At 36.9% G+C, this 144,179-nt stretch overlaps 1 long non-coding RNA gene across 1 annotated transcript; it reads left to right on the top strand.

Annotated features, from left to right (window-relative positions):
• The first annotated feature begins 23,737 nt into the window (after positions 1-23,737).
• On the top strand, positions 23,738-72,681 carry LOC122826155. Its single transcript, XR_006369743.1, has 3 exons — positions 23,738-23,817; positions 62,487-62,506; positions 72,638-72,681. It is a non-coding gene; the product is annotated as an uncharacterized LOC122826155 (long non-coding RNA).
• The last annotated feature ends 71,498 nt before the right edge of the window (positions 72,682-144,179 follow it).

The raw sequence follows: 144,179 nt of genomic DNA, 5'->3' as shown, positions 1-144,179 counted from the left end.
GTGAACATAATTTAATCCATCTGGTTTCCTTAGCTTGTCCCAAATTGATTATCTGGAGCCATAATGTTTTTGATTGCAAAGCAGTTTCCCAGTTTACCCTGGCATATGTGGAAACCATGCCTGGCCAAGCACATCATCCAACCTGACTCTGGACTGGTATCCTCCGGGATCGCAGGTTGCTAAACCACATATCACTAAGCTGCCAAATTTGGCCGACTACGACTGTCTGAAACTAGTCCGTGAACAACCTTTTAGCAAATCCTGTAATCATTTCATCATATCATCTTAAGCACAAATGTTATTTACTCTTGGTACAGTTCCTGTTACTGGGTCATTAACAGGAATTAATAGTTTTTACATATTGTTCCTATGCTCTTATTGACAAGTATTCAGTATACACATTTTATTTTAACCCAGGAAATTTGATTTACGTTTCAGTTTGCATGCTATTCCTTAACTCTGTTTTTGTTAGTATGGATCCTTTGCAGTAGTTTTCCATGCTGCAGTCACAAGGACAAAATTAAAAATTTCATTTTCCTTACGAAGACAGATGGGTGGAGGAAACATGATTGCTCTCTGTCAGCAGGACTAATCTTTTTCATACAAGAGAAGGAAAAAAAAATAAGTTAATCATATTATAATACTGCATTTGCATTGGCAAATGTAATGCCTGATTTATTTTAACTGAGGTGGAAAGGGCTTGTAAAACCCATGGAGTTCTGATTTAAGGTGCACAGTGAAGGTGCTGTCTGACTGTAGGGAGTCGTCAGGCCCTATTGAATCTCCCCTGCTGTCTCTGTGCTGAAAGACAGAATATTTCAAAACCAGATCGTTACTAGATAGATTTATTACAGATGAATGGAATGGAGATTGTGCTAGAGATGAGGTGTGACATTTGCTCTCAGGGCAGAATGTTACATTTGTAGGTTTGCATTATCAATAGCTATGACAAAAATGTACTTTCATAAGGTTTTTTATTGGTATTTTTGCTGGCTTATACATATACATTATATGTGCACCTAATCGTGTAAATAAAACAAGATACAAGTTATTTTAGAAAATGAGCATAGTGTGAGCAGAAAGTGAAATTTACAGCACCGGCATATCTTAATGCAAAAATATCACGTTATAGCTAATTGTTCATGTGTATATAGAAATATACAAGCAATTGAACTGGTATCTATTTTGAGTCAAGTACAGAAGAAGTGATGTATTTCTTTTAACTGCAGATTAAATGGTAGTTGTCACATCTGACATTTACAAAGTTGTCTACAAAATATTTATATGCATATTTCTGACTACTAGGTTATCTGGATTTTAGCTAAGGTGTTCACTGCAGCACTGAGACTCAGCTCATACAATGCTTTATTTTTGTGGCCATGCTGCCTTTAACTGCTTATGTTTAGGGTGCATAAGCTTACCTGTCAATTTACTGTTGACGGGTAAGAAAATGTTACCACTACGGGACAAATGGGAAAACTCAATACTGAAATAAATTTCTCCCAAAACAAACACAGACCTGGAAAATAGAAAACATATTTTTTACATTGCAAACAAGGATCTAGCCCATGCCATTGTAATCGGCAGCAGCACGGAATAGTTCCAGACTTTTTTTGTGCAGCTAGCATTCGACATTGTTGGCATTTTGTTTCTCTCCAGTCCATCTGCCTTGTAGGGAGAGTCTCAACAACATTTTTGTGTTTGCCTTGCTGATTAGAGCATTGCATATATTTTTTTTTTCTGGATATTCTCCCCATGATACAACAGCTTAAAACTTCTGGTAGCAGCTTATTATTTTGATCAGATGAGAGGCTTCAGGGAGGGGAGGGGATTCCCGAAGAATTGTGGGTTAGTTTGTATCGATTTTGACGAAAAAAATGTCTTTGAGTAATTAATTTTTAGTATAGGTTACATTAAAAATAATTATTCAGACAACCCTTTACTCTCATAATTATTTTAAAATTAAATAAACTTGAATGCTGAATGTAGTTTGTCATAAAAAAATAAGCTATGTTCTCTCTATTTAGAGCTTAAAAAAGTTTAGCATGTTGTAGGGAAATGTGCAGACAAAAAAAAAATCATGTTGGCTTGTTGAAAAGGGCAATGTCTCAATATTAAATCTTGATGTCAGTCCTGCCAGGTCTTCCAGTACAGTAACATAATATTACCTTAATTAAATTGCCATGAGAAGCAATAAAAACATGCAGGTGAGGTTACATATTATGACACCGAGAGTTTTATGTAGGATGTCAGTCTCATGAGGCTCCATTTTGCACCAAGTTACACACTGTCACAGTTGAAGAGCCATGAGTCAGGGTTCTCTATTTTGTGTCTTTTCAGAGTGGAACTGAAAGTTCTGATAGAGGTAGTAGAAGAGCATGGAACTGTTAGATGGTCAAAGCATATAAATTTCCCATTCTTGACGTTACGTTTGTGCTATAGACTCCAAATGCCAAATTGATTTAGAATTGCCTTCTCCACCCTGACAATAGGAGTCTGTCCTACTGCCATTTTAGGTTTGCCTTTCCTTATCACACAGACTTTCTGTGGTTTTATGATTAAAAGATAGTTTTACTTTTCCAGGGGCTTCTTTTTATCTGCTCTTTATACTTGTACTCTATGAATTTCTTACGACCCTTTCTGCTCTCATTGTCCTTTATTCCACTCGGATGTTCAGTTCAATTTCCTCATCGAGATGTCCCTTTCAGTGCCTTATATTCAGAAGCAGCAAGTTGCTTCTTTTGGTGCATTTCATTCAGACTTTAGCATCAAAGATTATATTTGGCATTTTCAGAAAACAATCACTGTTCTTGCCTTTGGACTGAATTCTTTAACCTTGATAAACCCCTTTGGACTTGTACAACCCTGTGATAACAGAAGGCCATCTTCCTCAATCTGTACACAAATTCATTGTCTTTCACTTGCTTGTGGAGGTAAACAGATATTTGTCCCCCTGATGAAACTCTTCAGCTCATTCTGGGGGATTTCATGGCATTGAGACCCAAACGTTTCTGGCATAACTTTAGTTGTAAGAGCTAGATACCAATTGGATGCTTGGATCTATAACATTAGAGAATTGACGTTAACAGCACTGATTATTTCTTGATCTTGTCACCTGTTAGTGTCATAAATGATTCAGTGGCTTTACATAATTTATTTAGAATTAAGGGTCCTATGTTTTGGCATACATTAATTTTAACACATATTGCATCAGTATTATGTTTGCTTGTTTTTTGTTTTACGTATTAAAGCCAGCTAATTAAGAAGCTAGAAAAAAGCTATTTGACAACACAAGTTTAAATTCTTGTTAAACTAAACTCTATTTAAAATGCCGAAACAAATCAGTGCTTCTTTTTTTTTTTAGAGACATATACTTATTACTTATTTGACAAGTCTAGTTGTCATACTTTAAAACAGAGCTATGACATAGCCTATATGCGACCAAACCAGTTGGCCTATGCTACACTGTGAAAATCAGAAAGTAATGGCAGCAGTTATTTCATCATTTGCAACATTAATCAAATTGGTATAAAGGGAATACTTTTCACTCTGATATCCAGATTTGAAAAAAAATGCTAGATATTTTTTTTTCTCTTTGAAAAGTGTATTGAAATCCTTCAGTCCAACCTTACACATGAACCTCTTTGAGTCAATTTCCTTTTCAACTCGATGTGTGTCTCACATATCCATTTGGTGAAAAGCTAAAGCCAAAGTGCAACTGGAGGCTTTGCACGTTAATGGCTGTCATTTGTCCCTGCCATATTGGGTGGTGATTGAATAACTTCATTGGGCGCATGAAGAAGGGCCATTTTTGGTGCATTTAAGGCTATATCATTTATTCCTCTGCCAGTCATAAATCATGGGGGAAAGAAGCAGAAAATGAGAACAGCAATAGAATCTACAAATAAGACTGGACTGATCTAAAATGGGGCAGTACCACTCCGTTGAGATTGAATTAAGATAGAGCTCCTCAATATTTTTCTGAAACTGAGTGTGAAGTCATTTGATTATAAGCAGTTTTATTGTATTTTTCTCTACATTTTACAATTGGTTTTAAATGGTTTGTAGCCAGTGTCATGGTTCTGTTGAGTGTTAGTATCGATTTGTCCTTAAAGGGAAAAAACTTTGATACTATTAGACATGACATATCCTTAATTTTTATTTTTTTTTCTCAGTGGAGCAAATTGTTGCTGTTTTAAAAAGGATGTCTCTGCAAATACTTTATGAATTATTGCCACAAAGCTACATATTAGTGTCATTGGTAATTAATATTTATTTAGTACTGCAAAGGAGTATTTGTTATGTAGTGCATAGGACACTCAGATGATTTGTCTGAGTGAATGTGAATCTGTGAATGTGAATGTGAATCTTCACATTCAGTTTGAATTTATTTTAACATTTTGTTTTGGGGTGTTTTACTGCATCTAACTTGGGTGTCCTTGAAACTGCAAGGAAGGTACAAGACTAAAGTTAATTTTTTACCAAACCAGTTCTTGTATTTTAAAGAGGTTAATCAAAATATGGTGAGACTGCTTGTTGTAGTCTCATTCTTTTTAATATGTTTGATCTGTAAAATTTAAAGCAAAGAAATATGGTAATAAGACATTTATTTGCAGTGATACTAGAATGAATATTTAGTGTCTGGCTTGGATTGTTTGCTTTTACAGAATTTGTTCTTTTTTGTTTATTCTGGAAGAGTAGCATCAATAAAGGTGGTGTTGTAAGCTTATTATTTCAAACATGCATATTAATTGCAATAATTTATTTATTTGAAAAGCGCCATTGTCTGTAATTCCATAGTGTTGCTTTTCTCACTTTCATGACCTCTGCAGATAATAGCGTCCATGTTTAATACATTTTCTGCGAATTGAAGGTCATGCTCTCAGACACACTTACTCTCCCAGATCGATATTCTTATCCACTGTCTGGTCAGTTCTTGCTCTCAAAACCAGTACACGTTCATAGTGTGATAGATGAAGTCAGATAATCATCAGCTTTGACAGAGTTGAAACTTATATTTTGTGTCACTGACGAGCCAAACTGCTCTGTGTGCTGTAAATTCAGTCAAATAGCCGACCCCACTTACAGATCTGACCCTCATAGCTTTTGGCACATATATCTGACACGAGTGCATGTCCTCCTGTGTACGATTGCAGTTACAAATTTTTCTAAACTCATTTGTTTTTCTTGTTAAGTTAAAAATAAAAGGCATGAAATATGACCTGCTTTGATGTTTGGCCGCTACATGTTTACAGCTTTTCCTACTTCATGTTTCCTTTTTAAGCAGCTCATCAAAGGCCGGCAAACTATAATAGCTCAAAGTACAGATGAGTCTTTGTAGTCTCACTATCCTTGAAAATCTATTGATAACATTTGTTTTCTACTAGCTTTAGTGTGTTTACAGCAGCTGCAACCAAACGTCAGTCAATTGTGTTATTCTTTACAAACCAAAAATATCTTTTAAACAAAAACCAGCTGTTAAGTTGTGTAAGGAAAGTACATACTTGAAGGCAGAAATTTGCCTTTACATCTCTATGACTGCATGAAATACATTTTTTGGTGTGTGTGTTTCGGAACATCGTGCAAGCAATGAGTGTGTGATGGCAGCACTCTCAATTTGGCTAGACGATTGTTTAGGGAGTAGGAAAATCATACTGGTGTGAGCCTTTGGAGATATGTGCCAGCTTTACAAACAAAAATCCGCATTTAGTTTATGAAAGTAACAGAAAATGCTAAGCATACTCTTGAGTTTTAAAACCTTCGCACTGTCAGGAGTTCTGTAAGCCAACTTATTATCACCTAATTAAAATCTGTCACCAAGAAAATTCCATGTTTCTCTACAAGCAGAGCATGAAAAGCCTCACTCAAATATTGAGCAAAATAATACCATCCTGTTCTTTGTAAATGGTCCATAATCACTCTGTTTTTTCAGAGTGATTTGGAGGATATAATAACATCAGCATGAGCAGATGAAACAAATCATGTTCGTATTTCTAATATGTGTAGAATCAACACAAGTAATTAATTGAAGGGCAATTATGCAAGTTTTTCTTTTTTTAATTTTTTTTATTACCCATACACAGCTCATCTTGAAAAGCCATTACACACTCTAATATTGGATCATCTTTAGCTTTGATTATGGCATCCATTTAGTTTGGTATCATGCGTATATAAGAACACATGATACAATATCTTTTTGGAGTATTATTCACAAAGACCGCATAGAAGGGAGAGTTTTTCTTTTTCTCTGGAACATCTTAAAGGTTCTGATTATAGCACTGCCCCCACAGACCAGTACGGTAGGCACTACCAGGGGCCTCTCTAAAAAATAATTTGATATAGTAGAAAATTGTGAGGAAATTTAATTTAGTAAATTACAATTTGCTACAATGCGATTTACCATGTTGATAAAAAAAGAAAAAAAGAAATTTCCATTGTTTAAACTGAATTCAAATGCAATTAATTACAAGCCTAGACAAAACAACTGAGGATAAATTCTGCAGACTAAAAAAATGCAGTAGTTTAGTGCTGATTGTTAAAAATGGCTACTTGAATGTATATACTGTTAAGCTGCCCGTTACAAGATCCTGCTTCTCACTGACTGCCAGTGTTCTTTAAGTGTGTTGTGTTTGGAAGATGTGTTAAAAATTCTCAGCTTCCTTAAGCTTCTCCTTGTTTTCCGCAGTCTTGCTAATTTTTCTCAGCGACAATGTTTGAAGTTGGCAAATTCAAATTATTTCAGCGGGGTGATACAACACCAACACTTGAGCCAAGGTAGCGTGCCAACCCTTTGGTGGCGATCCTGAGTGGAGAATTTCATGCTTGGTCACACTGAATTTACTGCAAACCAACAATCCTACTAAGACGTCTGCTAGCATGTTTGGATATTCAAACTGCTCTGGGGACCCCCGTGTTGCTGTCTGCTACACCTTGTAAGATGGCAACTTAGAGTAGAAGTTAATTCAATCGAAGGGCCATGGATTTGAAAAGCCTCCCAGGTTGTTTCACATAAACAGCCACTGTAATCCAATTGAATAAATTATAAAAGAGGGTTTAGCATTTACAACTTTATCCATCCAGACACAAGCACTGCATACATGAATATATACGGATTTGTGCAAATATTACACATCGCTCTATCCTCCACACGGCGACAAATTTTCTGTCCGAAACCATTTATTTTCTTTGTCTGTTGTGGAAGAGAAGAGGAGATAATTGTACAGAATGACAAAAAGGGAGGCCAGAAACGAGAAAGGGAGTGACAGCAGCTGGGAAGAAAAGAATAGCTCTGTTGGAGTAAGATAGTGCCATCAAGTCCTATTTGTGACTGTTTTTGGTTTTGATTTCAAAGGTCTAAAACTTTAAATATGGACTAACAGTGTAAATGTAATTATTGGGTGTGTGGATTCAAATCATTTTATACAGTGATAAAGAAATACATGTTGCAAGTTTTGGCATTTTTGTTAATATGGTATTTGATCTGTTCCTAAACAGTCTGGAATTTGATTTCAGTATTTTGAATTCTGGTTACGTATACAAAAAGAAAATAACAGAATGAGAAAGTATTTTTGTTGTAATTCCTTCTGCTATCATCTAAATGTTGTCCTTTATTCTGATCTTTCCTTTTGCACTTTCCCTCACTTGAATTCCTCCTGTTGGTATGATCTTGCTCCCTTTTATCCCTTCTTTGATTTTCCTTGTTTCCTTCCTTCGTTATTTTTTTCCTTATGTGTTTCCTTCCTGCTTTCTTTCCTTTCTTCTGGTTTTTCATCCTCAGTCCTCCTTCTCATTGATTCATTCTTAATTGCTCTTTCCTTGCTTCCTTTCCGCGCCTCCTTGTTTTTTATTATTTAATTTTTTTTCTTTTGTTCCCTGTCCTTTCATTTTTTCTTCATTCTTTTCCACTTATTTCTTAAGTCAGATGTTTCTCTCTCTTTGTTGTTAACTTCTTTTTCTCTTTGTCTTCCCTACCTTTTTTCCACACTTCTGTCCTTAAGTCTTCACCATACTTTTTATTTATTCCTTTCTTCCTGTCTCTAATTCCTTGTGCTTTCTACTTTCCTTTATTAATTTCTTTGGACCTTCCTTCTGTTTCAGTACTTTGGATTTTGTTGTGACATCCTGATCAGACCGAACCACATGGAATTATTGACAGTACAGTCCAAAAGTATTTAGACACATTTACTTTTACTTCACTGCTGCCATCGGTGTGCTTTCTTGTGCTGAAGACTACATAGTGAGCACAGCATGCAATGTGACCATGTGTCCCTGCTTCTGTGAATTATAAAATGATTGTGAAAATAAAGCTTAAAAAACTTCAGCAGCTGTGAGAAATCCTTGAACTCCTCTTTATCTGTTGCTTTGCTGATTCATATTCCGTAACAGAAATTAAAACAGTAATAACTTTCCCCTGAAGTCAACACATAAACTTGCTGCATCCCACTATGGGTCAAAATAATTTTTGATTTCTCATGTGGTTTTACCAGGAGTTCATAAGGTCTTGTTGCACGGTCACACCACATTTGATGAACTTGAGTGTCTCAAAAGGCAAATTGAAAGTAAATTTATAGCAAAATGCAGAATTTAAGTTGAATACACAGGAATTGGCCCCTGTGGAAATGTTCCATTTCAAGGGTTAATAGTACATAGATCCAGAAGTATTCATGCTCTTGAATTTTGAGGCTTTTAAACAATAGGCTACCAAATATTTTACTATGTGCTCTCAAAGTTTTAGTAGAACAGAAAAGGCTTAGAGCGGTTTGTGTCAGTGTGCGCATTTAACTAGAAGTGTCCAAAGTCAGTCCTCAATGGCAAGCATCCTCCACATTTTAATTCTTTCCCTGCACACACCTGAATCAAGTGCTGATTCATTAGTAGAAACTTGACACACTGAGGAGGAGATTTTTGGACCGTTTGAATCAGCTGTGATGAAACAATGACTCGTTAAAAACTAGCAGGTCATGGAGCCGGACACCCATGGCTTAATGCAGATGTCCGTGACCTACATATGTTGTGGGTTTGATTTGTTGGATTCCTGGAAAGGAGAGCAGCTTCGTTCAAAGTGAAATGAATGTCATCTAAATGAATCAGACCAGCTTCTCCCCGGGTTTGCCAATTATCAATGGAGCTCACGCTGTTTTAAAATGTAGGCTGCAAAATCAGAAAAGTGTGCCACCATGAATATGTAAGAAGTTCTATTGATAGTGAAATGGTTCGCTTCTTTGTGCAGCAGTTTTTAAGTCTGGCTGCAGATATGCACTTGGATTTAGGTTCAGACTTTGAGTGGATCATTATAACAAATGAAAATGCTTTTATTGGAACCATTTCCTTTGTTTCTGGTGGAAAAAAAAATAAAGGGAAGTGGAACTGAGGTTTTTTTTTTACCTGAATTTTAATTACCTCCATCAAGCTTGCAAAAGAAAAGCAAACCCACAGTGTGATGCTGCCGCTAACATCCTCTGTGTTTAGAGTGATGTTTAGTGTCAGCTTTCCACCAGACAAATGTGCACCTTCATTCAGATGCTCGTGTCTCTTACATAAACTGTGGAAAACTGCAAACAGGATTTCTGATGGCCTATTTTCAACAGTGGTTTTCTTTTTGCCAATCTTCCATAAAGACCAGATTTACTGAGCACACGGCTAATATTGGTCCTCTCAGATTCCTGCACCTCTCTGTATATATATAGGCATAGATATAGCTTCTCTAGAATTATCATAGGCATCTTGGCTGCTTCTGTGTAATTATCTCCTTGCCTGGCCTGTCAGATTAGGTTTACAGCCATCTCTTAGTGGGTCTGTAGTAATGCCATAATCTTTTTCGTTTTCGAATAATAATTGAATAGTGCTCCAGGACATAGTTTAGAACCCAAGCCTACGTTAAACCGCTGCATAACCAGTCTAATACACATTTTTTAAGTGAGTATTTACCACTCCTGCCAAGGTGCATCGGGTTAGTTTGGTCTCTTTGGAGAGAGAAGCGGTGGCCAGGCAATTATTCCTGCCAAAGGCTGAGCTACAGTCAGGTGTGGACTGCAGTGAGGTGTCACATTTGCAGTGAATGGTATATAGGAGAGAGACACAAACACCTGCTCATACCAGTTTCTCAATTTCATGAGAGTGGCAGATGAGGTTACTTGCATTGGGAAAGAGGAGTGTACCCACTCTGACAGAAGTTTGCAAATCTTGCATATTTGAGTGTCTTGCACTCAGTAAGTCATTAATAATAAAGTGCAATGCTGGGAGTTCAACTTGGGTGCTGGGACAGCCCACTGAATCATTTAATGGCAGGTCTAAAGCAGTGGCATTATTAATTGAATGACACAGAGTCTATTGGATAGCAAGGCAGTGGACCATGTGGTGTGTGTGTTTTTTGTAATGACAACCACCTCAATTATTGCAATGTTAAAGATTGCCAATAAAACTAATCTCTTTTTAAATCTGGGCATTTTTTCTATTTTATGGCATAGGAGCAACTGGTGAAACTTTTGTTTATAAAAAATTTTGTCATTACTCCAATATTCTGCTTTGGAGCCCCTTAAGTTTGACTTTTTCCTTCAAATGTTTCCATTGAGATGGCTTCAACAAACTTATTCCCTCACCTGCCTCTCTGTGGATCAGGTTTTTGATGAGTTTGCTCCCATAGCGGGCTGTGCAATCAAATGCAACACTGCATTAAGCCAGCGTAAAATGTCCCTATAAAAGAGAGGAGGGAAGCAGGCAAAGGAAAAAAGAGAGGTGGGGGACATGCGTGTGGATTGATCACACTGCTGCACTTAGACAATAGTCACCGGCTATATAATTGTTGCTGTCCCCCATTGATCTTACAATTTCCTTTGCCTTGACACAGCTTAAGTCTCTGCAGACATACAGGACAAACAATGCATTACCCATTAAATGTGTTTAAAACTGTTATGTGTGAGACTCATCATGTGATTGTGCATTTCTTTTAGTAATAAGCTGGTTTCATTACCCTGGACGGCTATAATTTGAACTTGGTGTCAACACATTTTTTTGTTCGAACCCAGACTTAGAGCTCTGCTGGCTTTAATTGTAAGAGAGCAAACTTTAATCTCAGCAAGATTTGTTTTACTCCTGGGGTTCAAGGTGAACATAATTGGGCGCAATTAACTCTATTGCTCAATGGCTGTCTGTTGGATGTTTCTGTTTAGTACTCTTCTTAGCTTTGGCTTCACATCCAGTCAACCCCAGAAGGAAAAAAAAAAGTATTTTCTGCTCAGTGAGGGTTATTTATTTATTTATTTATTACCTTTATTTCAAAGTTGCAGTTGAAATATACACTAGTAATACAAGTGTCCTCTTTCTTTAGACTCTTCCCTTTGTCCAAAACATTTGACCAGTAGAGGAATTCTGTGTATTTTCCAAAGTTGCTGTCCTGTGGGAGAAATGGTGTCATACGATGTCTGAGCAGCCAGGGTGCCACTGATTATGGCACTGATGAGTTTGTCACTTTGTCAAAAATAATTTAACTTTACTGTATAAATCCTTTTAAATATAAGAATTTTCTGAAATATTCATTGCAAGATCATGAGTTATTCTACTTTCCTTTTCAAGACAAAAACACCAGTATATGTTGGTAATTATGAAATGTTAATAGGTCAAGATTTCTTCTCCAACTTGTTTTGACCTTATTTCAGTTGCCCTTGTTCCTGTTTAGTACTGTAATATTTGTACAGTATAAAAATATGTACAAATATTGGTACCATTTTTCACCTGAGAGCATAAAAAGTATAATTAATATTACTTAAGATATTGGGACTCACCTAAAGTCTTATATTTTTGACCTTCTTTAATAATGAGATTCTCGGACTGTCACTGATTCCTTTGAGAACTGGTTTTTGTAGACCTTTTCTTTGTTTTAGAGTGGAGGGAAAAACTGTTTCCTTCTAAATCACTGCACCCCTTCACAATAATATAAAAATCTAAAGAGAACTATCATACAGAATTATATTTTAACAAAGCAATAGTTTAACTAAATTGCATTTACTTTATTGCTCAACTAGTTTGATGGATACCCTCTTTGAAGGAACAACAGCTTTAGGTAGCACATAAAGTACTACACTACAGGGTAACATTCCTGTATATTGCCCTTCCTAAAAAGGTGGTTCTCTTTGGGTAGCTAATTATCCCCTGCTGTGCACACTACACATAGAATAAGTCATCTCTCATCAAGACACAACCCTAAGGTTCAAATTACTTAGATTTTACTTGCCTGCTGAGCCACATGATTGACCACCTAATAATAATTCTGATGCATATTAAAACAGAGAGGTTTAATGGATTGAAGGAGAGGTTATGTAGCATGAACAGAACTGTTTGGGGTATTTTAATGCCACCCTGCAGACCCACAACCATGGACTTGCTATCAATAATCCTTCACCAGCAGAGCAATAGTAGTAGATGTTCATCCTGATGGGAACATTTGCGTTCTCCTTTTCTCTTCTGTTGTAAAAAAGCTGACCTCCTTAGCTCCTTCTTTCCTCTCGCTGTATAAGGTCAATATAATGAAAATTTCATATTTATGTTTATTTTAATTTATTTATTGTTTGAGAATTGCAGTTATACATCAGAATAAAAGAGATCCCATCTTTGATTCTTTCACGTTTGGCTAGTATTTTTCTATTCTGGAAGCTGTCGGTGTCTCTAGGCTCATCAACTCATACTTATTCATGTCACCATATTGAGAAATTACAAGCCCACCAAATGCCCAAGTGATTCAGCATCACACTTTTCATTAAAAGAGGCTCACAGGAATGAATAAGGACCACACAAGAAAAGGGAGATAGTAAGGCAGTGGAATAGTCTTGCCATCAGCAGGGGCTCTCATAAATATTGTAATTGTGTGGTTATAGAAAAGGCAGCGGTTGTGAGCACTGTGATTGACTTTGAGTGAATGCCGTGTCACCTTTTGAATGAATTGAACATGAATGCTGTTGTCGGAAAGAGGAAGAAAATAATGGCCTTTGTGACTGCTGCATGGAAGACATCAGATTTCTCGTAGCAGTTTGGGAATAGGCACAACTGCCTTTTCTTTCCTTTTCAGGGTAAAACTCACTGGACCATTGTTTGCTTATATCTGCTGACTGGTTCCATTTATTCCCTAGACTAAACAGTATGAACTGTGTGAAACCCATCAGATAGCAGTTTATGTAATGGAAAGTGGTAATGTGGCAAACCTTAAGCAAAATTAATCTGACCGTTCCTGCTGTGTGTACAGGGAGTCCAGTTGCTTCTCCCTGGTGGTTGTGTCTCCTTCATGGTGTTTAATTTTCAAAGAGAGCTATTCACCTAATTTCTCTTCTTTCCTGCAGGGAATAAGTCAAATCAGGTTGCAATGTCATTTACCAGACCCAGGCTTTGGTAAATTATCAACACAAACGAGCAAATTTAAGCACATTCACAACAATGGAGAACATTCAATTCCATTGTTTTTCCTTTAAGTGAGTCTTTGGTAGTGTTGATTGGCTCCAAAGGTTAAGAAGTTAATCGTTTCCAGTACAGAATAAAAGAAATGTAAAAACTGCATCAGTATTGTGTGTGGTTTTATTTTGATGTGAGTATTACATAACAGTGTATGACTTAGCTGAGTGCAGTTTACATTGTCTTTAAGAAAACAGAGTACTGTAAGATGTTTTTAGGGCTCTTTTGTACAACTTAGAGGCCAGAAAAAGAAGGGAAAATACCCACAAACACAGACAGGCTCACATTACTGGACTATTGGTGGTTAAAACACTCACTTCGATAAAGTTTGAGTCCTTATTACCTTTGACTATGCCAAGGTCCCAGGCATTTTAATTCACAAACTCAATGAAAATACAAAACAAAAAAACTTAAATTGATCATCTATGTCCTTTATCTTCCTTATGTCACCCTCCTGGATGGCAGGTCAAAATAGAGTGAGCGTTATCTTAGTCCTTTGCTAGAAGATCCCCAAAACATCAAGATTTTCCATTAAGAAAAATGCAAGTATAGCAAGCTGATATCATCACTGTGTTACTCTGGGCCTTATACAACCGGTCAAACTATAATCTATCCAGCATCATATCAAAATGTCTATAAGCTGTAGAAAGGATATTGATTTAAATTTGAATGTTTTTAACATATTAACTTGGTATACTTTGATACTGGTAACCAGCCTATGCGTAGTTTTTCTGAACCCAGACATTCAAACCAAATAGTACATATAAAAAGATAGTTTTTTTGTTGCTATTTAAATAATCTGAAAAATTCTGTTTTATTATCGACTAAAAATATAACAATATTAACAAATTGAGCAAATTTATTAAAAGTGGAGTGAAACAGTTTAAGCAAAGGGCAAAAGGTGCGTCATACAGAATAAATACACTAATAAAATTATGTCTGCAAAACACAGAAACAAGTGAGGAAAACCTAATTTGCAACCTTGACTGAGGTCATTGCTCATTGAATGGTAAATCAATATTCTTTACTAGAAGGAATGCAAGAATAGAACCACAAGTAATAATGAATGTAAACTAATATAGGAGGTCGTAGGAGGTTATTGACTGCAGTCGAAGGAATACAGAAAAAGACCAATGGATTGTCTGCTCTGACCTTTTTGTGAACACAGAGTTCCACACAAGCCAGCAATTACATTATACTGCTGAATGTTTCACTTTTTTATGTTTCCCCATTTTTGTTGTAGATTAGTTGACATTCCATAACTTGACCACAAGACAAGATGATGCCAGTTTGCCAAAATTTCAAAATTAAAAGTTTTATTGAGTGTAAAAAGTGACAGGGAGGTGATATACTGCTAATGTTCATTGTGGTGGGTCTCAAAGTATTTCTATCATTTGACTGCAAGTTGCTTAAGAATCTTCTCATACAAAATTGATCGTCTTGGTGGTTGAATCTCATAACTTATGCTATTTGATGTATTTTCATTCATCTTTAAATATCTCTATTCTTAAAATATTCTTTGATATTATGATGGAAACAGATTTAGTCCTTCAAGATTTCAACCAAGTTACTTCATCTCCTACATCAGCCATTTATGCTGTCCTTTCTTGTATTAAAAGACCATTATAGAGCACTTTGTGAGATTTTAAACAGTTTTCTGCAAATGACTTACGAGAGCCAGAAAATATTACATTAATATGTTACGCTAATATGTTAGGGTTGGTCTTAACAAAGTCCTGTTTTATTGTTATCCAACTTATTTCAAACGTCAACTAATGTCCCTGAGCTCTGTTGGTGTGATTTTCAAACACTCAGTTTTCTTTCTTAATTTCTCTGATATGAATTCGTTTCATGAACAGGCACACTTACATCTTCCCTCACACACGCTTTAAGCCCCATCACATTTATCCAAGGCATCACTGTCGCAAGGTAAATGAAAGAGTATGACTTTGGTTTAAAAATGAAGTCAGACTGAAGTGAGTGAAATGAATATTTTTATGTTTACATGCACTCTCTGGGATTTGCAGTTGCATTATTCAGAAGCATTTTAATATTCATTACTGTGGGCTCGAAGCAGGCTTCATGTCTGTGGTTAGTGTCTGCACCTTGCACACTGCATGACAATTAGTGCCTTACATAACCGCTTGCTAGCCACACACCCACATAAGTGCACACACACACACACACACACAAGCAATTGCAGGACGCGCATTTGCACACATTAGCATCAAGAAAGAAAACCCTAAATGTATACACAGAAAGCCGATAGAAAACATAAACAGCCAAATTGCAAACCCACTTGATGTCTTTGTCTACCTGGTGGGTGTGTGTTAGTAAAAAATTACTTCGCACTCTAAGTCATTTGGGCTGTAATTACTGCCATGATGCTACCGTTGTGAATTATCACCAGAAATTCTCTAATACAAAATGAGATGTATACATTTATTTAAATCACCTTCATGTTGGCTGCCTAGAGCTATGTATCTTTTCTAACAGCAGTAATGCCTTAGATGTGGAGCTTGTTTTTTTGAGCTGAAATAATGTAGGCCATTATAAGCGGCAATAAAAACTGAGAGCTGTAAATGCAAGGATGGTAGGCTGCACCCCAGGCCTACCATCAATATATAACAATTGCAAGTGTGCAAGCTCTAAGTGTGCGTGTACATACTGTAGAAATTTACTTTCCCTCCCACTGAGCACTGCCTTGAATCCTGTCTCAATCAGCGTACCTTGATGAAGATAAAGAATCTCAGCTTGATGATCTGAGACAGAAGAGGAGTGGGTTACTGATGGGGAAAAACAGGAAAGGTAGAGATAATGAATAGCGGGAAAATAAAAGCAAGGGCTAGTGAAATTAGAGACGAGTAGAATGTTGAAAAAACAGAATCAAGTGAAGCTGTTCTGTTTACTTGATTATAAACTTATTCGTTGAACTTGTAACTAGGTTGGTAAAGAAAGTCCACGGCATGAGTTGAATATCTGACAGAGCTTGAATCAAATGTTCTATTTGTCAAAACTTTAATTAAAGGGATAATAAAAATCCTCCTAGAGATGTACATATTCTAAGTGCAAGCCTTACTGATTTGAATACTCTGCAAAGAGACTACTATGTCTTCCTACCAAGGAGATGCAGTAAAAAGCCTCATTGCTATTTTGGTTAACCAATAAGTTCTCTGAAAATTGGATCCAGGCCAAAGAATTGAATGCGATGAGCGTCACAGCTGAAGCAATCCACAGGCCTTGAATGAATGCATTTATGGGATAGTGAAAGATCAAATCCAATTGCCACTTTTCTTACTTTAGACAGTCACTTCTTTATGCCAAAGAAGTGGGAGTTTAATGAGGTTTTGGTTGCAGGGTGATTCTGTGTTGCTCAAAAGGTTACAGATTGGTAGAGGCACTGCTGTGTGTAGTGAGAGTTTGGAGATGCCACATTTATCTGTGTAGATCCTAAACACACACACACACAAATTGAGATTTGTTTGTCATTCAGACATCTTATTTGAGGTAAAGTCTTTCAAGAAATTAAACTGGTTGTATTTTGTCTGTTTTTGGTAGAATGTGAGGACTTGTAGGCATTTAATCTATGGTTTTCTACTGCAGGTCTCTCCATAATAAATAGATAGTTAATCTCTAACTCATTGTCCCCCTAAAACCAACCAAAATGGATTGTTCTATTCTAAAAGCTCATTGGGACCTCACCCCCCTCATCTGCATCAAGCTAACCATAAAGACTCTGACAATCGACCCATTTCCTTCCACCTTCGTTTAATTTCCATGGAGAAAATTCTCTCCCTGCCTTTTGCACCACTATTCCACCCAGGGCATCGAGTAATAAAACAATTACTTTACACAATCCAATTCAGTTTATGATAGAATCTGTCCTGAAAACGGATATTACTATTGGTTTTATAAAATGCAGTACCTTGCAAAAGTATTCGTTATTATTTTCACAACCACAATCTTCAGTGTGTGGGAGTTTTTTGACATTTATATGCTACAATCTGAATAGTGTGGAATGCATTTGTATTCATTCCTAAGTCAATACTTTGGCTGAGACATACAAAAAAAAGAAGAAAAAAAAAAACACCTTGTAGTTGAATTTGGAGCAGCTGGTGGTTCTGCAGCCTATTTGCGAAGTAGCTTATAATTTCTCTAAAGGTTTGCAGGACACCAGCCTTTCATGACAAGGATCGCTCACCCCTTCTCTAATGCCTTAGAGAAAATCCTGAAATATAATTATTACTTAGGGGCAACAGAGTAAAGAGAGCTGACTAAGGAATACCGCAACTTTCGGATTTTTATATAAAACTGTCAAAACAATGTTTCCTTCCACAGCTGAAACACTTTGAGATCTGAATCCTTTTACAAGGCATAGTACAGTTTGCCTAATTTACTTACCTTGCAGAGCTATCTGTTGTTTCTGGCCTGGCAAAAACAATTTGAGTCCAAATCAGTTTTCCAAATGAAGCAGATCCCGCTCATATTTAGCACACGCATTATCTGATGGCAATTTAATTTCACATGCAGAGACATATAAAGTTTAAAGTTTGAAGTTTTTATTCGAACATGATACAAATATAAAAAATATCTAAGTGAAATCAGATAGTCTTTTTAAACTCTCTCTCTACCTCAAACATTAGGCATTGGATTCTGAGGCAGGGGGCCGAGTAGACTACTAATGTGCTTGCAATTGAGATCTTAAGTGTCCTTTCACACTCTAATCAAATTGATAAGGTGCTGCTACTGCAAGGGCAATCTCACTGTCCTCTGCTTTGAGAAAACTTCTCGTTGATTCTCACCATTTCTTTAAGTCTCCACTTTCATGTGGATTCAATTCAGACTTGTTTTGAATGCATTCATAGGCAATAGCCTTTGATGCACTCATCAAAGGCTTCAAGTCACTGATGAGTAATAACTTTGAAATATTAAGGCAAGCATAAGAAGAAAAAAACGTATGGAATGAAGTTATTAAAGAGAGAGTGCTCACTCATGCATTCAATGGGGCTCAAAAATATTTACTCACCCAAACTGTTACTTTACTGAAATTCAGTTTTGCCAACATCCTATGGAATATTACCATTGATTAAGGGCATACACATTGTTGATGGGTTCAGGACTAATTTGAAGCTAAGCCACGGCTAAATGTAAATTTCCATTATTTTTTAACAACCCTGACTTTAGTTTTGATACGATTTTCATTATATGTATTATTATTATTATTTTTTTATTGACCTCAATCCCTTTCCAATTTGCAGGCTCTTCCATTCCTGCTCTAGTTTCTATGAAAATATACCTTTTAGCATGAAACATCAAAAGGTCCCAGGATCATCAGTGCCACACTAACAGTTTTAGTCATTTGCACAGATAATGAACAGCATTGGATTCTGTATGAGCTTTCCATACAAAAATAACATTTGCTAATAAGCTGAAATTGCTTCGGTGTTAGGATGCTGCTCCAAATTTCCTTTGACCTTGTGAAACCATGCAATGATCCCTGCATTTTCTTCTATGGGTTTTAGCACCTGTTTTTTTTTTATATATATATTATTATTCATAATTGTGTGTGTCCAAACGTGCAATGTTCTGCCATCCGATTACTAGTTAATTTCACTCTTAACAAGGACTTGTTTGTTTTATTTAATTAATTCATCTCTTTGATTCTGCTATCAGACGGTTTGCTGTAGGACGACTGTGTCAGACTAATTGCAGTCTGGAGGAAGCAGAATGGGTTCACAGTAGCAAACGTCTCTCACTCAGTCAGGACAGGTACTGCAGAGCGATTGGTGCTTCACGTGTTCTTGTTAAACATTCAATAACATATAAAACAATGAAGAGACTCAAAATGGTTTATAATAAGAATTTGGACATGTGAAGTTTTTGAGAAGAAAAAATAATGTTTAATTCACATACCTAAATATTAAGATCACTTCTGTACGTGATTGTTTTTCTCCCCTTCTGGGGGTCTTTTTGTGGGTCTCTAGTGTCCCTTATTTAAAAGTAGGCCGATAGGAAAGGGGGAAGGAGAAGGGGGGAGACATGCGGTAAATGTTGACGGGTCCGGGAATCGAACCCGCGACAGCCGCGTCGAGGACTCAAGGCCTCCAAACGTGGATCGCACTACCCCCTTCGGCACCACAGCACGTCCCTGTACGTGATTATGTTTGTATGCAGTCACATAACAATCATGTGTAATATTATGCAAAATTCTAAATATAAAATTAGATTATTCTTATCACCTGTCTGGAGTGTTAGTCTGTTACTTGGTATCAGACTGGACTGTTGCATGTTATTCTTCATTTACAATTGGAAGATTTTTTTGTCAAGCTCTCCCTCTACATTGTCTTGTGTTATAAGTTGTCCTTGTGAATGTTGTGGAAGTCAATTTGGAAAATGTTGGATTTAAGTTTCTATTCCACCCCCACTCTCCTTCTCTTTACCTCTCCTCCTCCCACCTTACTGCTTTTTTTGTGTTTCTTTGTTGGCACTCACATCCATATCTCTCTCTTTCCTTTTATTCTCTTTTCTTTTTTGAATGAATCAGTTTTTGAGTGCCAGTAGCTCCGTTTTAAGATAAAGCCACCTTTCATTGTTTGAGATCAAAGAGTAAGAGCCTGTTTGGGTGAAAAAAGTTGATGCTGAGAGTGATATAAAGCGTAGAAGGAGAGGTCTGTGGATTCTGATCAATAATCTAAAATGCACTGCATTTGAGTGAACCCTCGCTTTTGAAGACTCTTATTATCCACAATCACCTTAATAAAGTACATCTTGTAGGCAGTTAGGACTTTTTTATTCACACATTGCTTCTGAAAAACACAAATTTTATTTATCATGGCATAAATGTAAGGACAATTTGCTGTGGCAATCCCTGAAGGGAAAAGCCGAAAGAGATGATAGAGGTAGTCTGTGCTTTACTTTGTTTCTAATTAATATTTTTCTTCTGTATTTTTGTCATATATTCAAAATTCTTCATAGAAAATTCACCCATTTGCACTCGCACTTATTCATGTAACTGTTCATGCATCAGCTGCCATTAAGTGTTTGTGATAACTCAGCCACTTTTTGGGTTTTTCAGCATGTATGGCTTTTTAAGGTCCCATCCCATACTGTAGGTATGAGCTTATAATATAATTATGATATTTTCCATCATGTACTGCAATGTCAAAAGCAATGATAGAAGCAAGTAAAGGTTTATCTTATTGGAAAAGCATCTGCCTCAGCATACATTGTGACTCTAAGTAATTTTGAAGTAGAAGTCTCCGAGCTGTCCAATGCTTTTTCACAGCATTGCAAATAGATACTCATTTATTATTTTATATATAAAAAAAGCTGTCCCTTTTTATCAACATGGTATGCTGCTTTTTATACCAGGGTATAGGGCTTTTTAGTAGCTATCTGGATCCATATCAACATGTTTAAATGTGTATGAAGAGATTAACACAAACATGGGAGCGCAAGCCATCACGTGTCAGCCTCATTGGAGTTGACAGAAGTGGTTAGAGCAGTTTATGACACCACAGGGTCATAAGGTGTTGGAGACTGAGACTGGTGTGCGAAGAGTGGAGGAAGGTAGGAACCCCTGCCAGTGAAGATAATCCACAGTTTTCTCCCAGTGAGGAAAAGTTATGAGTGTGTGAAGAAGATGGAGCCCTGGGGTAGCACATCACTGCTGTGGGTGTCTCTGGATGTCGTCATCCTCTGCAACTGCAAAAAAAAAAAAAAAAAGCTTATTTTTATCAGAGTGCACTTGACATCATTTAATAACGTTTCTTCATCAGCCTCAGACACAATGTTATTGCATAGTGTCTACAGATCTGTTCATGGGAATGACCATTTATTATAAAGTCCCTGCAGCATATGATCTTTATTTCAAGTTTGAGTATAACAGACAAGCACTGCTGTGGGGTAACAAATTTCAAATTAAACTGCCGGCTTCCATTAAATGCACCATCTTTACTCTCGCCAGAGCCACAGCTAATCATCTTACTGTTGTGTCAACTGCATTCTTTTTACCTAAGTTTTTTTCTAAATTATAGTGAATAATGGACCCTCTAAATGGACCTACAAACTAATGACAGCTGCAACAGAGTAATGGTTATGAAGACTATATTTTATATATTATGTGTTCAATGTTTTAAAGGGTAGCTCTTGCATGTGAAACTCTAATTTATTACAAGTAAAAATGCCCACAAGTTTTAGGCTCTCTGTTTCAACAAACTATTACTTTTTTCACAAATCATGTTTAGGTGTTTACAATCATATACTTTTCTCTTAATTTGAATAACTAGGGATTTCCTTTTTCCTCCAAACCTTTTTTTTTTTTTTTGACTGGTTTCAATAAAAGTACCAGCTTGGTTTTCCACAGCCAGCTCAGTATCATGTAATTGCATTGCTTCCAAAGTGTTTACAGTAAATGTTTCCAATCCCTCTGCTGTATTCCGAATTTATGCAAAGAACCGCACTGAACTGAAGCCATTTAGACAAATTACATAATCATTTCAGTGTCCCTTCAAATAAATATTTTGTTATCCTAAGCCTAATTTAATTCTCTATCACATAAGTTGCGGCTTTTAAATTCTCCACCAGTCCTGACCAACTGCTCTCTGAAGGGCATTTACTAGAATACAGACCAAATGTTTTTATTGTTGATATCCTTAATTTAATTATCCTCTATTACCAACAGCACTAAACACAATAATCATTGTTTTAAGCAGACTTTACAAAACAAGATGGCGATTATTAGTAAAATCAGATTGTAAATATCAATAACAAAAGATGTTTTAATTAACAAACTTGGAATAGACAGTTGGAACTACAAAGAAACATTGTCAGTATATTCAGCCATGATGAGCAAACAAATAAACCAACAAAAAATAAGACTGGTTTAATTGGTTGTTGGTATTAATAAGAACAGACTCCTTCAAAGCCCTCAAAAATAATCATTAATCAACTGCTGACATCTTTTGTAACCCAGAAATCAGATGGTTTGGAGAAAACCAATCATTGTAGCCATACTTACAATAAAGATGCAAATGTAACCTTTTATTAGCAATAAATACCTAAATCAGATTACAGTTTAAGCTGTAAGGAGTTACTGTACAGCTTTACTCAAAAAAGACAGTGAAATCAGACAAACAATCACCCTCCAATTTCCTACAGATGGTCAGTAGAATATCAAATTTAGTTAGCTGAATTTGATTTTGATAACTAGACAAAAAGAGATATGCGTTTTTGTCAGAGTATTTGACATAAAATCAGAATAATCATTTCTCATTTGAGATTGACAATTTTTTTTTGTATTTTCTAAATGCCAGAATGAGAGAATTTCTTATTTAAATCTTTTCTGTACAACTAGGCTTTGTCCCATGTGTTCCAAAAATGTCCTGCCTGAGACTCTCATCTCTGCCACTTTGGGAGGCGTAGCTCAAAGGTTTTTGTGAACACTGAAACTGTATAATCAAAACAAATTGACAGTACTTTTTTATGGCATTGTACTTACATGTATCTGCCTATTTTCCTTTATTTTATTGCTACGAATTCATTTTTTATCTAAAGATAAAATGAAACACTATTCATAGGATCCAAATTGTACAATTGGCTTCAGAGAATGACTTAAGTGAAGAGTATTGTTTTCTTCCGTTTCATTATCTGCACGGTCACTCAGAGGCTCTAGCCATATTTGGTGCCCTAGGCAATAATATGGTTTGACAGACCATAATAGTTCAGCAGATTATTATTAAAACATAACCTTAATATAAAAGAAGAGCACAGCTACACCATTTACCACATCTAAAAAGCACAAATAATCTAAAACAAAGGACAATGTTTACTAGAAATAAAGATGTAGTCTAAGTTTGTTTTGTCTACCATCTTTTTTCTGAAGAATATTTAAACACAGGGAAAGAAAATACCATTTATCTACCCTCACAACTGGATTACTTCATTTTTAAAGCTTTGTCCTTGTCTGTTTTAGTCTGAGAAACATTGTTCTAATTTTTCCTCGTTGAAGACTTAGTTAAATGTAAAAGGGACAAATAATAATTAACTGACACAATAACTAAGTTTAAGATTACAAAAAGCTTTGATTTTTAGGCAATAAGTAGATGAAAAAGATTATGGGCCTGACATAGAGAATATATTTACATGCCAATAGTAAAAATACAAAGTAACCACCACGTGGAGACGATCAGTGTTATATTAGGACCATATGCTTAATTAAGATGCTTGACAGCAAATAAAATAAATAAATAAAAAAAATAAAAAAACTGCACTTCTTCTGACTTCACTGTGCTTGTCTGTCTGATTCAGGATTCTTGTGGGAGAAGCTTACTGCTAAGTGTCAGAGGAAAAAGTTGCTGTCTTTCAACCCACAAAGGGGTGGTGAGTACAAGTGTGGCCCCTGTGTATGAGATGCTATGTGTGACTCTTTTGTAGTGGCTGTACATCATGATGTTTGACAGTAATGATGTGGGGCCATCACAAATTGACAGACGGAAAAGGGGAGCATGAGAACAAAAAAAATGAAAAGGGGAAGGAAGGAAAAAGTCATAAATAAAAATTTGTCACAGTGAATCAATATGGGACAACAAACATGTTCTGAGAATCTGAAAGCTTTGTTGGTTTGTCTTTTGTTGTACATTTTTGCCTGCTGTTTTTAAATCATTTAAAAGAGGTCCAGTTCTGTTAACTCCATACTCCAATTTCACCACCACATTGTCATTTTTTCCCTTCCCAAATTTCAATGTATCTATAATTAAACTGGTTCAAATACATGAACTACAAGTGTGACTGTATAAACAATGCAAATCTTTGGACACATCTAGTTATTTATGAATGAGTGGGTTGCTTGTGTCTCTCCTTTTGGATTAGAGACGCCAAATATAATTTCATAATTTATTTACATAAAACTATGCTTGAAGCACCAGAATCAAAGTGGGGTGTTTAGCAAAAGTTGTGATACTCTTTGAAATGTTCCCAATTTTGTGACATTACAGCACTAAGCGTATTTGGTTCAATGAAAGAGATCAGGTTTTTTTGGGGTTTTTTTTTTGAAGTGGTGGTAAAAACACCATTTTGACAAACATTTTTGAAAATAACATAGATTTTAGCAAATTTAGCATTCAATCGACCTTAGTAATGTAAAACTTTGTAAAATCATTGTTTTCTATTAAAGGTGCATAAGTGGAAATCTTTTGTAACAGAATAGCAATTGCATTGCAGTTATGGACATTCTTTTATACAAAATAGCTCAAGCTCTGTCAGGTTGGACGGAAAGAATCGGCGATCAACATTTTTGGAATAAGTGCCCTATTTTCCACATATTTAGCCACAATTCCCCCAGATATTATTTCATGAAAACATCTCTGTTACATGTAAAAAAACAACACAAAAAAAACAGAGCTTTCTGCTCTTCTGTGCTATTCCATGAGCAGTGCCACTTCTATATGGGGTGATGACTTTGCAAAGGCAGCACCACTAATGAGCTGACATCAGCGATCCATCAGCATATAGCTACATAGGGGATCTTGTCCTAATACCCATAAGATAAAACACATAGCCATTTACCTGATGACCTACTTTGACCTAGGAAAATCCCTTTTTATTACCTACAAAACCAATGGCTTCTCCTATCCTCCAAAGCTGTATATCACGGCCTTCAGTAACTTTTGTAGGCTGTAAATGGTGGCAATGAGAAAGATCCTTAACTCTTTTTGCTCTGGGCTGACCTTTCTGTTCAGTAATATCAAGGATCTGTAGCCAAGTTTTTTGCAGTCTTTTTTATTGGAAAAACTATCATGAGATGGGTACAAAAATAAAGGGTCTACATACTTTGCTTAAAGATTGGAATCTGAGCATAGAGCTTTGCTTTCAGGGTTTTGTAGGAAGGAGTGCAACATCCTGTTTCAGATTGAAGATGCACACAAAGCATTAAACATTACCTGGTAGAAATTTGCTAATCTTTTTTACCTTTCCATCTCTATCTTTTTTTTCTGCTTCTTGCTCTCACAACTCATTATTGTTCATATAATAGTATGACGTCAGGAGTGTGTAACACACCATAAAGTTACACTGTAGTTAGGACTATGCAGAATGTTTGGTATCGTTATCAAAGATTGACTTTTAAATGAAACCATATAGCTTAGAGGTCAAATTGCATTTCCAATGAAACATTCAACATTTTATTGCTTTTTGTGTCAAACATAACGCATATTTAATAAATACATTCACATATTTAATGCTTTGACTCAAAGCAGTATTTAAAGGTTAAACAATAACATTCATGAAGCAAAAGAAAACATGAAGAGATATGTTTAAATCCCTCAAGATCTATAGCAAAATGTCTAATACTGTAGATAGTAGTTACGATAGAAATTGAAGCTCAGACATTTCAGAGGAAAAAGAAAAGAAAAGAAAATATATTTTTCCTCTTTGCTGCCAGTGGAGCTGCTAAACATGTGTTCGCCTTGAGGAATACGACGCTCCTGCTCTCCCCTTCAGGCAACAATGTAAATGAGAGTCCATTTAACCACATTGTTTTGCATTGATGTGTGTAGACTGTTTGATGTCAGCCAATTTTTCTGATGGGTCAAGGGTTGATGCTGTACAAAGACCTGGCTGTCTCATTTTGGTCAGTGTGCCCCTGTGCGCCTCTTGTTTTATTCATGCCAGCACTTTACCTCTTACTTTTCTCTGTTCAAATTGGAATGATTCCAGCCAGTGTGGCTGTATGGCTCATTTGAATCAGTATTATGTTTTGTTCAAACAGATAAGATGAGCATCTTGAGGCTCATTTTCTTGAAACTGCCTAGTTAAACTTTGCAACAATCCTCTGATCTTCAATGTAGATTCCTGATATTCAGGTTTTGAGAAGCTTTGAGCTGCAGATACCAATTACAACCAATTAGAAAACTGAGCAGCTAGAGTTAAAAGAATTAAAATGTGTTTGCAGTCCTTCGTTTCCTGAAACGATCATAAATTACTTGGATTAGGAGCAGAATCAACACCCAGTGTGTATTCGAGAACGCACACTCAAAGGTAGGTTTTTACTAAACTAAAACATTTTAATTTGTTTTTGCATATTTTATTACCAATCAGCATGGTTAGGTTTGTCAACGGTTTTAACTAGCAGATGATGTTAAAAGTTCAAAAGAGTAAAATTAATCCACTTTGCAATAATAATATGATAAGTCTTTTCTGACTTTTCTCTACTACCTATTCGACATGACGTCCATGTTTATTTTATTCTGTTTGAGACATGAAATGACGAAAAGTCCAAAGTGGAAAGAGCAGCATCTACCAAACTCCTAGATCATTCTAGCAGCAACCTGAATCAGAAGCTAATATTTCATCAGTGGAAATGCAGTTTTATTTAAAATTGCTTCTTACATCTCCAGCTTAAGGATTTTTGGACTTGAATGCAGCTATAGAGCTGGTGTTTAAGTATGTTGGGCTAAATGATGTTTTAGTTTCTGACCTGCTCACCACTGGTGAGTGTTGGTTGTGATGACAATCCCTTGATAACAATCATCATCCTTTTTCAAAATGTGTTTGCTGCCAAGAAAAGGAAAGAGGAGCAATTATGACAAAAGACACCATATCAGTACATTTAATGCTTTTTGTTCCTTTTGAAAATAATAATTTTTCTTGGTGAATAAAATAAAAATCCAACTTCTATGATTCTTCCTTAGGGATGGGACATTTTATGGCATGAAAGAGATTATTCCTTTCACAAAGATTCTGTTGCAAGCCAGGTGTCTGGAAAGGTCTGAGTTATTGAGTTTCTTGAGATATAAACCTCAGTCTCCCAATTTTCCTTTTTTCCTTCAGTAGGCGTTAACATATCATCTTGTGGGTGGAAAAGGTTTAGAGGTTTTACCAGCTTTATCTCTTGTGCGCTTCCCAAATCTGTCACAAATTTAATTTTCTGTTCATGCTTACTCATTCACACCCTTCTATTTTCTTATTCCACAACTGTGGTAAATGTGTAAAGAAGGGCATATATAGACTACAGTTTGTTCACTTCTTACATTGTCAATTTTAGTTTCTGCTTGAATACACGGAAAGAAATGCAAAAACAGGATTTTAGGTGGTCTGAAGAACTCGCATGTGGGAGTTTCTTTTCACCGGAGTGTGTTTGGTCTGCCTATTTCCAAATTCAAGTTGTAAAATTAGTATTTTGTTCCCATTTTTCTTCCTTTAGGGCTTTCCTTTTTTTGATGCTTCCTGCTGTGCTATGTAATAGTGAGTGGGGAATTATTGTATCTCAGCTACAGTGAATATAACTTTATTTCCCTTTTTTTTCCCTGGCGCAGATTATCTGGTAAAGTGCTTAGCAGAAAAACGCTAATCTGTTTTTTACTCCATTTTGCATCTTGCATAGGCAATACTTGATCTTAATTTCACATCCATCACTTTTTGTTCTGCTTTTTCTGAATGCTTGAGCTTTACTTGTGTTTTCTTTTCTTTTTTTGTTGTCAGCAAGTCCTTTGTGTTAAGCTCAGCCACTATGGTTTTGGGTCTATGCCTTCAATGACACATACATCGATTTAATTATAATAAACAGGTAGGGGAGCTTGCTCTGCCTAATCTTAGTCAGCTTGATTGATGATGTTTGCACAGCCTGTGCCTGAAATTAGCCAGAGATATAGAAGAGTGGTTCTTTCTGCAAGTGTGCATATATATACGTGTTTGGTTTACTATAATTGTTGCCCTTTAGTTGAGTGAACAGGTCAGATCAACTCTCTTATTACTAAGCAATTTGTGTGCATCACTGAGCTCTAAAAACAATTCATGAATTGCCATTAGTCATCATTATAAAAATCTAGTTTCATAAACAAAATAGGAAAAAATATTATTGTTGACGCTCCAGAGCTGCTTAAACCCTCACTACAGTGAGAAATGTATAGGTTTTTTAAATTTTCTTTTATTGTTGATACTGTACAGGATGCACTAAACTATTATACTAATTTAATGTGATTCAATTCATCTACTACACACCGTGCTAACAAAACAAAGTAAACAAGTTATTTTCAAGTTCAATTAAATGGAGTTCAATAAAATCACTTAAATTTCTTTCTAGACTGCTTTGTTACAATTACGATCTGGTTAAATCCAGTGTATATGTAGTTATACCATTCTGGTCCATATGGTTCAACCTATGAGTTATAGCAAACAATAGCATTTTGTAAAAACTATTAAACAAAACGAACGGTTTCTATCTGAGAACAAGTCCCCCATCGAAAGCTGGCAACAGTGGAGAGAATCCCTTTAACATGAAAAAGCCTCGAGCAAAACTATAGTCTATAGAAGTGTAGGTAATTGCCTTGGGCTTTGTTTACACAATAACGCTGCCTGGAAAACTGCTGGTATTTTTGTATGTTCAGTGGAGAAAAGTCCCAGATTTAGATGACACGGCCGAGACGCCTTGAGTCAGATGTAGATGTCATGCCAGTCCTTTATATGGCACTGTGATTTTAGCACGTCGTCAAACACACATCCACTTTTGACCCTTAGCATCCACCTCATTGTAAACAATAACGCAGCTCAACAAGTGTGCATCTAACACATATATTCCTTTTGAGGAATTGTGTTAAATGCTACTTGCAATTGTTTTTGCTAACTGTGCATGCGTGCAATTTTCACACCTGCAGAGAACTTCACACATCTGCATGGGGTGTTACAGAAAAAAAAAAAAGATAATGTAATCAGAATTACATTTTTCTGTTGTGATCAACTTGATTACTTTTTTTTTACATCGGGGGGAAAAAAACATCTGAAAACTTAACTATTATCCTTTTCTTTGTGATTACTTTTAAATCATACAACTTTGACATTCTAAAGAAATGTCAAAGTTGATTGAATTATGGATTTTTAATCCCGTGATTAAAAAAAATCTCCATGTTTTGGAATTTTGTCTGCTATTATTTCAGATTTCTTTAGATATCTGATCAACCGTCAGAGGAAAAAGTTGGAACTTTTCCCTCTCTCTGCACTGCCTGCCAGCTTGTATCTGGAAAGAAAACATATCACATCATCCCTTGTGAAGGCAGTTGATCCAAAGAGTACAATATTATCTCTGGTTCTAAGTCAAGTTTAAGAAAATTTTTATCTTACTTGTTTGGATGTATTTTTTTTTCTTTTTTTTTTTTTTTTTTTTTTAAACGTTAACGTGCAATTCTAATCTTTGTAGTTTGATTAACATCAGTGACCTTATGAGCCCATTGACTTACATGTAGGTCTTTTGAGGGTGACAATAATGGGATTAATTGTGTCCAACGGTCAAATCCGTCCTAAGAAACCAACTTAGGCAAATTGTATCAATTCTGTCCGGAAAGGTGGTCAACTATCCTGTTGACTGATGGCTACAAAAATCATGTGATTAATATGCACAGTTTTAACAATTATATGATCCATAATGGGATTTTGATATGAAAAAGAGAGAAAAAAAAGCCCCATAGCTTTGCATACCCAGTTCTTGTTTTGAAAATTCTTTAACATTGTTGTTCAAGTGTGTCGCTTATGTCCTCAAGCTCATTTCTCACTCATGCTTATTGCGAGTGCATTTTTCTTTTGAACTGTGTGTTATTAATAACACAACTCGGTGACTGAATTAGTATTCAAGTGGCATTAAAACAATTAAGTTAATATTAGTAGTAATAAATGTGATTTAAATGTCTCAAAATGGATTACAATTAAATTGTAAATATTGTTTCTTTAATATTCGCTCTATAAACTATTTTGAAGCTAAACTTTCCTGAAAGTAGACAGGACGTCCTACTAGAAGAATGGCTACTTTGAAAATTTCTGTTTGGGTTATTTTTTTTTTTACATAGTTTTTTGTGTTACACATTAAAAACTTAATAGCTGTTATTATTAATACCCTTTTTAATTGTAATATTTGTATTACAATTTTTTTATCCTTGCAGAATTTATCAGTATTTCATCATCTGAATAAGAAGTGATAGAATGACTTGCAGTTTGTCCTAGAGCTTTAGATTATATCAAGAATTTGAGTAGACCGCAGAATAGCAAAATACTAGTAAATGACGTTGCCAACCGGAGTTGCATGCAGTGCTACAACGTTTGATATACATTGTCATGTATATCAAATTTCTTTGGTATTTACTATCACATTTAAATGCCATTTATGTTCTTGCTTGTGGAGCAAGGAGGGACATAATGTATACTCGATAAGTACATTGTTGAATGGCAGCATGCGTGTTTATGCTCAGCAGTCTATATACATCTGTGCCATTTCTGGGCACTTTTAGTAACACTCAAATTATCCTCTCAGGGCAGTTAATGGAGGACAAAAGTCACAGAGAGGACAACACATCTCTATCTCTCTCTTGTTCTGCTCGCAGATAAGGAGATGCTGTATGCCAGGCTAAAGTAAGCCCCCAAGTCATACTCACCATCTTCTCCTAATGTTCCACCTATTAGTTATTAATGGAGGAGCTACACACACCGAAAGTGAGCTAGTGTGCCTTGGGATTGGTTTCTGTGTTCTAGCTCTGGTTGTGTTTTCCCTGTAAAGCAGAAAGAACACTGGATCCTAATCTCTAACATAGCCCCTAAATACGTTTGGATGCCAAGTTTATGTTCACCTCCTTCTCTGGTGCTACTTGATGCATGCCTTATTACCTACAAAACATCTAAAGCCTCTCTACGAAGTTAGACCTTGGCTTCTCCATCTGTCTCTCTCTCTCTAAATGCCTTACTGAATAGTAAAGTCTGTCCAGGCAGAACGTTTTTTTTTTTTGTTGTTTTTTGCCATCCCAGAAGCATTTCACCTCTGTACAGTGATGTGACTGCCGTTTTGTCTCTGGGAGCACTGGACTCCCCTTATCTCATCACCACCCTCTGTCCAACCTCTCACAATTTCCTCCTCCCCAAACCATCCTTTTCTTATCTGCAGAGCTCATACCTGTGGTGGGTTGGCCACTCTCTAACTCTTGCCAGTGGTCTCAGACAGGATGGCTGCAGATAACCTTTAAATCCAAGAAAAGAGGTTGGTAAGGATGGGAGAGGAGGGGAGAAAGCTCCCCATCCACATCCAGAGATTCTGGGGCCTGCTGAAAGCCAGCCAAGCTGAGGATATGGCTTGGCTTAACATTGTCTCTGAAAAGCAGGCCTCAGGCCAACCCAGCAGCTTGACCCACTAGTTTAAGTGGAGCTAAAAAATAAAGTCTCCAGACTCTTTTTGCCTGGCATTTTGGTGGTGATGGTAAGTTCAACCACTGTTTTCACTGAGGCTAAGTTGTGAGGATAGAACTGTGTATCTGTGGTCTTTAGGCAGAGGAGGTGTCGTAAACCAAATGTCTTTCAGTTTCTCCTGACTTGGCTATTTCTCAGTTTTGCAGGAGTAAAAGGCAAGAAAGTAACAGAGCAACAAGACAGAAGCCTGGAAGATAGTAAAAAACAAAATACAAAGAACATTTTCCATGTCTCTAAGTTTGAAAATGACTTTTCTTTGGAGGTAAAGGCAGACTGTAATACATTTAGGACTCTGACTAAAGCCCCTGGGTGAAATGTCCAATAGAAACAACAGCCCAATATGTTTACTTCCTCCACCTCTCAATTTGGTGTCATTATTCATCCTGCTCTGTGTGCGCCTGCCAGCCTGGGTGCTTTCACACTTGTACAAAACTGTAGATGGCTGTGAGAATTTTGACCAATCATTTATCAAGACCAGCATTGTGCGACTGCAACATATGATAGTACCCTATTCAATTTGTCATCTAATATTAATTATTGGAAACAAATCAAATAGGGCACTATAGCAAGTATGGCGGAAATAGTTTTCTGTTTTATATCTCCACCGTATAAATTAACAAGTAAGCATTAGGTAATGTCATATAATATGTTTGTTTTATATATTGTTTCAATACATTGATTAAAAATAGTTACTGGTATGAGTTGTATAAAATATTAAATATACTGGTTTTTCACTTTTTCCTTATGGACTTATAGGTATGAAATATTTTCTCATAGATTCATTTTAATACTAATATTGCTTTTCTTTAGATTTTAGTCACAACATATTTGCACAAATTAATTACTCAAAAAATGATTTGTTTGAAAATCATAGATTCTGACATTATCATGTGAAAATATCAGGGTTTCACAATATTTCATTTTATTAATACAAATTTCTTTAACAGAATATGTATTGCTACTTGATTTCACTTTAGAACACAAATTGTCAGTTATTTAAACAAATTGATAAATGCAGTTATGTTTTGACATTTGCTTTGAGTTTGATACATATCTATGCTTATACATAGATAGAATTTCAGAGGTTACCTCTACTGGTTACAGATCATTTATTAATGTTATTAACTCTTTTAGCCCCTGATACTGTGGTTGGTCCTGTCGTGTGTTTAGATCGCCTCATGTTCAGTGTTTTACATTTTGAGAAGTTTTGTTTTTGTTGCCACCTGTCTTGAACAATCTTCTCTTGTAAAAGTCGTCTTTGGTCTAAGTCTAATTCTGGCAAGATAAAAGTTTAAATGAACTAAAGTCTTAAGGAAAAATATAGACTAAACAGCTGCTAAAATAGTACTTTTCAGGTGCCTATTTGGGGAATTTAGATTTCTTCAGAATTTAACTTGCTTTGTAGAATGAGCCAAGGAAATGGTAAAATGCTTGTCAAAATTTCCTCAGTTTGTGTTTTTATTTCCCTACTATTTTCTAAAAGTTTTGCACACTGCATGCAGCTTAAGCTCCTCTGCACTCTGAGCCACATTTATTTGTACTGCAGTCTGTGGACAACAACGGCTTTGTGCTGCATTGAGTGAAGTGAAAGTGGGTCTCCTACATCAGCATGACTGTAAGTGCAGCTCCATGGAGCTTTTGCTGCTTTTGGGGTCAAAGTTGAAATTTGTTGAACTTTAACCGCAGTGCAATGCAGCAGATTCTTGCACACTAATTAGAGACAATTTAGCAAACTGCTCCAAACCAAGCAGAGAGCAGCTGGTCTGTGTATTTTTAGCTGAGCTCCATAGATTTTACCACAGGCTCCCTGGGCAAGTGCAGTGAATACTATTTTCGATGACTTGAGGGGGGGGAAAAAAACTTCAAGCACATAAGCAAGAATGAGCTCACATTCACAAAAATCATAATGTCAAATATGCATCTTAACTTGGATACTAATAAAGTTTATTGGAGTGAGAGTGAAGTTTTTAAGCAGCATATATGTCCAATTTGAACAGCAGGTACAACATAATCTCCGTTGTGTTCACAAAAGTCTCAACTTAATGGCCTTTATAGTCTCATTATAGAGTGAATATAACAATCCAAAGACAATGTTTTAAAAATCCTGGTCCAGAAGTGGGCTGATTCTCAGTAGATTTAGATCTTAGCCAGAGGAAGAAATTTTTGTAACATTGTGGTTGATGAAGGGCTTTGCTGTCTTGCAACATATTCTTTTTGGCCCTGAAATGAAGAATCCCTGAACCAAAGCCAATGACAGCAACAATGCTATCATCAAACAGCAGATGAGAGAAAATCCCCTCAACTGACTCGTAGTTTACAGAGTACTGAAACAGAAGTAGTTTTTTGTTGAGACACAGACTTGACAGCCAGTATAGCAACAGTGTTCTACGACTATCAAGAAGCAAATAATCTGCCTTGAGGAGAACAGAATATACCACAATTTGCCACACACAAAGCCACATTTCTGCACAGACATTTACAAGTGCCTAGATGCAACTTTTTATTCTCCTGAACCCAATACAATTACTGTCCTGACAGACTGTAATGCCACCATGATAAACATCTAAAAAAATATTGCAAAACAAGGGAAGGGTCTTAAGAAACTAATCAGCACCAAAGGAAGACTGTGTGACCAAAACATAAAACAAATTTTCAAATACAAAGACCAAACCTGTTTGATAAAACTTATCTAATGTCTGGCAATGCTTGTTGTTTAGAAAAGTCATCCGATGGGTTTCATTCTTGCCAATAAACAAACTGTGCAGAACATTTACTGTCTTGTTTTTTTGCCAGAGTTTTTATAATTCTCAATTTTCTGCCAATTTTAGCAGGAAATTTGGCTCAGTTAGAAAAAAAATAAAGAAACTTTGCAAAACCATATGAATCCTCAAGAATAATTATAAGCAAACCATCCATTTTGTGATCATCAAACTTTCCATTTAAGAGAAACACATTTTCCAACTTAGATGTAAAAGAATCCATCTGTTATACCCCTGAATACACTGGCTGCAACATTCAAAAGGGAACAGGAATAGTATTCAAAAGCCAACAATAATCTGAAAAAAAAAAGTACAGATGGGTGATGTCGACCATCAGTGACTGCTGTTAAGCTTGTACACTCCAGCACAATTGAGACTGTTGGTTAATATTAATGAACGGTGCATGCTATACAAAAGGCCATATTTATTTTCATATTTGCTCACTGAACCACAGAACTGGAGATGAACCTCCATCAATATCACTTTACCCCACCTGCAGAGCTGCACTCTTTTCTTATTGGGTGTTAACGATGTCTACAGCTGCGCCTGTGGCGGCAGACCCCTTCTTTGGACGGCAGCCATCGCTCATGATGGTGCGGGCCCACAGGCCAGGACACAACTGGCAAGCCAAACTACCCGGCATCTGTTGGGGGTCGGACGGGCCATGGCTCTGAAGTGCCCGGCTGCCTGCAGCGATTTATTACTGGACACAAGTCGTTTCTTTTCCTCCACAACTCCTTCCCCAACCCAGAACTCTATTCTACAGGCTGAGTGCAAGCTTAATCAGAGCTGACATGCTGAACGTCCTTGGGTGGGCTGACGTGGCTGTCACAGGTGTGTGTACGTATTTGTGTGTGCTTGCTGTGGGATTTTGAAAGCAGTGGGAAATGCTTTCTGTTTGATAATCAATGTTGTGAAAGGTTACAGGAAGCACTCCAGAATTACGACAAGTTTAGAACCAGCAAGGAGACATCGTGATGCAAATGAGTCTTGTGGTTGTAGTTTGAGCAGATAAGTATTAAAGGGGCAGTGTTATGTCCCATTATATCACACAATCAAATAACTGTTACTTTCAGTTGTTATAAAAATTCTATGTACGTATGACTTAAAAGAAAGTATACTTAATAATTTAACACCTTGAAAATGGGCTTCTATATTTTTAAAACCCCATTTTGCAAAACAGATTTTTTTTAGGTTTAAGTTTAAAAGAAAGCAATGTGTGACATAAGGTTGCGGACTTTATATATGTAAATTAAAAACAAAAAAACAGCACAGAGAACATATTTCACTCCAAAAGGCTATAAAACATCTTTTGGTTTTATAATGTTCTCACTTTGTTCTGGCACGATTTCAGTTAAACATTGAACATCAGACACCAGGTAAAGGAAAAATTGCAGTCTGTTGGCACAATATTAATACTACACAATTACTTTTGAGCCCTATAGATTGTATAGGCTTCATTCCCCCCAGCCCCCGCCCCCAAATTTAGATGTTGTGGGCCTAAAATTGGGAAATTAATTACATTTAAGCATTACACTCTATAAAAACAACAAAAATATGGCAACAAGGTAAATAGAAATACCAAAAGGACACATCACACAGTTTTGATTGCAGTACAAAAATATAAATGTTCCCCAATATCTATAGTAGCTTCACTGCACACATTCTCAACTTGATTGCTCATTTAAGAAATGTAGTATTGTATGCTCATCAGATTTGTGAATTTTATGAAGAGGATGAGACTGAACAGTGGAGAATTTCACAAGCAACTAGGTCATTCTGGAAGCTGTCCAGATTAAAATAACAATGCCACCCAATCACATGGAAGAAATAGTAAAAATTAGAGGAACTATAATTTGCAGCATATGTCAAAGCTTTTCAGATAATAAGCCCTTTTAATGCTTGTGCAATTCACCACTTGGGAATTAAAATTGCTTTCTTAGAGGTATTAGAAGTTATGAGTAAGTTACTTTGCTTCATTGCAAGGCCTTGATTTTTCTTTTTGTGAATCTGACCAGTTCATTTCATTGTCAGCGCTAAAGTGGAGATAATGTAGATGCAAAGTATTCATGTGTTGTTTAGTTAATCTAAACAACCCATGGCGTGTTGTTTGGCGAATTGGCGTTCATTTAGCGCCAATTCTATAATTTTTCAGATTTACTATCATGTATTTTTGATTGTTCTACATGCAGTCAGGCTCATATTAGTATTTTATGCATATCTTTGGACTGAATAATGACCATGGCCTTAGAAGAAGGAGGAAGATGGACATCACAGATGAGGGTCACTGAAATGTCAAAAGCAATGCTCATGATTAAGACATCATGCTGAACCACATCTGGTAGCAACCCTTGCCTCTTCTTTGATATGATAGATGAGACTGAATTAAACACATGGTTTGTGAGCCCCTCAGCAGTTGTTCATTTACTGAGTTGTATCGCGGAGCCAAATGGTTGAAGATCAAAATAGTCAAAGAACTAGAGGGCATATGGTCCATATGTTTCTTTTACTCCCACCAAAAGTAAGGACAGCTCTCTGTAGTGCATACTCTAACATCTAAGAGTTTAGGAGATCGCCTTTCCATCAGTAAGGAAGAAATTTGAACCAGACCTTCAGATTCATCTTGAAGTTAGTTTCCTGAGTTGAGTGTAAGACCGTAAAAGTATGCATCAAAATGGGTATTCCTTTACCAAAACGTGTTGAGAAGTTTGGGTTTTTAGAAAGTTAGCATTTGCTATTTATTGGGTATATAAATATTGATTCTGCTCAAGTGTTTTACCCTGTTTAATTTAAAGTGCTGTATTCAGTGGCAGGTCTAAAAGATTTTAATTGGAGTGGGAAGAGATCTAGGCAGGATGGGAATTCTGGCCTCCCAATGTGAAAATCTGTCATATGTAAAATGATTCAAGAAAATATCCACAAAATCTATTAGCGTCTGTTAACAAAACAGACATGTTTTTTATTTCACTATCCTTTGTAATCTCTGCCAAAATATTAAAAATCACCAGTAATGTGTGAACATGACATTACCGGACTGTTAGTGCAGAGACCACTCATTGAAATAAAGGTTGACACAACTTTGAAGCATAACCTAACAAGTTTGTAGCATCAGACCTCGCCCAAGCACTCAAACAGTTAATCACAAAGTAGGCAATGAAATAAACAATAATTATTTTTATCTTAAACTAATTCTCTCTTACTGACTATTCTGATGAACAGTGGAGCTTATTGCGTAGTGGAGCCTATTTTTCTTTCAAATTACTTATTGGGATTAGCATGCTTGATGACCAGAGGAACGTGAAGGGCAGCTATCAGTCTAGCGACTGGAGTGGGCGGTTACCCATTACTAGTAAGCTCATTCAGTGCACACAGCTGTAATCCTGGTACTGTCTTCTCTTCAATAACTTAGGGACAATACTCTTAAGTGTAATTAGAGTGACTCATCTCTTCTTTGAGAATCTGTGATTCTACTCTGCACCCCACACATCACGTCTCGATTTCAGCCTCTTTGAAAGTTTAGTCTTGTAAGATAAAGTTGTTCATGTACTTGTCTTCTTGATGTAGATGGAGAGTTGTGAAAAGAAAGAAAAGTATGCTTATACCTCCACAACATCAAATGTAAGTTTGGGTTTCTGAGTTGTTTTTTTTCTTTTTTACCAGTCTCTTTTTGTTCTGTGTGCAGTTCAGTCCTTGTTTGCCATGCAGCTTGGGTGGATGCCCGATAATGGGAAAGCTGCAGGAAATGGTAATATATTCAGTAGTGATATGACAGAGCCAAGTGCTATCCCAGATTTTCAGGAAGTTTGTTCCAGAGCTGCGAAGAGCAACAACTACCGTATTTGTTGCTGCCCTTTGCTCTGTTCTGGCTTGGGAACACTGAGTGAACAGTCTTTGATGACCTAGATGGTTTGTAAATCCAGTTCTTGAGGGCTGGTTTCTTGAAACCTTTAGATATGTCCCTGGTCCAACAAGCCCTCCATCCAGTTACATTTATTCTTCTTAGCTCCTTCCTATCAGGACTGAAGAAATTACTGTAAAGGAGCAAGGAGGACCATGTTGAATAAAAGTGGCCCAAGAATGGAGTTATAGCAGTCTCTTTTTCTTTCAAATGACTTGAGTTTTTTTTTTTTTTTATGCATGTGTACATGCATAAAAATGTCTTTACTTCATTTATCTTACATCAGTCTCTCCCAAAACAAATTTTCAGTTCTGTCAAGCCTTTTTCTGTATATGTAACTTGAAAGAAATTAAACTGATTTTGAAAGGCGAGGATAAGAACTAGTCGTCTCCATCTTCCACAGATTTTGAAAGAGTCCGCTTCAGTGGCATTTACCCCCTTATCTGAGGTCTGAATTCTGATTTTGAGCTGCATTTAATCTTTTCTCCTGACTTTATCTCTTCAGGTCATCTCCCTTTTATTGCCTTCAAGCTTTCACAAATTTTTCTTTTTTACAGCTTGTTTATTCCCCTTATTAAACTCTGCTTGTGCTGCTTCTGCTAGCCTAACATATTTTTCCCCAGTGCCCATCTCATCTCCCTACACCCTTCAGTGTTTTGCTGATGCTGCATGTGTTTTTCCTGCCAAATTAAGACAGAGCTATCAGCACAGCATGATTGTACTCATCAGTTGTATTACCAAAGTCTCTAAGAAGTGACAACATGGATCATGGAATAGATATGCTGCTGTGTTGTAGAATATGGATAAAAGCTCCATCACAACTGCTTTGAATTGTCAAGTTCCCTATTACATTGTTCCCAGATGACCAATAAAATGCATTTGTTTTCCATAGTGGCTTCCTCAATTCCCTCATTAAGACAGACCAGCTTTGACTTAAAGGTCATTGCCTGGTAAAGTTTTTCACTAACTCGTCTTGTAGGGAGGAAAGAAGGAACGACAACGGAGTGATGGAAGGATAGTGTTAAGGGAGTAGAATGGTGCCTCTGAGATTATGCCACCTGAAACCCAATGTTTGTGAGTTTGCATGTTCAGTGTAATAAATATGCAAGAAACTCTGCCATTATCAAAGACCATAGTTAACATATATGAGCATATGTATATATTGGTACTGACAAGATGGGTGTCAGACTTAGAGATGCTAGTTGGTTCTCTGGCATGACAGGAAAGGCTTCTGCAACCTGATGGGGAAAACACAAAGGGTGATATTAATCATAGTATGTATTCACATACGAATTTACCTGCTTGTGTTGGTTATCTCTTGGACAGTTGTTAAAGAATGAAGATAATTGTACTGAATCTTGATACACAGTGAAAGCTTTCTAAGTTTGGATACAGATGTTCCTTCTTGTAATCTGCTTACAGCTCAGAAAGCCTCCCTCATCCACCTTTGCTTATGTTTATGGCGCTTGGCAATTTCCTATTAATTAGTGCATCTCCCAGATTAATGCCGCTGATAAAGAAGGTAAGCTGATGACTCTGTGCACATGGTAGAACACAGAGGTTTACAGAAGACTTGAAGTGCACCACTGGGATGAATAGTTATTACTGAGGCTAACCTCTAAAAATGCTAGAAGTCACATTTTCACAAATCACAAATTATTCCTTATGGGAGCGTACCAAATTTAAGGCGAGGTGCAAGGTTCCAGGTAATGATGCAAAGCTTTGCCATTAAAGCAATTTTTTGCTTTGAGTTCTGCCTCAGAGCACTCTTAAAGGTCTGATGCATATGAATGTGTGTGGTATTCACAATGTTTCTTTTCTGAACTCGCCAAATAGGGATTTTAAAATCCAGGCTACAGGCACCGGTGTGCTGCATCTTTTATGCCCAGTCTACACTGAGGTGAAATTAAGTGTATCCACAAAGGTTTTTGAGGTTTATCTTGTGGTTTAAGCCGTGGATCCACACAAACACAATGATTTTTGAAAATGGGTCACAGAGAGAAAAAATTTCAAAATGCTGGTTTCATCTTAGAATTTGTGAAACATTGTGGAAACAATGCTTGGGTTGAACTACATGTTCGGGTACTTGGAAGGAACGGGCCAAAGTTCCAGAAAACTAGTGTGAGAAGCTTGTGGAGGGATACCCAGCATAAAAGGTTGGTATGTTAAATACCAACCTTTCTGTCTGAATTAAATCTAACTTTTTGAAATTAAAGAAAGTTAAAAATAAAAACCTCATTCTCACCTACAACAGGAATAGTTTTATCTGGCTAAAAGTCATATAGTGAGAAACATTGTTTCTTCATACAATGTATGCAAAAATCTGGTTTCACTTTGCCTGGCATTAATTTTTGTGTGTCCAGTTAGAGCACTTTATTTGTGCTACTGTGGGAGAACACAACAATGAGCTTGACACATTTTCTCATAAAGTAAGAACTACATTAAAAAAAAAAACAAAAAAACAAACTTGGCATTTCTCCTCATCGTAATAATAACATTTTGTACAGCATAACAGATGACACATTTATGGAGGTGTTGGTTCACAGCTTTTTAAAATTTTCTTTTACAAAGATTGTAGCTTGAAGTTTTTATTACAGAAGGGATCTTGCAATGTGGACCTTACACTCCTCATTTTGTTTTCATGTGGAATATAAATGATCACATTTTTTTAAATTGAGCTTTTGCTTCTAACAGCGCTGTGGGGTTAGCATTTCCTGCCACTTGTTTATACTGCAGAAATTTATGGACAGTAAAGTAATGTGGTAAATTCGGTATTTTTCACTCACCATTTATGTCCATTTGCCATCAAATTTGTGGTGTGGAGCAAAATCCAAGCTACAGCAAAGAGTGGATGTGTCCATGCTTGTGAGTGCTAGTGCAGCAATAAAATAGACAGATGGCATGGTAAAATAAGTTGAGTAAATGAAAAGTGGTCTATGAATTTTTTTTATTTTTTATTTTTTTGCAGTCATCCATTTCTAAAATGCTGCATGCTTTGATGCTCATCCAAAAATGGACAAGTAATTTTCAGAAAAGAAACATTTACTTCAGTGGATACCTTTACAGGTTGATGCATTTCTGTGTCCTTACAAAGATAACTTATCTTTCAAGTGTGGTTATATAATCTATTGTTTTAGTGTCTGTCATACGTCCGTCTGGCTTTCTTGTTCTCAGCTCTCCAGCAGGCCTGTACTGAACTTATCCTTCATCTGTTTGACATTTATCTTATCTTTGTCTCCCCCCTGAAGCACAGTGACCTCTTCTACTGCTGTGTCTCTGTGGAGTTTTGTAAAGATAGCTAAGGAAAAGTTTAACATGCCTTTAAGGGATAATTATCAAACAGTAAAACTCCCACACAGCTCTAGCTGGGTAATTACATTTCCCCTCATCTCATCTCTTCTTTTTTTTCCTTGAAATGAAACCATCAGTTTTTAAAGCCTTGACAATCCACAATTCCCTGGCGTTGTACCAGCTCAGAGTTTTGAATGAAAACTCTGAAGACTAAGTGTTGCCCATTATGTCGCAGCTTAAAGCTGTTCCTCCACTTGCTCATTGTTTTTCTTTCTTTCCCACATTCTCTCTACTCGCTTGGTCTCACATTCACACAAACAGCCGAGCCCATTTGCATTCTGGGCAATTACATTCAATTTGTAAACCAGCGCTGAACTTTAGTAGAATTAGATTTTCCTAACAGGCATAATGACATTTAATGGAGCATGATTTATTCATTTCTCTTTCATCAGGTCAAGATATGCCACAAATGGGAATTGAATAATGGCAGATGTTTTTGTTTGTTTGTGCTCTCGCTGCTGTCAAACGTTTTCTCCAATGTCTCTGGACTTGTAAACTTTTTACAATAATTTAGCAAAGCTTCTTCCTAGTGAGTTCTTATTGTTTATATATTTTGTATCCATTTGGTAGCCATTAATTTAGTGCTCATAAAAATTGTTAGGCTTAATTTTACCTTAGGGTCTTGATGGAAAAATGTGACAAAAAAGTTCTGAAATTCTGTAGCCAGTTTATCATGAAAGTCAGGGCTTTTGCTTGCATGAACAATCATGATGCAAAGTGTATTTTTGCACACTGAAATTATCCTAACTATGGATTAAAATGGGGAAACTTCATCCATTAAAATTTCAATAGAATAAATGTATTTATGGAACAACATTCTCAAGGTGACCTGGGAATGTACACTTAAAATATGCTAGCAGATTTAGCTACCTTAGAACAGTTAAAAATTGAAGGAAAATATGACATTGAGCTTACATTTTCTATGCTTTTAAATGGCTGATGACTCAAATTATGTGATTTAATATTTTATGTGGTCATTTTTTGTTTTTGTTTTACGGTGTCATGCTGATGAGGTATCTTACAAGGACATGTCGTTGATTCATCAGAGTTTTCATATTCTTTGAAAACAAAATGCTTCCTTCATGTAGTCTGAGGAAATGATCATCTCAAGATATAAGAGGATACAACTTCTTTCCACTGGTGTTATAAGATTGTTATATGCAACAATTACTTATAATTATTTATTGAAATGAAGCAAAATATAATAAACTGTTTGCATCACTAACAACAAAGTTAGTGATGTTGGTTAATCATGGGTAGAAGTTTTCCCTTTACAATTCTGATTATAGTATACTTGTTAGGACGTTCAAAAAAATGCTCTTCATACTGTCATTAAGCTCATGGGGCACCAGTTGTTATTGCATTTACCTCATGTTTTGCCTTTGGAAAAGCCAGAAGCTACTTCATTTTTTTGTTACATGATAAGTAGCTGATTCTGTGTATTTTATGATTTATAAGCATTGTGCCTTCCCTTTGTTTTCCCTTTCACAAAGTGTCGTATTGTCCTTGAGTTATTTTATTACTCTTGCACATAAACTTTGCTGTGAGTCATAGATGAATCTCTACTTCCCAGGACTGCTTCCCCAAGCATATTTTACCTTAGAAGTAAGAAAGCCAACAGTTGAGACAACCAAAAATAAATTGAAGGGGGCAAAAAGACAACACAGTATCGTAATAAAAAATTACTGGTTGAATGTGGAGCAGAGTTAACACATTATATTAAAACAACATAATGATCAGAACAGGGACTTTGGCCTTGGCCAGCAACAAGTGCCAGTCAGCTTGTCTCCTGAGCCAGTTTGCACCCAATTGTATTCAAATAATATTGTAGCATCTGTCTTTGAGATCTACTGGCACAAATCAAGTGCATTAAAATACAAACACACACAAAAACATTCTTCCCTTCCCTTTTTGTAGCCACATTTCAGTTTGCCAAAGTGGTGATCTTTATGAAATTGTTTAGTGTCTTTCAGATATTTTCTCTTTTCTCTTGAAACCTTAGCCTCGAGTTTGTTTTCTAAAATATACTTAAGGGAGAAAATGGGGATGTCCCTTGGGACATTTTCATAAAGCTAGGAGACTCAGTTCTCCATTTCTCTGTAAATCTTTCTCTCTGCTACCCCCTTTTTACCAGTAAGGAGTGAAGTTCCTATCTAGATATCATCACTGCAGCTGTTGTCATCCGGAGAGGATGAGGTGTCAGTTGTTGTCTGCAGTTTCCGCTTTCTTCCTTATTTTCTGGTTGTTTGTTTAGCTGGGCTTATCAGGTTCATCCGAGACATCTGGCGGACATCTTCTAGGCAGTCCAAACCACTAATTTATTGCTATCATGTAATTACAGAAACTGCAGTCTGTCACTGTGAGTAAATATGACATACTATACTTACTTAAGCAGTACATCACATTGGCAGGGTGGGCTTGATGGATGAGATTCACACTGAGAAGCTAAACGTTCTGAACATCGCTGTTGTGTCAGAGTCGACACGTCTCTTCAGTGTGGTAGGAAGGATGGAAACACCTGTGGACACCCGAGTTATCTTTTCAAGGACACAAATCAATCTCTGGGGCCTGGAGCTTGATTTTGGATAACTAGTAGACTACTGACGTATGTATGTAATTTTACCAGAAATACATTTACTATATATTTTCTTTCTCCTTATTTAAAACAGAAAATCAGAATTTTATCCATTTATAAGTACACTGCTGCACCCAGTGCTAAGCACGCTCTCCTCAGACTATTCCTGCAGCTACCCATGCAGTAGAGCAGAACATTCATCTACATTGATCTAGATTCAAGACACTTTATCTTCCTCACTGTTTGTCCTTTCCTCCTCATGCTGGTTAATGAACTTGCTGAGGCCTAATGCAGCTTAGCAGACCCCTGTTCTCATACCAATGAGCAATCACAAGAGTCTTTGCTATCAATGTTTGATACAGTTACCTTCTGACAGCCACAGGTAATGTTTTTTTTTCCTGAGTTTTATACTAGCAAGATTGGCGGGGCTTCACTTGTTTCTGCAGAGCTCAGCAGACTTTCTTGGAGGGAATATCTGGTTGTGACTTAATTATCTTACCTCCACCTTTCAGTCTGATTATGTTGTGAGAGAGGAGACCTCATCACTGACAAATTGTGCTTGAAAAATGCAGCTGTTTCCTGTATCTGTGTCTGTCTCAAACAAGATCATGAACTGATATGGCATCCAGGGTTGAAATTATGAAATTAAAGATATTTACTTACTATGTCTCACTCAAAAAGACCATCATCCCATATCAGCGCTTTTGTCATTCAATGAAAGTGCTTCATATTACATTTTACTTGAACACCAAACTTTATTGAGATGTGCTCAAAACTGAGTGAATCAAATCACGATTAGCTGATTTGCCTTCAATTTGGTATTCATGCAACTGTATTCATCCACTTCAACAACCTTTCTTTGTATGAGTCCAAAAGTTTGTAGCCAAAAAAGTCCCAAATTTAGAAAAGCAATGAGTAATTTCAGACTATTAGACTTCAGATATAATTATAATGCATCTTCATTAGTCCCAGAGTTGTGGTGATGTCCATTTACTCTACTTATGACATTGTCAGAACACTTTGCGTGGCCTTAACCTACATATTTGTTACCGCCGACATATTGCAATTAGCAGGGTCCACCTTCATGATGTTGATGACTCTGATACAGAAGGCTGGTATTTTTCATTTGTGTGCATACACAGTCTGTCTTCTCATGCATAAACTAAGCCACAGTGTTGTCATTTTATGGCCAGCAACTGTGCTAGATGATGATGGGTCTCCTTTTTTTCCCACTGCCACTTATTGTATTTCTATTTCTCACCCTGTCTATATCATCCATCCATTTTTCCACCTTCTTCCTCTTCCTCTCCATCACATTTAGCCAACTCACCTATAGTAAGCTTAGTGTCTCACAGCTGAAGTGTAAAAGCACTTCACAAAGATCCAGCAATCTATTTTTTTTGGTAAGTGAGATTGCACTCGCATCTGGTTTATGAGAGCTGGTGGGAAGGATGGGAGGTTAAGAGACTATTTATGTAGTTTGTTACATTTTTCAAATAAAAAACTGTTTAATTTGAAAGTCAAACCAATGCCTTAATTTAGAACTACTTTAGATGTCATTCAATGGATTTTTTGACTAAGCGGCCTATTGAAGGATGCCCATAAATTTATAATTTTGACATGTCTAGACATATATTTGCAGGATAAAGAACAACAATGTTCACAGTAAAGCTTACCCAGATCAGATGATTTCTCTAAGGTATTAACATTAGACAAAAGATTATAAGTAAGACACAATTGTGAAGTGAAAAAGAAAAAGCAACACTGAATTGTTTTCCCCCAATTTAGATTCTTCTCCTTTTTTGGACAATATTGCCCACCCAGATTGCCTTCTTTGTTCCTTTACACACACACTGATAAAAGCAGCTGAAAGATCAGACATGCAAGATTGAATAGGGAAACATGGAAAATAAACCGACCCGAAGACGTCAAGGCAGCACTGCTGCAGGAGAGAGCACAAGAAAGATGACTGAGATAAAGATACCTAAAAAGAGTGCTTGAGATAGGAAAAGACAGTGATGGAAAAGAGTATAGCTGAGCGAATAAAAGATAAGAAAAGAAATAGACAGTGAAGATGGGGGAGAGCAGAAGGTAAGGGAGAAAAATGTGGGAGCCAAAAAGGGAGGAGTAAGAGGGAATAACACAATATTCTAGCATGGTCAAAGACTCTTGAAACAGAACAGGCTGTTGTGGTTGTGGAGAGTTAGTGGATGATTTATGGGTGTGTGACCTGGCATTAAAAGTGAAGAGGCCTTTTTCATTCCTTTTTCCTCTGGCTTGCTTAAAAAAAAAGACATGTCTAAGGTATTAGGAACAAAGAGTCAATGGGAAAATAACTATATATATGGGGATAAAAGGAGGATATTTAAATAAATGCATTAAAATCATACCACTGTCCATTCTGTTTTTTTTCTCTTTTTTTCTGAATATGGCACTTATGTAAAGGAAATGTATAAATACTTAAGATCTCCTGACACAAATCTGTAAAGTTAATCAAATCTGTTTATATACACACACCAAGTAGTTAGTGCAGCAGGAAGGTAACGGCCGGAAAGAAGACTGTAGAGGTGATCAAGGAGAATGGCTCCAGGGAGAGGGAACCAATTTAAAGAAAGGGAGTTTAGAGGGTCCAATAGAAGGGATAGGGCATGATAGCCAGTAGGAGTACGACACAAATTGAAGGCAGATAGATAATCAGAGTTGGAGGAGGAGTAATGATGGGAGAAAAAGGTCGAGTGGAGATGAATGCCATGTGTGGGGAAGGAGGGGTTGGAGTTAGGGATGAATGCAAATTGCAGAAAGGATGTTATGTGTTTAACTCTGCACCTGATATCTCTCAAGCAATCTCTTTTTTTTTTCTTGACATGCATCTTCTCACCTAATTGAAGAGTTTGGTGGGAAAACGGTTTCCTCCCATGTTTTCCCCCTGCTCTCTATTTGTGCTTTTTGTATGTGTGCAAGTCCCTTCCTGCCAGAAGGAGAGACAATATTTTGGATGAGCCGAGTGTTGATAAATGGGTGCCAGCAGTCGCCCTGTCAGAGTGGCAGATCATTTTGTGCCACAGAGGGTGTGTGTGTCTGTAACAGAGACGGACATACAGACAGAAAGATGTTGGCTGCCTGTTTGTCCTTGCTAGTGGCATCTGTGATTTCAACAAGAAGTCTTTTGCATCGATCCACTTGTGGGATCGTCTGGCATCTGGATGATTTGACTAAACACTACAGGGAACGTCAAATAAAAACTCATGCATATATCAAAGACTGCAAACAAAACAAAAAAAACACAATCACTGTTACATCAGACTGCTTTTAAATTTTGTTGAGATATTTACTTAAACTCTTTTGTTTTAACAAGCTTTTTGAAACTATAATAAATGTGCAATTTAAGCTCTGCAGTCAGAGACGGAGCTTGGTGTTTCGATTTGTTTTGGACTTTGAAAGGCCAGAACAATACCACAGTCTGAATATTATTTATGGCACAGCAGTCCTCATTATACAATCTCACAAATGAAAAATAAGTCTTTTCACAACAATGAAGCCAACATGCCATTTGTTTTTGCTTGCGCCCCTTGTTATGATTTAATTAACAGCCAGAGATTATTTTAACACAATTGGCTCTGTAGTCGTACAAAAATCATTTGGATCCCAGACAAAAGATTCTAAACTGCATCAGTAGCATTATAGCAGGTTTTCCCCCTATTTTACAAACCAAATTACACTTTTAATGGAGCATATGTGACTGCATATTTCAGGACTTTTATTTGGACCATTTCTGATTTGTTGATATTAACTGAAGTATGCAAAAAGACAGGACTTTTGTTAATTTTATTTTGATTCTAGATGCAGTGCTTTGACTGTATTGATGACTCTTGATACTTAGAATAATTGTGAGGCAAGAGAAAACAATAGATAATTTTCAGAAAATAATGTGTGTTGTGAATGTATTGATTCTTCATAGAACCAACTGCTGCAATTATAGCTGCAGGTTCTTTAAAGAAAACATATAATGCAAAATCCCCTTTTTTCTGTTTACTTGGAGTCTCTGGGAGTTCAGAAAAGTTAAATTTAGTCCCTCTTTATGCTGTGTAGATATCTTTATATTTCGGCTAAACAATTTCTTGAGTCCACAATTTGTATCTCTCACAGCACTTTTGTAACTTTATAGAAGCCAAAGGTTCAAATAGATAAGTCAAAGTGTTTGGTTGTTGGGTGCATTAATACACTCAATTCTTTAAAGTTTCCCCAAGTATCAGACCTTATTTGAAGTGCCTGGCTGCATTTTATTTTTTTGGAAATGTACCCACATCGCTGGGCAATTCACCTTTGTTTGTGCAAAGCATTTCAAGGACGAGGACTTTAGCAGCCTCCACTGGTATTATGAAAGATTTGCCAAAAGACTTTGTGTGATTTAGGGGTCAGTTCTTTCTGCGTATGGAAATGATGGACACAGGAAAGTGGCAAGCTGAAAATAGATTAAAACAGACTTTATTTTAGACATTAATTTATTGTGTGTTTATATGAGATAGTGGCTGTTTTGAAAGCAGTTGCATCGCACCTTCTGGTTATGTAAGCGCTGTCACAGCTTCAACCTCCTTAAAGACATAACCATACTGCTCGATTTGAATAGTATTATTACATAAACAGTTTGTTTTTGTCTTTTGTTGTTGACATATTTTAATCAGTTTGGGAGTAAAAAGTTTCTGTGTCACTAGATAATCGCATTTCTTCAACTAAACTACAAAAATATATAAATGTGAAAAGGCAGGATTTAATGTGATATGACTCATCTGTTCTTACTATCTCTACTATCAGACTCAGTCCATGCTCTGAGAAATACAGACAGAATCACAAAATGCCATGTATTAAAACATGAAATATAGAATTGAGTAACTATACATTAATATATCATTTCCCAAGAGACAGAAAGGCCTCTTAAGTACACCCAGTGAATTAGCACATGTTCTGTCCTGCAATTTCTCGCCCTTCCTGTTTTGTGAACCACTCAGCCGAAACTCAGGCCTCTCTCAGCATGACAGCCATCTGATTGAGAACTTCCTGCTGCATAGCTCTGACTTGCAAAGCAAAGTATTAATCCTTCATTCTTAATCAGACAACCCTAATTTTAATTAAAACGAAAAAATAAACACAAATCTTGACAATAATCTGATGGGCGCCCCACCAGATTATAGTTAAGACATGGTCTGCACCCCTATTTATGTTAAATTGTGTTAAAAGCATATGTATAATGTCATACCAACAAATCTATTTTTTAATCTTGTGAATCTGACATGGGAACTGCACCAAAACCCTTTCTGTGCAACCTATGTTTAATACTTTTATTATACATGTTAATGCTCATCAAAACAAATCTTATTCATATTTCATTTGAAAAATTGTCATTGTAGTCATTAGTCTGAAGCTATGAATAAATCCTGCTAATTATCAACTACCTCCCACTCTAATTGACACCTATATGTCTTAAAATGATCATTATTCATGCCATGATTTCTGCAGGAATGGGTTTTTTTTTCACCTACAAACTTCAAACTGCAAATAAGCCCACTAATCAGGTGCTCAATTTTTACCATTTAGTTCTAAATTATCTATTTTAAAATCTCATTTCTACTCTTTATCAGCTTTATCATTTGAAAAAAAAAACATTTGGTTTAAGATTGTGTAATGAATCTTGGATATTTTTTAATCACAGGATTTTAGGATTAGTCAGAAAAACCCCAAGCAACTCTAAGAAAATAAACAGAAGCACAGATGCATTAGATTCAAATCCAGTTAAGATCTAAGTTAATATGTTTTTGTAATTGTTTCTTTTATGTTTTGTGTTTATAATTGTTTTGGTAGTGCTGTCAAAAGAAAGTTTCAAACAAATTAATATCTAAAGCTATGAAGCTTACAAATATCTCTTTTTTTTTAAAACATATTTTTATTGCCGCCCCAGTCAGTGTTTGGACAAGAACAAGGAAGGACCAAAGTAGAAGGACAACTAGTATCAGTAGTTGCATCATGAATATCATACCTTACTTTAGGACAGTGTTGTTAACTGTATGATGAAATGATGTTTAAAACAGCATACATATAATAAAATATGGCTTTTATCGGTTTTTTATTTTTACTTTCCACATTTGGTACACGTGGTGGAGCTTGATTAATGTTTTTAATTTTTCTACCATGAGTGTATGCTGGCTCAAAAGCTCAATCTGACATCAGACTTATTAGGAATGTTATTAAGGAAATCTTCCTGGATGAACATGATTAATTATGGAAATTATAAGACAAAGGGTACAGGTGACAATGTGCTCAGTAGAGATGGGAGGTGTAGTCAGTTTAGAAAGATAGATTTCAGAATTTTTTTTCTTTCCTCTTTAACAGCCTGAATTTTCATGAGCGGTCTTCCTTACACTGCCATACATCTCCATGCTTCATTTCTAAATGCGTGACGATTCTTATCGCTACCTAGATGCGACTGAAATCTTTACAACGCAAGAGGGGTTTCCATTTTGTAACAGGTACACAGCACCTTCCATTACCTTCCTCCATGGTGGCACTAAACACTCGGTCAGTGCTTCCCCTTAGCAAAAGCTCGCCATGTCTTAGCCTGCGAGTGTAACGTAGCCAGCTTGCTATCACTCGTCTCATCCGTTACACTCTGCTCCCATTCAATCAGAGCCCCACGCCTCGGAGGAGCTGCAGATAAAATTCTCATTATCTTAGCTCACAGAATTATAGAGAAGAGGACCAAGGAGCACACTCGCACATACAAACACACACAAACTGATTCACTCTGTCTGAAGAAGACACATTCCACACAGATAGGTGCAGGTACATCATAATGTTGTGCTCATACACATGTGAAAGCCATGAACAGGAGTATCTAATTTGTGCATCAGGAAGATGTTATTGGATGGAAGCATTACAATTTCAGTGTTCACATAAGAAGAGAATACTTTAAAAAGCTTATTTTGAGGCCTTTTGTGGTGCTCTCTCTAATATGCATGCATATTTGAATGTAGGACTATTATTTGAATTGTTTACCTATGTTTTCATAGTGGCACTGCTGTCTGTGGAAGGCAAGTGATTTTGTACTCTTATCCCCCAATGCTTTGTGGTTATTAGCATGAGGTTCTTTTTGGTGAAGTAATCAATATATTCTTCCTTTACAGTTCCTTTAAAAAGTATTTATCCATCCTTAATGTTTTCATATTGCGTATATTATAGCAACAAATTTTACTGAGTGATAAATTTGTAGAAATAAAAATATGAAGCGGAGGTGACTATGGATTGTCTCCCAGTCAGTATATTGTAGAATCACTTTTTGCTTCCATGGCAACAGGACTTTTAAAGTATGTTGATCCTATGTTGGTGAGGTCCAACCAAAGCATACACAGGAGAACATGATAAATCCAGAGGGACGATGGCCAACTCAAAAGGATTTACTTTCCTTAAAGCCCAAAGCTGAAATGGTTATTTTAAACCAATATGCAAAAAGCAGAACACAATTAAGACTAAGAACTAAGAATTAAAAAAAACAAAACATGCATGAAACACAATAAGAGAAAAGCCACCAAAGAATGAATATCAGAAAACACCCACAGACATGGTTACCTCCGTTCAGAAATTAAAATAAGCACAATTTCACAAATGCACTATTATGTGTTGGTAGCACATAAATGCAAGAAAATGCAATATATGAAATTAAATAGTTGGAAATGCCTTTTGTAAGGCACCTTATATGCATGATTTACTATGTGTCAATATAGAATTTTTTTTGTTGTTGTTGTTTTTCAATCCATTTTACTGAGCTTGAATGAATTTCACACATGCTCAACAGTATCAGTAACAGTGTTAGCGTTGTCAGGCAAAATTAGTTGTCTGGCAGACAAATGTTTGCAAATATCTGGCAAAAGTTCTGCTTCACATGAAACTCCAGTTTGTTATGCTGTATGAATTGAACTGTTTATCATATTCTCTGGGCCGAGGTCCCAGGTCTGTAAAAGACTGAAAGAGAAGAAACAAAAGACAGCGTGTGCTTCCCTCAGTCAGATATCCCTTTTTTCTAAGACAGTGAATCTCTGGGATTCAATTCAGAGAAGATAATGGAAGTCATTTGTCCATATTTAAAGGTGATTCAGTGAGATTCTCTTCCCTCCACATAAGAATCTGCTGCCTTTAGTTTGTTCTCAGCCCTCCGTGGCTGCAGGAGCTAGATTGACACATACCTCAGTAGCAGTCAGTTCGACTGTGCATCGGAGTGTTTTCTGCCATCCCTCCTCTCACAAGAATGTTATGTGATATTGATTGTTTCCATTTCCAGTTGTTGCAGTCCCTTGCTTTCCATTGTCCTTCTCTCACGTCATCCCTGCACAGTCAATATTCACGCTGCGGCGAGTCCTTGAATTCAAGCAGGGCTTTTTTCCACTTGAATGTTCAGTCAATTCATAATGGCTTCACTCATCAGTTGTTCGGCAGTAGAGGGTGTTAGGCGATGAGCATGTTCATTGGAATACCATAATATGATTAGAGTCCTAAATCGTTGAGGGAAGCAGAGCTGGGTCAAATGTTGAGCAGAATGCAAATCAAGTGGTTATGATGAATTCCCCTGTAATGGTAGCTGACATATGAATTAAAATAAATCACCATCAGTGTTTTTTAAGTGCATTATTTTCACCTACAGATGCCTTAGGCTCTAAAATGTTTGTACCACTTCTAGCACTAAAGGCACTGCAAGGACAAATGGCTTTCTTTGGCAAATCCTTCTTACATCCTCCCATTCCTCTATTCATTAAAACAGAAGTAGGTCACCTACAAAATGGCTGCCACTTGGCCACCTTCTTCATCCCCCCATCCTGTCAGCATATGTTTCTCCCAGGCCCCAGCCAAAAGAGGCTCCTGAATAAAACAGTCAAACAGAGCACCCTAAAGACAGGCAGGCGGGAGATTTATTGCCCATATTTGAGGCTCTTTTCGAAATGCATCCCTCAGCCAATTTTCCTTCGCACCGCCTTTAATTACCTGTCTTAATAGGATCCTTGTACGGTAAGAGTGGTGGGATATCTTCACTAATGTCTACTTTCAAATGGAGAGATAATTACCCAACCTTGAAATTCACTGAGATCCATTTCAAAGGAAGAGATGTGTGCAGTAAATGGGAAGGATGTCGGAGCATGGAGATTTCCTAATTTCTGACCATTTGTTTACCAATGTCCAACTCACCCTGCTTTTAGATGCAGTTCTTGGCTAAAATATCCAAGCTTTTTAAAACCTGTGGCGTAACATGAATGTCCCATAAAGGTTATCACACTGGGCAAGGACAGCAGGAATCAGACAGTCATGATAACTTTGGAGGAACATCAGAGATGCAATGCAGTAGAGGGTAGATCTGTAGGCAGGACTAATATAAGTTGTATACGCCGTCAATCAGGCCTTTATGGCAAGATGGTAAGAAATTCTGTTGAAAAGAAAGCCATAGTCGACAACATAGTAAATATTACATGGAAGAAGGCATTCTGCTCTGCTGAGGCCTTAGCTTTTTGGCTAACATATAAATTGTTGTGCAAAGAGGGAAACCAATTTTGCTTATCACCTTGGCTATAGTTATATATGATGGTGGCAGCATAACACTGTGGAAATTTTTTACCTCAGCTGGTTCAGAAAAACCAGTCAGAGTGAGATGGAGTTAAATAAAGAGCAATCCTGGGAGAAAAGACAAGTGGTAGGACAGTGATCCTTACCATTCAGTAAGAGCGACAGTGGCTTAGTTTAGATTAAAACATGATCATGTGCTATTGACCCATGCAATTTAGAATATGTGATAGGACCCTAAAACTGATTTACTCACCCATGCTAACGGACTAAGTTTGAAACACTTTTCAAACTGGTAAGGGAACTAATGAGTTCTATAGATGTTCAAAACTAGTTATGGCAAATTCAAAAATACTTGCAGCTGTTATTCTAGTTAAAATAGGTTGATTCAGGAGGCCTGACTACAAATGTGTCTTATTTGTAGCACTATTATTTTCTTATACTTCAGTTATTTACAACATCTTGTCTACCATTTAAAACTGAAATAAAAATACATGAAGGTTTGCAGTTGCAACTTAAGAAAATGAAAAAATAAATAAATTAGTGCTGTTGAGGAATTACTCGAGTGATCTTTTTTAGGTGTTTTTGTTTGGTAATTATAAGTATGTGCATTTTTTAAGTGTGAATTTGCCTTCTATGGCTTTGCCCTCCCAAAGATATCTCTTGGTTTGTTCTTACTTCCCCTTAAGCAATAACCTAAATTCAGACTCTGCCAGAGAAAAAGATGACATGTGAAGTGTCCTATCAGTATGAGTTTATACTTATCCCCATGTTGAGATGCAGTGTGGGAATAATACATTTCAAAACTGCGGCTTGGGAATGCGGGAGCACTGCTGAAACGTTAGAAAGCCAGACCTGTTTGAACACATTACCACAGATGAACCCAGCTGTTCCTGTTTCCCTGACATATTTCACTTCTGTTGTGGTTGTGACAATCCCCAAATCTGTTACAGATGTGATCAGATGACCCCTGTTTCTTCTCATTCCACTACTGGCAGACAGAGTGACTTACTTGATCCTAGTTTTTCACTTGGTCTTGTGTTACCTATTTATTTGCAGGAGCACTCCAGCGTTTTACAATTTGGGATCAACAAGCATTGTGCATCCACCTGTAAAAGTGTGCAGTGTAGCAAGACACACGGCTTACACTGTCTTCAGTTTTATACTAAACCAAATGGAGCATTCAAAAAGAATATGTAGAAAAATCTGTGTATCCTGAAATAACACAAATGTATTCATGCAGCAAGAAAAATAAGGGCGTCAAGCGCTGAGCAATTTTACTGCTTGTCATTCCTCTTCAAGCCTATCCTTAGAAAAAGCATGTCATTTGACCGTGCATAATCACCCTGCCCTTTCTGCATATGCTCCACATTAGCACAAAGATTTAACCTAACCAGCCAGCCTACAGACAGGTGCCATGTTCCTTCTGCTGCATGAATATGTATAAGATTCTCTTTGCAGCACTCAAACTATTCTAAAACATTATGGACTCATAGCACACGTTTGATTTGCAAAGCACTGCTCATGAAAGTTGTGCGCCTGATCTCCGACATGTACTCTCAATTTTTCGTTAGTCCCTTTCTGTCACCCATACATACCTTTTTATTTTCCTGCTGCCTCTTCCCCCCCTCCCCCCTTTCCCTTTCTAATCGCTTATCAGAACTGATGGACAAAGGATATAGTCTTAAAATGCCTTGTTGTTCCATTTCCAATATGTTGCGCTTCAGATTAGGTGACACAACTCTCTCTCTCTCCTTGGTATTTGTGGAAGTTGGAAGTGCGTTTTATTTCCAAAGAGTAAATCTGGAAGGAAATGGTTGGTAGATAAACAGAAATGGGGAGGTTCACTCAGTGTGTTTACTGGGGCCTCTGGCAGGACAGCTGGTAATTCACAGTAAATTGGAGGCTGTAGAAAGCCAGCTGCCCTGTAGGGGATGGGGATTGTATCTGAAAGGAAAGCAAATAGGGAAGCACATATACATCTGCGTGCATATATGGTATTTGTATGCATGCATTTACATATGTGTGTGTTAGAAAACTAGAAATTGTTTCCATTTCTAGAGCTGAATCTATTAAAATACCGTAGATCACACAGGTTGACTCATGCATACAATCATATTTTTGCTTTACCAAGGTAATGGCCGAAGGGCTATATGTTAAAAATGAACTATTTTAACATATAGTTCCATTTTCACAGTAGTGTCTTAAAAACACATAACTGGGACTCTTCAGCTCTCAGGAAACGGCTCGTTCTGAACACGTGTTGGATTAAAAATGCCTCATTTGTGATATCACAGTAGAACACTAATACCCAACTACTCCAGTGGAATCACTCCCTTCATTTCCGTCTAATTAATCTGATACCTTTGTCTATCTTGTATTTTCCCCAGTAGAAAACATCAAAGATAAGTTATCACTTCAGGTAAGCAAGGGCAAACGACTGTTTTTCTTTTTTCTTTTTTTTTACGTTGTTCTCTTTGCTTGATAATGACTACAACAAGTTAATTGACAATCTAACAGTACAATAATGGCAAAATCCCCCAGGAGACTGAGCCAAAGACAAAGGTAGAAGCTGAGCTTTATAAAAGCAAGATCTGAAGCTGGCTTGTTAGTGTTCATGCAGCTGTATCAGTGTTGGGCCTGAATGAACCTCAGGACATTCAGATAAATGTCAACAATAAGCCAGGTGCTGTAGGGACAGGAAGAGATGTTGCTAGGCATTAGCTAGCACTTCTCTCAACAGGAGAACAAAACAAACGAGTCTGTAGAAACCAGAATCAACAGCATTTAATCGAGAGAAAAGGAATACCACAGTGAGAGGTTATTTACATCATCATTTAATTAGCATATGATTAAAACTGAAACTGATAAAAAAAAAAAAATAATTCAATAGTCTTTATAGAAAAAAGGTAAATCAAGGTTGCACTTTAAGATCTACTCACAAGTGCTTAGAAATGACATTGGGCTCAAAATAACTCAGCCTTGGTATGTACCGAAACCAGAGAACAGAATATTACACCATATTTTCTGCCAAGTCTGGTGTGTACTGTTGGTGAGTGTGGTCTTTGTTCTGTGGAGCAATGAATTACAGAGAAATCCTCAGCCTTGTTCTTCCCATGGCTGAAACACAAAACATGCTCATAAAGCCCAAAAATCTAACTTCTTACAACAAACTTCAATCTTTCAGTCCAGAGAGCAGCACTTCTACTCTCTGCATCTCATCACACTCACCTCAGGTTTAACCCCTCAGCATTTTATGTAGTTCAGGTTGATCTTTATTGCTCTTAATTATCCCAGTGGATTATTTTATACATGAAAAATTATACAAGACATTTCTGCACACATATTTTTTTTTTGTATTTTGTTTATTTTTATTTATGTACATATTCATTTATTACCATTTCACTCAAATTACTTTTTTTAAAAGATGACCATCGGTGGAAAATGGGAATTGGTTGCCTCTTTGATTCATTTTCTCCTTACCAAGCATAATAGCTATGTAATGGGAGGTATGCCATGCACTTTCTATTTTTGGATGATAGATTGAACGGTCTGTGAGATCTCCAAAGCTTTGAGAAATGGTTATATAACTTGATCTCGCTTTACACTTCTGCACATCTCTTATCTTTCTGCTGTTTATCCATTAATAGTTTTCTAACTAGTCTGTGAAGCTTTCACAAAAGAGTCTCATTGAGGGTTATCAAAATGTAAGGCCTGAATGGAAATACACTTCACATTAGCATCTAAATAGGGGTTGACATCTACTCTGCTACCTTGTATTCATCTCTCTTATAATATCCCAATATAACAGATGGAATGTTTTAATTATGTGAGAATACTCTAAAGGATGTGAATAATTTAGAGCATAAAATACAAATTAATCACTCCTAACAAATACCAACTTCTCTATTAACCATTACTTCTTATAGCTGAGTGAAGAAGCTACTTAATGAACCAGTTATTTCTGCATTGTGACAAGATTGTGTGCACCTTGATGGAAGTGTAGCGCTCATTCCTCAATAAATGACTCGGATCAGTCAAGATGCTTTTTTCCCCCCTTTTTTTTACCACATGTTTCACTCCATTATTGTTCAGAAGTGTCTTGCATTCTCACCAAGGAAATCCTGCATCACTTGGAAAATGAATCACTTTCTTCATTTGAATTGTGACCGAGAGCTACTGTGCGGATGCAACAGATGAGTTCCCTGTGGGAAACTAATTTAATACTCGCACTGTTCATGTGGTTTCCTATGAAACTGGCTGGATTTAGATGCGGTTCCTCTGTTTTAATGCATCAATTATTTCTTTTCTATATTTTTCATTACTCCCTCACTCTTCTTTTGCAACCGTTCCAGTTTGCTGCATTCTGAGCCTCGTGCTTTAAGTTTTTTTGAAGTATCTTTCCTTTTTATCAAACCGCACCATTTTTCCCATCACCAATGTGCCCTCTGTATATATTTATCTATACATTTCTTTTCACACTCTGACAGCTCCACCCACCGTCTTTCCCCATTCATCTCAGTCATTCCTTAAGCAGCTTGGATTTTTAAACTCTAGGCTGTGGCAGTTGCACTCTGCCCATCTGTCACGGCAGAGAGTTGCCATAAAATGGCCAACTCCTCAGCATTGCTGTGTGATCCTCTTATATGCTATGAGCATTGCACTCACCCGTCTCCCTCTGGGAGGAGTGAAGGAAAAAAAAAAACTCCTCTCCCTGTAAGGCAAAGAAAGAGTGTCAGATTTAGACTGAGCATTGAGGGGTCGGCTTCTCACATCCTCTAAGGCTCATGCTGGAGGGCACAGCTTAAGGGGAACGGGCAGTTTAAAGGGAGCAGGAATTATAGGTGAAGCTTTGGCATTGAGGTAAACAGGAGGTGGCCCTTTGCGGCAGTAGCATATTTAATTTGAGCTAGCTGAGTGAACCCATCGTTTAATGCTGTTTCATATCATGGATGTATATGAACGCACTCAGAATCTTATTATAATATAAAAGATGAGCATTGCACTCACCCAGTTACATTTTAAGACTATTAATTAAAATGTGAAAGGAGGAATTCTCAACCAGTAAATACAGCAAGAGATAACAAAATTAATACAAAATACAAAAAGAGTGACGTTTGCACATTTAAAGTTGTACAATCAGCAGATTTCTCTCATTTTCAGCAAAAGCAGCCAAATATCTAATCTGAATTATTACTATCAAGGACATATTTACTCTAGGTCAATAGTACTGGATGCTTTTGACCTTTACATTACTTGAATTTTAGGCAGAATTTTATCATTCAGTTTACCCTGGTGATGCACTCTTCATATGTTGGCTGCTGCATTATTTATAATGCTGGTCTTGTTGGGAGATGTCTGCAGCTGATGTGTAATCTAGTGAGGATCGATGCCTGACAGCTGAAGTTGGGGCAGGAGAAACACGTTCTATCTAACCTCAGATGTCCGATGGGAAATACAGTGGAGACATTTTGAAAGTGCTGATCAAATTTGTTGGTGCCTTAATCAAAATGTCAGCTTATCCTTCCGTCTTCCTCGTCTTTGTGCTTCTTTGTCTCATTCTAATTGCAGTCATAAAATTAAGTGTAGTGTTTTAGAGAACTCATGTAAGCCATGCCATAATCATAACTTTACGTTTTCATATGTGACAAAACTTCAAGTTTATTTGCAGGAAAGAAAAAAAAAAACCTCCTGTGCTGCAGAACTAATATTGTTGTAAAGTATCCTGATCACTCAGTACAGTTAGACCAAATTATCCAGGAATGTTGAAACCACAGCACAGTGTAACCCATTATTACCCTGCTGTTTGGTTTATGGCTAGCTTTTTCCTTAATGCTGCCTTTTGACACAATAGATTGGATCAGAAAGCGAGGGGTCCTTTTTGTTTGTTTTTAACCCGATTTTCTGTCTTAAAAGCTTGTAATGTTTCCTGCCATATCCTTCTCAGCCCTTGTTGGCAAAGAAGTTTGTGCTCTTTGCTACAGGCCACACCACAGTGAAGCCATAATCTCTGCAGTTGCCTGATCAGGCTCAATTCCAAACGCATTTCAGATTGTCTAACCCTAACATGGAGCTACTGAAGTGAGGGAAACCAGAGAAAGCACTGCCAGAAAGAGTAGAATCTGTTAAGCAGTACTTGCTTAGCCTGAGGATATTAAAGATCATATTTGCCTCCCAAGATAAATCTAGCTCAGCATTCCATAATTAATTAATTTTTTTGAATCTTTTGTCTTTTGTTGCTTTGAAAAATTTTATCAGATGTTTTATGTAATCACACACACATAAAAATAAAAGATGACTTTTATTTCTAAAATAATGTTTAAAAAGTTGTCTTTTTAGCACTGGATTCTGCATCCCTCGTTCATTTTAAAAAAATCATTTTACAGACTCGTTTATGGTCTTTTGGTTACAGTTTTGAAAAATAAAAAGAGAAAATAATATCTCCATAGATGCAGCCCACTCATGCCAGCAAATGCAAACGAGACATAAGGGCATCATGGCGGACATTATAGCTGAAGATCCGTTAACAGATCCGGTAAAATCCAGATTGGGGAAAACACATGAGATGACTGCATCGTTACAAGATATGTTTACTCCACCTGTCAGGTTATTGAGAAGATGTACCAAGAGCAATTTTGAACAAAAATAAACTAGAAGTGTTTAAATGTAGGTGTGATGCAGAAACGCCAAAGGCTGACATGGTGTCTCTGGAGGGCCATGACAGGAGGAACAACAGCTGATTCCTAAATCTATCACAGCATGGTGGGTGATTTTTGCGAGTAAATAACCAAGAGGGGCCAAGAACACAGCCCATCTGGACTCACTGTCCCAAGCCTCCATGTCTTTTTGCCAAAGATGGGAGACATAGGATTCTGGACTAAAACTTGAGCAAAACATTTCCTGCCCAAATTCACAAAAAACTTTGATTTTGATGCACTTTGGTTGCATCTTTATATTTCACCAACAGTGTGAAAGTTTTTGACTTATTAGGTTATGAAACCACTTGAGTTTCCGGTCTAACAGGTTAATGGCTGTCTGTGATGGCCCAGCAGTCATTTTAAATCTGATAGAATATTTTTGTGTTGCAATAAACTGAGACTAAGACTAGTTTATAAGAGTAAATCTAAACAACACTGCTCAGTTCTCCACCCAAGATGAGGACAAAAAAAATACGTGACAAATGGAGGCTCACTAGAGGAAAGCTTTCATGGGCCAAATGAAAAATACTAAAAAATAAAAAATAGCTTAAGATAAATTGATGAGACGCTTATCCCTTAACCCCTGGTCTCATTGTGTCGCCTATTGGTGAACCGGGCTCCATCTTTTGACCTTTGACTCTGAACATTTTGCTCCTCTGCTCAGCAGACAGAGATTCTCAGCACCTCAAAGGTTGTTTCTGCAGGGAGACAGTGGCTGTTTTCATTTTAGCACAGGTGTTGTAGATTTAGTAGTTCTCCTATTTGAAATTCAATACCAAATTGCATTAGCAATCCAACTCGGTGTCTTGGTAAAAAGAAAAATGCTCCACTGAATAAAAACCATCCAACTGAATTTTTAACTAGAGGGTTCGACTTAACTTTCGACTCGACTGGGTGCAGTTCTTGGTTGGTGTGCTGCAGTTTGTCAGAGGTGCATCACGGTGTCTGTCTCCTTTTTCTTCCAATTTCTTTCTGTCTCTCTTCATCACTTCAATTCCAAAGACTTGACTCTCAAAAACCCAGAATACAGAAAATTGCTTGTACATTAGATTGCCATTTAGAGTAATACAATCATGTCTTTACTTTTCCAGTGGAAAGATAATTTATACCATGCAAGATAACAATAATTTTGGAACAATTTAAACTTTAAAGTTGTGAAACATGTAATGAAATACTAAGGTGCCATATTTTAGTCAAAATGTTTTAAGCTTAAGTGAACAATTTGGACAATGTCAAAAGTATATTACGTATAGACATAATTTTGCGTAGTCTTCTAGACTGAACAAATTTTTTGAAAGTCTTGGTCAGAAAAATAAAGATTTGACATCACTGCCTTAAGTTCAAAGTCTAATAAAATAGACTCTCTTATATTTACTAACTTATTTGCTTCTTGAAATAAAAACTATCTAGATATTTATCTGGCAACTTCATTGCATCTGCTTTGTTTCTATTTTGGAAAGAAGTATGCTAATACAGGTAGATGTTATTACCATCTGCTAGAATTGATAGGCACATTTACATCTATTTTTATTTTGTGCAATTTGCTTTGTGAATGGGAAATTATCCAAATAGCAGATGCAAAACATAACATTCCCCTTTTTAATGCATAATCAATTCTTAGTCCAAACAAGCAACATTTTTATTTAGATGTCATCCAAAATCATTGCAATAAAAAAGTGTCATATTTTACCAAAATCTTGTGGCGAAGAAATTATAAAAAAAGAAGAAAGGAGTGCATAACAACTGAATCCAAATGTCATAAACGGCATACACCATCGCTCCATTAAATTTCACATTTTAAAATACAAGCTGTTGCAGAGTATGTGCTTTGTAGTGCAATGATGCAAAATTTACTGTGATGGCACATTTTGGGTTTTGCTTTATTCTTTGTGTTACAGCGGCTGTCCAAGCGTTGCCACTGATTCCTAACCTTCATGTCTTTTGCTTTTCTTTTTCAGTGTTTCTGCAGAGGTGAAAGGTAACTAACCATATCTTGTCTTACATTTGGGGGCTCTCCTTTACAATATTGAGTCTCCCTCCACTCTTCATTCTTTGGCGCTTTTCATCCTTTCTCACTTCTAACTGAATTCCTTACCAGCATATTTTCTCCTTTCTGCCTGCCATGCTTGGGTAGCCACACATGTTCCCGTGGGGTGGTCCATCAGCCCACGTTGCCCAGCACTGGCTGCTTTTTAGTGCCAGGACTCCACTGAATTGGAGTTCAGGTATCATCTGTTTGCACTTCAAAGCCAGAGTGTGACAGACCAAGTTGAAACGCAGAAGGAGTCACAGGAATTATTAGGAAAAAAAGTTTTTATTCGAACCGAAGAGTTATATTTGCAAAATGAAGTTAATCTCATTAGAGGTCAAAGAGACAAAACTGAACTCGGGGACTTGGACTCCACAAACAATGCATAACTGAGCTAACAAAAAAATTACACACAAAGATATATGGCTGATCGTACCGTGACAACACAATGGGTGCAACTATGCACAATACAACCACTAGCTACAAAACACTTTGTGCAGCTAAGTTTGTTGGGAAATTAAACACAACGGGGGAAACACAAACATTAAATGTCGTTTTTAATTTTCTCAGAACTAAAATAGAAAAAAAGAAAACTTTTTAGGTTAGACATACTGTGGTGATCTACCAACTGGTGCAACAGGCCCACCAGGAGTGAAAACGTCACAGGGTTGATAATGTTTATCTGTGTTAAAGTTTTTCTTTGCTGTGGTGCAGACATGGGGGAAAGTCTTCATCAAACGCTGCCCTTCCTTAGACCTTTACTGGTGATTTACACTCTGCCCACAATGCTTATAGTATCATGCTGTGCTCAGCTTCCCTTGACCTACTAAATCCATACAACCAGCACTAATGCAGATGTGAAGGACTCAGATTGGGCTGGACAAGACTAACTTGAGACATCAGACTTTAAAAAAAAATAAACTTAACTGTAATTTGATCAGCTTATCTTTTAAGAAAATGTTTTGTATTTTTATTTAGAACATATTAGAAATGTGTAAAATATGAGCTTCTTGACCTTCATTGCCTCTTCTCTTTTTATGATTTGTTAAAAATGAAATGTTTAACAAGGTCCAAAATCACTTAATTGCATACTTCTATTGAACCTGTCCACCATTTTGGTATTATTTAGTTCTATACATTTCTCTGTATCTGTCTAAGAACTATGGCAACAAAACAAATATCTTGTAGATATTGGAAATGATCCAAAAACTTATTTTCTTTTTGGGTTATTTTCTCCTTTCTTGCCATCCTGAGTAGGATATTTTATGCATGATAAGCAAGAGCAAATTATATTATGTTTTCATATCATCAGTTTCTGCCATGTGCTTGGATCATAATGATGGATAACTCCTTAGGAATGCAAGATCACTCCCTGCTTGCCTGTTGTCCAAGCTAAGGGATTTTATAACAAATTCATCTGCGGGTGTCACTTTGTTGGCACTGATTGGGCCTAACAGGGTTTTTTGGGGGGGAAAATAGAGGTTTGTTTGGAAAAATTGCAAATCCGGGCTGACAGTTTGTCTAGTGCTCGCTGAGAGAGGCTGAGCTTCCTTTGGGAAAATGGAACTGAGGGGAATGATTTTATTTACATTCATTCTGTTTTTGGAGTCTTAAAATTTCTAATTTCTTACATAAATTTTTTACCCTGGATAAATGATATTACGATGAAACATTTTACATTCCAGCCCTCCCCAAAACTCTCTGCTTCTTTTCACCTTACTTGATATGCATTGCTCGACTCAATTAGGAGCATAACCCATTTACCACAAAGTCCATTTCTCTGCTTATCAGTGAACATTAAAAAACTCACCTTCACAGGTCAATAAAGATTTTAAAGCCCATAAGAACTTTGGAAGCTGATCTCAGCAGGTTAACCTCTCGCATACATTCGACCACAGATGCATACACTGGTATTAAAACAACAAAGACGGATGCACTGAGACAACTACGGTACATGTTTGCTTGTTTTTACCCCCCATCAGCTTCTGTCATCATAACCCAGAGAAAATCCTAATTGCAAAATCAAGTTTATGTAATTAATTTAGTGCTTGGAGCCAATGAAATGTTCAATTCGTGACTCTGATGACTCCTTATCTGCAATGCAGTAAATGACGGCAGATTTGATTTAAAGACACAGGGTACTGAAAATTTAGATTAACTCCCCTATTCGCTGACACGCTGTGAAAAATATGACATGTCTGACTCGCATTCAGATATCTTCATAATTCAGTTAAACACTTTTGCAGTGTGTCTCTTATTTTACAGTTTCATCAGTAAAATTACTGAAGATGATTAGAGTTCCACCATTTTTGAGAAAGAAGGAAATCTCTTGATGTTCTAAAAGTTTTCTTTATTATTCTTTTTGATTAACTACAGTTATAATCTTGAGATTAATGCTGGTGTACATTTTTCATGCTTCTTCACAATGCCCTTTTTAACCCAAATCAAAAAGTCATTTTCATCATTAGGTACAAACCCTGTTATGGAAAAATAAAACCAACTCATCTCAAACTAGTAATATATTCATAGAAGTATGGGCTTTGCACCTTTTGTTGCAAAGTGTAACCTAAATTGATAAACATTGAATTTGCTACATTTTCTGTATATAAATACAGAAAATGTAGGTCTGTACCTTAATTTTTAAAATGGACAAAGATTTTGAAAAGGGGAATTTTTTTTCTTCATCGCCTCTCTTTTTCTTGTTTGAGTGCTCTCCCACAGATTCGATTCCTGTCCAATGGGCCTGACAAGCCCTGAAAAGAGACCCTGCTAATCTCTTCTCAAGTGTCAACTCCCTCCTCTGTTCTTTTTCTGAAAAGATGTTGTTTATCTGACCAAAGCCCTTCGCAGTGTCATTTACGCTGTGGGGTGCTTATCGACCATGAGATAATTCAAAAAGCCCCTTGGTCTGCTTCTTGTTCATTAAAAGTTTCCTCAGACTCATCTTCAGAAGTGCATCCATCTGGAACTAGGAAGAGTAGTGGGGGTGGGAAGGGGTTATGGACAAGGGACGTAGATGTTATATTTCAGTCTGGGCTCCTGTGTTGTTGTATTAAATTTCTCTTGACATTCTTGTTTAGATCCCTGATTGATTGGGTCTTGGTTTGAGGCTGGTTTCATTTGAAAAGCTTTGTTAGCGCTGATCAAATAATGACGGACAATCCTTAAAGGGGATCTGTAACCTACACAGGCCGCTAATTTTCAGTGGTATACCTGAACACTTTTATAGTTAATCACAGAGATTTACAAATGCTTACTTGCATCAGGTTCACTGAAATGAACCTAGTTACATTTTGTACCAGTGAACTAAAACATCAAAGTAAATGCAACACCCTGAATTTAACAAGAAGTTCCAGTCCAGTGGTCCATTAAACTTTGAAAGACTTATTTTTGACAACCTGGAGTTGTAGTTTAATTCTAATCCCAGGGCGCATATTTGTATGTTGCAATAAAATAACCAACGGCAAAGTGTCAGTGTTGACATTGCTTCAAACAAGCACTTCAACTTAGCTCTGAAAATGCTCAAGGACAAAATAAGAGAGGAGACGAGTTGAAAGATTAATGCTTTTCATGTGGCCCAGTGTTTAATTTATCAATAAAGCTGTCAGGCCTCCACTAACCTGGGCGGGTGTGCTCTGGCATTAATCAAACACCAGCATCAATCTATATGTTCAAAGCTGCTGGCCAGCACTCTGACATTGCCTATATCCTGGTTGTCCCTTTGCCAAAAGGCTTGACCAGTGATGCCTGTCTTCCTAAACAAGACACTCTATGGAGATCGTTTTAGCTGTTCTTGTAAGATTCCAGACAGACAATGTCCGAATCAGATGAAAAAATTGAAACATAGGTGGAAGAACTATTTGCTGTATTCTGCTGTGTTCTCTGTGCTGTTAGGTAATTATGGATAGTGGATTAGGCAATCTGTCATGGGAAGGCAACAGGTAGATTGATACCAGCCTAGCCCCTTCCTGTTTTTATCCCCTTGCTTTTAAGATCCTCATGGCGTTATTTGGGAAATAGCAGTGTCCTGTCCACTCATCCATCAAATTGTTGCTTGTTCCCTTGGAAGACCTCTGTGCCATGAGGCTCTGGGGGAACTGAAGCAAATAGTTAGAATGTGTAAAGTGGGAGGTTATAGCGGCATTGTGATCGATGTGCAGCTGAGCCTCAGTGATGGATTTAGGGATCAAATGTAGACAATACAGTACACATTGAGAAGATGATGCTGAGGGATGAGAGTGTGGGAGTAGAGAACTCGAATTCTGACAGAATTCATTTTCTGATAACTGGCTGCAGTCTGTTTTTCTTCTTAATTACTTGCAATACAGTAACACTGTAAAGACTTCCTTTATCTTACTCATGTGGCTTTGGCCTGAGTTTGACAGCCTTTCAGTAAGCTGTAATTGAAAATATGTCCAAGGTGCTGCTTAAAAAAAATAGTTTGCTGTCGCACTCCCTGTCGCAGTGGTGTAGACAGGGAGACGTAAACTGATGGACAACCTCTAGATAATGTTTGTACGACAGGATAAGCCTCTTACCTACCAAAGCATTCCTGTGTAAACAATTAGGGCCAAGCAAGTCTGGAAACAAACACAACTTTGGCACAGTATTCAATTAACAGGAACTGAATGTAACGTCTACTTTAACTGCCTCCAGACAACTATTTTGGAGTTTTGCAGTCTCCAAGGCAACAGGTTGCAGTAGAGACACAGGAGCTAGAGAGACACAAGAGGAAAAAGGGCTGATGACTAAACTGCACTTGAAAGCCATCCCATTTGAGGGTAATCAACTAGTCATTTGCAGGTTTTGATTAATAGCCTCATTCAGAATTCTTTTCATTAAAGACTTATTTGCTTAATTTATCCAACATCCTTCAATTCAGGGTGGTAATTTGCTTATCAAATAATGAAAATTCCAGAAGAGGTTGTTTATTATTTATTTTTAAGAAGTGTGGCTTTGCATGTTCTGATTGTACACCATTCCTGATGGGTTTTTTTTCTTTCAGTATTGCTTGGCTAATGAGCTTCATAGTTCTAAGGGGGTATTACCAGTTCATAGACAAATCGGTTTATAGATTGTTTATTTATTCATTTATTTTTCCTTCTGGAATTTCTTGTCAGAGAATGATTGCACAGAGAAATTGGATTTACTTTTACACAAACTGTTGGTGAGAAAAAAAAGATGAAAAACTGTCAGCATGATGAACATTTAATTGATCACAAAATCTGGTATTAATCTGGTGTAAAGTTGAAGACAAATTGTTGACTGACAGGTCTGCATTGCAGATCAAGTTAAGCTCAGTTTCTACTTGAGTGCTTGCATGTTTTTTTAACAACAACCTTTTATTCACGGTGCTTCATAAATGTATTCCAAATTACCTTTTTTCATATTTGTTTTAACTTTAAATTCTCAAACTCAGATATCTACTATTGGTATCTTATGTAATAAAACCCAAAGTCACTTATTCTTGTGAAGTGGAAAGAAATTATATTGGTTTAAATTTAAGTCTTGCTAGCAGTATTTTGTAACTCTCCCTTTTTCCATACTTTTTGCTGCGTTTTCTAGTGATGTATTATGATGACTGTGAGCAAGCCAGCGGCATTCAGAATATCCTGGGCTGAAAAGGTATCTCTGCCACATCTTCAAATGAAGATTTTAAAACATTGCAGTGGTATGAATACTTTTTCAAGGCATAGTGGTACCTTTACTTGGCTATCCATAAAAAAAAAACAACATATCCTTGTCAACCCAGAGTCAAATCAACTCAGAAATCTGGGACAGTCACAACAGACCCCATGTGTCTTGTTAACACTACACTCATTTTCACAGTTTTTGCTGTCCACATGGTGTCCCCTGCTCTGCCAACTCAATGTGATGCATGAGCTCCATAAACTAAATTAATCCCAGACAGAAGCGCTGGCCTAAACTGAGTAGAGCTCTCTCCAATTTTGCACTAATACTCACAGATAGAGCTCTAGTATGGAGGTTTAATCATCTAACAAAAACTTTGAACTTTATAAAAACCAATAAACTGTAATAATAGTGAAACATAAGGACAAATTTGACATGGTGCAATCCTGACAATATGCTACGACTTAAGCAGTTGACATTCCTGTTATTGCATAACCTTTCTTTCAGCAATAGTGCTTATTAGGGTTTTAGTGAAAAAAACAATTGACCTACAAAACTCCAAAAGGTGTTAAATCTTAACTCAAGCACAACAAATGTACTGGGCAAAATGTACCCAAATACTTAGATGAGGTCCTTTAAGCCAGATCACCTGTCAAATCTCTGAGAGCAAAGTGTAACTGGAGGCCTCTTGTGTTTTTATTTAATTATAGTTGAAGTTATTTCCCTGCAGGCATTCTCTTTGCACTTGTCAAACACTCAACAAAATCTCCATTTAGAGTGGATCTCAGTAGTATCTTTGCTGATAACAACGGCCCTTGTTTCAGAACTATAACAGTCCTCCAAATAGTCACCAAATAATTCACACCCTCCCGGTACAGGAAGTGCTTGTGTTGTAAGTGCATTTTCTGTCTGTGAGACATGACAGGAAAGTTCAAAGCATGAATTGTATTAGAGGACAGATGATGTGACTTGTGCGCACTGATTTTATTTTTAATCCCTGTGGTGGGTGGCTGAAAAAGAAATAATTCTTGAGTTGTGACCAACTCATTAGTTTCTGGAGACATTGTCCAAAGCATGTGATAATGAGGTCTGTATTGCTGGAAATGGCTGAACAATAAATGCATCGCTGTCTCAGAACGTCAAAGAAAATTGCATTTGTCTTGCTGTCATTTTTTTTTTTTGCAGGATTTCCTATATGAGGATGCCACCAGCATCTGGTGACTCAGTTTTCAGATGTCAGTTCCTGGCTAAAATGCTACCATAAATTTGAGTGAATGTCGAACATTATTCTGTCAATTTCTCCCCAGCAAAACTGCCAGTTTGTTCCTTCTATAGCATATGAGGCTAGTTAATAATAAATGCTGCATAATGTGAAAACTGTAGGACAGATGTTTACACACACCCACACCACTGGTATGAATGTCAATTAAATTTTGGTGTTTTAATGATTTAAAAAATATTTATACTTTCAGGGAGAACATTGCACAACTTACGTCTTAAGATTTTCAAAATTGATGCCCATGTTTCAATTTATAATTTTCTGTTATTCCCTCATGGTCAAACATACATATAGACACATACTGATATTTAAATAAATACCTCAGACCAAGTTGAAAATAACTAAAAAACTCTTTGCAAACGATGAAATGATTCTCACTGAAAATTTGATTCCTCTTCTTGCCTGAATCAATAGAGCTCATTTAATATTGGTAACTTTCTATAATGTTTTGACATTGTGTGGATACTTCAAAAATAAATGTAACCTTGTGCACTCAGTTCTTGTTCTTAACAATCACTGAAGCATAATGTTGCATATTCGGTTCACTCCAAAGCAATGTTCAAAATAATCAAAATGACTAAATTAATAATATCAACACCAATAGAAAATGTATGTCAAGATTGGACAAACTCTGTGGACAATGTGAAAGAGCTAGTAAAAAGGCTTTTGACGCTTTCAAAGCATGAGAAAGTTGAGTGACTAAGGATGTAATACATTGGAGAGTACCTACCTTGTGGCCTGATTTCCACTTATGTTAATGAGAACAGCACCATACACCAGTATGTTAGCAGCCATTTTGTAGCACTGCACTTAGAGCCTGATTATGTAAATGAATCACGATCTCTACAATGAAATTAGAGCTTGTTGTTATTTTAGATCTCCTAATCAATAAAGGAGACATTTTCATTCAGGACACAGTTTAAACCAGCCATGCGAGACAAAGTCCCTTCCTCTTATTTTCAGCTCCCTTATGAACTTTCCACTGTATAATGGTTGTCATTCATTTTTATTAACTGCTATAAATGAGGCAGACATCTGCTGTATTAAAAATGTAATTATCAGAATACATAAATATGTAATTTCTGCAACCTGCATAATTGATGTGGGCTAATGCACAGTGTTAAAGGAATAAACTTCCACTTAGCAGGAACATGCCACAGGAACAATAGGTGGGCTCTTTGCTGATAATTGAACACGCAGACAATTCTCAGTCCTGTGAAAATGTTAATCACACAAGATGGATCCTTCATCAGCTGGCTCATCCATAAAAAGCACCATTCACATCTGTGAAGTACAGAGAAATGGGAGCAGAGTGGGAGACTAAGATGCGTTCCCATGGTAAGAAGAAGTGAGGAATTGCCCCCAACTCTTCTCAGCTCAGCAGAGAAATATGACCTCAAATTCACTCAGAGGAAGTGAATGACAAAATCAGACACACACCACAGGAGAAACCTAATTATGTTACAGTCATCATTATGGTGATTAAAATGTTGGCTAATGCATGATGCATGGCACGGCAACCAATAGATAGCCAGTTCATATGCATGAGACATATCCCTGTATCAAAATGCAATAGAGCTACAGGGTCTCTCCAGTTCTCAATATATCACAACTTGCATTAAACTAATATCATTCCATTGACATGATAGCTTTGCTGCTAAGCATTTCTGAGGCTTTTGCAGAAATCTGTAAGGCACTTTAGGTTGAAAATATATTCATGCCTGGAAAATATTGTCATTGAAAGAGGAGGGTGTGCAGAAAACAGAGCAAGGTGAGCAAGTATTTTAGGTCTGTTGTAAACAAATATTCACAGTTGAGACTGTGATCATGTAGAAGATAGAAATACATTTGATAATTCTAACTGACCCAAAATAAGAAAAGATTGGTCTGATTTAACTTTAGACAGCGAGGGAAAAATGTGTGTTTTGTGTCTCTTTATACATGTCTGTATGTATGTAAACTTCTGGCTTCAACTGTATGTGAGCCTTAGCACAAACCTTGAGGTGCAATTTCCTGTGCTGACTTCAAAAACACATTGTGCTGAGAAGAATCTACATCTTAGCCCATACCTCGCACATATACACAGAGCTCATTGTCCTCATCAGAGTAGGCAGTCATGGGGCCACTGAGCTGTGGCACGTCGGACCGCATTAACTAAAATTCCCTGTGTATCCCCCAGGCTCTACTACGTTGGGAGTGTGTGGTGTCATCTGAGGACTGTCTGCAAGCTACCCTCATTTTCCATCTTCCGTTCTCACTTTTTCACTCCCCTCACTCTCCTCTCTTTTTCTTTTTCCTCCCTCCCCCTCTCTGTGACCTCTCAGCCTGTCTCTCTTGCTAAATTTGGCATATATCCCATCGAAGTACACCCTCTGTATATGTTTTTCTTTGACTTATTGTCCTTTCCTTTCACCTTGCAGTACTTTTCCCCCTTCCTTGCCTGACCCTCCACGGGAAACTGACATTGAGATTTTTGTACATGTTGTATTGCATTAAATAATTGAAGATCTCTTTGAAACAAACAGCTACACACACAAGACCCTGTCTTCCCACTGCATCCCCTCCCCCAATTATCTCTACATCTTAATTAGGCCCTCATATCATGCAGAGACCCTCCCTGGTGACAGTGGGTGAATTTGTGACTCTATGCATGTTTTTTGCAATAGCTTCCCTGGTCTAATTCTGCTGTAGTTGTCCTTACTTGCCATGGGATGTTCTGTCAGGCTGACTAATTACCAGCTGGTATGTGTGTATATATGTGTGTGCGTAAGTGTATTCTTCTGGATAGGACTGCATTTTTTTGTGCAAAAGAACACAGTGTCTACTTTGTGTTAGTGATCTCTTGCTGTAACTTGGGACATTAATATTGATCACTGTTCTGTCAACACACCCAATCAAATGGTGTGGTGCTGATTTACTGGGATGCTAATTTGATTTTAGGCTCACTGGCCTCTTCCTTCACTCTTCTTTCACCTTCAAGAGAATTGGATTAGGCTATTTTAGCAAGTCTTGGTACAGTATAAAGCGTGGTTTGCATAGAAAGCACTTCAGAATTAAAATTCAACTGTGACTGACATTCTATTATTAAACTTTACCGCATTAACGGGCCCTGAAATGTAATGAATACAGTTCTGATGTTTAAAGCACAGTATTAATTCTGCTGCACTCAGTTAACAGGAAGGAATGAAGACTTGTGTACCAAGATGTTTCTGGGGGCAGTGATGACACACCCATTAAAACAACGCTTGTTTTAATTTTTGTAAGTTCCCTTTTAGTTGATCAAAAACATCAAATACATGGAGACAAGCAATGTCAAACACATCGGTATGTCAGACCCTTCCTTTTCTAATCACATCTTTATGTATACCAGCTTTCAGAAGTGTATACTTCTGAAAATAGCTTGCTGTTACAGATGTCAGGTTTTCATAACCTAAGAAATTACCATAGTAGATTTTAAAACGTACATTGCCGAAAGGTCTTAGTATTGATGTGGGTGGCTGTGGCTCCCTGTAAGGGTCATTGTCCTGTAATCAGAAAATTAAGGGTTCAATCCCAGCATCCTTCCCTGCCACATGTGCCCTTGGGCAGAGAAGGATGCCCTTGGCCAGGCCCTTACTGAAGTAAATTTTCAGTTCTATTCTAATGTACTAAGTTGTACATTTATATGCATAGTAGATATACTCCCATATCTTTCTTTACGTAAACACCTTTTTTCATTGTTTTTCTGTTTTCGCTTCAGTTGTACCAGACCAACATCACATTAAAGGTAGACACAGAACCATGCCAATTCTTAAGAGCCGCTGTATATGATGTGTGAGACCCTGCCTTCATTTGAATAATTACTTTTCGTCTAGCCTAGCTGAGCAGAGCACCCAAGTTTAATCTTTTCCCTCGTTTTGTAAGAGGGATTATTTAAATAACATTTTTTTTTTTTACCCTTTTCTACCGAGGACAATGTTGTGACAAACAAGACATTCTTTTTGGTGGTCTCTATTATACAGCATGAAGGCTTAATAAGGTCTTGACTTTTGAAAGGGCGCCAAGACATTTCAAAATTTAATTTTGAAACTGGCTTATAACTTATTAAAATGTTTGAGGCTTATAGTTACATTTGTTCTTTTTTTTTGGCATCTTAGATGTGTGTATGCTTAAAGTTATATTAAAGTTTTTTAAATCTGTGATTTGTTAGCCCTTCCTCAACTCATTTGACTACACACAGTTCATTTTGAACAGTGACTGCACATGTGTAACTTATTTTGAGTAAACTTTGATTTTAACAGCCCACTGGGCCACTTGTTACCCTATGCACCTTTCATAATGGGTGTGGGCAGAACAATGGGTGAATGACGACGAGACAAGTATTTGTACATTTTTGTTTCTTGATCCTGGCAATGTGACCAATGTGAAACATGGATACAAATGAAGAAATTAGTGATTTAAGTGTTTCTTTAGGTCTATGTTCAGGATAATGAAACCAATATTGATTGGCAGCATTTGTTGCTTATGTTTTGTGACTTTTCTTCATTAGATTCCTCCAGCACCAGCATCTGTTGAAAACTCTTGAATTTTGAAGATATTCCTTTATCTCTCAGATGCATCATTGCTCCTTGCATTTTGTGACTTCAGTGAAAAGTATTTAGTCAAAGACTTGTAAGATATTAACTTAAGTTCACAACTGTCTACATTTGTAATCTGTGCCATTTTAATCATGCTACTATTGCTGTTATTGAATAAAAGTGTTGGTAAAGAGGGTCTGGTATAGAAGGCCTCTTTAAGGGTCCCTGCTCTTTCCCTCCATCACATAGTATCTCTCTTAATCTTTCCTCCACTCTCTTTGTCAGCCTTCCAGTGATTTGATGGGTATAGCTGACAGATGACAGTCTCATTTCCATTCAGGCATGGTTTCTTGCTATCTAGGGGCTAAGCCATGCAATAGCTATAAGTGTCACATTAGATCTCAGCCAGGAAGATGGGAATGGCAGAGTGACAGGGAAGCCAGCCGCAACCACCATTATCTGTGCCTTTGTGGGTGACACCCACAGATAGAAATGTGCAGCTGTAGTGTGTCTGTGGAGAAGCTAATGCATGTTTTGTTAGCCATGATCTTTACAATGTCCCAGAGCAATCTCCTGCTTGACACTGACTGATTCCTTCCCATGTTTTGAGTTATGCTAGTACCACATGTGACAGCACAGTCTATGACGACAATGGTGATCTCAGCAATGATGATGGTTATGAAAATACTGATTGATTATAACTCTAGCTAAAGTTGTCCTTATGGGTCTGATGAATGGCAGCAATAATAATAGGCCATGTGGAGATTGGTGATAATAATTGTAATAGATTTGTCTGAAAAATGTCCAGATTATCAGAGAAATTCTAAATAAAAAATGAATGTTCGGTTCAAGTCCTTTACATTAGCAGTTGACCTTTAAAGGTGCTCAAATGCAGCTCTAAAGAAGGTGCCAAGACATTGAATGAATATTTTCACACAATTGTTGGCTTCTTGTTCAATAGTTATCAAGTTCAGCATCCAAGTGAAGAAATGTAAGAATTGCCACAATTATTCCAGCCTATACACATGGAAATGTTCCTCTTTCAAATACTGCAAATGCACAGGTTCAGATCTTTAATAGGTTCTGTTATTGTTGGATGAAAATAGCACGGTAGCCTTATTGTTCAGCACCCATACACTCAACAGCCTACAGTTCCTGCTGTTCCCCAAATTAACCAAGCCAGAAGAACAATAGCAGCACCTGGAAAAGGGCATCAAAAGCTTCTCGTAGCAGTTAAAGACAATTACTTTGAGAAGAATGCCCTCCTATGCATTTAGCTAATGAGATTTTTGTCAGGTGAGAGAACGGAAAAAGTGAAGAGGATAGAAAAAAAATCCTAGTCCAATTACTGTGACCCGGTGGAGATTTGGGAGCTTTTTCTATAGTGTGTGAGGGTTTGTTTGAAAGGAGCACAGGCAGAAAAGGGGAAAATGAATTATTGATTGTAATTACACAGGCCTACGAGTCTCTGCTCTCTGTGTGACAAGCCTCTTTTCAGTCTGTCCTGGTAGATCCTGTTTATGGGCGAGGCTAGGACATTAACGCTGTCGGCTGTTCAGGAATGTTAAGTGACGGAAGTTGTTAAAATTGATTTTTTTGTTAGTATTTAAATAGTCCAATGGCTAATGACTTTTAAGGTTAACTTTCAAAGGTTATCTTTGTTTGGCTATTTCAATATTTGATTATGGCACTTCAATGAATATACCACAGTTTTAGCAAAAGGCCAAGAGAAAAAATAAGTAAATAAAAAATAAATAATTAGACATAGATTCTAACTTTTTAATTTGTATGGTAGTTTAATTCCAATGTTGAGCAAAATGGGTGAAAATTGCCACATGGGCCAAAATTATGTGTGTATATATGTGTATATATATGTATAAATATATATAGCAGAGAAAATAACTAAAATTGGGCTAAGAACTGTGCAGTGCATTGTTAAAAACTGGAAGGAAATTAGAGAACTGTTGTCTTAAAAGCAGAAATGTGGTTGGAAAAAGTATTCTGAATAACAAAGACCAGTGAAATAACAGCTGTACAACACAGGCTTTTATTCCATTGTAAAAGTTAGAGCACTTCCACTCTCACAATGTGAAGCTAAATCAAGGGAACAAACCGAACATCTAGGCATATAGCCATAAGAAAATCACTAGGCAGTGAGGCTAACTGGAGAAAAAGGGTTCAGTTTGCATAAAGATTGGACCCGGGACTCATTAGACCACAAGACCTTCTTCCATTGATCCTTATTTACCATGCTTCAGAGTGATGGGCTTCAGGATAAGAAGAGACAGAGTAATGCACCCTTCATAGGTAGTGCCTACTGTACAGGAAGAAGCAAAGAAAGAGAGATAAAAGGAAGCTGAATTATCAGTGTTTGACGTTGGGTTGCTTTTAATATCTAAAATACAAACCCAGAAATATAGAACTGTGTCGTCATCAGAGGGTTTAAAATTGAGCCTTGTGGGACACTGTAGTTTAGGTAATAATATTCTGTGATGATGTGCATCTACTGGAATCTGGCTGCTCTCTTAGGGTTAGGGGCCAGTCTCTGCATCAAGTGAATGAATTCAATTATCTTTGTGATACAAGTAATGAGCAAAATATGGATACAAGTATTAGGACATTGTCTTCTGCACTGTGTGTGTTTCTCTGTTGTGTCAAGGTGAAGAAACACTTAAGCCCCAAAGCTCTTTAAATTCTAGATTTACTGGTTCATCAACATTCTCATGATAATGAGATATAGGTAATGACCAAAACAACAACATCATCTTGGATATAAACAGCTAAAATGAGCTGCATCTGTTGGATAGCTAAACTCAGTCTTAAACAGGTGGAAGAGCTCTGTCATGCAGGAGGAGCTTTTGGCATTTTGGATATTTAAAACATAGATATGGATAGTAATGGACAAGCAAGCATCTTTAACGTCAAAATATTCAGACTTTAGCTTTATCCATGCCATTTGCTTGCCAAAGTTGGTAAATTACCTCCTTGCTATTATTACAGATGTTTTTATAATCCTTGCTTGATTACCTCTGTTCATATCTAGTCTCTGAGGTTTTGTCCTTGCATACCATATTAGTGTAAAGCTGTTTTAAATGCAAAACCCTATAAAACATTGTCCAGGAAACTAGTGCAAATCTGGGCTTGTTTTATGCAGTTATCCTCAGGGTGGTTCAACAAATAAAAAATTTAAATGTACTCCACAGGTTTCCATTTTTGATTTTTCTCTTTGGTACATATAAGCTTTACAAGCTTCCTTTTGTCTCTGTTAATAAAGAAAGCGATTGCAAAGCAGCTTTCATGAATGTTTTGTTTTCATGTTTTTATGATGCACGTTTTTGATATGTTTTTAATTTGAGTCATTTTTTCCGCTAACCTTTCAAGAAGATGGTCCATGTCTGTGCATCATTTTTCAGCACTGGTGTTGCTTGATTAAGATAGAAGCACTGAATGAGCATGGGGCTAATAGAAACAGGATACACTCGTTAAGACTACTACTGCCATGTGGTGCAGTTTCTTGAGACATAAAAGTCAGATGTGTGGGTTTTTTTTTACACACAGTTTCTTGTGTACACAACCTTCACCTTTGCAATCCCTGTCATGATTTGGCCATATCAGTGCACTCTAATGTTAGGTCTTCTATGAATGCAAAGTAGCTGAATGCTTGGAATAGTCATCTACTGTGCTGTGATAACAGAAAAGACAGCTTTACTCCCTCTATTCATCAGAACATAATAGAGCTTTCACTGCCGAGGCCTTGTTGGATGTGTTTTGAATGGGGGTGGTAATATTTTACCAGACATCCCGAATTATCCATACTAAATAAATAATTTGCTCCTGATAATATTTCCTGCCACAGAGAACAGTGTTTCAGAGCAAATTACTAACAAAAGCAAAGTACTGTTTTTTTTTTGTTGAAGAGCTACCTGGCTACTCTTTTGTTTTGCACAAAATCTTCAACTCATACTTGTAGAAACACTGCTACTTCAGATTACCTTTATAAAAACTTAAAGTGGGTGTATTCTGTACTTTCCAGGCAGATAGTGCCATTTTATAGTACAATTAAGTAACATTTGCCTAAAATCATATGTAGATGTGTTCAGTTTATTTATTGTATGAGTAATTAAGCATATTTTTTTGTTATTTTCTAATAAATAAAAAAAATATCTGTGGCGTCCAGTGATTTATTCCTATATGATGTTTCAACATGAAATAAAAATATGGGAGCTTTGAGTAAGTTCAGTAGAAGGGATATACGAGTGTGTCAAGTGCCTTTTGAAATAGGATTGATGATATATACTTTAAAGTCAGTAAAGGATTTTTCTGTGTCAGCTGTGTAGTTAAGTAGAATGTTTCCTGAGTATTTCTCACTTGTTTTATCAGGTCATAGAGGAAGTGGGCAGAAAAGAACAGGCCATGAAAAGAAATCAGACATCCCCCTCTGCCAGTAAGCTGCACACACACGCACACACACGCAGATTTACTGGATTCACATCACCACACTTTCTCCTCTCCCACCCACTCTCTCTCCTTCTCTCAATCTTTCTATCTGTGTCTTACCCCCCTCTTACCCTTCTTTCCCCCAAAATTCAATCTTGTATTTGCTTGTGATGGAGAGTAGCTCTGCAGTTTTGTGCCTGGCACAGAGGAATACATTAAACTGCAAAATAAAAAAAAGAAGAATGTGTATATATAAATAAATAAAAAGAGAATCTATCTGTCCTAGTTTCTCTTCACTGAATGAGCATGATTTGGTTGTGCATGCCATTTCATTGACTTATTTATTCTTCTCTTTTTTTAAAAAATGAAATGCGGTGCTCAGTACAGTTTGTCGCTGGATATTGATATTGACTGCCTGGGGCATGTGAGGAAGGTTAAGGTGGGAAGAAGTAAAGCTACACCATGTTGAGAAGAGAGGGCATAAACAAGAAGTCTTATCAAAACAGATATTCTCATACAGACATATTATTGGCTTAAAATAGGAAATTCCTTAAAACTATTAATATAATTTGAGTAATTCGTCTGTATTTTTAGAAAAGTTACAAAGGTTGCATTTCTGTTTAAGACTCGTATTTTGTATTATGAAAGGAATTCATTCTTGGCTTACTTGTTGGGTCAAAGGTCAATTCCTTCTTGGGCTGGCTGACAATACCCAGTTACAAATGCATGAAAGATTTCTACACAGACTGAAATGTGAAAAGAAGCTAAAAAGCATTTTTCAGATGTTGATTTCATTCATTAAGGGAGAAACAGTTTCCAAACCATTGTGGCGCCATGAGTTAAAATGATCACTAAGCTTTATAAATACTTATGTCACCCTCACCCTCAACAGCAACAACGGACAGATTTGTTGTTTTTGACTCTTCAGTCCACTGGATATTTTCCCAAGTGTTGGGGATGCCTTTTTTTTTTTTCTTTGTTGCTTTTTTTGGTAATTGTGAAACATTTAAGTTAGCAGCATTTTTGGCCTTAGAGCCATTCCATGAATGCCACTTTATCTGTCTTTTATTAGAGTTTTAGATCAGATTCAAATTCATTTCAATTCAGATTTGTTTAAAGCAAACAACAACATGCTTCTTAGCCTGTATATGCTCACTTTAATTTCTCGTAGAGGATTTGAAATAAACTCCATGATGTTCCACTTTCTGACCGTGTTAAAATTCTCATACAGCTCTATTTTTATTTGCTGCTCACAGTTGGCAATTTCACACAATCTGGAGGGATTTTGCCAGCATCAGTTAAGCCCTTTTGTATCTTTCTTTCAACAGTCATGTCTTTTGTCATCTCCTATGGGTTGCTGCTTAATTCAGCATGCAGCATAAAGCAAAAGCTGATACCAACATTCCCGATTGCTGCACAACAGCCTGAAGCGCATTCGATATCCCGATGTGGTGGTTTTCCACATTTCTCAATCCAATTCAACCTTGACAAACTTCTTTCATAACATCTAGTTTGTCTTACTGGAAGCATTTGTCTTCAGAATACTTTATTTTGGACTTTTCAAGAACAAGCTTACAATTACTGACTGACGATTTAATAATTATTGAGTAGTAAGACACACATATTTACTATCACATAACAAAAGAAGAAAAAAATGGACAGAAGAGATTGTTAAATATTAAATAAATATATATGGGAATTGCAGTAGAGGATAAAGGGCGTCACTATTGTTTATATGTCATGTCAAGCCCAGTTCGAGTACAAGGAGGTTAGTCAACCCAGATTGCTGACATGTTTTTGCAGGAATCTTAAACATAGTTGCCATATTTTATAAAAAGTCTTACTACTTTACTTTACTAAATGCAGAATGTTACTTACTAAAGTTCTGCATTTCTCTAGGTTCACACAGTTCATTTTATAAAGTCATATTTTAATTGGAAGGGTTGAATCTGATTTCCACTTTATTGCAATGCATTTCTGAGCAATTGCTAAAAGGACTTATGTAAGCTTCTTAGCATGATTTGTTTCTTACTGGAAGCATTTTAAATATTCTTACTGCAAAGCCTTATGACACTTCACCAGAAGATTTTCTTCATTAGTTTCTAGCCTTTGAGTTTTGTTTTCTTTTGTTAGCTTTTTGTGATAAGACAAGTTCAAAGTTTGCTGTAATTTTTGAAAATATGCTTACAATTTTCTTAGTTAGGGGTACAGAGACTTGTAAAAGTATCAGTACATCCCGAACTGTTTCATATTTTATGTAATATGTCAAGGAAGGAGTGTATAATTCAGAAGTGGAAGAAAATTTATACTCTTTTAATTCTAAAATTACATTGCACAAATGTCTTGTGCGCACCTTAAATAAAAATCTATTGTAACAATTGGTTAATTACTGTCAGAGATCTGATAGAGAATATTAGAGAACAAACAGCATTAAAAAGACCAAGCAACACACCAGACAGAAATTATTTAAAGCTGGCTTGTTAAAAAAAAACTTTTAACATTTCAAATGTTCTCTACTTTTTAATCATACAAGTAGTACAAAATTCCCATCTGATAATCCACCTGAGCTGAGAGGCTGGACAAAAAGAGCATCAATCAAAGACACATGTAGCCATGGTAACTTTGTAGAAAGTCTGGACATCCACAGTTCAATTTGGAGCAAGCTGATAGGACAACTGAAAGAGAACCATTAGAAGTTTAGTTTGCCAAAAGCTTTACAAGGGATAAAGCAAGCATGCACATGGCCCATTTTGCAAAATGCTATGTGTGGTGGAAAGCTAACACTGAAAATTACCCTGAATGCATCTTTCCCTTTAGTGGAAACATGATGGAGGCAGCATCATGCCCTGGACTTGCTATTCACAGACACCTTTCATTCTGTCTGGCTGCGTTTGACTGTTTTACACAGAAGAGTGTGTAAGCACCTCAGTGTCTAGAGTGGAAACCATATATTAAAATGAATTATGGCATAAGAAAGCTCTCTAAAGTATTGCGTCACAAAAGGATGACTAAAATGTGTTGTGGCGTTAGCATTATCTTGCAGATATGCTTCTCTTCTGCAAGAACAGAAAAGCTGCAGAGAGTTAGTAGGAAGGCAAATGGAGCTAACGGGGAATACTAAAAGAAAACCTGTAAAGCTGTAAAAGCTGAAGAAAAGCTGTAAAAGACTGGGGTGAAGGTCCACTGCCCAGCAGGACAAAGTGTTGACTTAGGGGGTCTGAATACAAATACAGGTCATATTTTTAATTGTGAAAAGAAATTGACAGCCATGCATTCAATCCTGTGATTGTATTTGACCATCATTATTCAGAAGCTTTGTTTGTTGCTCTATCTGCCACAGATGATGCTAGATGATGCAGTCTGGAAAAACCCTGACATATAAGGCAAACATTTCTGCTGAAAAAAATTATTTTTCATGTCCCAGTACTTTAGTAAACACTATTCATAGTTTGGCTGCACTTTCGAAGTGAGAGCTTTTAAAACTGACCCCTGAAGTTATGTCTCTCTTTATGTGCTTGAGGTAGTCACTGAATAAAATGATGCTTTCACTCTCTTTAAAAAGCAGGAAATAAAGGCATGAATTAACAGGTCACTTTTGTGTGGGGTGCTATCTTTCTGGCAGCAAATACTCAGCTTTATAGAATCTTTTGCTGCAGTTTGTACCAGTAGATGTAGCAATAGAGAGATGAAAAGAGGGGGAGGGAGAGCGGAAAAGGAAGAGATTGAATAAGGGTATGAAAGGCGGGTTGCAAGGGAAGATGAAAAGAAGCGTCACAGGGGTAGAAAAGCTCCTGGAACCCAGGTGCAGAGGTTGGAAACACATTGCAGGAAATAGAAAGAGCATAAGAAAGAAAAAAAAAAAGGAGACAAGGAGACAGAAAGCAAGAAAGATGGCCAAAACAAACAGCTACAAACTCAGCTGACAGAGCTGACTGATGGAGATGGGTAGCGGTTATTGAAAGAGAGCGCAGCCAATAATGTCCCGCGGGTCTGTTGTCAAGTCCATATCCACTGCCAGCAAGGCTGCAATTGTAATAGGACTATCCTATTGACCAGTCTATGGGAGTCAGGTGAAAAGCATGAGTCTTTTCTCCAAACCCTGGTAGGAGGAGATCACCAACTGACACTGTCTGCATTCATCAGATTTTTCCATGCTGCTTCTCTTTGCTTCTTTCTCACTCTGCCATCCATCTTACACTCACACACCCCTTTCTTCTCCTTTTCTTTTTCTTTTTGTGTTTCCACACAGACATGCAGCTTTGTCAAGGGGCTAAGATCAATACCTCATGTGTCTTTTGGCAGTCTTGACATTATTGTGAAACAGAGGAAGCAGCAAATAGCAACAAGAGAGAGAAAGTCTGGCTATGTGGATTCAAGTGAGAAGCTGTTACTGCCACTTGAAAGGTTTCACTGTTTAGAACTGTACTGCAGTTGTTCTGGTATCCAGACCTTTTCTTGGTCTGGATACCAGGAATGTTGGATTCTGCTGAATGTTTTATGATTGAACTGTCAATCAAATGTTGGTTGACAGTTTCTCCTTAGAGAAACCTTACACAGCCAAGCATTCCCCCTTGTGTCTATTTCATTAAGTTCAAAACTGTTTATTTGTCTTTCGCATTTGGTGAAAGCAGGAAAGCTCAGCATACTTCTGGCTCTCTCAATGGGAAAATACATTACTGCAAGTGTCATCTGGTGCTGTTGACAAGTCACCCATCACTTGTCTAACAAGTAACTGGTGACACTCTGACACCTAACTCTTACACTAGTGATGACTGAGAGTGATACCAGCACACATTCACTGACATTCCTAACATGCTGACATGTACAAAAAAATGCACATTTTTATTGTATGGATCACTTAACAGAAAACTACAACCAGCCAGCTTTTTTGCATAACCATAGTCTGTGTTTGACACACATCTTTTTGCAGTAGTATTCATACCACTTTATTTCACATAACATATTAGTGTTATTTTAATTGAGAATTTATGTGATAGGCCAATACAAAAAAATGCATCTGAAAAGTGTGATGCACAGTCAACCACCACCTTTGATTAGCCTTAATAAAATTCAGAGGAATTATTGTTTTCCATAAATCGCCTGCTTAGTACACAGTCAACATTGGTTTCAGGTTTTCATTTGAAAAAAAAAAAAATGTGAAAAGCTTTTTTCCTCCCCCATCACTAATTGTGCAGTATTTTTTATTTATCCTATAAAATTTGATAAACTTATTTTTCATTTTTTGGTTGTAATAGGACAGCATAAGAAAAGGAACATTTCTAAACATTCTCTCACATTCATGTAAATACAAGCTCTTTTATTTAAATGTATGTCTATGTAAATTTCTTCCCCTCCCTCTTTTACGAAGATGTCAGAAGCAAATATTCACTCAAACAGAAAAAGAATTGATAGATATATTTACAGGAGTGCAGTTAGAAAATTGGGCCATGTGGGTCCAAAATAAATTGCTCTGTCAAAACAGCTTTACCATCTTCTGATTAGCACTGACATTTGAACTGAGTCTGGATGCCAATTTTGCTCCCCAGCTTGATTTCAGGTCTCTACTGACCCCATTCCCTTTATTTTGTAAAAAAAAAAAAAAATAAATTAAAAAAAAGAATTTACTAGAATGAAGTTGTCTTTAAAGGATTTTCATAGTTTTCTTAAATTGTAGGCAAGATATCTTTAACAAAAACTATTGCATAATAGCTTTAACATAATTGTTTTGTAATAAGTTACATTACATTTAATTTCAATGTTTTGTTCAGGGTATTCTTTCTCTGGTATCGACATCCAAATTATATAAAAACATCAGAAAAAAACTGCAGTTATCTCCCCATACAAACAACCAAAAGCACACTAATGTAATTCTCATCATTGTTTCTGTAGTTCCCTTTACATGTTAATTTAATCTTAAATATGTGCCCACAATTTGCCAAGAATGGTTGTCTGAGGGAGAAATCAGTGCTTTAGTAAACTGATGAAAAAATGACACAAGTGTGGACATATATATGCCTTTTGAGGAAGTCGGCAGTTGGTGAGCATAAAGGTTGACTGAAAAGTGGTCCCTTTACAAAATAGGAAGGGCTTTTTAAAGCACAGCGGAGCATCACAGGGTTAATGTAGTCAATTTTAAAAACTTTTTGTACATTTTTATTTCAACTGAGAAATGTAAAGGCAGAAAACAAAGCTGCTCCAAAGGCCTTGCAGCACATAACAAATGAATAAACTGGATCCTAAATCATGTCTGCGGGCTCCAAGTCTTTATACAGCCACAAGACAAGTGATGATTTGTTACAGGATAATTTATAATGACTAACATAGTATGTTCACAAATTTATGACTGTAATGCTTATTCCATGTTCATTTCAGTTAACGATTTACTGAGAAAGATGTGTTTCTGCAAAGTCATAAATTGGTTGCAGTTGACTGGGCTTTTCTTTGTTACAGTACAATAATTTCAATGTTTTTCCTTGAATATTTTTCATCAGTTTGAATCATTTTTCCAACAAGCTACACCAGTAGTCCTGTACTGCTAAGGCAATGGTTCTTTAGTGTTACCACAAGGATGGCACAATAAAATTGCAGTGTTCCTGTCATTTCTCTGCAGAGGTCCTATGATTGTATAGCAATGTTACTGCAGTGTTACTCCAGTGGTCTAGCAATGTTAGACCAATAGTCCTGTAATGGTATTATAATGATTCTGCAATTTTAACACAATGGTCTTCAAGTATTCTGTAATGGTACTGCAACCAGCCTACAATGTTAACTCAGCGGTCCTGCAGTGTTACTGCTCTATTTCCACAATTGGAATGGCCTTGTCATGGTACTGAAATTCTCCTGGAATGTAACAGCCACACAATATTACTGCACTATTTATAAAGTTGCCATGGCATCGTTATGCTCCCACAAGGTTACTTCTGTGTTGCCGTAATGGTACCATAGTTGTCCCTCTATCTTTCTGTGGTCCAGTCCAAATAGAAATGCTTTCCCCCCCCCAGTTGAAAGCATCCTTCTTGTGAAACTGCAGGACTTTAACACATAACCATAGTTCCATCAACCTTCCTTATAGTCCAAACTGATGCTAAATATTCTCTTCTTAAGCTAAGATTAGTGTCAGTGACACTCCACTGCCAAGCTGACAACACCTCAAGGTTGAATCCTCAAAGAGAGAGAGAGAGAGAGAGAGAGAGAGAGGGTCTGTGACTCAGAAATTCACAAACCCTCCTGAGGATATGATAGGCTAATGCAAATATTTTGTAGTAGTTTGTACCTAGAATAAGTTTGAGTTCACTTCCTGTTGTTAGATTATTTTTAACAAAATGTTGCTGTAAATTCACTTACCAGATGCCTTAATAGAACAAGTGTTTCCTTAGCATGAAATATCTGAAAGACCAAATGGATATGTGCAGCTAAACACAGGATCATATCTGAAACGAACCAACTTCAAAAAATCTGTGACCTTTGACAAGACATTGTGGGGATTTACTGTCCAGCTAAAAGATTTCAGGTGAAATCGATCAAATCTTCTGATTTTAGATTTTTTTCAGATTAAGAGCAAACAGGTAACAGGCTTAAGTCATTCTTGTCTCAGCTAGAGTCATATCAAATATGAATGCAGGAAAGCCTTTCCATTTTATTTCCACACTTCCTTTCCTTTCTTCTGTCATAGTACTAGATACATTTAAATATTCCCCTGACTAAATGGCGTCACAGGCACAATAAAAACACATGATTTTTTTTTTTTTAAACATCAACCTAATAAAGTGTTTAGTGACAGCAAACCTTTCAGCTGTGCTGCCTTTTGTGACCTTTTCGTTTTCTTGGGCCACAGCATTAAACACGAGGAGAAATTTAAGCAGCTCCTTTTGCCTTTGAACGTCCATCTATTAGTGACATTGTTTGGTTTGTCACAGTTGTGCCTTTGAACGCTCTCTGGTCCTGACACCAGCAGAGGGCAAACTGCTGAGTTGTAGAGATGAGTAAACAGCATGTTTGGAATGTGTAAGTGATATGCAGTTGACAACAGAAGAGTCTGCTGGAAAGCAAGGACGTAGCATTATGACAGCTCAATTCATGGGGCTCCACAGAGGCCTTCCGATCATTTTGGCACCTGCTTGGCCCTTGGACTCAATATATCTGTGGCCCTAAACTGAACCCTGCATGGTAAGGCAATTATTTATTCAAGGACAAACAAATACATGCAGGGATATGAATATGTTATACAAATTTGGGCACACAGTTAATAGTAAATGTATGCATCCAGGCATAGCAGGGCTATGAATATGCATTTCACTATTTCCATGGTAATTATGTGCATACATATATATCCTCTAGTCACACACATGTTCACACAATCTCATGTACATGAAAAAATGTATGAACAGATAAACATTTGATATAACTTACATTATAAATAGTTGCATAAATTAGACTTAGACTTAACTGTGGCAAAATTTGGGACAGCATCTGTCTCAAAGTAATGATTTTAATAACATTGTCTAGAAATTGTTTGCTGCTAAGTGAAATATTTGGTTAATACAGTCAGAAGGAAATAATTCAGCAGCATGTGTTGTTTGCAGATTTGTCAGGTTTGTACAGTGGGATCATCATAATGTCAAAAGGTAAAGTTCAGAGGTTATCCAAATCAATGACCATTTTCCCTCTTTCTGCCTCATCGGCTCGTTCTGACTCATGTTCTGCGGCTGTGTGTGCATGGCAGATTGATCTCCAGAAAATACGACTTTGTCACCTACTGTGTGTGTCAAATTGCCTGTCAGATCCATTTGTCCTGTTTTTATGTGTCAACAGGGGACACATACGCAGCCTTATACAGAATTTCCAGAGGTCTGAGTTCTCTCGTGGCAGGCATTTGTTTGCAAATGTTGTATTGATCATTTCTGCTGGAGGATTGGCCGGTGCTTGTTAATAATAAATTTGTGGGTAAACAGAAATTCATGAATTTACCCACAAAACTTATCTGCAAAGCTGTTTTCACTCTAAATCTCTCTTATTACGTTTGCTTCCCTCATTTCCACGGCTTTTCCAGGTTATGGGGCTAATTCTCCTCGTCTCCTCCTATATCTTCCAGTCTCCTTCGCCAGGTGTTAAATTATGGATGAAACATATCTGACAAGGCACCGAGTTACATAAGCCTCCTTTCGTCCTCTCACCTGGATCCCAGCGGCTTCATTATTCTGTGCTAGGATCATTTGGCTGTGAGTAAGCCCTGCCCCACCGCATGGGAGCCGACATTAATATTTATTATAAAGGCTTTTTGGGGAGCAAAGACTGCGGAAAAATAGAGAATAGGAGGAGAAAGGATGGGGGAAAGAACATGTGTGTGCTACAGTGAATGAAACTTAGCGTAGGTTTGTGCCCTCTCGTGCCTTGCGTGTTCAAGCTAGTCAAAGATTGCAAGCAAGACAATGCAGCCATCTGCTTCAGCAGTTTGTGTGAATTCTTTATTTTTTTTATTTTTGTGGGGGTGAAAGCTAATAGTGTGTGTTTTATCTCCAGGCTAACAGCATGTTGGGTTATTTATTCATAATTTGATTCAGTGTGCCAAGAGTGCTCCCTGTTTTCACTGCAGAGCCTGGCATTGCTTCAGCTTTTCTCCTTGACCTAACCATATGGACCAGTGAACTTTGGTTTCAAGAGACCAAGAAGACAAAAGTTATTCGAAGTTAAATCTGATTATTTTTAATGCTGCATAACAAAGTTGAAATGGGTATATTTTATTGGTCAAGCTGTCCTTTAACTTACTTATTGTAACTCATTTTAAAGATGGTTATCTTTCCTGCTTACTAAAAAAAATCCCAGCACATACGTAATGAAAACAAGAAGCCAGCAAAATTCAGCCATGTGGAGTGTTACGATGCTTGCCAGTCATTTCTCTATCACTTATTGCTATCAAACATGTATGTCATAACTACTCAACCATAACAAATACAGACTCCTTCTCCGAGGTCATAAATAGCCAGGTATCACTGTAACTCACCTCTTACTGTCTGCGTTTGTACCTCATGTTGGGAGACATTATCATATATCTAACCACCTCTCCATTTAGCTTTGGTTTTCATTTCGTCCAAACAGTGAAATCCCATTTGTTCTTTAGGCCCATTTGCTCTCTGGTTCTCCTGCACAGATAAGAGGCAGACCTTTTTTCCCACCTGCTGTGCACCTTTCTTGCTCATGAGATTCAGTTACTGTACACAAATAAGATGATTATAATGATATCACTTAGGAGCTCATGCTAATAACCCAACCGTGTCAGGTATATGAAGCTTGGGAACCCATGTTGAATTTTAACATAAACTGAAAGACATCTTTAAGCAGCTGTCACACTGTTTCCTATCTTGCTGCATCTTTTAGTGCATCTAAAAAGGAATTTTACCTCTAATTGGAAGCAATGATGCACCTTTTGGGAAATATTAAATCCCATCACACACATAAGCTATGTTTGAGACCTATCAACACTTCTATTGGATTGAAGGTTGTTAAATGTACAGACAGCATCTGAATAATTTTTTCTTTTGGTGTGACAGCATTATTTTTCACTTTTTTTTGCTATTCTTAACAATTAAGGGACCATCTGAAAGATTAAATTCTCTATACACAAGTGACAAGTCCAAGTCCCCTGCTATGTCAACCACTGCAAGGACTAGCTATGCTGAAATGTGTTAACCTTCATCAGTACAGATAATATCTGCACAGTTTAGCAAAAATATAGAGCTTTTGTTCTGACGTTTGAGTCGGAGTTACATAAATTCTGATGCAATGGGACAAACAAAGCATCTTTAAATTGCAACGCTGATGTCACCGAGTAAAAAGACTCGCTGAAAAGGATCTGCATGAACTAGAAATCAAATCACACACACCTACAATATTGACTACCTGAAAAGTTTATGTAGTCATTAAAAATGAGACGGTGACAGTTAGGATTTTGTTTTTATTCTCTAGCAGGCATTTATAATTCTGCAGTACTACACAAAATATCTGCTGCAGCTTTAGAGGGAATGCAAGGTAAACACTGTTATAAGAAGAAGGTGAACAAATATATACATGTTCAAAAAGGACAAATGTAACCTGTAAGTTGATGTACTAGCTCTTCTCTCATAACTTAAAGTTTAATAGAGTTTTTAGGTGGATTCAACTTATGGAAAATGTAACTATTGTTGCAGATCAGTTCACATATTCAACAGCTGAGTATTTGAATGACCCTGTAGACTTATTTCCTTTCAGATTGCGTTTACTTTTGCCTGATTACATGAATGCACGTTGCAGTTTATCATTTTTGGGAGTTTTTTTTTTTTTTTGAAAGTTGTGTTTCTGTAGTTCTTGTGGAGCAGCTGGAGGTTCACCAGGAATACAGCCAGGCCAAAAGTCTTGGCAGTGACACAGCTGTTCTGCTGAGCAAAATTTCTATCTCTTGTCTCTTGATGACAATTCAGTTATTGTGCCAAATAGTCAAGTGCATGTTAATTAATTTCAAAGAGCTTACTTGGTCTACACATTTTACTTTGTATGAAAGATCCCCTTTTCTTGTAATTGTTGTTTTGGGTGTGCTTAAACTCGCTGCTTTCTTGTGTTAGCTGTGGTTGGCTCCAAAGAAAAGAATAGCATGAAATACCAGCAATATGGACATATGCATATAAAGTAATTGCTGGTATTAATCGGTGCCTGAAAACAAAACAAAAAAAACACTGAAGAGAGCTTTAGAAGGGCTTCAAAGAAACACGTTTGTCCAAACAATGTTAAGAAGTGAGTGAGATTTTGCAAAATTACCAGAAGTGACAGTGGAATGAAAATGTCCTCTACTGATTTCTTCATTTGATTTTGGCCCATTTCTTTAAAAAAAAACAAGTGCTTTTTATTTAAGAGAAGTGGGATTCCCTCTACAAGCAAACAGCTACACTATACCCAAATCATTTAGGATTCTTAGAAGAATTCCTGTACAATTTGGTGGTTATCTGTTTATTTTATTCAGCATGATGGAGCACTATGGTAAAAAAGATAAATTCATAAAGAAGTGGTTCAATAATAATCAAATTGGAATGTTACAGTTGTGGTCAAGAGGCTTCCCAGTTCTTAATTAAATTCAGAACCTTAGGTCATTTCTAAAAAAAAAAATTATTCAGTGAGCAAAAGCCAGAAGTTTGTAATTAACTCCATGGGATATTAAGATAAGAATAGGTTGTCATTCATCAAGCCTTTGCCCAGAAGTTCAAATCCAACATTCCTAACCAAACTGCAGAAATTATGAAGAAAAAAAATTCACCTGTAGATATAATAACTCTAGACAATAATTTTATGTATTTGCTCACAAAACCCTAAATGTGGTGGTATAAAAGTTTTAGGAATATTTGGCTGTTGGTTTTCAGCTAAGGAATGCAGATTCATTTTCAGAAGACTTAATGAAAACAGAATGAATTGGTATTTTTGAACTCAAAGGCTCACAAGAGAGAAAGAAGGAACTGGTGATTATATTTATTTAGCTATAAAGAGAAGCATTTATCTTCTTCCACAGATGCTAAGGCATATGGTTGAACAGAGCTATATTTTCTCAAGGGTCATGTTTTTATTTTCATTCAGCTGCTTGGAGTAGCATTCTCAGAAAAAAAAAACCTGTTTCACTGTGACAGCACATCAAGCCTGAATTGACTCTCCTGGAGCAGCCCTTGTCACGCACAAGATGTAGACAAGTTGAAAAGTAATTTTTATCACTTTGCTTGTTATTTCGAAACCATTTAGTCTACCTTTCAATTCTGACACTCAAAATACATGCTTACCTATAAAAGTTGTTTCTTCTATTTTGACCCTTTCTGAAGTTTGTAAAAGCTGAAATGTTCCCTGATTTTATGACTTAGATAGGTGAACAAGTTGTTGTTAGGTGGATAAATACCTTGATGATTTAGGGAGAATATTAACTAGTTGATAGAGAAAACAAATATATGGCAGTAATTTTAGTTTTTTCTTATATTTTTTTTCTTTTTAGATGCAAGGTGGCCTTTATATTGAACAAATTTAACCATGTTGCCAAACTTCAGACACATACTGATGTCTTTACTGCTCTTATGTTACCACTAATGTTGATAAATAACTGTAACATTGTTCTAATTTTTTCTTGAATACATAAATCTTTGGATTGTTTGGGTGGGGAAACAGTTCAACTATTACACAAAATGATGTCCATTGCAGTTTTTCGACCAAAGTTCACATTAAAATTAGGCAAGATTTCTAAAAACTGTCCACGCAAACATTTTTTGTGTACTATTCTACTTAAACATATTATATTTATGTAGCATACCAAACAAATATTAGTGGTCAGGAATTGAGTTTAGTCTGGGCTTGAATATTTGTCATTTAAAAATATCTGGGTTCATTCCCCTGATGTCCCTAGTACAACGTATTGGTGTTAATTGGTATTACAAAATAATAGTTTAACCACTGGCAAGTTCAGGCTACAATTGTGGCAAAAACATTTGCATTGCCTACATGTGTAATAGTATGGCATGGTCACAAAGGTAAGATTTCCAGCAACTGTTCTGTATTTCTTTGCCCACACCACATGTTGATTAAACACTTACTGAGTCTTGCATAGAATCCCTGGAGCTTGAAGGATTAAATGCGCTGTGCACTCAAAATAACTCAAATACCTTTGCTCAGCTAATATAAATGTAAAGAGAATGCTGTCTGTTAGTTCAGATGCTCTTCTCAATAGCGAGTAGCTCTTGTCACAGCTCATTCCAAAGCCATCACTGTGCATATGTCAAGTTGGTTTCTAGAAAACTACATCGCCTTCAGCCACTTGCCTGGAGGCCTGCAGCTCTGAGTCTCATTAAAAAGATATAGTAGGTTTGTGCCATAGGGTATGGGGGAGCACTCGCTCCACTTTAGGACTATAAACCTCTAACTATTTCCCATGAAAGCACTCCTGATGCTTAAAGGAAGTCTGGGGACTGTTGTGCCAAGCATTGAATATGGTTTTCTCACATCTCATCGAGAGAAACAAACAATAGATTACATGAATAAGAAAAATTGTTTTAAAAGATTAGCAATAAAAAGTGTACTGGTTTTAAGTAAAGCAAAGAGTCTTAAAAGTACGTAATTGTTCGAAAATAACATAAAATCATGCGACACTACTGACACAGTTATGGCTTCACTTGGACTAATAAACTTTCGGCTAAAGATGCATTTCATGACCCTTTTGGTTTTAATATCCACACATTTTTCAGCATAATGCTAAATGCCTTTACTCAGTTTTTCTCCTGTCAAATGTTGAATTACCCAGTAATTATTATTGCTCTTTTTGCAACAAGCAGCCATATAAATGCATAAGAAATTAGTTACCTAGTGAGAAGTGCCACAGCAAATGATGTGTAAATTTCAGCATTTGAACATGAACACAAAATATAATTTTGTTGCTTTTTCATCGCTCTGCTTGTTTTCATTTCAAACAGCTGACCATAAAAGCTTTATGAAAGTGTTATATACCCTACAGAGCCAAAACCTAAAAAAGACCCCTATTGTTGTTCATCAGCATGTAGATGAGAGGTAAATGTATTCATCTCCTGCCGAGGAAAAGCCTGATCTGTATTCATATCTATATTTGCATATTTCCCAATGATCTCTTCTCGTCTACACTCTCACTTGCTCTCTGTTGTTAAATCAAAGCAAAAAGACATTTTTCTTTTTATATATATATATATATATAGATGTTTTTTAAAAGTAATAATGTTTGATATCTAGTGAATATGAAAATAGTGTTTATTAAACTTGAATGAGGATGTCACTGTCCTACCTTGACGTTCCACTAGCTATGCAAAGCTGGCTGAAAGATCAATAGTGTGTCAAAAAAAAGAAAGAATCAGATGCATAAACATGATATTTAAATACCAAACTGGTTACGGATCAACCACAACATCAAAAACTCTCTCAGGTGAGGGAATTAATATGGATTCCTTTCAGTTGTTTCAGCTGAATGTGGTTGCTGCGTTGACTTGTTTTGCCTACATAACTCCTGTTATGTTATAGATTATATTATCGTATGGCCATTCCTGTGCAGTGATTCTCTCCTTCTCTCATAACTCTCCTTTGAAGATGCACAGTCATCCAGGGCTTTTTAACTCTATTATCCTAGAAACGCAAGTGTTCAAAACAGTCAGCTGACTCTGTAAAACTCCCACTGCTGTATTTTTTTTTATTTTATTTTTTACAAAGTGAAGGTCTTAGATTCACATCAAAGATCGCTTCCCTGTGTGACAGTGAAAGCTCCAACACCACCCAATGTATCCGACTCCCAATACATTATTCAGAACTCTCCCCTATACATATGCAACGATTTGAAGTCAATTGAGCTGCAAGCCTGTACAATTGCTGAGATCTTTCCACTCAGCCAAGTGAAAGACTCACAAGCTATTCGGGACAAACTGCAGAGGAAAGTCAAACAGTGAGAAAATTTGCCAGGGAATTTCATTCAAGAAATATTATTCAAAGACTTGGAAATTTTTATAGATTTTCTTTAACTACGCTCCATAAAGCATTTTCAGGTTGGAACGGCTAAGCTACAAAGTGACGTGTTTGTAGTTTATCCATGATGGCATTTTTGCTTTTTCCTCTTTATCTTATTTTTTCATAGGCTCCAACATTAAATGATGATTTTCTTTTTTAATGTGATCCTTTGTAGGGATTTACTGAGGTTTTTCAGACTGTATCAAATATTCTGTTGCAATTTAATGGTAGATACATTGCTGGGCTGGTTGTGTGTAACATAATGCAGCACTGAACCTCCCCCACCTGTTGCTGCGTACTGCTGGCTGAAAACAAAGTTATTCAATCTGGAAATGTCTACCATCATAAAAAACCATCATAGCTCCCAAACTAAAGGAGGGTGAGTAATTATGTTCGCATAAAACTACAGTTTAGTAAGCTCATCTTACTTTAAAAAGAACAGAGTAGCAAAACGATATACTATTCTATGGAACGTGTGTTTACTTAAAAGCTACTAATATATTTTGTTCAAATCTGTTTAAATCATAATACACATATGCTAGGAAATCCAAACCACTGCTATTTCTTCACCTCAGCAGATTGAAGCAGCTTCTGAATTTTGAGGCCCAAATCAGTCTGTTCAATTCCTACTCCATCCCACCATCGCTCACTAAGAGTACAGCAAGATACTTTAAGTTTTTCTCTTAAAAGAGAAGCTGTCACCAAACTTAGAGAAAGCAATCCACCTTTTTCCAGTTGACAACTATTGCCTTAGACTTAGACGAGCTGGCTCTGATTACAGCCGAGGTTCCAAAAACCTTTTTTATTTAATCACCACCATGGCTTGAGATCCTGTCCATCAACACCACAACACTGGGTCAACAACTGGTAAAGTCCATTGTGCACAGGTAGCAGGCTCATGAAGTCTAGTTGCCTTTCATTTAAGCACTTAGAACTTCAATTCTCAAGTTTGTAAATTAAGAACTAGATTGTGAAAATGCATTTCCATTTTTGCCCATGCTCATTCTAGAAGTGCATACATGCCACAATTTCCAGTTTGAATCAATACACTTTAAATCAAATGTCAACACTGGTCAAAGAGGATTTATTAGGGCCTATGACATTATATGGTGTATTCTGGTCATAACTGTTTGTCTTTGAAAGGGCGTTTTAGTTAATTTTTCAGCATTGAAAGGAAAATATAAATATTTTGATGTGTGCATAATAGATCATATCTTTCATCCATCCATTTATTCTGACCGTGCTCTTCCCAACAACACATATCTCTGATTTAATAAACACCCTTCTGCAACTTATTGATCACTCTGTAATCAGGAGACTTCATTAGCGCAGTGCTTGCTAGTCGCAGCATGTTTTGTTTGATCAGTCATTAGCAACTAATCGTTAATGTGTCTGAACATCTTCCTTTTATCTTTTGGACAGATTTATCTAAAGAGGCATTCAATAAACTACTTGAGGCGAAGTTGAAGAACACATCCCGAGCTTTTCGTTGATCAAAACATATCTTCTGTGCCTCTGCTGATGTGTTGTTGGTATATAGATCTCAAGCAGCTGGAAACAGAGGGAGTCAATAAAGAGGTGCTGGGTGGGGGACATTATTTAGCCTGGAGGGGAAAAAAAGTCAGTGGATTTCTGTCTTCCTCAGTATTGGGGATTGCATCTTTTTTTTTTTTGTGCAGTAAAATTTATCCAAATGAGGTTTCTTAGCTAAACAATGGGTTTGCATCATTAGCATTTTTTTTCCTCATTGCATGCTCATTGTGTGAAACCATGCAGCTAACTACTGCATGGTTTCTGCTCCAGATGTGCTCACAGTTCTTATGAATAGTATATGTGGATGCAGAAAAGCAGGCATAAATATGTGAGGATAATGAATTAAATCGTAGAGCTATTTGTGTTTGATCCAAAACTCTAAACTGGTTACAGATCAACCACAACATCAACAAGTCTTTGATGCAATGTTTTACATATGTCACAAGGTTATGCATGCATATTTTTCATGGTCACTACACAAAGCTTTAAATGACTTGGTTTACGTCTTCAGTCAGAGGTGTCTTGTATTCAAAGCAGGCCCATTTGGTATTTTCTCTAAGGTCACATCTGTGTTTGTCTGTCCTTTTCACTCATTTATCTAAGAATTTTCTCCTTGATACAATCAGTCTCTCTTCCTCTCATTTTCCTTGCTCATCTTCTTACTTCTCTCTGTAAACATTTTTCACATACTCCCTTACATCTCCATACACTCTGCTGTTTTATTACATCCCTCCGTATTTTTAGAGAGGCACTTCCAGGCCAAAGTGAGCAAACCCTGCAACCAGAAATGCTGTGATTGATAAATCCCTCCTTGCCGGTGACAGGGGACTCCTCAGTTCCAATCACAGTACAAATTGGCCAAAATGCCAGCTGGTGTTTGTGCACAGCCCCACTTTGAATGACTGTTTAATGTTCTACAGAGATTTAGAAGGTACACGTAGAGACCTGGACATTTTTAGCCAGATTAAATCCATTAATTAGTTTGATTGAAAAATAACATGTCATGCTCATATAAATTCATTTCATCTAGAAAAACATTTAGAGAGACTAGTTAAGCTGTCATTTTTTTTGGACTGTGGAAAGAAGCCAGAGTTTTCCCAGATAATTACTATGTTATGCAAGTCTAATTTAAAAAATATATGAATGCAGAAATGTTATGTTATGACCATGTTATTTCCAGCTCACTGGGGAATGCTTTCAAAGGTAAGGAGAGTACCCAGAAAATGTACTCAAGTAAAAGTAAAAAGTATTCATCCAAGAAATTACTCAAGTAAGAGTGAAAACATATTTGTTAAAGGGTTACTTAAGAACTAATTGACCATAACATCAATCATTTCACATTTAAAAATATTATCAGACAAAATTATAAAATTATGTGCATATTCTGACAAAAGGGAAAACAATTCATAGAAATAAAAGAATTAAAAAATAAACTCAGGCAAACCAGAATCAATGTAAAACTTATCAAACTAAAACACACAGTAGGTTGTGTATAGATGTTGGACCAGGATAAAGTCCAGTGACAAGATCTACTGTACTGTTAAAAAAAATTGGCTCTTCACAATGTTCTATTCAAGAATGTTAATGGACAGTTTAGTGAAAGAAAATGTGCAGTAGAAATAAATGAACAGTCGACAATGATAGCTGCCTGGAGAGCGTTGTGAAGCAAAACCAAATCAGGAGTTTGGGGGAGATGAACATAACGGGGACTGTGGCTGCGCTTTAATGGCCACCATACATAAACACATTTACATGTGGGTTAAAACTGTAACTTCCCTTATTGTAAGCTATAATCATGAGAAATAACAAAAAAATTCTTGGAATACATAGGTTGTATTTAATCTATCTATATAATATGATTTTCAAAGTTTTAGTTTATTCATGAATTTATAGAGATACCTGTATGCCTGCATTTGCCAACATTAAAGTTATGATTACTTATTTCTAATAGTCACAACCTCAAAGAACCTATTTCCCATGAATAATTTCCATGTATAAGAACCGTCAGCAAACGTAAACTGGCCTGCAAATATGGAGCCCTCTGCTCTGGCACACAGTGATTGGCCTTCTGGGAAATGTAAAAAGCTCCCATTCTTGTTTTGGCTCCATGCCTTATCACAGCCCACTGAAAAATGTCCATTTGGCTTCTGACAGCATTACAAGCCTTAGCTATTTATGAATCCATCCCTGTTATTTGCCACACATCCTGTGCTGCCACCCGTCGAGCTCACATCCTGACCCACTGCATCTCTCTCCCACCATTCCTCCTTCATTTTCTCCCCCTCTAGAGCAGCAAAGGCCAAACATAAGCACCGGCCATTCATCTACTTAAGCCAAGGAGCCTCAAAGAGGGATCCCTCTGATCTGGATCTGCTTAGAGAAGGGGTTAACAATCTTTCTGAGAATAGTCCCCAGAAAAGGGACCTGGCAGGGCCTCCTTGACTGATCAGTGTTGTCAGTGGGAGGATTAGGCCAGAGCGAAACAGGCATAAGCACAGGCCCTGAAGTCACATTTACATACTTTTGAGCCAAGAGCTAATATTTAATTACTAGCTGGCCAAGACTGTTGTGTTATTTTGTGTTGTTTCATCTCTGATCATTGTGAGCTCAAGGAACTGCCTTCAGGAAGAGCCAAGGACACTGACAATAGAATTCATACAGCAGCCAGTTTCCAGTGCCCACATGCATCCAGCACAGAGCTTTACTTGCAGTTGTGTGTAATTATGAATCAGATGGGACACAGGCTTCCAGCTTTTATCATCTTAAAAATGTCATTACTTCAGTACTTCTATATCTTACTTCCTATTTGTGTTCAACAGTCTTGAAAAGGTAATAAAAAGAAGCCACTGCAGTTTTGAATATTCTTTTGCAAGCGTCGTTGATGTCAGTTCATCAAATCTTCCCATATTGTTTGTATGTGACAGCAGCAGGTTTGTGCCTTCAAGGAGGAGTTCCTTTGGTTAAAAAAAAAAAAATGCACGCATGCTCTCTCCCTGATCCTTTGCTTTGCAGTGACGCACAGAGCAAAGTGCCAAGAATAGAACATTTCAGATACATTCTTCCACAGTCCCTCCAGGATTAATGGACTCAATTGAGCAAAAACATGTTTCCTGTTAGCTAGCGCAGTTTTTCTACGAGTGGTGCTAATATTAGGAACAATTTGTTATTCAAATAATTTAGCCAGCAAAAAAATATGTGATCTCCACAGTTGAAGAATGAGAAATGTTCAAGTGTGCATAAAAGATAGATAACCTGTCAATTTAATTCAATTCAGTTTGTTTCCATAGCACCAACTCACAGCACATGTTGTTCTTGCTTTCTCTGAAAGTTTAATCTTGTGAAATATATAAGAAAACCTAATTCAATCAAATTATATTGAAAGATTGAAATTTAGTTTTCTATTTATGGAGACATAAGAAAAGATTTTTTTTTCTCATGTAACATTTAGTCAGTTTAATCTTTTCCTATTTTAGTTAAACTAGAATTAACACAATAATTTGTTTGTTAAATGTCTGGATAAAATTAAGGAAAACTTTAATTTCTGTTTCTTCAAATTCTCAAATTTACATAATTTAAGGGTGCATTCTAGTCAACTTTAACCGAAAACTAGTTCATTTGCCTAGAAGATCCGGACCTTCTGACTTATTGTGATCATATAGCGCAAACGCTATGTGAAATAAGCTCAGAAATAATGTTAAACTGATATTTTACTTACAGAGATTAGTCTGTATTTTTGCTAAAACTTGTTAAACATAAGCATCTGTAATGGAGGCTGGTATGTGTTAAAGATGTTCTGAGTCACTCTAACAGTGAGCTTTTTTTCCCCCACAACTCCACAACTGAGAGGAAACCAGTCATCAGAGCTCTGACGTGTACATGCCTTGGTTACGTTCTGCATCCAACAAGTTCACTCCTCACACAGCTCACATCTGCGTTATAGAGTTACAATAAATATTTAACCAGACCTTCTGGCTATATCTGCATTGTTTTTTTACATGCTACTCGTATTGCTACGATTACACTTAGTGATCCCAGTAAAATGAAACCAGTATTTTGAAAGAGGACAAATTATTCTCTGAAAATCTCACAAGGTTTGAAATATCCTTACACGAGTGGTTTTCTGTACATCTTTTGACAAATTCCATGTTTTCATTACACATCTAATAAATGTTTCTGTTGTTTTTGTTTAGAATGGATGTTGGCAAAGATTGTAGATAGTTTCCTAGAAGCAATTTAATGACATTGTTGATAAAATTACTGTAAAATTCAAAACAAATAATTGCAATTTAGTACTTGTGTAGTATTTGTGCTTGTATAGCACATTGTGTGTTCTGATTTATGTGTTATTCTAATATAATAAAAAAAAAAAATCCCATTTAAATGTATAGTTATTAACTATTTGCTCATTTATCACCATGGTTTAATCCTGAAAATGTACAAGATTTAACCAAGGTGCTATTTACTAATATTAATGCAGATAAAACTTAACAAACTGTACATCTTCCTTTTTCCCATTGTAGAACAAAGGTGAAAAAGTCTGAAAATAGTTTGTGTCCACATATTACTTTTATTCTTGCATGTATAAGAATAATGTTATGAACATCTGTCAATTGATATTTGTGATAAAACATGACTATGATAAATGGCTTGACTACATGTGGGGATAATGTATGAATTTGTCATCGTACCTTCAAGGGTAGGAAGTATTTTACTTTTCAAACTTAAATCCATGAATCATGAGACTTTCTTTTCTAAAAAGAATCATGACTCATGAAGCAATGACATTTATGACTAAGGCAACTATTTTTCCTATTTCTTTTTATTCAGGCTAACATGTTTTTTGCCCTTTGATAACACTGTAGTTGCTTGTTTATTTGATCAAAAACGAATCCTTGAAAACTACTGCATATTTCCTACTGAGTGGAATTTGTGATTATATGGATATGTGACTGCATGTCTACTGGAGAGAGTTACTGGTCCCATCAAACAGTCTTATTACCCAGTTATATCCCTGTATTAGGTGGACCAAAGACCTTAAAATAAAGGATGATTCAGACTCCTTAAGAAGTGTAAACACCATTCAGATATCTTAACTCCACCCATTACGGTAGATTTACCATTACACTACTGCTCTCAGAAATGCAATCAAAGGGATAACTTGAAAAAGATCATTAATTTGTAGCGCTAATCTTAAAGGCTCCAGCTAATTAATAATTTGACTTCAGAGTGCAATAGAACAGCTATAAATATTTAAGTTCTCAGAGCTTAGCTACAGTTAACATAGAAAAAGTTTTTAAAAAAATCATTATAGAAATACGTGACTGAGTTTATTAAATTTTTCTTAAAGAATGACTGCTTTTGAAATAGCTGCTGGCGCTTGTGAATCTAACTATTTGATTTATCATATTTCTCTCCTTATCTTCCCCTTTTTAATCAATCTCTTTATCAAATTGAAGCAAATGATACATCTGTAGTCATGATACATCCATAGTCATCATCAGAAGTCATCACAACATGCCTTTAGATGTGTAAAACTAATTTTAGGCGCTGGCTGATTTGTTCTAGAACAGCAGGGACTTGAGCTCCGTAATTATCTCATCATTTCCTTTAAATATGACAAGATGTAAGAGGAGTGTGGCAGCATTTTAAAGGTCAGCAGGGTGAGTGGAAGACAAGCAGCCATTCACATCATGAGCCTCATTATACCATGGAATGCCTTAGGACATTTATTTTGCAGTTCAGTGACATTAGAGAATTTCAGAAGTTCATGTTAGAAACTCGGCTCAAGTCATTTTAATTTTAGTCTTAAAGCTGCACTATGTAACTTTTTGTAGATGTTTTTTTTATTATTATTATTGTTTATACTGTCAGCATGTCTAGTCAGTATAACATGCACCAGATAATCAGTGAAAAAAATTTGCTCTTCTTCCTCCTCCTTGAAATACACCTCCCAGTCAGAAACAACCAATCAGGGCCAGCAGAAAGATCTTAGCACTGTTGATCAAGCTTGTGTAAGCGCTGCTCAATGTCCTAATGACATAGAGACAACTTACAGTTACAGGAAAATTGTTTATCCACAGTTAGTGGTGCCCATGCTAACTAGCCTGAAACCAAGGGAGAGGAAGTGAGTAACTTGCACATGAGTGATTGACAGCCCTAAGACCCACCCCCTGACCCTGATTGGTTGTTACTGAGTGGAGCGTATCTGCAGGTGGCAGTAGGACCATAGAGCGAATGCAGAAGAGCGCCATATATTTTTACTCACTAAATAAATGTACTGAAAATAGGTTTTCTTGTCTTATACTATGATAAATAAATAATTTAAATGTTTTACACATCTTTGTATGTCAATAATTATAGAGGATGCTTTGTATGGATGCCAAATGTTGTATTTGTGGGTAGACAGAGTTGAGCTAGCTGACTTGAACACAACGGGCCCCATCTGCACTTTTCACAGTAAGGCGCAAAAAACAGAAAATTACAGGTTCTGGAATGTCAGTCAGGTGTTACACAACTCCTGTAAATTGCTGCTTGTACAGCTACTAAAACAAAGTGCACGGGCGCTCATATCCAAGATCTTTTTTCAGCCTGCAGCTACACTGGAAGCTTCTTCTAGTTTCAACACCTGGAACTTTTGGAAAATATCTCATGGGGTAATTTGTCACCAGATCACACAGAGCTGGAAATGACTTCTGCATCATTCTTCGGGAGTTTGGGCTCTCAAGCAAGTAGTGTGTCTGACTACACCACGCAGAGGTGCAGTCAACATAGTGCTTGTGTTGCCTTTGACCTATAATGTCCCGCTGTGAAGTCACTGATTTAGGCTGCCGTAAATTGTTCAGTAACACACTAAAAGTGTAAGCCCTCTGAGAGCGCTGTGTCAGCAGGTTTCCTGATTTCATTCATTTGCACTTTACACATGTTTAGCATTTTTAAGGTTTTTCATATGTACTTTAATGCAAAGTAATGGATGCTTGTTATGTTGTCCTTCTCCCATATGATGCCAGTTGAGACACTCATTATTGGAAACTTCTTTCTGAAGCTGCTGGTATTGATTTCAGCCTTCAAACCCCACTTGGGTTGAATGTTACTTCCTATTGATTTTAATGTCTGTTTAATACACCACCTCTGCCTTTTTTGCTTTAGCTAGGAATGATTAGGTATGTTCTAAGTGCATTCAGGGATGCAACATGATGGGCATTCCTTTCTTGTATGTGTCCTATCTCCTGTCTTGGACAGTTTCTCTTATTTCTTCTGCATAAACGTGAGTCAGAAGATCCAAGAGGGCCAGACAGAGCTGGCAAGTAACCCAAGTGTCTTAGTTAAAGGGCAGCGTGTGCATAATGCTGGCACGGCAGAGTATCAGGGTCTATAATCTCTTCTGGAGCCGTGTCATTATAGTGGGGTCAGAGTCCCTTCTCCTCGGCAAGGATGGAGAAGGAAAGTCGAGCTGACAGTCTGGACATTGTGAACCCTTCTCAGAGAAGCTGCACAGGCCAGCTAGGCTCAAGGACAAATGACATATTGCAGCACACATTAGCATTTTTACTCTAGCATAACATTTAATAACAGACTTAGGAAATAATGCAAATTTGCTGTATGCATGTGATTGGTGCAGTGCAATTAGCATATCTACTTTATGTGCATACAGAAAATCTCCAGAGGTCACACTTCATGAAATTAAAAAGATCCTTACCTTTTTGCTAACTACAACATCTTAAGCTCCATTGTTAAAGGTATACCATTCAGCTGCTCAGGATAGTATTGAATAGCAGTAACACAGCTTACTCTAGCACTTGGCTCAGCACAACTAAAAAACTGTTATAGAAATAGAATTGCAAGAGCTGCAGATGCTATAACATTGTTGAGAAACCAGCCCCCAGTTGCTAAAATTGTGTTTTCCCATCTTCAGATGAATACCCCAATAAACTGTTGGTGCACATCACAAGAAATGGGGGAGGAGGGAAGGGATATGTACACAGGGGCAGCCTTCAGCAGATACCGCAACTCATGTACTCCTCTTTTTTGCAAGTCGACAATTTGCACCGTAGCTAAAGCTTCTTGTTTCTTTTATTCTCACTTTTCTCTCTCTCCTGCTTGAGAGCGCTTGCATCTTAAAATATTCATCCCCTTTTCCCTTCTTACTTCTCAACTTTTTGTCAAGAGAACATTTTTAGAGCCTTTTTTTTCTTCTGACTTTACATCTTTCTTCCTCAATTCTGTGTGGACTTTTTTTGTTTGCCCCTCCAGACTTTCTGTTGTTGTTGTTATCTGGGTCATTTTGCAAGAGGAGCTTCGTTGCTCCTTTTTATGAAATGTATTTTTCCTCCATAATCAGAAAAGGAGCCCTCTATTCTTAGCATTACACCATTGTTCTAGGTAACATGAATATTGTATGCAAGAGGATTTACTATAAGGGAAATGAATTAGTGCTATTTTTCCACATGAAAAGTGCCTGTCACTCTCTGTTGCACATATACACCTGATGTTCCCATGCTCCCATTCTCTCTTTTGTTTGTCAACCTCAGCATTACAAACTGAATGATGAATGTTTTAATATATTATTTTCCTGTTCCTTAGTTTAAAGGAGGTATGCACAAGAGGCATTTCAGCAGTACGTTTGTGACATTCCCCCGAGGTTCTGCAGTGGGTTGAAGCATAGCTGAGAAGATTAACACTTGCATATGCCGTATTATTCCTTTAAACCCTAGAAGGTGAATGCAGAAGGTTATCATTGTACATTGTATAATATTAAATATGCCCGCCATTGTCAAGGATTAAGGCCCACACGGTAGAATTGTTACTGGCCATAGTGTGAGCAGTTTGTGTCGTCCTTACCATGGATTCCATGCTTGTAAGGTTGTTCATTAAAATATACAATTGAAAATAGTTAGTCACGCCATTTTTCTTGTACTGTTATCCTTCATTAAAGCGGTCATTTTGCATGCTTAATGGCATTTCGATCAAGGGAATTAGAAACTAATTGAAAAAGTGTTATCAGTTTGTTTTAATTTAAAAAGAAAATCAAACCCATGCAGATACTGAATGTTGCCTTTATGAAAGATCAAACAGTATTTTAACTTTTTTCCTTTTTTTAGTATATTACCAAAAAATGTGGCTGATCCATCTCTGCTCCAGTACAGCAACACAGAGAACATAAACCCAAGGTTGATACTGTTCAATTGATTGTGCTTATCTGCAATGTTATTTCAACACCTTCTCCCTTATTGCCTAATTGCTTTTCTCCACTTTATAGGTTCTGTGTGCCGTCAATATTTTAGTAAGAGATTAATTTCACTGTCAAATCTAGGCAATGGAAAGCTCTCTGTAATCAGATAACATTTATAAGACCATCCTTGACCCTGAACATGCAGGATGAAAGGAGATGGAAAGGCGGCAGTGTGAGTGTTTTTAAATGAGAAGGGATGACTATACCATCAGTTTTACTTTAGACCGAGTGCAGCCAACATGTTCCATGAGCTTAAAGAAGGCTTAGATATTTTACTGTGTAAAAATTGTTTGTTAAACTTAAATAAAATCATTCAATGTCTAGAATAGATCAATGTTTTATATCACACTAACAAAATATGAGTGCTTTAGTGAACATATGTTCACAGATGAAAAGAAAAGCAGTGTGGGATTCTACTGGACAAGACAATTTGATCACAACCTGAACTGTCATATCTAGGTTTGTTTCCCTTAGCTTTGCTTCAGATTCTGAGTACAACAAAAACTATGTCTGACGAACTCTTCTGGAACAATTACTAGGATATACAGTTGAAACCAGAAGTTTACATACATTAATTTAAAAGACTCATATACCCTAAAAGTTTGCCAAATTTATTTTATTTTAGGCTTGCTAGAATTACCATTTCCAATTGTATTTGCCAAATGCCAAATAATGAAATAATGTCTGAGATTTATTCATTAACCTCTTCAATTTCACCCCAAAAAGTCTACAAACTCTTAGAAAATGCATACCCCTTTTGACAATTGGTAAATCTCACAAGTATTTCTGAAGTTATTGAAAAGTTCCCCCCATCCTAAAGCACCTACAGCAAGTGGTCTGGTCTTCATACTGCTTTTCCTTCCTTCAGCCCTCAGAGCAGGAAATATCCACCCCATATGTATAATCTACAATGTAACCACACATTTTCTGCTAGTTTATTCTGCCCTGACTTCAAATAATAATAAAAAGTAAAAAAAAAAAAACAACCTGAATGTCTTCCACTGGGAGAGCCCTTGCAAGTCTCATCACTTGCTTTGGGAAGATTGTTAAAACTCCGACAATAAAAAAAGAAAACAATACACAAAACCTCTGCGTTTTTTTTTAACAATCCAAAACTACCCATATCAACCTATAATACTTTTTTTTTTTTTTACTTTTATAGACAACTATAGAAAGCTAACTCTTGTCTGACACATATTTGATCTTTGTCTTAAAATGCCTTGATTGTGACACTGCTTGGATACTTGAAAGTGAATTATAAAGTATAATTGTTGAAGTGTTTGTACCGTTATCCTTCCCCCAAATATTTTACACCAAATCTTGAAATGGATCAGACAAATTTATGATTGAACACATTTTTTTAAACAACCTCAAAAACTCCTTTCTACACATCCAACAATTTAAATATGTCACCCTGATTTAATTCAGAATGTGGACACTACAAACTGTAAAATAAGATATTGAGTTTATAAAAGTGATTTTCACAAATTAATCCAGACATTGTTTCATTATTTTATTTTATATGAGGGAAAGAATTATTTATGGACATCACTTTTACAAACTCAAAATCTTATTGTCTCAAATTTGATCCCATAAATTCTCACTTCCCAGTTTGACAGACTGACCAGCTTGGAAATGTTAATTCTTTACAGCTGGCTCAGCCATGAAGCTCCTGTCAAGCGGAGGCATGACGACCCCCCCTCCCCCCCCTTTTCCTCCCCTCCCCCCCTCCTCAAGCAGCATCAGTTTTACCTTTTTTTCTTTCGTACCTAAAAGCATAATGTTGACTTTCCTCATTTTCGTGGAGCATACGGACTACATCACATTAATCCTTAGCTAAGACTGTTTGGTCAATCACATTAAATCCTAATACTTTCAAGGTGACCTTGAGCATTGATTCAACAGCCATATGGTCTTATTTTAAGCTGTAATTCAGCAATGTAAAGGGAGGGGGAGACTTTTTTTTTATTAAATCTAGATTAGCATATTTCTTAAATGTAGGACTATTGGAATCTTCTTTTTCTATCCACCCAACTGTAATAGTAATGACACTAATCCATTCATTTTTGCCCTTCTCTTGTATTTTGTTGGCTTGTTTTTCCTAAACCAAGCAGTAGTTAGATTAATTTAAGAATTGCACAGCATGCAAACAACAACAACAAAAAAAACATATGCCAATGAGCAACACTCTCTTCCAGTCACCATTAGCTTTCGATAGTTCTCTTTGAAATTTAGATTTTCCTCAATAAGGGCTTTATTTGTCAACCTGAAGCGGAATAAATGGGATTTCAAAGGGGCCATTATGGCGAGAGAGTTCATATCCAAACAGCCAAGCAAAATAACCCTCATTGCTTCCTTTTGATTTTACTATCATTGCACATGGTTGTGGTGCCTTTGACCCAACAAAAATGCTATATGTCACTGCTAAAAGATATTGACTGCAGAGCCACAAATACATCACCCACTATCATTATTGACAGTTTTGACCAAGGCAAATTGTTCACATTGGTGAACTCTAATGCCAAGATTGTGGTCTTTATCCCACTGTAGCGTGGATGATTGAGATGTTTTCCTGTACACAATGCGGCTAAAGCGAGCGGCTTCTCTGTTTGCCACGACTCAAATAATATGATGTTGCAGAATGCACTGTGCTGTGATCATTGATTTCTGAACATGATTTATGTTCAGTCAGCCTTAAATAATCTTTAGAAGTCCCTTGAATGTTTGGTTATTCAAGGAGCTAAATTAATTCAGATTTTGATGCTGCTGTCATTGTTCCCAGATAGATTGAATTTCCACACACATGTATATCTCTACCAAGATAACCTAGACCTAATTGTACCTCTTACAAACAGTGAGAAAAATAAGTAAAGAACAAATGAATTTATTTTTCAGTGACTATATTTCTGCCGGGTTTGACTGACATGAGAATTCATTTAAAAAAAGATAAAAAATCTTTGTAATAACACAAGTTATTCACACACAAGGAAATTATATTTCTGCCTCTATAATTTAACTCTTGCTGTGGTGTTTTTGAAGTGATGCACATTGAAGTTTGTGAATATGTCGGTAATCAATGCCACTTGATATGCTTTCCAAAAACAGGGTTGCACAGATCTTGAGTGAGCACTTTGTTTCTATCCCCCATACCATGCTTTGTAAGGAGCAACTTGAAGAAAAAAACCACATTGTTTCTGAGATATGACGCGCATCCCATGTCTTTAGGACAATTTGAAATAAAATTTGAAAATTGAGTAAATATGCGATATTCTTTGCCAGTTGTCTCAGAAAGTAAAACAATTATTTCATAGAGATTCATTACACATAGAGGCAGTTAACCTGTGGCACTTTGTAGGTGTAATGGAATAGAAAAAACTTTGATGTGTTCAATACTTATTTTCCCCCATCAATGAAATATCCTGGCTTCTTAATGTATTCCTAGCACCCAAAACAAAAAACAAAACACATAATATACATACTTACTCAGTCAAGAGCAGTTTATTAACACAACCTTTACTGAATAAAATACTCTGCACGTTGTGTGGCTGGTGGCTCGGCACTATTGCCAGACTTTAACAACATGATGCAATACGGAAAGCGGGAAATCAATAGTGAGTTGAACTGAATCCGAATGCTGTCCCACTAATAGATTAATTGATGGGCTCAAAAAGGCCATCACAGAGAAGTTCTAGTGTGTAACAATTCCCCATCCAGCTACCAGTGGACTGCTGAATCAATCAGATTCCTGTGGATGGACGCAATGACCACTAAAGATGATGGCATTTGTGTTCCAACAAACCACATTAGAGTAATAGAGGTGGTTTTTGAAAATGCATTACTCCACTGTATTACTGTCCAGCTGACAACAAGGGCATAGGCCAAGATTTCATCCTATTTTCTGTCATCTTAGTCTGCCTGTGGCGTATTGATCTGTTGTCAGGTGCTTCCAGCTGTCAGATGTGGAAATCTACTCATGACAGCAGCTCCCATTACTTGTATCATATTCTGCATTAAACACTTGCATTCACACATCAAATACCGCTGTAATATAGTTAAGTTCTTAATTTATGGCCAGATTGAGCAGTAATATCCAAAGCATCTAAAGCAATATTATGCTTGTTTGGCTTTCACATCTCCTTATTATTACATTAAATTTATTTAATTAGGATTCTGTTTTAATTTAGGCAAACACCTGCTAGTTTTCACAGCCAAATGAAGCTCTTTTTAAAAGGATTCTGGTGAGAATCCTTTTAATCCTGTTTGCACATGCAGAGGGTAATAGAGTAATCTACAGCCGAAAGTGTAACTCAGTATCAAGCTGCACAAAACGGCTGAAAACCATTTCATAGACTTCATAACAGATGACATCCAAGCATGTGGTTTATCAGAGAAGAAGCTTGACTCACCATGCTGTGATGTGATTCATATTTTGTGCAACATTCTCCTTGGACTTTTTCTTCATTTTTCATGTTACAACCACAAATTTCAATGTATTTTACTGAAGCTTTTTGTGCAAAAAAGTAGGAAGGAAAAAATGTGCAATAAAAATACTCTTGCCGTCTCTGTCATGTTTTCCTATAGGGTTGCCATGTATTTAGCCCTTGTTGTCTTTCTATCACTTCTGACAACATTCTCTATCGAGGCCAAAGAAAATCATCCTCACAGCAAAAGGCAGTTGGCTTATGACAAATTTATTTGGGGTTTGCAGAGTAAAGTGGGCTGGATTCAAAATGGGCAGAATGCTTAGTGGTTGTAACATTTCTGAAAGTGTTTTTGCAAAGCATTTTACTTGTCACTTTTGCAACAGCATATTACCAAAGATATTTTTGCACTCTAATTACTTTAAGAAATATGCAATGCTTCATTTACATGACGAGGAATGAATTGTAATTGCCACAAAATTTTCACAATGTAGTCATTTTGTCTATAATTTCTTATCCAAGTTTTTGGTTGCCTTCACTCAATTGGGTTGAATGCATCACACTGAGAAGCCAAAAGTGCCCTGTGGTTGCAACAAACTATAGCAATGGAAAATAGTCAGCTTTAGAATAACAGAGCTGGCAGGAAACCCACCTCTGCAGTGATTGGGCTGCCGCTGCTCTCTTCTCACTCTGAAACACCGAAGATTGATGTGTTCATTTAACATTAGCCTCCAGCACCACAAAGAGGATAAGCACCTGGGCTCTAAAAATACCTTCTTTTCAGATCATCCAAGAAGGAGAAAATCAAATGAGTGAAATTTCACTCCAAATGGAACCCCATTCATATTGCACTGTCCTCCCTGCCAGTGATCCACAGTGTTCACAGCAATGCCTCGCTTGCTACTGAGATATTGATATTCATATGGAAATGCTACCCTTTATTAACATAATAACATAAACAAATTGAGGATTTGATTTGGGTCCAAGGAAAGAGTTAGTGGAGCCGCTTTGGCAAGCACAGCAGTCTACAGCTGTGCAACTCAGCCCAGCATGATGTTTGCTTTCAAAGAACAATCCCTTGCACCTGCCTAAGACAACGGATTTACGTTTTTTTTTTCTTAGCTTTAATTTCATATTAAACATCTTGTGGATGCCTGTTGTCATAGTGACTGTGTTGAGGACTTTCGCGCTCCTTATTGTCCCCCCTTTTATTTTTGTTTCTTCCTTTAAAGGTCTCAGAAAATCTGTCACTGGGAATTACTGGCACCATGTCAGCTTTTTTTCTTTTCTGAGGGTTTCAAAACTGCGTGTTAATAAAAATAGCATAATATGGGTACAAAAAATCTGACTGTGGTTGAAAACAGCCCTTTTCTTTAAAAAAAAGGGATTTGTGTTTACACGGATAATCCTCTTCTCATACCAATTTATATCTACATTAATAGTGTAAATGTTCTCCTGTGCATCTTTTGGTGTGTTAGCAATACCACAACATCCACAAGCATTTCAGGGGTTTATAAAATCCATGATTCCACTAGATAAGGTGGGGGCTGTTAAAGGTCACACACTTAAAATAGGACCTCCATATAGGGTTGGAATTTTATAACTAGTCTAGTGTCACTCCTTCGTACAGCATGTTTCTTCTTTTTATGGAGATATTATTCAGAAGCTATGTCGCCTCTCATCACTCAGTGCCTCTGTCCATGTAAGTGAGATGGAAAGAATAGGCATGTGGTCAGTCAGTCATGTCTAAGAAGACCTTGGAGGACCAGGGAGCTTTGCCGCAGGGACTTGACGGCACAAAGCTGATATATTGGTTCACTCAACAGACAAGTTCAGAAAAAAAAAAGCAAGACACCATGACCATATCCAGAATGCTAAATCACACTGGAATATGATCAGGTTGATTCCTCCTGAGGGTTGGTCACTAACCGGCCCATTTTACACTTAAGCCTTGAATAAAAATAATCAATTTCTAATTAGATGAAATTGCTGAAATAATTATTTAGGTTTCCGATGGGGGAAAAAAAAGAATAAATTAACACAATTTAAACTTTAGTTGCAATATAAGAAATTTGTGTCAACAACTTGTACACACATCAATCACCATAAACGAAATGTAGTAACGGAACGGATTCCACTGAATCAAATAAAAGGTGTATACTTTGAGGTAAGAATTGTTCCGAAAGGTTTTCTTATCATTATTTTTAATTTCTTTGTTATTCTTTTTCATCTGTCCTTATAGATGAACTTGAATTCCACAGTATGTCCCTTATGCAGATCATCGATTCTTTTTCCATTGCCAGAAATGACATCCTTACCCTCAGTGCTCTCATATCATACCTATCATATCCATCACACCAATTATTGCTCCCAGGGACAACTGTACAGACCATTACAACAGAAAAGGATGCCATAGGGGAACACAATAAGCATGACTTTTGGGGGAAACAACAAAAAGTATTTAATTTTTTTTCCATATACGGCCACAGGAGTCAGCCCAACACAGCAAGAATGACCTGCCAGCTGTGTTTCAAATGACACTGTTGCATATTTTTAAAATCCCATCTTGATCTTTCTGTCTGTGACAGAGGAGCCGTCACGAGCTGGGACTTAGAGGCCCGCACACACATACACACAAACGCATACACAATCACTAACTTACTTTTTGTTGCAGCTTAAACTGAGGCGGTTCATCGTGGGTGCACATGTGGTGTTCCTGCCTCAGTTAAACATTCATCCTAACCTGTTTTCAGCTTCAAGCATTTTCCGGGTTTTATTTTCAAGCGGGGTTGTTTCCGGATGGTGGCGTGTCTGGAGGGAGTCACATGATGACTTGGAGATGTCATCGGAGTGTGAAGAGCATTGTCTATTAAATTGAGTATTGTATTTTTGTTTACTTCATTATTATTATTATTATTACTATTATGTCGTATACTTTAAGAGTTTATTTGAGTTAGAAGTAATTGCTTAGTTTCTACTTTTTTGCTTGTTTGGATTTTCTGTGGGCGGAGCCTGTGGTCTGTGGCTAGACTCCTGAGAAGTCACATTGAAGGTGTTGGACTCTGACAATGAAGGTGCTGCTGCTTATCTGATTTTAACCTGCCTTGGATGTCCTTTGTAAATATTTTCCACCTGCTACCTTGTTCACTTGAAGTAACGCTTAATAAATTTCTATAAAGTGATCTCCGGCCTTGGCCAGTTATTTATGTTTGACCAAGTCACACCCCGTCACACTGTCAGTTTTGCTGCTCTCAATGCAAATGCTCTCCTTTAGCTGGTAGCACAGTTAAAGTGGGCACATTTAAATAAAAGAAAAACAGAAAAAGAAAAAAAGGAATACATTGAAGTTTAAGTTCTTGTCACTCCAAAATTGAAACACTTATTAATTTCACTGTTTGTGGAATTAAACTTTGGATGTCACAGTTATTGTAAGATGGAATTATTTTGTCTGGGAATGTATTATGATAGAATCATCAGCACAAATTAGTGCATAGAAAACCTGTTAATTATTTCCTTAGACTTAAAAGGACACCAGCAAAGTTTTTGTTAAAACACACAAATTAAACTACTGCAACTTTCAATTTGAGCATTCAACACTATCAAGTTTTTTTTTTTACATGTATGCCTTCTGATCAAATTATGTCCCTGTTATTCTACTGTTAATCCCTACAGCTGCTATATTTTTCTTACTCAACATTCTCTGTATATGAAATCCTCAAATATAGGAAAAAGTGTAAGATCAGACTTTCTAATTAGACTGATCTTAAGACATTTATTCAATTCTCAGCGATTATTGTGCCAACGTTTGCGCTAACAGCTAAATTACGTAAGTAGAGAATTAATTGCTATCTGCTTGTTGCACGTCTTAATTAACCCCCTCACTCTGCACAAGTGAAATAAATCAGTTTGTCCAAGTAAGATTGAATCAGTAGCTAAAAGTCCATTCTTTGTATTGCTTGTTAAAATGTTTTCTAGTTAATTAGAAAATGCCTGAGTAAGTCATTTCAACAAAAGTAATCAATATAAGAGTGGAAAAATAAAACAAATATCTTCATAAAAAAATAGAAGGTGAATGAAGCATACAATGGCTTCACTCTTGATCTTTTTAATTACTTTTCAGTAAAGCATAAAACCGTTTCACCTGACAAGATGTGTTGCATTTCTTTCCATGAAACAAAATCGACAGAGGAGTTCTTATAGAATGTCCTGTTTTTATGGACGTTTTTAGAGTGAAACTGTGCTCGTTGTTCTTGTTTGAAATTGGCAGGACTCCAACCAGATTGCTGCAGATTCTCTGGGATTGAAAAGATAAAAAGATAAAGTTTCCAACCTAGCATAATTATGCATGATACTGATGAACAGGAGGAGGTTTGGAAGTTATTCAACATGGTTGCAGAACAGATGTCTCTAAATGCAGCTCTGTGGACAGGTCTAGAAGTCTGAGACATAGTTTTCAAGTTGACAATGAGAGGCTCTCTTGACATATGTGGAAAAAATGCATTCTTTCACCTATATGGGGAAGGATAGTGAATGCAATCATTTTTATTTTTTATGGACAAATTGATATTAAATTCACACAGAATATAAGGAACAACTCATATCACACCTTTCACGCATAACAAAGATATCAAAAATAATTCAAATAATTTCCAGATCCAGCACAACAGAAAACAAACATGTCACTAGAGCATTTGTTCATATGTCTAAAATAGCTCAGTGTCACATCCTGAGTACATATGTTGAGATGGTAATATGTTGCTAGACCTTTAGTTTGTTGAAACACATTTCAAAATTGACCACAAACGTGACGGCACCTATTTAGCAGGCTTTTACAATCCTGTCAAACTGCACAATCCATTGGATGTTTCTGCTCTCTGCACTCCTTAGTGATACCTATCCGGTTAGGTGACACCTGTTCTTATGAATCCATTCACTGATAGAAATAGTGAATTGACTGGCTAAGTCACAGGACCAAAATTAGCTGTCAGAAGGGAATACATTTTACTAAATTTCCACTAAAGACCTAAAAAACCTTTTCTTTTATAATGTGTCAACCCAGAGTGTCAAAGCAGTAGTCTCCAGTAGGATTAATGTCGTCCACCATTGTTTCTTAATAGAATATTGATTGTTAAAATCAATGCAATTTAAAGACAAGAAATGCAGTGAGATTTAATGTAGCTTTGTGTAACAGTGAGAAAAATGCTGCATTTTGTCAACAAAAATAAATGGTAAATATAAACACTGAATCAGTTTTGAATCCCTCTTTTTCACATATTCTGGTATTGCACTGTTCCATTCAGTGAAATTTTGCTACAGTGATGATTGAAAAACCTAAATATTTAAAAGGTTTTGTTCAACTGCTAAACAATTTAGCATTTTTTCTGTAATATTAAGGCAATAAAAAATATCCACTGAATACTTTACCGAGACTCTTTTATAAAATATAACATCCAGTGAAGCATCCATGAAGGACGACGCAGCACCATACAAATATTTCTAATTCCTACTTTAGTTTTATAAGACTTCTTTGGCAGATCTATACAGAGGTCAAAAACAAACAAGCATGGAAATAGTCACACTAGAAATTAGAAAATATTTGTGTTTAGATAACTAGCCAGGTTAAAAAAGGCATGTTTTCTTTATATTTTTTTATTCACCCTCTCATCTAAAAAAATAAGATAATCCTTACTCATTGCAGAAGATCTGTTCAGGACATTTGATGGCTATCCAAATTAGCTCAATATGATTTTTAGCTTTAGGACATACAGCTCTGGAAAAAATGAAGAGCCCATTTCACTGAAGCCCATTTAAAACCTCATGGTTATTCCACCAAATATTGATTTCTGAAGTTCTTAGATAAATTGTATATGTTATTATCAAATATTTATTGTTTCATGTTGCTTTATAGTTTTACCTATATAATGTTCTTGACTTATATAGCTTTATTGTTTTATCTTAGCCTAAAGAATGTTTGTGTTGTTGTATTGCTCTGTTTCTTTCCTCAAGAAGGCCTCTCTGAAGAAAAGCAGTGACGACCAGGTCCAACAGGGTTTACCGCTCAGCAGAAACCTCAAACTTCCTGACCTGTTAGATAGCTATAAAACTGTCGCAGTGAAGACGTACAACTTGCTCTGTTTTACCCTGTGCCTGGAACAGAATAATCTAGTGTGTAGATACCATGTGTCTAGATAGTGACTGACATTTGCGTTGCAATTATGTGATTGAAGTGTTCCCCCCCACCCCCCCACCCCCATTTCAGAATTGCAACGCTCTCTGTGACAGGAATCCCAACAGCAATAAAAAGGGAGAACCGACACATGTGTTTTCAGAACAGAAGAGATTTGTGACTGAAAACATATCTCTGGCTGTTTCTCCTCGCAAGTACAAAAGAATCTAACTCTCTTGTCTTTCTTGTGTTTGTTTAATTTGTCTTTAATAGGTGTTAAACCTGACAGAAGTCTTCCTGAGTTAAAACAGTAGTATTGTTATATTACTATACTATATTAATATGAGCTTGTTTTTTTTTTGTTTTTATTTTTTTTTGCTTTTGTTTTTTTTGTTTGTTTGTTTTTTTGTGTTTCAGGTCTGAAGCACTGTATCTTTTTCGTAATTTTTCAAGTAAATACAACATTTTTGCTTGGGATTTCGGAGACATGTTAGTAGTTCATACATATACAGAGGAAAATCAGAGAACTGATCATTTTGAAATGGACTCTCATTTTTTTTTCTAGAGCAAAAGACTTTGTTCTGTTTGTCTTGAAGTAAACCTTTCAGCCTTTTCCAAACTAATTTTTAAAACTGCAAGGACAGTCAAGGCAAAAGACTTGCAGAGAAAAAAAAAAGAAAAATATAACTTTTTGTTAACACAGCTCAAGGCTCTGATGCTGGGAACTAGTTTTCAGCATCACTTGTAATGGAATATTTGCTTGATCGCTCACATTTATTCCTTGTGTAACAGGAGGCTGTATGCATGGTAAAGTCTCATCAAAAATCCTTTAGTCACTTACATCTTTGTTCCTTTAGCCTTTGTTTCTTAAATAATGCATAAAGACAATCGTGTCAAGCAGCATTTACCTACTACTAAATAAGACTAAAGAGTCGTCGAGAGTTTAGAGGGCAAATAGAGCGGTGTACGTGAAGCCCATCGCAGCTCTGAGAGTCTAACACTTTAATAATAATAAGTTGTTAAGCATCAACCTCTGCAATTATACTTGATGTTGGGACACAAAGAAGTATTGCAAACTCAGACCACAGGGGATCACTTTTATTTTTGCAAGATTTGATTTCATCATTGTGAAGAAAACCCATCACAATTATGAAGGGTACTTAATGAAGTTCTAAATGAAATGTTAATTCATCTTTACTCAACCGTATGTATGATCCATGTTCAGTGACCTCAGGTTGTAATAAGGGTTTACATTGTAGCTTTGCCTGGCAAACTTAAACTTGTCCATACCTATAAAGATAATATATAATATTCTCGATTGTTCAGAAACAAAAATCTAAATAGCATTATTGCATGCAAATGTATTCAACCCCTGTTAATCACTTACCTAGATTTAACCTACATGAAAAGACGGTGTTGAGGAACCTACACTTATACAAAAGCACTAAGCATCCCCACACTGTGATGCTGTCAGCGCTGTGGATACATTTTGTTTCAGCAGGGACAGGGAACCTGGTCAGACTTGATGAGAAGATGATTGGAGCTAAATTCAGAGCAGTCCTTGAAGAAAATCTATTAGTCTGTCAGAGACTTAAAATTGGAGTGGAGGTTCACCTTACATTAAGATGATGACCCTAAACTTTCAGCCAGAGCTGCCGTGGAATGGTTTAGATCGGAGCATATTTGTGACCTTGTAAAAGTCCTATTGAAAGCATGTGGCAAGACTGGAAAATTGTTAACAGAGACTCAATTCCATCTGACTGAGCTTGAGCTATTTCAGTGAAGAACTGTGGAAGACTTCAGTTTCTTGATGAGGAAAGATAAAGACCTGAAGTTATAATTGCAGAAAAAGGTAATTTTATAGCCTGTTGTCTCTGAAAAGAGGTGTGTTTGATACAAATATATTGTGCTACACTACACCTGTCAGGAATGTATTTGTAAATAATTTTCAAAATCATATATTGTTTTTCTTCTACTTTGCAATTATGCCCTGCTTGTTTTGCATGTATTCTCAAGAAAATGCATTAACATTTTTGGCCTGTAAAAAGTTAAGCCAGTATGAATATATTGCAAAGTTTCTGAATGGTAGCTCAAGTGTTACTATTCCAGCATTCTGAGTCAGAGCAGTTGAATTGTTGTTCAGGGAAAGATTAGATTTTCTTTTCATTGAGAGAGGCTCTGATTACTACAAGTAGCACCTGAGTAGACGGCAGTCGTGACTGCTGTATTTTGAGAAGAATAACAGAATAATTATGTTTCCTGAATGAAGAGTCTAGAGAATAATAGTTTCCTACTTCTCCCAAAAAGCAATCATCTTTGGGAAACTTTCTCTCTCTTCGTTGTTTCGGACAGTGGCTATATGAGCAAAAACATGTGGGTGTATGCATGAGCTCTCATGTCCTTGGCTTTTTTGAAGATTTCCTTGCATATAAATCTGCATCACCAACCTTAAAAAAAATACATCTTCTCTTTCAATCTTCCTGAGTTGAGCTCATAGACTTAATTTTTTATGGTGGGTGCACTTACGCATGTGTTTAAATGTGTGTAGGTGTGTGTGTGTGCATGAAGGCAAAAACGGCGTGTTTGTGTGTTAAAATGCAGACTTTGTGTCCCCTCAGCGGATTGTCGCTCCTGCTTAAATCCCATATGAGCTCAATCCAAAGTGAGCAGTGCTGGCCTATTCTCTAGCCTCAGTTCCTCTGCTATAAGGCTGGCTGAGTGGCGGTAATTGCCTCCCGCCCTGCCAGTTCGTGCCTTGACAAGCCGCTCAGAATGCAGATTCAAGCCATAGCTCCCTGTAGACTACGCTAAGCAAGGTGGGCTGTTCCAAATGCCACGGTAGACCACGTTCTTACATTATGTATCCTAATGTATGAAAAACCAGAGCTGGAGGCATCAGGTGAAGTATTTTCCCAGGAGTTGTGGAGTTGAGAGGAACATGTTTGCCTATTTAAACAGAAAGGTCATTAGAGGAGAAAAACAGCGCTGTCAAATGATGTCAAATCCAGTCAGAACTCCATTTTTACTGAGAGGAGGAACTATTAGAATACTCAAAATAAAACTAATAGATTTGGCCTGAGGGTCTCTCTTTCCTCAAAAGCCCAGCTTTTGATACAGATGCAGCATCTTGAGATTGAAGGAAGTAAACAGAAGTGCATAGTGAATAAACAGTATTTTTCTTCTGTAAGCCTTGAACAGTCAGAATATCTCAAAAATCCCTTAGGCACCAACACATTTGATCTAAAACTAATATTGTCCTCTCAGTCTATAATGCTGCGCTGCTTCTTTCTTGCAATTCTGGCTCAGACATTTGTTTGTACAGATGAGCACATGAGACCAAATAACATTAAGGCTCTTGGCTATTGGGAAAAATGTTTTCGTAACTTCCCATCTCCTTAACGTTTCTGTGCTTTCTTAGTTCATCTTGCCCTGCTGGACACAAGTGCATAACTGGCATATTCAACTATCCCACCTATGGTGCTAAATTGTAGCACGCAGATATATACGCCAAACACTCATCCACACACTTGTATGTTTTTACACATGGATGCATACAGAGCCCACAGGACCAACTCTAGCTGGTGGCTGACTGTCACATGTCTGGGTCAAAGATGTGTGAAAGAGCACATGCATATGGCTGTATGGTTCCCTAATTTATTCAGAAAAGCTGTGTGAGATGAGACAATTAAAGAGTTCATGCACCACCTCAAGGGATACACATATGTACATTCTTTAAATGTACATATAATACCTTGCAGAGGTATTATTAGCATTGGACATTTCTTTAATTTGTTGATTTATAGTCACAAAGTCAAATATTATTTTATTAATGTATGATTGTACTGCGAGAGGATAAAAATTTATGATTTCTTTATTTATTTTAACAAATTAAATATGAAAGAAAAAACCTATGGCGGCTCCTTTGTTTGCAGCCACACAAAAACACACTGCTTTGTAGTAAAAGACGATACTTAAAGGGTTAAGATTCCAACTAGAATTGCAGTAAAGTCACAAAAAGAAAAATAGATTTCAGACCTAATAACAAACTGTACAGGCTCATATTCCTAACTTACAGCGATGCAATGTTCCATGTGGACTAGATGTGATGGATTTGGTGAGAAAATCTTTACTGCAGTCATTAAAGGCTTGAGACCTGTCTCAGAAGTCTATAGAGTTCATTCGAACTTCGTCCTCGGAAACTTGACTTGTACTTGAAATGTATCTGCTTTGTAGCTGCATCTATTCAGCAACTACATCAGCAAGTCTTTGAGATATAGGTCTGTTAGAGTTGCAGATTGTCACATAAATTCTTAACAAACAACAACATACGTTTGAGTCTGTGATAGAAAGGTGACTAAATGCGGAAAATGCATTGCAATGCTTTTGCAATCTTTGTACCGTCAACAAAGGAGTAATTTCTAGGAATTGTCCAAATAAAGAAAAAAAGGTTTGCGTGTGTAGTCTCAAGAGATGCTTTTCCTCCACCACCACCACCAGCAGCAGCAGCAGCAGCAGCAGCTAATCAAAGTAACATGAAAATAGGATGACTCAGACTGATGTTGACGCTTTGAGACCTGCTGTGCCAGAAGAGTAACAAACTTTAACATGTTTGCCTCATTCTTCTTGTGTCCCTCTCGCTTGCTTCCATTTTCTGCTAAGAGGACAAAAACACTCATGCAATCTCAGAATTAAGTAGATATTTCTATTATAAAACCCAGCACAAAAGATTATTGGATGGGTGCCTTCATTAGATGAAGAAATGTATTATCTGAGTTCAGAGTTTATGAAGCAAAATAGTTTTGTCCTTTTCACATCCCTTAATTTAGCAACATCCAGCATACTATGCAAATCAAGAAGGTTGCTTGAAGTCACTTTTTAGAGACTTCTAGATTTGCATTAGAGACCAATCTTTTCCAAACACCTGGCATGCTTTGTCAAGAAAGCAAATTGCCATATTTTTTTAAATGTCAGCTCGTCCTTTAACCAAAGACTCTCACCACATTTTAAAAATCTGCTCTGATGACTGAAAGTAATCCGGGATTACGCAATGGCAGCTGCAGAGCAGATGCTGTGATCCACTTGTCTACCAACTTGAGTGTCACATTTGTGATTGGTATGGATTTAGACTCATTATTTGTCATCCAATGCGATTTGTGAAATCATAGACCGATTTTCTCATAGACCAGGAGAAAAAAAAATTGTTTGATACCGGAGACCAAGAGGTTGACTCTGAGGTTTGTATGTATTTAATTAGTAATTGTCAGTTACTAAGTTAAATGGATATATTTGGTCAGAAGGGACCTCTACTCTGTATTGTGTTGTTTGAGCCTAAAAAATTGACCTTGCCAAGAAATCAACCAAATGATCTGAGCTCAACCAGTTCTGTGTCATCTGTCCTTGTGGATTTGAAGATTATGTCAAATGAATGCATCCAGAAGGTGGCAAAAGCACTTGTCTAATGTAAAATAAAGAAAAAAAGCTACTGGCCTCATAACACATTCAGTGTCCTTTAAAAATTTCAGTAGTCAGTTTTGCCTATCACTTATTTTTGCATCACTTTAAACTGTTGCCACCAACACTGAGCCAATCTAAAAAGCCGTTGTGGCAATAAATCGTTAATGACCTCTGGTCCTTCGAAGAGCTACTTACTGCAGCCAGGGCCCCTGCACACCGGAGTGAGTAGAGCAGTTCCACACTGATAGCTCTGAATATATATGCCCTTGACATGACAAAGAGAGGTGGAGAGCTCAAAGTGGTCACATCGCATTAGCATCGAGCATGCATGAGTGGCTCACAGGGCAGCCTGCTGGAGCCCAGTGGTGGTTAAGGCAGTGCGCAGGAGGTTACGGATGCAGGGTCTAATATGCTTGAGGCACTTCACGGGACAGTTGGATGGGGTCAGTCAGCAAAACCAAGCAGCCACCCTTCAATAATTAAATCAGTCACAGTCAATATATTTTGGCATAAGCGGCTGAGCTTTTTGATCACTGAAGGAAGAAGTAGAAATTAGAAGCTTGACAGAAAAGTGACTGATGGCATCTCCCGAGATCATTTAAGGAACATATGTTTGCATGTTTACAAATTAAGCTTTGTCACATGTATGATTTTTTTTTTTTCTTCCAAGTCAGTGTCCTCCATAAGCAGCTTGTTGCTCTTTATTGCGAAGGTGGCTTTTCACCCGAGCTCTGGCCTTCTGTCAAATTAGATTAAGAGCTTCTTACTCATTATTGACAGGAGCCGCTTGCTGTAATGACCCACAGTGAGAGACTCATTTCCTTCGATGGTAACAACACTGACTATATTGCACATCTCCCTAAGCACATCTCTTCAGGGGCAACAAGCTATCTGATCATATATATATATATATATATGTATTTTTTATTTTATTTATTTTTTTTTGTGATATACTTCATGTTGCACTGTTCATTCTGCTTCTGTCCGGCTTTGATCTTTGAAAGTGTCTGTCTGATGTGTTTTTCTTCCCACTCCCCTTCCTTGGCCCACCCCAAAGTCAGCCGACAGAAGGGTTCCATTTCATAAAAGCTCCTGAGAGCTTCTGTGTGTCATACGTTTGAGTTGGAAGGATGACAGAAATCACATTTAATTGAGGGGTTCTTTTGTCGGTTGAAAAGATAAGGGGGTATGATGAGAACACACGATGAATACAGAAGAACCATGGTCATTTTTTCTTTTTCTGTCCATTAGGTTGGCAGCATACATAATACTCTTTTTTTTTTCTTCTTGTTTCTCAACCCGTCTGCAGTTATGTTTGTGCCATCATGTGGATGTTTACAATTATGTGTTTGCACACCTGCTTCAGTGTACACTGTGCATTTCTGATTGAGGACAGCGCCGGAGGCCTGGAGCTGAGCATCCACCCTTTACAAGCAGCAGGGTGTCCAATGAGATGCTAAGGAGGGAGCCTGTGTGCAGTTCTGTGTGATTAACACGAGTCAAACTGCCAGAGGAGGAAGCTATCTGCCTCTGATTAACTATAACACATTGAAAGTGCACTTTTAAAACAATTCAGTTCGCTTCTCCATTAGCAGCCAAGCCAGACAAATGGCAAGACATTTTCAAGCAATTGTTAAAACTCCTTTTTAGATCAGATCTATTTGGGGGAAAAGAGCAGTGCGTGATTTCAAATGGTTATGGTACCTTGGCAGAAAAAATGGTTCCTAATCAAGACAGAGACTGAACCCCTTGTAGCCTAGGAGCTATTTGTCTTTTTATTTTCATCCACAAGTCTTCAATTGGTCCTCACATTTATCCTAAACTTGCAGGTCCTGCCTGTTTCAGTGCATCTGACCTTTACCTGGCAGGTGTAATAGCAACATTTCTCCTGACAACAGGGTAACATTTAGTCTGATTTATGGTAATAACATTAATTTTCTGTACCTCTGGGGTGTTTAATCTAGTACCCATTTTTATTTCCTTTATTTCCCAAGTCCAGCTGCAAAGTCAGAAATATATTTTATTCCTTGTTTACATGTTTAGGTGAGATGCAGTCATTGTGTCTGTTTCTGTAATTTTAGATGACTTCCAGGAGGCAAGGCAAAGTTTATTTACATAGCACATCTCAGTAACAACATGATTCACAGCGCATTAGATAATAAAAATATAAAACATTGAACAGACAAATAACTTTTGATAAAGAAACATAATGAAAAGTTGCAATTAAGACCAGATTTAATCTGTTTTTTTTATTTATTATTAACCAAAGACAACTCTGAGAAAATGGGCTTTTAGGTTTGATTTAAAGAACCTTGGTATTTCTTCATGTTTGCAGTTTTCTGGAAACGTATTTCAGCTTTGAGGACCACAAAATAATAATGTTTGATTCTGATTCTGGAGTTGCAGAGTAGACTTGAACAAGAAGCCCAGAGTGGTTTGGGAAGTTGATGCAGCAATAATAGATCTTTGACGTATTAAGGTTCACATTATCTGAGCTTTTTCCTCTTTTGTCACGACATGAGACAGGGCGAACCTATAGAATGAATTTACATAGAATACTATAATTTCTGCATTCAATCTCCCTAATTCACTTGAAATTGGTTTTGTTGGTTTCCTGCAATCATAATTTCATCTCTGCACAAAAAGGTACAAAGATAACCTGTCAAAGTCCAAGGACCAACTGAAAAACCTTCCAATGTTTGAATATAGCATGAAAAGCAGAGCAAAATTGTTGACTTCTTAAAAATGTGAATGCTTTTACATCTGTTTAATGTCCCAGCTGACATCAGAATATCTTAAGTGACAAGCTATGCACAATTGTTATTTCACTTAACTCAGAGGTCACTGCTTGCAATATTGCACTGAACTAAGATCCCATGTGTACTTTTAGCTGAAAACTGATTTCTTCGCAGAAACCAAAAGAGGGAAAAAAGGTTGTTCTTTTTTTTTTTTTTTTTGTAGAACAAACAACCTTTTTTCCTGTTTTTTTGCCCCGACCCTCCATCTATATCCTGCTCTTGGTTCCGTAGTTCAAAGCAATCTGGCAGGTGCAGTCAGAAAAGAGTCCAATGTTGTCGAACAGAAATCAAATTTTCTCCACTCTCCATTAGCCTTAGCCCCTTCACTCTCCCCCCTGGAAATCACATTAAATGACATCTGCTATCATCAGGATAACGTATGTGAGCTCCGTGAGATGACTGCAGATGCTGGGCAGCAGATCATGGAGATGATGAAGCAAAGAGAAGATAAGAGTTGCGGCTATCTTAAAATTATTCACACTTGCATTAGAGCTTGTTAGATCTGTCACAGGATATAATTAACATATAAATCGATGCTGTTTCGCAAACCAAGCATGGTGTCGTTGTCAGTGAGTTTATCCCTCTGGGAGAATAGAAAAGGAGAAGGGGTTCAGGATCTATAACTTCAGCTCATATAACAGCTCTAATAAGGTACTTCAGGATATGGAGACTGTGATCACAAATAATGCCTGCTTCACAAGGGTATCTCTAAGGTGAAAACTCAGAGATACCCTGAGTTTTCTCTGCCAGGGATAGTTTGAAGAGTGCCCAGTCTGAACAGTTGTCAAAAGTAGCTATCCATGACCCCGGTGCAGGAGTATCAGCCACAACTGAATAGCCCTTCTTATCTTCTGACTATACCATTAGGCGGGCTCACTGTCTTTTGTCTCACCTTTTTGTTCCTCCATTGCATTTGTCGCTCTCCTGTTCCTCTTGGCAGTGCAAACAGGCACTTCTGTTCACTTGGTAATGAGAAGATGCCTCTCTTTGTCACAGTGCTTCCCTGGTTCCCTTTTGATGCCTTTGTGAACATCTGTTTCTATCTCTTTCTGCCTCTCAAAGGACTGTTTATCTCATGTCACCTCTTTAACAGCAGGTGTTATCTCTGCTATGCTTTTAAAAGACTGAACTTGGCTGCCCTTGAAACATATAGGGATTGAGCTTGTATTGAATCATCCAAGCTGCCATCCTCCTCAAGACATCTGAGCATTCCTACTTGAGTTCTTTCTGTAATCGTAGTTGCAGTATTCTGGAGGGTAGCAGGCGCGCTTTGTGCCGCTGTACTTGGTAACACTACCTTAAGGCTCCGTTCAAGACGCATCAGTCATTTAGTAGTGCACAAGTTTTGCTTTTTCTGAAAAACGTGTACAATTTTAAAAAATAGTCTCCATTCAGCCTCGGTCTAGACATTTTTGGACTGAGGCATCTGCATAGGCGCCTGATTATAAAAGAAGCATAGACATTAATTGGCTGGCTGATGTTGGGTTGTCAGCAGTAGCTGATGGCTCATTATGCTGCTAGAGCAGAATAGGAGTAAGATAAGTGTTGAGTGCACCCCCTCACTCTTTTCGTTTTGGCCTTCCTCAAACCATGCACACCCTGTGATTTCAGCATCAACACATCATTCAAAGTGTCTGGCGCATTAGATAATAAAATCTGTCTTTCCCATGGATATAAGCTTTGGGGGACTATGTGCTTGAGAGATGGCTATGATTGTGCATGTGTGCCTTTTTGTTTGTGATGCAGGGATTCAAGGGGACAGTTTGCTTGGCTAATGGGGTTGGCGTGTAACACAGTGCTCTCCCAGGCGAACAGCTAATTAGCAGAAGCAGATGAGAACACAGTGAATGTACGTCCAAGTTTCAAAGACGCACTTTTCAACCAACCAGAATGGTGCTGTTTCTCTTCTGCCCAATCAGTGGCCCTGTGCTGCCAAATCCCATCCATGTTTAGAGTCCACCCGGCCAGTCTACGGCATCTTAACCTTTTCATGCCTTTCCCGCCTTTCCAATGAGGCTTCCCTTTGCCATGGCAACAAAATGTGTTGAATGACTACTCAGCCCTGGGGGAAGCTCAAAAAAATAGAACCCATTAAGTTAAGGGTCATTTAACGTTCTCATCCGCTATTGCCACTACAGATGAACAGTTAGAATGCGCGAATTGTCCTTCAGATGAAATTGCAATTCCTTTGTGCAGCAATAATATAGGTTAAGAGAGAACAAAGGTTGAGCCTGTATGCTAGCATGCTGCCGTAATGTCCCTTTATTCTATTTGCAGTAAACCAGACCTGATATTGCCAAGTGTAATGATTCTCTCAGATTATGTGGCGCAAAATTGTCTCTTCATGTTAGGCAGGGTCAAATTACTGCAGGGGGAAGAGATTGTTATTGTTGTTGTGAAGTCCAGGACTGGTGTACTGCTGTAAAGATGGAGCATACAATTCCTTGAAAACATATTCATATTACCTGAATCCTTTCCTCTTTTGTCACAATATAAACAAACTTCAGTGCATTTCATATGATTTTTCCCTCTACACGAATGCAAAGAAGAATCATAATTGTAAAGTGGAAGGAGATATATATATATATATATATATATATATATATATATATATATATATATATTTTTTTTTTTTTTTTCCAAATCTTTTTAAGATATCTAAATTTCAAAAATGCAGTATGCATTTATATACATTCCTCCTGAGCCAATCCTGAGAAAGGCAGTGTATGTTTCTACCAACCTTGCACATCTTGAGACGCTCGTAGCCTCCAGCTGAGTCAGTCTGGAAAGTGTGTGTGAACCGGGGAATAAACCGCTTGGAATATATGACCCAATATCTGATATATTCCTTTATTATTTCCCACCCTTTCAACACTGTAAAAAAAATATCGACACATCTGGCATTGCTTTAGTTAAACACCCCACAGTCATGTTCCGTATCACCTCTGCTGTCACAGGCCCAAACACCACAGGACACTGTATTCAGATATCTTTTAGATTCTGCTCTATACAACGTCTAAAATGACATTTATCTCATATTTCTTGTATAACTACGGCGTTGTGGATTCTGCTGTTACAGAATGATAAATGAACATCAGATGTTGCTTGAAAGTGCAAAGATTTTCAAGAAAGCAGGTGTCAGGTTGTTGAATTTTTATGTGGCAACTTCTGCAGCTGAATGTCAGTGTTTTTTTCTCTTATATATTTGCAGAAATGACCTCTCTGTCAGTGTGAGGTTTGCATGGGAAAACCCAGCTTTCACAACTCATTTATCATCCATCTGAGTTTGGCCCAAAGCAGGCAGGAAATGTAGAGGAATGAGATTTCCTTGGCCTCTGGGTAGGCTATCTGTGTGCACACAGAAGTCACAGTCAACCTTGCAACCTTAGCAAAACCATTTTTATCCCCCTTTTTAGATATGAACACATCTCATCATGACACCTTATGGTGGAATTCACCAGTAAACTGAGCTGGAGCCAGTTTGGGGGTATTTTTAAGCCACCGCACCATATGTAATCTGAACCCAAAATTTGGACCTTTTCATCCATTACAACTGATAAGAGATGATTGAAGTCTAACACATGCCTTGTTGGACCATTTTTTAGGAGGTTCACACTTTCAAAACAAGCCTGATAGGCTACTCCATCCTGAAATAGTGAAATATGTTCAATATAGCGCTGATCTCTTCCCATCCTGTGGGCACGGTATTCTCCTCTGGCCCGCTAAAAATTCCCATTGTAAGATTCTTTATTGTGTCCAGCGCTGTCTCTTTCTGTATTTCTCTCATCTTTCTTATAGCCGGAGAAAAGACAGCATACTTGAAGAGGTTCAACTTAGTTTGAAATAGCTTTTACTTCATGCCGTATCATTTAGAGCCATGGTGAAAATTCAATAAACCATTCTTTTTTGTGAGGTTTATTCATTTGGACAAGACTAAATCATCTGGTTCTTAACGCTGTTAAAATAAGATAAATGCAATCTCAGACAACCAAAGATGTAGTGCCCCATTATGCAGTGTGTGGAATAAGAATTAAAGATTTAACAGTTTTCTCAATTCAAATATTTCTAAATTGACCTTAAAATCCACACCAAATGTTGGCAACAACCCAAGTAATTCACACATCCAAAGATTTTAAAGAAATTTAGTCTACAAATGAACTTCCCAGTGAAAAAAAGATACAGTAATAAGCATACTTACAGAACTTTATTGTTTTTTTAATTCATGACAATTTTAAGATGCCTCCTGTATGAAGAAACAGATCACATGCATTGCTAATTTTATTCTAGGTTGTGTGCAGAACCACTCTTCCTCCTAACATAGCGTTCACAGTGACATCCAAAGAGTTCGGTTTTGGCCTAGTCTCACCAGGCCATGCAGTATTCTTTCAATACTTGACTGGTTTGTCCAAATCTTGTCACGAACATTAAACAAGCTTCGACATGACTCATCTTTAGCAGTAGAGTTTCAAAAATACAATGTGGCCAAGTGCAGTTCTTCGTGGGAAAAACTCTATCTGCTATTTCCATATCATTTTGAATCTTGTTGCACGTGCTTCAAAAAGAGCAGTCCTGGTTCTTCGGCTGTTCTTTGATTATTATTTTTGGTTATGGCAGCTCTAAAGCGATAAGATGCTCTTTTCACTTCAGATTATGGCTCAATGGCACTCTCTGGAACATTCAAGAGTTCATAAAAGCAGCAATAACCATTGTCATTAGTGTGAATTGCAACAATAATATATTTGTGAGGGTCTCTGCTTTTACCAATCATCTCTCCCTGAACAGTATTTTGCCAATGAGAAATTATTTTATAGGCATATAGGCATTGGAATACTTTATAAATGCTGACAGATTTGTCTCCCTTTCTTCGTGTGTTTAATACTTGTGAAGTTTTTTTTTTCTTTTTGCATGTGTGGATTGCTTTGCTTATTAACACCAAATCTATAGTGAATTTCATATCAATGACAATTTGAAAAGATTTATTTACTATTAAAAGAATTAAAAATGTTTAGTACCTAGTTTACGTGTTGTTTTGAATGTTATTTTTTATCAATGGGCATGTTTACATGAACATATGTCTTCAGACAAAACGTCGGATCAGAATAAAAAGCCATCATGTGAATGCCCCAGTCAGATTTTTCTGATCTGGAAAATTCTGCCACATACTCAGGCGTACTTCACTCTGGAGTTGGCTCGATGCAGAGTTAAAGCGGAGTCTACCAGATATATCTGTGCAAAAGTAAATCTTTGCATTAATAAGATTCCTGATTCCTTAGCAGGAATCTGTGTTCACAACGAACTGTTTTGTATGCAACATAGTTGATCAGGTCTAGAGTCGGCACAACCAGTTTCACATCGGCATAATTGCCACTTTGTACCGTACTAACAAGTGTGTTGTGGCTGCCCTGGTGTGGAAAAACTGCGGTATGCATCTAGTATTTATTCGAGTTGTGACAAACAAAGGAATTTGTCAGGAAGTTGCAGGGGGCTGCCAGTTCAAGATGTTTGGTCCTTGGTTCAGGGCCAAAACAGATTCTGCTTTCCAACCCATATTTAATAGAGAACAAGACAAAAAGATGCTGCTTTTACCTTGAAAGATCAGCAGAAAATATGAGATTTGGGGGTTCTTTTGACTTAAATAAATCGCTCAGCAGAAAATAATTGTTCTTGAGAAACAGCATTCACTTTACGGAGGATCAATACTATTGCAAGGCAATTTGCACAATTTATTTTTCTCACTGTAGCTTTCTTTACCTTTCAATTATAAGTTAATGAGAAAAACACTTGAATGAAAAGTCTGTTTTGATAGGATTTTCTTCGTGTGCATCACAAAGCTGGCAGATTTCTGACGAATATAAAACATGAGACAGACTCACTCAGTAAACAATAATGAATAGCATGTCCAACATTCACTACCACTTAGTACAAGAGCTGAACAGCAGTCCATGAAACACAAACACACATAAGCCAAACATTTTAAACATTTTGCTAAATCCATATATATATGTATATATATATATATATATATATATATATATATATATATATATATATATATATATATATATATATATATATATATATATATATATATATATATATATATATATATATATAATTGGCTAAAATTCTTTATATGTATATTCCTGCTCTGAGAGATTCTTGATGGGAACTTTTGCAACACAGCGGTCTACGCCGTTCAACAATGCATCACCCAGCATGTCTTCCAATCATGAGGCAGGCTTCTCAGTTCCCTCCTCATCACACACTACAGGAGGAGAATCAGGGCTGCTCCAACCTTGCAGGGAGAGAGAGAAATGCACATTTATTACATATTGTATGTGAGGTTATGTGGAATGTTCTGGGCGCAGCAAATTGGGCACATTTCATTCTAACTCTAGTCAGTCTCCAAGGGGAGCCAATTACTACGTTTCTCCTTGAGAGTTAGCCCAAAATAACCAAAATTCCTCCATCTTCCCCTGAGCGCGGATAGGGAGCAGAAAGGAAAATTGTCCGTTCCCTGGTTTCTGATTTGGTTAGCCCTACAGACAGACGCTGAAATCACACATTCCTTGCATTTATTACCTGCTAATGACTCTCCTTCCCTCTGAGACCACATAGAGAGAGGACAGAGAGGAGGTGGGTTGGGGGGAGAAGTAGAGAGAAAGGGACGGTAAAGGAAGCATAGGTGGTGGAAATAGATGCTGAGCTGCATCACTATAGATGATGGATGTGTCCCAGGAGCAGGTGATTTACAGACTGGAACAGTGAACATTGGAGACATTGAAACATCTGATATGGGTGATTTACCTTCTGTCGACTTGTGGCCCAGGAGTTTCCCTACCAACCAGGCTTTGAAAACACAACTGCCCACACACCTGTTTTGACCTTCCCTCTTGGTGGGCAACTGTGATTTATGTAAAGTTTTGGTGCTGAGAATATATTTATTGTTGCTAACCATTACTGACTTCATGGAAACAGCAGTCAATCTGCTTCCTGCTTTAAACTTAAAGTTCTTACTTAAAGATAACTTACTTCCGGTTCTATTGATTGTTTGCTGGCTTAGCCAATAATAAATAGCAGAGCTCTTTTTAAAATTTCATTCCAATGAAAATAATTGAAGATTCACCTTTTCAAAACTCTTTTCCGGACTTTATATTCTTGTTAGAATTACCAGCTACTGTAGGGTGCTGTCACAGTTATTATCAACTTCTTGGACAGTCTGTAATCTACCAGGTATGCTGGTAAAAAAAAAAAAAAATTGTATTCTTTTGATGAAATTTTCCCAGTGTGAAAAGAAAGGCTTCACCTGAAATGCAAATTCTTAAAATTGCTCATCTTTTGCTTGCTTTCTTTGGACAAAGAGAAAGAAACCAAGGTATGTTATATTATTAGTCAGGTTTTTTTTTTTTTTTTTTTACCATTTCCTATGTCTCCTCCAGCACCTTTCTCCTGGGAAGAAGTCAGAAAATATAAAGTTATATACAGGCGGCTTTATTTTTATTATTAAAAATCCTTAGTCTCAATGATATCACTCAACATAAACCATCTTTATACACATTAGAAGTAGATTTTAGCACTAACGTACACTGGTAAATTGGTTCTGGCTTAAAACGAGGGGATTGAAACAGTCCACCTCTATAAATACTCCATCCTGTGAGCGCTTATTAGAAATACACTGTATAATTTGCTCGGTAACAAAAATTGTTATTGTTGAACGACTTTATAAAATCTAAAAATTTGTATTTTTGATACCTGGCCGGAGTCTGCGGCAACGCATCTGTTACTGAATGATGTCCAACCAGGTACTCTTTTTTTTATTAGCCAGCCTCAGGTGTCCTACTGTTTTTGAATCCATATTCATGTCATTGGATGGTTTTCATAATTTGAGATGCAGCTAATTAAAATCTGGGGAAAACGATCCTTTTTATTAAGCTTCACTTTACACCTGCTCCAAACAGCGCATTTTGAAATGACTCTGTCCAATCCTGAAATAGTCCAGACTGGTTATAGTTTGGAATTTTAACATCCATTTTGACGATAACTGACCTCTTTGCTTGGAGTTTTATTTATATCATGAACACTTGTCATTTTATCCAGAATACGTCTGGCTCAACTCACACTAAAGAACACTCTTTTGGTTCTCATTTTCACTGCGGGTTTGAATGTTGATTCTGTCTGCGCTGGGGACATTTTTATTTCTGACAACCAGCGTGTTATTTTTAATTTATCTGTAACTGTGACACAGTCTGCAGCTCACCATGAGGTCTGCTCTCCCTTCTTAAATTCCTCTACTGCCAGCATGTTTTCTGAGGCTTTTAATTTATTTTTATCCCTACTTAATGATGTAGATGTCCTAACAGATCATTTTAATGAACATTGCCTTTCTATTTTAGACAAAACCTGTCCTTTTAAAACGAGATCAGTACCATTTCTCCATTTCTGCGGTCCTCTTAATGGGTAAATGATGATCTGTTTAAAGCTTTTCTGCAGAAAAATTGAACATCTGTGGAGGAAAATTCATTTAGAGGTACATTTGTTACACATAAAGCATATATTAGTGATCCTTAAAAGCTGAGTTAAAGAAGTGAGCTTGTGCATGAGCTCAGCAGCTTATTGATTTAAAAAAAAAAAAAAGGCATACAAAATCAGAGTAAAGAACGGCTTCTATACTGGTTCAAATAAACTGTCAGCGGTTTGATCACAAACTTGTTTACTTCCTAATAATGATTGTCTCTGACTTGCTACATATTTTAAAGATTTTCCACGCACAGTTACATTTGCACATCAGAAAGCCCCCTGCAGATGGCAATTTTGACCTCCTTGACCTGCAGCCTCTTTGCTTGAATGGTTCTGTTATTGCCACATCACTACTTTTGCCCCGATTTTTAATGTAACCTTTACTTCAGGCAAAATCTCCTTCAGATAAGAAATTGCATAGTTTTCCTCCACTGAATAAAGGTGGCAAATCATGACTTATGGAATGACTGACCTGTTTTTAAACTGTGCTGGCTGTCAACAGTCCTACAATCGCTCATTGTAATCTAAACATAATCTCCACTTGTGCATTGCAATTAGCTGGAATGTATATCAATCTATAAATTAATGGAGAAATGAATTTAAAAAAAGCCATAAGCCATGCTGAGGGTTTGTGAAACAAATCACAAAGGTCTTGTCTTTTCTCATAATTTTGCCTTTATTTGTCATGCTTTGACACAACCACTCAGACAATAGTATTGCACTCACTAACAGTGATTTTCATTAGGGATTTTCAAAGCTAGGCATTTTGTCTCCAATACAAGTCAAGTCCTTGGTGATTAGATGTTTGCAGATAACAAGCCCCAGTTCCACTGCAGGTATATGTTTGAAAACTCATTTGGCTTTAAAGAGTTTTAAATTAACACACAGCATTTCATCAGTATTACATGGGCTATATTAGCATTTGAATCATGTCCGACTTAACTCACTTGTCATTGATGTTCCAGGCACTGCAGTCTGTACTTTGTTTTTCTTTTTCCACTCAAACTTTCCTGCTTGGCAACCTCAATACGCTGATCCAAAGTGGTAAACTACGGCATGGACAATAAGTTTTTGATACACCACTGAATTTTAAAAAGCTGTCCAGCTTACAAGAGGTATTTTATATTCATTGTTGAGATGCCACAATTATGAGATGATCTATAAAATCCTGAAAATCACATTGCATAATTTTTGAATCATGAATTAGCATTTTATTACTTGAAATATGTATTTGATTACCTACCAGTCAGTGGGAATTCTGGTTCTAATTTATCTGATTTATTCATTTGTTATTATTATTTGAGCTACTTGTGTGATAAAAAGGAGTAGGCATAAGAGTATCTGGAATAAGTTTAATAAATTACTTTTTTTAGTATCTATTTTGATGAGAGTTGTTGATAAATTGCTTTCCGTCAGACGAATCATGTTGGTCAATACTAAAAGATTTTTCAGTCTATATCTGCCTCGGGTATGAATAGTTTTAGGCTTAATATACAAGATTTTCATAAATGTTCTCATTAATTAATAGCATAAACAAATATTTTACTTGACTTTTACTTAAAATAAATTGAGGTTTAGATTCTAAGTAATTTTCCCTAAATGCATTTACAATTGGATCAAGCCTTGTGTTTTGGTTTGCGTTTTACATAGCAGTAAATCACATCCCTACAGATCACTGGTTTTTACATAACTGGTAATAAAGCCATAGCCTACTATATGAAAGAGACTTTTTATTTTAAGCATTATTAAAGAGAATATAACTCAACCAGGCCAATGGCTTCCATATGGTGTTTTTGACTAAATAGTGCATGCTAAAAGCCATTGCAGCTGTGCTTTTTCTATAGGAGCAGAAATGAAATATGCACTCTCTAATTACTCTGCACTCCACAGAAAGCATGAGCCACTTGCTCACAATTAGTGTTAAAATTCAAGCAGAGGGAACGCAGAATTATTTCAGCAGAGTTTTCTGTGTCATCAGATGAACGTGTTTAGAGAGCAAAATAGTCTCTTTCTTTGGTGAAGTTGACTCACACCCTGTTTTCCACTTCAAGAGATAAGGGGTGAAGGGTAGTGGGGTATTCACTGCTATATGATGAAAAGATCTTTTCTATAAGAGGTCCGCAGGGTGACTCAGGGAGCTATGAGCATTTATTCTGTCTTTGTCTGACTGCATTTCTTCCTTTGTGTTTTCTGCAAACACAGCTTGAAAAATTGAACGCCTGTGTAGGAACATGTGCACAGCACAGCGAGAGTGTATCTTTTGGGGTCACCTGTGGACATTTAAAGGGGAGAAGAAAAGAAAGAAAGATACTGGGTGCCTGTTGTAAAACAGCAACTATCTCTAGGCTGGAAGCTTTGCCACTGGCTGACTTTTTGTTCGCTGTCATTCACTAAACTGAAGCTCTGAGGACAAATATTTCTGGCAAAAACTACTAGCAAGACTACCTACAAAATATGAGACGTGTAAAAACTCATATCCCTGGAGACATGATCGCTTTTTCTTATTCATCGCTATTAGTTACCTGTCTAGAATATTACTTCATTTAGACAGGAGTGGACACTTTAAGACGAGCAGGAATGCTTTCTAGCTTAATGTGTAGAGAAGAATTGCCAGGTATAGAGCAATTATTTAGAAAGGACATTTCTCTTTTTTATGGACTCAATAAGCAGTGAATTCTAAGACCTATCTTGACAATAAGCTTGCACTTAAGAAGAAATACTCCATGCCATTTCTCAGATTGGCATGGAGTATTTTTTCTTAAGTTTAAAAAAAGGACAAATGTGCAATGATTTTTAAAATCTCAATTTATAAAATGAAAGCTAGAATCGAAGCATACCAGCTTTATTATTGTATTAAATAATACTCAGAAAAGCAGCCTTGTTGTTATTAAATTTCTTTAGTATTCCACCTGCTAATGGACTGGCAATGCGGCGCTGCTGTAAAACTGTAGTTTTGCTGAGTTCTACAGCAGAGTACATAAAAACAAACAAAATTCACCTCATAAATAAAGGTTACACACATGCTGATTTAATAAAAAGGCACATTTTATGGATATTTGGTTATTAAGTACTGTATTTATGTATACAATTTAGAAAAGTCTACTTTCTTTTTCTTTGGTTATCTCTACCAGCCTGAGCAACCTCTGTCCTCCACCCTTATTTGCTCTACAGAAATTTTAAGTCATAAACGAGTTTTAGATGTATTCTAGAAACCTTTTTATATTAACATGCTAAAAACTAAATGCAAACAAAATATTTTCATTTCATAAATAACCCAAAAAATAATGTTTCTGATTTTGTTTGGAATTCTACCAATGAATCAAGTTGTGCTATGTATTCTTTCCAGTTGTTTACAAGTCTTGAGGGCTTTTCGAATATCAGGTCTTGGACTTAAATCATTGTTTCCATTTCTTATTTTTGTTTCTCTCCTCTGAAAACGTACTTATTAGTATTTAATGATACTTGTACAACACAAAGAGTTGGAGCTTCTTTAAGAGACCAAGGCTGATTTCATGGTGTCAAATTGTGATGTAAAATTCCTTGTAAATTAATCGATTTTATAACAGCTGTTGTTTGTGGTATAAAATGTCCCTCTGGTCCTGGAAAATATTTAATGCCTTCACTTTGATTGTGAAAGGTATGTCCCAGTGACTGTGCAGGGAACTGTAAATACTTTTTGCATTTCACTCAGTTTCCAAGCATATTCCATTGCATCCTCACACACTGCTTCACTCCTGTGACATCGTCAAGTACAAATATTCAGATCGTCATTAGACATTTGACACTGGCAATAGTTATGAGGAAAGCATTGTCCTTTTACTAAAAGGACAATGAAAAACAGAGTTCAAAATTCCGTTTTTCCTCATAAGCTCATTTCACCTGGACATTTAACTTTAGGTGTACAGTCTGTTGTGTTCAAGGTTTTAATTTGACAGGATACTAACTATTGCTTTTGCCATTTTAAATTCTTTTCTCATGAATTCTTTTTATCTTTGTAGAAAACATGTTTGTGATAGACAACTACTCATTGAAAATGCCCATGTGAGGGTCCTCTCACATGTGACAGTAGGCGTACTGGGTTTTGCTCATTCCTTTTGGAGTTTTACAATTCAGACAATGTCATGACATATCTTTAATAAAGGCGTACTGCATGCGTCACTGCGAGGTGGAGCTGCATTGAGGTAATCAAACATCTTTGACACGACAGCAGATAAAAAACATCTCTTACTTTAGGCAGTGCATTTTTTTCTATTCCCTTTTCAGTCTTTTTGTGAAGGAAATGACAATACTGAGTGCAGTTGCCAAGGAGAAGCGGAAATTGATCACAAAGCAGGAACATCTTACATTTTTCTTCTTTACCTTGACTTTTTGAATCATCTGTCTTCTGTCTATTTAATCAATGTAAGGTTACAGTAAACTAAGCATGGCTAAAATGGATAAAACTTCACATCAGAATCAGTTTTATCAGCCAAGTTTGTTCACACAAACAAGAAATTATTTAGTTTATGTGGAATAATGTAATTTCTCTGTGCAAAACAACAATATTTACATCCAAAATATTGCAGTTTCATTAAAATGTATGTAAATCTCAAAGTTAAATTTGTCCTCAATTAAATTTTTAGAAAGGATTTAAACCAGTTTTCCTTCCACTTCTCAATACTTCACAACTTCTTTGACATAAAATCCTCCCCAAAATCTATTGATGCCTGTTGTGTTCTTGTGAAAAAGTTAAGAAAAGTTATCAAAGAGAAGTTAGAATGAATATATGAAATGTAAAGCAAGATTCTGCAACTAAAGTTGTCGAAGATCGGTTTCTTGCAAACTCTCCTCTAACACACCAGAATCAAATGAATAGTTCATGATCAGAACTTTGCAAAACTTACTGACATGTCAAGTTGGTAATTCACTCTTTGGATTTAGGTGTGTTAACAATGTGCAGGACACTGGCCTATGCAGACGGATGTTGCAGACTCTCTATGTAAAGTATTAATATATTTCCTAGAAACTGCACTTATCCCCCAGCAGATAAATCCTACAGTAATTCTTTGAGTTCTTTGTTTTTGAGCTGATTGAAAAGCATATTAAGAATTAATTCAATCAAACATGCAAAAGGTCAAGATATGCATAACAAATGGCGAGTGAACAGTTTTAATGTAAAAAATCAAAAGGTAAAGATCCAAGCATACACTAAGCCCTGAAAGACGGAGCTGTTGTGGTAAATGTAATTGTTTCCCCGACAAACCACAACAACACAGTCTCCTTGTTTTCTGACTTTCAGGACGGTGGTTGTATTGCTTTCTGTTCAGCTGGGAACAAGTCAGGCACTTTATCCAAGAACCTTTTCTGTAATCACTTTCCCACACAAACCTGTTGATTGTGTTCTGACAACACAAAGGAAAGAAAATGGCTTTTGTGTTCATTTGGAATTAAGGTAAACCTCATTCGCCCTCCAGGCAGACATGAACACAGAGTGGCAACAGGAGAGAGATACTGGTGTAATTTAAGTTTAATGGGTGTTTGCACTGCTAATCTTCTCTCTTCTCAGCTTATCTGAAAAGGATGATAAACTCTGTGACTGGTAGCTGTGAGGGGACCAGACACCACATCTGTTCATCTCCCATAACTTTTAACTGGGAAATCATTCACATCAGCGCTAGGGCCAAACAGAGGCCACTAAATATTTTAACACGGCAAACAAATTCTGGGAAGAACTTTTTGAGCTAAAACTAAATGCATGTCACTTTTTTGTGGAATTGGTCCATTGAATGTGGTTCATAAAATTAAACAACGAGTTTATGCGGTTATAAAGACTGAAGGTTTTGTTGGAGGGATGGAAACTGAAGCAGTGATTGTATTTTGCTCTTTCAACAACATATGAGCATACACTCAGATTGTCGATAACTTACTTCACATTTACATTCCGGCTGCTTTTAAAAAGGCAAGAAGAAAACTACCATACTGCTTTGAATGTGTTTTTGTAGAGGAACAATTTGTTGAATTTATTTATTTAGCTCATAATTTAACATTGCTTCCAAAACATTTTAAATCATCAGCATGTGTTTACAACTGCTTGTGGCAAAATGAGTAAATTATTCAGTCAAAAAAAGAATGCAATTCCTTGATATTGATATTTAACTACTTTGTGTGTGTTTTGGTTTATGCTCCTTTTTAACATGTCTCAGATTTTATTAATTAATGACCCGAATAATAGAAATGCTTTCAGACTCTGGAATGATTATAATGCTGCTTCACAAAGGAAATTATGTGAAATGATCTCAAGTTTAAGATGAGAACACTGAGTTGTTATCCCGACTTTCTGTCTCATCTCCCCTGTTCTCTTGCCTTGGAATCGAGCCAACACAAAAGTCAGCATCCGTAAAATCCTTTTAAAATATTTGACAGTGGGGCATGCTCCGGTGGCGTAGAGGTTAGCGCGCCCCACGTTTGGAGGCCTTCAGTCCTCGACGTGGCCATCGCAGGTTCGATTCCTGGACCCGATTCCTGGACCCGATTCCTGGAGTCTTCTTCTCTCTCCTTCCCCCTTTCCTGGCAGCCTACTATGATAAAAGGGACACTAGAGCCCAGAAAAAGGACCCCCTGGTCGGTAACAAAAAAAAATATTTGACAGTTACAGCATTCGACTGAAATTTAAATGAGGAAATGCAATCATGAAGACAGAATCATTGGTTGTAGTTTCATAGCTGGAAATGACAGCTTTTGATTCCGTGATTGGTGTTTCTATCCCACGGTGTCACCTTTTGAAATCCCATTCAACTTAACAGTGCTGCAGTAGCTGGAGTTACCCACTTAGCATCACAGTTGAGACACTGACGACATAAGAGCTATGGTAAATGGAAGAAAAAAACTTTAAAATTGTCAAAACACACCTCAAGGGCCCATGGTAACTTTGGAAAATGTTACCATGGCAAAGATACAATCTGGGAGGGAGAATCTTTTCACAGGATAACCATTAATATTGCACTTTACAAATCTGGCATGAGGAGCAGAAATTTGGTCGATGAAATAAAGGAAATTCTGTAACGGTTTTTAAAGCATTCAATTAAAATTTGAGCATTGTGCATCCAGTTTGTACATAAGGGCGTGTTTATGAGTGAGAGAGGAGCAGGGGAAAAAAAAGAGATACATTTTTATGACACATTCAAACACCTCAATTAACAACCACACATCACAGCTCCCTACCATCACAACAACTGTGATGGTATAAAGCTCTTCTTGTCCTCTAAAAGGTCTTAGAGGACAAGAAGATTAAGTCAAAGCTCAGTTTGCAGTAAGAGTTGCTGAAAGATTAAGGAAAAAAATAAGAATTACCCAAGCGAAAGCTTTCAGAAAAATGTTGCTTTGAGAACTCTAATATAATTTTCTTCATTTTTCAAATAAATGTTAACGGATGCTGTAATTTTGCTACAAATGTCCTCTTTCACTGTCTTTAAAAATCAAATTAATCTACAAAAAAAGTTCATCTGTTTAGCCAGTGTGCTGAAAATGGTGATGTAATGAAAATTTTAATCCAAGCCTTTCAGTGCAGCTTTCAATACATGTCCTTCTAACTCTAGCAAATGAAAACGCTTTTTTTTTTAAATACACACAAAAGCATAGCTTCTTTAAAAAAAAATCTAGGAATAGGACAAACACTTTAGTGAATAAATGCTTCTCTGTGTTTTGTTTGGACCGAACTTGATGGTGGTTGTTATTCTATTAGTGGTTATGATCTTTGTCTCTTGACACCACTAGCAATTCCACCCTTTTTAGTACAACCTCTGAGTAGATGAAAATACCTTTCAGCCATTTCAATCAAGTTGTCTGTAATTCTGCTTGTTCATTTCATCAAGTTACAAAGAAAAATAAAGGCAATTAGGTTAGATGGTGTACCGTGTGTTCCACTCATTAACTTGACATCAGTCCCACCAAGTGTATAATTCTCCTCCAGAGCGGAGGAAGGCAGCAGACCGTCTCTGTGGGTGGAGGTTGCCAAGGAGAATCACCTGGTTACCGGGGAAACAGATAAGCTGCTGTATTGGCTATTTATGTAAAAAATATATTTATTCCAAAAATATATATATATGTAAACAGATGAGCTGCGTGACTTGAGATGAATCCTTCATGTTTTCTTCATTTCTGATTAATGTAATTTGGGTAAAGACTTGTAGAAAAATGTAACTGACAACTAAATGTGAAAACAATGCAACAGTTATCATGTGAGTTTTATTCTGCAAGGGATAGTATCTTGCAATATTCCATTATACATTAAAGTAAAGTGGCTCGTCTACTTGGCACACAATAAAAATGAAGCAACAATTGTTATATATAAAGAAAGGCACCAGGCTGTTGTGTTAGGCTGAAACAGTTCACAACAAGTTATATGCCAGAAAATTTGCAGTTGTTTTTTCATATTCGTTAGTATTATATCAGTGTATTTTTCCAGTGTTCACTACATGTATTCCTATTTACATGGAAAATACATAGTGCCATTATTATACAGCCATGTCATGAGATGGAATTACCTAATATTTTGTTCACAAGAAAAAAGATGAAAAAAGATTTTAGGAACATTTTGAGGGGAACTACAAATCCACACATTTCTGTTTTCAGACAGTAAAGGTTTCACAAAACTGAATCAGTCTAGAATAATTCAGTCCAGGATTAACTTGCCTTTATGTTTTATTTCCAGTTATTTTGTGTGTGTATTGTTTTTTCTTGTCCTGTTCCGATGTTGTAACAACAAAAGAAAAGCCACATTGTCCTATTTTTTGTTACAAATCAAATCTTAAACTTTGGTCTTAGGCTCCAGCCCTCGGGTTGCAGTGCTTCTCTTTGATACATCCGGGCCCAGCGCACCTGAATCCAATGGATAAAGTCCTTAGCATGAAATTAAGCTGTACAGAGTCTGGTTAATGACCTACTTATTTGATTTCAGATGTGCTGAAGTAACGTTTGTAAGCCAAACGACCTTCAAGCACTGGAGTTTGAGAGTTTAAATGAAACTATTTTGTATCAGTTTTAAATATTTATCAGTCTAAATCAAATGTAGTCCAATCTCAACTGAAATAGCCATTTGTTTGGCCCTATTAAAATAAGTAGATGCTAACTTTTAGCAATGCATAAAATAGGTAACCGTTCATGTTGTTTTCACAATAAATTATATTGTTTTACACAGTAAAAGTTAGTCTAAGTAGCTAATAATACTTGACTTTGTCTGCAAGTTCAAAAGAAAAATTGAAAGGGACTTTCTATTGCTTCTCAAATTGTTTATATTCTGATATAAATTAAGGAATCTGGAGGAATAGAAATAGACTCAAAGATGGACACTCAAGATCATTGTTCCATCAGACTGCACTAAGACAAAAAGCTGTTTTTATCAATACCTTATTAAACTACATGGGCAAGGGACTACTTTGAGAAATCCTCAGCAAATACAATGTCTTGTTTTCTATTAAAAAAAGAATCCTTATCCAGGATCCTATGAGTGCAAATGTCTCTGGACTCATAGGATATTTGAGATTGATCCTCACTAAGTGGAATGTGAATTGCGGACAGACGAAGCAGAATTTGTGAATGAATGGAATTCTAAACACAGAAAAATATCCAAAGAGCAAAACTCAAAAATCTGAAATGCAGACGATAAATAAGAAACAGTGTTTCTAAAATGTCCATTGCGTCTCATGCCTCTCGACCAGGTGAGAAGTTATCAACACAAAAGGAATTGAAGTCAACACATCTATCTTTTTCCTCTGATTTAGGTCATGAGCCAGTCACATATAACACATATAACCTTAGCAGGGCTTGAAGTGGCAACCTCTGCACACAGACCTTTTGATCTGAAAGTTGTGACACAGATATAACAGCCATGATATTCAAGAGTAAAACAGGATTGTGGAATCCAAAGCAACAGCAGCAAAATACCTGAGTTCAAAACAAGAACAGTCAACAGTCAATTCTGAAAAACACATCGATTAGCAGCCAATATACTAAGGATGAAGTACAACGACTTTGCTTATATTTAGAGCACTGAAGTCATTTGGACAGCATGTCTGAGAATCACAACTGGTGGCAGTTAGTAAGATCTGTACTAAATTGTTCTAGACTGACAACAAATGAAGGTTTAATCCATAAATACTATTTGTGAAAACAAAAAATAAGTGTCCTTCACAAATATGGTTTAAAAAAAAATCTGTTTGCTCACATGCATTCAATGTGTTTAATTGAAATTACAGATGCTTAACCGTTTTCTGTCATATGTTGGTTGGAGCATGTTTTGAAACCTTTCCCTGTCCCGTTCTTCTTTTTACCACGCAGAGTTAACTACAGGCCTCAGTGGAAAGCCTGCACTCTCCCCAGCTGCCACCTGTCGCATAGAGCGACATCTCCAGAGTTGCTGGGAAATTCCATGGCCTCGAGTCAAGACAGCACAACAAGTACTTGTACACTGCACACACATATACACACAAGCCTCCGGGGGAGAAGTAGGGGTGTTTTCTTTTTTCTGCTGTCTTTGATGGTGTTCTTTGGCTGAGGCCAGCCCCAGAGCAATGGGAAATGCAAAGGAAAACAGTGACAACAGGCACAGAAAATGGACCAGAATGCCACTGGATGACACCATATCCTATGGGTGCACCACAGAACTGGATAACATATGTAAGCTTGAAGCAATGGCAGTCAGAGGGAATGTGGAGAAGTTGCAAATGTTGGCCTGGCATGCTACAGCATGTATGTGTTGAGGGTAGGATATTAGAAAGATGTCATGTGTAGTCGACAACCACGTCTTCCAGAAAGTGCATGCAGTTATGTTGAATGCTTTTTAAGCGCAAATATGCGCATGTGCCATGTGGATGTGAGAGGGCATGCTGTACTTGGATTGTGTATGCTTGGCTTGCCAGCGTACCGGAAGTACTGCAATGCCCGGGGAAAGAGGCGGCCAGCGCGATCTGGCGACCAGGCTCCCAGCCTCTGGTGGGTCCTGTCACTTTAGAGGAGGGTTTTCTCCAACAAGGTGCAAAAGGAGAAGACAGCAGAGGAGGACGGGCACTGTGTGGGGCAGGGGGGCACAGTTCCACCATGTTTACTCACTGCCAGTTTTCTTTTCCAAGCCCACTTATGATTTTTCTATTCAACACAGCACGCTTTCAGCTCTTTAATCAAACATAGGTAAATTTGTTCTCCTCAGGTAGTATGTCTGTAAAGCCTCCATTATTAAAATTCTGAATCTTTTATGGCTAAAATTATATGTGAGGTTGACTGAAGTCAGCTTCATAAAAACTTTATGTATTGACACTTCAGATAAGCGTCAATACATCACGCTTGCCGGAAGTGTAATGTATTGGCAAATTCTTTTGCATCACACATTTCAATATGTTTATATTTTTATTTTTCAAAAAATGGAGCAGGAGAAAGTGAAACCAGTGAAAGCTTCATATTCTGTAGTGACTTGAAGAATAATAAAATTAACATGCAAAGCAGTAAGAAAAAGGATAAGATATTGGTACGTCTGTCTAATCCGTCTTACGTAACGCATATCCCACCATAGTGCGAGATGTACATTGTAGAAGACAGAGTAAGACGGCCAATATTCTGGTTGTCTCTGAATTCTGGGGCAAAACATATTTTAAGCAGAGTGTGTTTTTGAAGGGTGAGAAAAAAAATGTATCTTCATCCATTTATTTTCTTGAACTTTAACCCACTTTTCCTGTGAGCTGGATCTGTCGAGAAATAGGAGTTGTACTTTTTTGTTGCAATAGGCAATCATGCTGTGCAAGCCTAGAAATAACAAGATCATCCATGTATGGTAGTCTATTTTCATTTCAGACGGGTAGCTCTGAAGTTGCTGTCAGAAAGTGTGTTTTGAAACTCCTTTTCTGCTCTTAGAAATCAATAGAAAAGGCAACATGGGATTTACATTTTAACCAAGACACATGGTTTGGTGAAATAGACAATTTAATTTCAAGTTAGTTTTTTTTGCAGCAGTATTGATTAAGAGAAGCACTTAAGACCTTTATAACATCATTTTAAATCAGTCTGGTAGAAAAAGATGCTGATCATTTTTCGACTTTAAAAGAAAAAGGGAAGAATTGTT

This window comes from Gambusia affinis, linkage group LG23, assembly GCF_019740435.1.
Source record: "Gambusia affinis linkage group LG23, SWU_Gaff_1.0, whole genome shotgun sequence".
NCBI lineage: Eukaryota > Metazoa > Chordata > Actinopteri > Cyprinodontiformes > Poeciliidae > Gambusia > Gambusia affinis.
This window is presented reverse-complemented; position numbering and strand designations above follow the sequence as displayed.